The sequence below is a fragment of the Capra hircus genome, chromosome 5 (assembly GCF_001704415.2).
Source record: "Capra hircus breed San Clemente chromosome 5, ASM170441v1, whole genome shotgun sequence".
Classification (NCBI taxonomy): Eukaryota; Metazoa; Chordata; class Mammalia; order Artiodactyla; family Bovidae; genus Capra; species Capra hircus.
This window is the reverse complement of record NC_030812.1, coordinates 99,380,671-99,524,849: the sequence shown is the minus strand read 5'-3', so window position 1 is coordinate 99,524,849 and position 144,179 is coordinate 99,380,671. Positions and strand designations below refer to the sequence as shown.

At 40.8% G+C, this 144,179-nt stretch overlaps 1 protein-coding gene, 1 long non-coding RNA gene and 1 pseudogene across 3 annotated transcripts; all 3 read left to right on the top strand.

Annotated features, from left to right (window-relative positions):
- LOC102183943 (scavenger receptor cysteine-rich type 1 protein M130) lies at window positions 10,724-52,438 on the top strand. Of its 2 annotated transcripts, none has more exons than XM_013964230.2 (17): window positions 10,724-10,962; window positions 12,320-12,406; window positions 13,895-14,212; window positions 16,449-16,769; window positions 19,982-20,302; window positions 20,729-21,049; window positions 33,986-34,300; window positions 34,398-34,712; window positions 36,177-36,269; window positions 36,351-36,665; window positions 43,151-43,471; window positions 44,380-44,688; window positions 45,178-45,213; window positions 45,414-45,521; window positions 46,943-47,038; window positions 48,142-48,191; window positions 52,145-52,438. In XM_013964230.2, the coding sequence occupies exons 1-16, from the start codon at window positions 10,917-10,919 to the stop codon at window positions 48,159-48,161; spliced, it is 3,342 nt and encodes a 1,113-aa protein (XP_013819684.2). In that variant the 5' UTR covers window positions 10,724-10,916; the 3' UTR covers window positions 48,162-48,191; window positions 52,145-52,438. The 2 variants fall into 2 exon arrangements, with proteins under 2 accessions (XP_013819684.2, XP_005680968.3); XM_005680911.3 differs by having other exon boundaries at window positions 48,139-48,191.
- LOC102184411 lies at window positions 59,228-61,046 on the top strand (annotated as a pseudogene).
- On the top strand, window positions 65,940-142,613 carry LOC102184231. The gene is made up of 15 exons (XR_001918145.1): window positions 65,940-65,953; window positions 105,798-105,889; window positions 105,966-106,280; window positions 115,880-116,188; window positions 116,288-116,596; window positions 129,951-130,043; window positions 131,522-131,836; window positions 136,835-136,876; window positions 136,965-137,279; window positions 137,533-137,562; window positions 138,128-138,265; window positions 138,655-138,747; window positions 139,016-139,100; window positions 139,607-139,752; window positions 142,383-142,613. It is a non-coding gene; the product is annotated as an antigen WC1.1 (long non-coding RNA).

The following is a 144,179-nucleotide window of genomic DNA, read 5'->3' as shown; positions in this document are numbered from 1 at the left end:
ACCAGCCTCTTTACCTGCCTCCTGAGAAATCTGTATGCAAGTCAAGAAGCAACAGTTAGAACTGACATGGAACAACAGACTGGTTCTGAATAGGGAAAGGAGTACGTCAGGGCTGTATATTGTCACCCTGCTTATTTAACTTACATGCAGAGTACATCATGCGAAATGAAGGGCTGGATGAAGCACAAGCTGGAATCAAGATTTCCAGGAGAAATATCAATAACCTCAGATATGCAGGTGACACCATCCTTATGGCAGAAAGAGAAAAGGAACTAAAGAGCCTCTTGATGAAAGTGAAAGAGGAGAGTGAAAAAGTTGGCTTAAAGCTCAACATTCAGGAAACGAAGATCATGGCATCTGGTCCTATCACTTCATGGTAAATAGATGGGGAAACAATGGAAACAGTAAGAGACTTTATTTTCTTGAGTTCCAAGATCACTGCAGATGGTGACTGCGGCCATGATATTAAAAGACACTTGCTCCTTGGAAGAAAAGCTATGACCAACCTAAACAGCATATTAAGAAGCAGAGACATTACTTTGCCATCAAAGCTCTGTCTAGTCAAAGCTATGGTATTTCCGGTAGTCATGTATGGATGTGAGAGTTGGACTATAAAGAAAGCTGAGCACCAAAGAATTGATGCTTTTGAACTGTGGTGTTGGAGAAGACTCTTGAGAGTCCCTTGGACTGCAAGGAGATCAAACCAGTCAATTCTAAAGGAAACCTGAATATTCATTGGAAGGACTGATGCTGAAGCTGAAGCTCCAATACTTTGGCCACCTAATGTGAAAAACTGATTCATTTGAAAAGACCCTGATGGTGGGAAAGATTGAAGGCAGGAGAAGGGGATGACAGAGGATAAGTTGGTTGAATGGTGTCACTGATTCAACAAACATGAGTTTGAGTGAACTCTGGGAGTTGGTGAAGGACAGGGAAGCTTGGCGTGTTGCAGTCCATGGGGTCGCAGAGTTGGCTACGACTGAGTGACTGAAATGAACTGAACTGAAGGAACGAGTCATCCGCAGTTGTTAGGAGATGAGATTGGCTTGCCTTTCTCAGAAGTCTTGGTTTCCTTCTCTTTGTTCTTTCCATGTCAGAATTCTGTATTTACTATTCCACTTTGTCCCTGGGATCACGTTTTCCTTCCTCATGTTCAATATCTGATGTTTAGAGTAACTTTTCCTTAATTTTGTTAATTTTTATTGGAGTATAATTGCTTTACAACCTTGTGTTGGTCTCTGCTGTACAATGAAGTGAATCAACCATATGCATTACATATATCCTCTCCCTCTTGAGCCTCCCCCCCACCCCCACCCCCACCTCCAATCCCACCCTCTAGGTCATCACAGAGCACCCAGTTGAGCTCCCTGGGCTTTATAGCAGATTCCAATTAGCTATCTATGTTACACATATTAGTGTATATATGTCAGTCCTAATCTCCCAGTTCATCTCACCAAAAAAATGTTTAATTCTTTCCAATGTTAATACCCATTTCCCAGACCGTATGATTCTGTGGAAAGGAAATATGTTTTCTCTTCTGGATGTCTTAGCCTGGAAACTTCTCACACTGGCAGTCCTGCTATCTTGTGTACCAGCAATTCTTGATAAACCAAAGTAAGTACCCTCCCTCCTGCATTCTTGCCTAATGGCTACAACGGGCTCTACTTCAGCCCCATAGCCTATGTTTCTGTTTTTACTACTCAAGGATCGCTTGCTAGGTCATATGTCTGAATCCTCTCTTGTTTGGTCAGTCATTAGACAATGCTATTTTGGGGGCTTAATTTTAAGATGATCTTCTTTTATATCCTGCTTTTAAATTCTTTTAATTATAAATCATATAAAATGGATTGAAAAGTGAATTTATTATCATGAACAACTTGGCCATGAAATAATCCAGGTGTGAAAGCCAAGGTATTTAGCTCAAAAGACACCTTTAGAAATGCAGTGAAATTCTACCCTCTGGTAGGGTCTCTGGGAACAACTTCTAACATAATAATGTGTGTGTGCGTGCGTGCTAAGTCCCTTTGGTCATGTCTACACTTTTTGTGACTCTATGGACCATAGCCCACCAGGCTCCTCTGTCCATGGGATTTTCCAGGCAAGAATACTGGAGTGGGTTGTCATACACCCCTCCAGGGGATCTTCCCGACCCAGGAAGTGAGCCCGCGTCTCTTACAGTCTCCTGCAGTGGCAGGCAGGTTCTTTAATTCAGATATATTAATAATTTTTCCCTAGGTTAAGTTGCTTTCTCTGCATGTATATTTTACTCTTATGTATGAAGAAGTAAAGTTTGACACGAATTTCAATAATCATTTGATACAGATGGTTAAATTTCATAAATGTCTTCTCACCCAAAGGTGAAATTTTCAATGCCTGAAACTAATTCTAGGAAAATAGGTGAAATTTATTTTTACATAGTCATAATTTGCAGGAAATGCTTTGGCAAAAGTGATTAGAAGGTAAAAGTTCATGTTTGATTTGAGCACTTGTGAAAGGGGCTGAAATAAAAGAAAAAGCAAATAAAAATCTGTGGAACCATTTCCTAAATAAATGGTTTAAAAAATAAAAGTAAATAGTCAAAACTTTCTAAACTGTATTTCTCACATACTGAGAACTAAGATTTAGAGTGTTGCGGTGCCACGTATAAGCCTCAAATATGCATAAAGATTTTAAAAGGTGTTTTTTTAGGATGCAGAAAACTTGAATGAGCTTTCAAGTACTGTAGCAGAATAGCAAGGCTCACATTTCTCTTCCCTTCTTTTAGCAGTTTAACCAAGAAGGTCCAAAATTCAAAGTCATGTTCATGGTGATTCCATTTACTTCTTAGAAAAGGACATTGGTTAAATCCGTACATCCTTTCCTGTTTCTTGGAGATACATACATATACATATAATAATTATATTAGTTATATATAATATATACATTATGTCAATAGAGTACTGACATTAACGCTATCATGTAGGAGCTTCCATCTGTTCTATGTTGCTATTTTTCTCTTCACTTGTATGGTGTCAAGTTAAGTAAAAAATTGTCTTCCTTGTTTAATTTCTAAGGCAACACAAGTTGAACTTTTTGATGTTCCTTTAAGATACATATTATACCTCTTTCTGAAACCACTCACCCTTAACTTACTTTTCAGTCAAATTTTTACTGTATCTGTTCCCATGAAGTGCAGTGGCTGGTTGAAGATTAAGTGAATTATCATGTATCATGTTTGTTTAGAATATTTTCAAGGGTATAGAAGAAATAATTTACACAATAATCTAGTTAAAAAAAAAGTAGGATGAAAATAATGAGAAGTGGCCCCTTTCATGGTAGGATTGCAGTGTAGTTGCTTCAGTCTATAAAGGACTATAAAGAAGGCTGAGAGGTGAGGAACTGACGCTTTTGAATTGTGGCACTGGTGATGATTCTTGAGAGTCCCTTGGACTGCAAAGAGATCAAGCCAGTCAATCCTAAAGGAAGTCAACCCTAAATACTCATTAGAAGGAGTGATACCGAAGTTGAAGCTCCAATACTTTGACCACCTGATGCAAAGAGCTGCTCATTGGAAAAGACCCTGATGCTGGAAAAGCTTTTGTAGGCGAAAGAAAAGCCGGTGGCAGAGGATGAGATGGTTAGACTCAATGGACATGAGTTTGAGCAAACTCTAGGAGATAGTGAAGGGGCTTCCCAGGTGGTGCTAGTGGTAAACAACCTGCTTGCCAATGCAGGAGACATAAGAGACACAGGTTTGATCCCTGGGTCAGGAAGATTCCCTGAAAGAGGACATGGCAACCCACTCCAGTATTCTTGTCTGGAGAATCCCTTGGACAGAGGAGCCTGTCGGGCTACAGTCCATGAGGTTGAAAAGAGTCAGACACAACTGAAGTGATTTAACACACATCCACTGGGAGAAAGTGAAGAACAGAGGAGGCTGGCGTGCTGCAGTCCAATGGGTGGCAAAGATTTGGAGATGGCTTAGCAAATGAATAACAATAGAGTAACTGTTGGAAAGAGAAATTTTACCATTTTACTGTCTTGTTGGCTACCCCTCAGGATCTTCTACACGCCCTTAAGAAAAAATTTTTATCATGGCTTTGAGTGTTCTGTGAGATCTCTTCCTGCCCTGCCTCTAAGCTCATCAAATGCCAATTTCATCCTCAGTTTCTGTGTTGTAATGATACTGGATTTGTGACTCTTTCAGGGTCACACTCTATTTCTTACCTGATGAACTAGAAACACACTTTCCCTTCTGCCTGGGGAATCTTTGACTCTCTTACCATAGCTAGCTAACTTATCCTTCAGAGCTCAGTTCATAGGACGCTTTTGCCTGGATGTAATACAAACCCTCTAGACTTGGTTGTAAGAGATTAAGTTTACTTGCTCTGTTCTTGCACTCTATATCATATAGAACACTTAATTTGCTTATGTTTATGTCTATTATTCCTACTGGAATATATGCTCAATGAAATTAGATGCCTGGAATGAATTAACTCCTAATGTATCCTAAGAAACTAACAGAATATTTAATACAAGTAGACATTTAAATATACTTACTTAGTAAGTGCAAAAATATAAAATATGGAGTGGAAACCATATTGTATTGAGTTTAGTTGAGTGAAAGGAAAAGCAAATTGTGAACAAAAATTTCATTCTCACAAAAAACTCTCAACAGGAAAAAGTTGGAATTACAAGTCTTTGCTGAGGATGTCAAGCACTGACATGAAATCTCAGCTACCAGGAATAGATTAGAGTCTAGAGTTAAAGCAAAGAGCTTAAATTACAGGAAATTTGGAGAAAGAGCAAGAAATTATTGAGAACAAGAAGAAAGATTAGTGTTGAATTATCCATATTGTATTCAATATCTGTGTACAAAGAGTGTAGCTGTGTTGACTAGCTTAAAAAGAGCAAACGAAACTGCCTTATGACCCAGCAATCCCACTGCTGGGCATACACACCAAGGAAACCAGAATTGAAAGAGACACGTGTATCCCAATGTTCATCACAGCACTATTTATAATAGTCAGGACATGGAAGCAACCTAGATGTCCATCAGCAGATGAATGGATAAGAAAGCTGTGGTACATATACACAATGGAGTATTACTTAGCCATTAAAAAGAATACAGTTGAATCAGTTCTAATGAGGTGGATGAAATTGGAGCCTATTACACAGATTGAAGTAAGCCAGAAAGAAAAACACCAATACAGTATACTAACATATATATATGGAATTTAGAAAGATAGGAACAATAACCCTGTATGCGAGATAGCCAAAGAGACACAGATGTATAGAACAGTCTTTTGGACTCTGTGGGAGAGGATGAGGGTGGGATGATTTTGGAGAATGGCATTGAAACACGTGTAATATCATATAAGAAACGAATCGCCAGTCTAGGTTTGATGCAGGATACAGGATGCTTGGGGCTGGTGCACTGGGATGACCCAGAGGGATGATATGGGGAGGGAGGTGGGAGGGGGGTTCAGGATGGGGAACACCTGTACACCTGTGGAGGATTCATGTTGATGTATGGCAAAACCAATACAATGTTGTAAAGTAATTAGCCTCCAATTAAAATAAATAAATTTAAATTTAAAAAGAGCAAATGAAAGGCTAAACAAATGGTAATTTTCAGGGGGACCATAAAATGTACAGGCACCCATAATGTTACTCAGTAGAGGAAAACAATTTATATTCAACACAGGGGTAATCTAGGCTAATTGTAAACCATAAAATTGTAATTTTTATGTAGGTTGTGGTGGTGCTTTAATCACTAAGTTGTGTCCGACTCTTGCGGCCCCATGGACTGTAGCCTGCTAGGCTCCTCCGTCCATGGGATTCTCCAGGCAAGAATACTGGAGTGGGTAGCCATTTCCTTCTCCACTTATGTAGGTTAGCAATAGCAATTGTTGGATGGAATAAAGAGAAAGATATCCAGTCTCTGGCTGGTAATCAAATGGTACAAAAACAACATCTTGCTTCAGTCTCAGAAATATGTTGAAGGACAGGACCCCCAGTTCTGAAGCACTTGGTGATTTGGAGAAGAAGCTAAGATAGAAAGTGAAGTATAAGTGGATCATCCGGTACAAATTACTGGAATTGGTGCAAGACAAAATCTTTCACAAGGCATGAACAAAAGCAGAAGTCCAACTACTAGAGTTAAGAAAAAAATATCAGAGTATGATGGAATCAAAGCTGACTGTTGGTCAATATGCAGCCTGCAATGAACTATTAATATTTTTACACAGCAAGCATCACACTATACCAACAGCCACATTTTATATGTTTAATGTAAATGATGAGTTTGCTAGCATAAAGCTTAAATTTGTGCTCAACATGTCAGAATATTAGGAAAAGCAATCTTTTGGACAATAAAGGACAGTATTGAGTTAATTAAGGTACAGAGCACAATGAAGTCAGAAGACATTACAGTCTGGGGTTTTGAGGGAAAAATCAGATATGTGGGACAAAGAACTTTTCAGAAAAACTGAAAAATAGCAGTTGAAGAGAGTCCTGGCACTCTATCACAAAGGATAATAAGGTCTGGATAATCATTCACCATGAACTGCAAACAAAGACTAGATAATCAATGGACTGTTTACTCAGTGATTGATAGAACATAAAAAAAGAAAAATTTGACCTTGCTCAGCATTGCAAAGAAACTGTAACTTAGGCAAATTAGGAAGAGAACACAGATATTCTCAGCTGGGTAGTAAAGGCTGAGTAAAGCATGGGTTTGTTCCATGACTTATATAATAATACTATCTGCCATTTATATGTAGAGATTTTTTAAAAGAACAATACAGAAGTTTATTTAGTTATAGAAACACTAAGTGGTTGTAACAAAGCTAATGACTCCATTTAGAGAAGGAATACAATGAGAATATGTATTTCTCAAATACACAAGAACTTTGCTAACAAGCCCCAAATCTTTTCCAAAATCCAAAATGAGTTCCAAAATCTGGTACTACTTCTGTCTCTATTCCTCTCTCTTCTTCTGTTTGCCATGCAGAAGCTCATATAAAATATCAAAGTTCTCCTATGACATTATTTTCTAACTTTCAGGTCCATTCAAAGTTTTTCAAATCTTCAGTTTTCCTCAAACCTGGTTCCTATCAAGGATTTGCCTTGCACCATGTATTGTTGTAAACCTGAAAGATGGGCTAATGTCAGAATTTTTCCTTTTCTTTATCTTACAGCAAAAAGTGTTCATCGAGATTTTCTAAATAGCTTTATTGAGTTATAATTGATAGATACTAAGCTCACATACTTAGAGTGATCAGTTTTTCAGTTTTGATGAACAGGTGTGTACCCGTGAAACCATCAAAGCAATCAAGACAATGAACATATCAATTATCCTTCGAGAGTTTCATCATTTTTACCCCCAGTATAAAAATGACTTAAGCAACCACTCCTTCCAGTCACAAAAGATCAGTTTGCATTTCCCAGAATTCTAAATGAGTTCACAAAGTAGAAGACTGATTCCTGGTGTCCCACGTGTCAGCAGTCCCTTCCTTTGTGATGCTGAGTATTAATTCCACTGCTCGCTTTCCCATTCACCAGTTGAAGGACATTTGTTTGTTTGTTTGTTTCTAGTTTTTGTCCATTACAAGTAAAACTCATGTAAACATTCATGTACAAGTCACTAAATGAACATGTGTTACCAGTTCTCTTAACTAAAACCTTTGAGATGTTTAATATTAAAAAAATTTTAGGTTTTATATTTATGTCTATGATCCCTTTTTGTATATGATGTAAGGATTGAAATTCATCTTGCTGCAATATGAATAACCAACTGTTCAGCACCATTTGTTGAAAATATTATACTTTGTCAAAAATCAATAATTCATATATGTGTTGATTATGTTAATACAACACTGTCTTCATTATGGCAGTTTTATAAAAAAAAAAATCTCAAAATAGGCTAGTGTTAATCTTCCAACATGTTCATCACTTCCAAATTTGTTATGTCTGTTTTAGACCTCTTGCATTTCTAAATAAAATTTAAAATCAATTTGTCAGTTTTTATGAAAAAATGCCCACTAGGATATTGATTTTGGTTATGCTGAATTTAGAATTCAAATTGTGAAGCACTGAAATCTTAACAATAAAGTCTTCTAACCCAAGAATTATTTAAATTAATCCAATTATTTAAATCTTCTTTAATTTCTTTCAAGAATGTTGTGTGGTTTGGAGTATATAGGACTTTCATATTTTTGGTCAAGTTTACTCAATAATTTGTATAATTTTGCTATTACTACAAATGGAATTTACTTTTAAATTTTAACTTCTGATTTTTTATGTGATTTTTGTATATTGATCATGTGTCCTGCAACCGTGCTTAATCAATTATTAATTATAGTAGTTTTTTGTAGATTTTATTATATGTCCTACACAGATGATCATGTCATCTGCCAAGAAAAAGACTGTTTTACTTCCTTTTCAACATGAATGTTTTTTATTTCTCTATCTTGCCTGATTGTCCTGATAGTGTCTTCAGTACCATGTCAAATAGAAATGATTAAAATTAACATTTTGGTCTTTTGATCTTAAGGAGAAAGCATTCAGTCTTTGAGCATTAAATATGATTTTAGCTGTAGGCTTTTCATGGATGCCTTTTACACACCTAGTTCACTAAGTTTTTATTGGAAACTGATGTTATATTTTGTGAAGGGCAAGTTGATTGAGTGATTTTTCCGTTAAGAATCTTATATAATGAGTTATATACAATTTTAATTTTTGAATGTTAAACTAATGTTATATTTTTGGGATGAATCCTGCTTGGTCATGATATATTATTATTTTATATATTTCTAGATATTACTTGCTAATATTTCGTCCAGAGTTTTGCATATATGTCTGTGAGAGATATTCCTATGTAATTTTCCTTGCTATAATGTCTTTTTCTGGTTTTGATATGAAGTTATATTGGCCTCATAGAACATGTTGGAAAGTAGTCACTACTCTTTGTTTTCTGGAAGTGTTTGTTTAGAATTGGTATTATTTTTTTCCCTTAAATACTTGTTAGAATTTCCCAGTGAAGCCAAAGGGGCTTAGAATATTCATTGTGTGGAGTATTAGCCATTAAAAAGAATACATTTGAATCAGTTCTAATGAGATGGATGAAACTGGAGCCGATTATACAGAGTGAAGTAAGCCAGAAAGAAAAACACCAATACAGTATACTAACACATATATATGGTATTTAGAAAGATGGTAATGATGACCCTGTATGCGAGACAGCAAAAGAGACACAGATGAGTAGAGTGGACTTTTGGACTCTGAGGGAGAGGGAGAGGATGGGATGATTTGGGAGAATGACATTGAAACATGTATACTACCATGTAAGAAATGAATCGCCAGTCTATGTTCAATGCAGGATACAGCATGCTGGGGGCTGGTGCATGGGGATGATCCAGAGAGATGATATGGGGTGGGAGGTGGGAGGGGGGTTCATGTTTGGGAACTCGTGTACACCCGTGGCTGATTCCTGTCAATGTATGGCAAAACCAATACAGTATTGTAAAGTAAAATAAAGTAAAAATAAAAATTTATTAAAAAAAGAATATTCATTGTGGAAAGATTTTTAGGAAGTTTAATGCATATATATATATATAGCCATATTGAGTGAAGTTAAGTCAGACACAAAAAGACAAATACATGAAAACACTTATATGTGAACTCTATAAAAAATGGTACAAATGAACTTCTTTACAAAACAGAAGTCGTCCCAGATGTAGAAAACTAACTTATGGTTAGCAGGGTAGAAAAAGGAGGTGTGGGGTGAGATAAATTGGTAAATTTGTGTTGACATATACACATTACTATATATAGAACAGATAATAATTAGGACATGCTGTATAGCACAGGGAACTTTTCTCAATACTCTCCAATGACTTATATGAGAAAAGAAGCTAAAAAAGAGTGGGCATATATATATGTGTTTGTGTACAACTGATTCACTTTGCTGTACAGAAGAACTTAACATTATAAATCTGTACTTCAATAAAATTTTTTAAACAAGAAAACAAATTCAAGTACACTATGCTCCAAAAATTTTTTTTAAAAAAGAAAAGAAATTCAAGTGCTGTCTATGGATAATCTGCACAAAATTATTCATGAGACACTTTTAATTATAGAAATAATAATAAAAATGGCTATACAATCCAGCTTTAGTGATTTAATTATGTTTTGCCCGTTTTACTTTGGTTTTTTAAAAGAATTCATTTCTAAGTGTTTTATTCTTATTTATTTATTTTTGGCTTTGCTGAGTCTTCATTGCTCCATGCAGGCTTTCTCTGGTTGCAGCAAGAGGAGGCTACTCTGTTGTGATGCACTGGTTTCTCATTATGGTGGCTTCTCTTGTTGTGGAGCACAGGCTTCAGGAGGTATGGCTCGTGGGCTCTAGAGCTCTGGCTCAGTAGTTGGGGTACACGGGCTTCATTGCTCCGAGGCATGTGGTATCTTCCCTGACCAGGGATTGAACCTATGACGCCTGCATTGACAAGCAGACTCTTAACCACTGGACCACCACGGAAGTCCCTTACCTTAGTTTTTCTGACATAATTTCATCTCAAAACAATTATTACTTTTGTTTCAAATATATTCATCCAAAACAGAGTGCAAAAATTTTATGTTCAATGACAACCATATTTGAGCTAGTATTTCCCCTTTAATTTTTGTAAATCTGTAGTGAATGTTTCTGTTTTCTTTGTTTCATGTCCCAAATGGAAGAAAACATGAGGATAAAAAGGAACCTGTCTCTTTTAATTACTTCCCTTTTCTGGTTGACTCCACCTCCATTATGAAAGCCTTCTTTTTGTGTGTGTGTGTGTGGAAGTGAAATGATTTTTAGAATTCCTAGTGGTCCTCTTCTTCAAGGGACCATTCCAAGGGAATAATACAAGAAGATTGAAGCATCATAAAACTTTGGAATGGACAGACTCAGAATGGTGCTACATGACAGCTCTGGATCTGCTGGTAAAGCTTATCATTTGTTCTGTCTACTCTTTAATGGAGTATAGTAATATTCTGACAGTCAGTGGATCTGATTTAATAATGATGGGCATCAGGAGGGTAAGTTATTGGAAAGAGCGAGAGGCCTATTAAGAAGTACCTGTTATCTTCCATAGGTTTGAAATTGAAGGTATGAAATAAGGATTAGATTTGGCATCAACTCTGTAAAACCACTGAGGAACAACTACATAAGGAACCAAAATTAACTGAATTGTGTTGAGTATAAAACGAATAGTTGTTAGAAAGGATAGGACAAGTAGGAATGCATATTGATGAAAAGTTGATTCCCTAGAGGGCATTTAGAATGACACCTCTGAATGTTAAAATCTACTTCATGATTTATGTGGATGCATTAAATTTCTTTAGCATTCTTACTTTTTTTCCAAACTTTTAAACTTGAAACCTTACCACACGAAAGCATAGGTTATAAACTCACAGTTCTGTGTCATAGCATTTTTACTTTAAAATTACTGTAGGATGAGAGTAAGAAGGAGAAGTGAGAGTGATAGAGGATTTTAGGCTATTTTTGGAGATAAGATCCAGTGGCGTGTGTGTGTGCATGCTTGGTCGTTTAGTGGTGTCCGACTTTTTGCAACCGCATGAACTGTAGCCCTCCAGGCTTCTCTGCCCGTGGGATTTTCCAGGCAGGAATACTGGAGTGGGCTGCCATTTCCTCCTCCAGGGGATCTTCCCGACCCAGGGATCAAACCTGTGTCTTCTGCACTGGCAGGCGGATCCTTTATAACTGCGTCACCTGGAAAGCCCACAAGGTCCAATAATGGGGACTTTCAAATATAATCTTTGTCACTGTTTCCTCCAGTTGTAGTGTTCAATCAGAATTTAGCAGGCACTGTGCCAGGTACTGGTGAAGCTGGTGAACATTATAGGTATAATTTATTTCCTCATGGAACTTTCCATTGAATAATGTGGATCGGGTAGGCTTGGAGATGAGAATACCAGAGGTTGAATGTTGTTCTGTGCCCGATGGGAGAAGTGCCCACTTCTAAGTTTCATCAGCGTCTTTTCAGTCTTCCAGGGGCTTAGACTCACTCTTGCAATTCTTTTTGCATCCCCAACTCTCTTCTAATCCCTCACTTCTAGGTTGCCTGTAACCATGGACAGTTTCAAAGCTACTTCACTGCTGCTGTATGATCCTGGATATAAAATTTTCCTGCCTGCCTGCCTTGCCTTTTAGGAGGAGGGTTTTCTGCCTTGGTTTGACTTTCTTTGTTAATTTTAAACCTCTGGAACCACCTACCTGCTCTAAATCCTCTTTGGTTGGAAAGACTATACTTTTACCTTCTTTTATTTCTTTCCACAGGCTTTAAAAGGTGTTCTGTCCACTTCGGTCCCTTCACTCTTGCTGTGGTCTCAGTTCTCTGTGCCTGTTTGGTCACCAGTGCTCTTGGTGAGTACTTTGTCAAATTTACTCATAATCTTTGCCCACTGTGATGAGAATCACTGACAAGCAAGTCATTCTCCTGAAGGCTAAATAGCATCTAGAGCAAGCTTCATGGTGTTTTGAAGGATCAGGATATTAAAAGCACAAAATGAGTACTTAATGATGTGACCCTGCTTGCCCAAAATGTTAGTACAGCTTTTTTTTTTTTTAAATAAATGCTTACTGGAAAAATGCATATTCCTTGAAGATCTGAAGTAATGTCTAACTAAAAAAAAAGGAACAATGCAGAGGAGGAGAAATGTCAGAACTGTTGGGATGAGAGAATTTTAGGAACACTTTGAAAATTCAAATGCCAAAATTTATCTTAAAATGTGTTCAGGGAAACCAGATATATATCAAGAACCACAGTTTCCTATGTTAGCTAAAATAATCACGAGGCAGTAGCTAAGACCCTTGGAAGGAGTAGGGGAGAGGGGATTTTTTATGGTAGACGATGATAGGAAAATATCTCCATTTCAGTTTCCATTTGGGTAGCTAAGTTCAGTAGATGTCAACCAGCATTTTAAAAATTTATGATATTTCCACATGTAAAATAGATGACCAGAGCAAGTTAGATGTGTGAAGCAGGGCACTCAAAACCAGTGCTCAGGGACAACCCAGAGGGATGGGGTGGGGAGGGAGGTGGGAAGGAGTTTCAGGATGGGGGGACACAGGTACACCCATGGCTGATTCATATCGATGTATGGCAAAAACGACCACAATAGTGTAAAGCAATTAGCCTCCAATTATTATTATTATTATTTTTTTTTATTTTTATTTATTTTTTATTTATTTTTTTTTTTAAATTTTAAAATCTTAAATTCTTACATGCGTTCCCAAACATGAACCCCCCTCCCACCTCCCTCCCCACAACATCTCTCTGGGTCATCCCCATGCACCTGCCCCAAGCAAGCTGCACCCTACATCAGACATGGACTGGCGATTCAATTCTTACATGACAGTATACATGTTAGAATTCCCATTAAAATTTAAAGATTAATTAAAAAAATTCACGGTATTTTGCATACATGTGTGAAATAGTTACTGAATTCCCAATAATCAGTCTTTCATTTTCACTATTAGCCTTCTTTCCACTGATCTTAGGATTTTGGAGAAACTTACATAGCTTATCTCTATAAAATTTGTAATATCTTATTTTTATAGTAAACTATCCATAGGATTATATACATTGATGTTATAAAGAATCTCAGCCATAAAATAAAGACATCATATGGTATTGAATTACTTTACTGCTTCTGTGTCATTGCTTCATTTGAAGCCTGTGACACTGCTGTTTGGTTTTAAATTCCTATGAAATGATAGTCTCCGACTGTACCATAGATAGGTTCAGAAATGTTTCTCAAAACTGGCTTTGAAAAATAAATAAGTAATCTAAGGAATAATTGTTTTACTTGCTTTTGGATCTTGACCAACTGCTACCTTTACCTGTTCCAGGGGGAACAAACAAGGAGCTGAGGCTGGCGGCTGGTAAAAAGTGTTCTGGGAGAGTGGAGGTGAAAGTCCAGGAAGAGTGGGGAACTGTGTGCAACAACGGCTGGGACTTGGCGGCCGTCTCTGTCGTTTGTAAGCAGCTGGGGTGTCCGACTGTCATCACAGCCAAAGGATGGACCAATTCCAGTGCAGGCACTGGGCGCATTTGGATGGATCATGTTTCTTGTCGAGGCAATGAATCAGCTCTCTGGGACTGCAAACATGAAGGGTGGGGAAAGCATAACTGTACTCACCAACAAGATGTAGGAGTCACCTGCTCAGGTAAGACTTGTGTAAGTCAAACCTTGACATGAAATGCTCGGTGGGAAAAAATCTCACGGATGGGTTAAAAATGAAAAGGGCAGTTTTCTGTAAGTAATCTAGGTATAGAATGATCCAGGTATGAAAAGGACCCAATTCATTGTTAAAGACCAGAAAATGTATGACAAGACCTATATTTAAAAAAAAAGATCAAAAGAGATTCTGAATACTACAGTCAATGAGGAAGTGATTAGCTTCAATTTTATATTAAGTAATCCTACTGTAACATTCTGTGCTCAGTTGCTTAATCATGTCTGACTCTTTGTGACCCCATGGACTGCAGCCTGCCAGGCTCCTCTGCCCATGGAATTTTCTAGGAAAGAATACTGGAGTGGGTTGTCATTTCCTAAATCATATCTAACTTGATTCCTTGTCCCCTTTCCCCATAAAATGCTGCTTTTGTGTACTGGCTCATAAATCATGACCCTTTTGCTCATTGCTGCTAAGCTAAGTCACTTCAGTCGTGTCCGACTCTGTGTGATCCCATTGATGGCAGCCCATCAGGCTCTCCCGTCCCTGGGATTCTCCAGGCAAGAACTGATAATTAATTTACCTAGTCAAGAAGTAAATACTCCTAGCACTGATCTGTTTTGTTGGAGGAAGGATATTTTGCAAAGTAGAATTGCTTTCTCCACTGTGCAATGCTATTCATTTCATTTACATGGCAATTTTAATTTATAAAATATTTCATAAGTTTCATCTCACTTGCTGTTATGATAACCCAGACCTTTCTGCAGACAAAATCCAAGGTCATGTTCCTGATCCAGTTCAGATTCCTGGGCTTCCAATTTCTCTTTGCTCATGTCATTGAACTTTAGACAACCCTCTCACTGCCCAGCTGTTCTGTTAGAGACCGTCTCCTCCACAGGACTGATTTCAGAAATGATTAATCTCTATCCAGGCTTCCCTGGTGGCTTAGTGGTAAAGAAGCTGCCTCCTAATGCAAGAGACATGGATTTGATCCCTTGGGAAGTTCCCCTGGAGAAGGAAATAGCAACCCACTACAGTATTCTTGCCTGGGAAATCCCAGGGACAGAGAAATCTAGCGGGCTACAGTCCATGGGGTCACAAAGAGTCGGACACAACCTAGTGGCTAAACAACAACCACAATTTTTACCCAGGCACTGTGGTGTCATGGGAGTAACTAGTATCTAGAAAACTCCAACTACTCCTTCATGCTATTATTTTGAGTAAGCTGTAAATCTTTCTAAACTTCAGCTTCTGAATAGTCAATAATATAACACATGTAAAGCTACCGGTACACTGACAGGTAGGTCATAGGTGCTAAAAATTAGCATTAGTTTCCTCATGGCTCACTGCTTCTCATTACCTAGACAACTCATTTCTCTTTCTTCTTCCTTCTCTTTCTCTGTTCTCCTCCTCTTCCTTTCTGTTCTTGTTGTCTTTCATTGTTATCATTTTGCAGGGAAAGATAAAAATAATAATTGTAAGAGCGACATCAAGCATCTACAGTGAAGTTAAAAATCATAATGAATCTTGCCAGGCTCTTACTATAATTATTGCTGTTGATGGTGTTGACTATTTAAGCTAAGACCCCAGTGTAGCTTTTACCTCCTGTCTTCTGTTTTTCATACCTTTGCATAAGGATCCTTTGTATAAGGATGATGTCAATCAAATTTAGTTTTTGAACTTTATACACCTAAAGCTTCAACTGGTGCATAATAATAGAAAGGGATGACTAGTCAGGGACTCATGAGTTTCATGAGATTTCCAAGTTCATATTTCTAAGGTTTCAGAGTCCATATTTCTGAGATTCTCCACCCTGATCAATGCTCAATTCTCAGAGCATCTACTTTTTGGAAATTCTATTATGATCACATGCATAATAGTAAAGAGGGTAGACTTTGATACTAGACTTTTTTCTTTACATTCTCCTTCTACTATTTCCTTTATTTCTACATAGAACTATGTCTCAGTAATAGAGGGAAACAAAACAAAAAGTAAATTTTAATCCATAAAAGATTTTTTTTTTCGGTCAGTTGATACAGATGAAAGTCCTAATTGTTAATTAGTTTTCAAAGATCAAAATCCTTCAATATGTGAACTGGAGCAGCATCCACAATGAGACGTCGTTTTAATGACAGCAGCAAGTCTCAAGAGACCAGAGGAATACTATTCTCTAAGATCGCTTCAGAATAAATATCACTTCTGAATTCTGGCCTTTTCTCTGCTCTAGATGGATCTGATTTGGAGATGAGGCTGATGAATGGAGGAAACCGGTGCTCAGGAAGAATCGAGATCAAATTCCAGGGCCAGTGGGGAACAGTGTGTGATGATAACTTCAACTTGAATCATGCTTCTGTGGTTTGTAAACAGCTTGGATGTGGAAGTGCCATCAGTTTCTCCGGCTCAGCTAATTTTGGAGAAGGGTCTGGGCCAATCTGGTTTGATGATCTGGTTTGCCATGGAAATGAGTCAGCTCTCTGGAACTGCAGACACGAAGGATGGGGAAAGCACAACTGTGATCACGCTGAAGATGTTGGAGTGATTTGCTTAGGTAAGGACTGCTCTGGGTTTGTTCCGTTCTCTCTGAGAGGACAAAAATGGGGGTAAAAGTCTCAAAGGCTTGAACTCTTAAAAACATAATGAAATGTGCTTCTTTTTTCTCTATTAAAAAATTTTTTTTTATTAGAGTATAGTTGCTTTACAATGTTGTTATTTTCCCCTGAACAACATGCAGATGATCAAGAAGTACATGAAAAGATGCTCAATATCACTATTTATTAGAGAAATGCAAATGAAAACTGCAATGAGGAAAGTCTGCTTATTTTATTGCCTCATTATTACCAATTTCAGGATGCAGTTCTGATACTTGTGGGGTTTTTTGTATTGTTGCTGTTATTGTTCAGTCACTTAACTGTGTCTGACTCTTTTGTACCTCCATGGACTGTAGCCCACCAGGCTCCTCTGTCTATGGAATTCTTCAGGCAAGAATACTGGAGTGGGTTGCTATTTCCATCTCCAGGGGATCTTCAAACCCAGAGATGGAACCTAAGTCTCCTGCAAATTCTTTACCGCTGAGCCATGGGGAAGCCTGTGAGAATTTTTTTTTTTTTAACCATTCACTGAAATTAGTATAAATAGTTTAGGGAGGGAGGATGAGCCATGAAATTGAGATCCAAGTTATGAGGATAGAAGGAAGTATTCAGAGAATAGTCTATTCTCTCACTCCTCCAAAAAAAGACAGGAAAAGAAACCAGGTTAGCTAGAAAATGTTACTTTCTGGAGGTTTTAGAAGAAAATCACCCCTATTATTATCCTCTACATATAAAAGCCTCCTCTTTAGCCACATTGACCCACTCTTCGCCAAACTATTAGTTCAAATTCACAGAATCAAATGATTTAAAAAACTGGTTGTCTATTAAAACCTCATTTACGCTAATACGACACTGTGAGCAGGCATTGTGTCTGTTTAGGGACTTTCATGTTCCATCCTTAATTAAGGTCTGGGACATGGTTTTGTGTGTACAAAAATGTCACTCTCCTTTCTTCAATTGAATGCGTCATTTGAAGACCTAGTAAGTCTTGAACCCCAGGGGATATTTAGGAAATTATAACCAGGGTAAAAATGTTCTTGTATTCACCAGGTTTTGTTTTTCTTTTCAAATGAAGGAAATTCAATTCAAACTAGCTTTAAAATAAGAGAATACTGACTCAGAAAACTGGGAAATCCAGGAGTTGGCTCCATCCATGACTGGATTCAGCACTTAAACAATATCATCAAGGTTCTGGCTCTTCTTTTATTTCTTGAATTGTTTTTTTTTTTTTTTAAACCATGCTGTATGTCTTGTGGGGATCTTAGTTCTCTGACCAAGGATAAAACCTAGGCCTGGTGCAGTGGAAGCTCACAGTCCTAACCACTGGACTACCAGGGAATTCCCAAGTTGGCTTTTTTCTTGTTGAACAATGTGATCATGTACAGTCTGAACCACAAAGAATGGGCTTCCTACAGAAAAGATTTTTTTTTTTTTTTTAGCTGAAGAAAGTGAAAGGGATTTGGGGTAGAAAAAATACGGTATGTATCTTCTGGTTTCCCTTACTCAGGTCTCTAATCAGCACATTTCTTCTCAGTGTGTCGGATACATGCTGAGGAATCACAATAAATAGCACTGTGACAAAAAACAAAGCAAAACAAAACAACAAACTAAATGTGCCAGAGGAAAAACCCAATTTATTTATTGTAGGATATTACTCAGAATCAAGTGCCAGTCTTTGAGGAGTGTTGATTGGGGGAAAGTGAAAGGAGTGATGATGAAGTCCCTTCTCTCTTTGCATTGCTTTCAAACCATGGACATGGTCAGAAAGGGGTCGGGCATGGTAATACAAGCCAAATAGTCCGGTTAGGTAATGCAGTCAGAGCCAAAAGTGAGTGTTGAATATTGCAGCAAATATATATATATGTATATGTATATATATATATATATATATATATATATATATAAGCACCTAGGCATCTGTAAGTACATATTTAACAGAAGAAAAAAAAAAAACAATTCCAACAAAACATCTGTGGTGTTTAAACAAGCAGATCTCTAGATAAATTTCAGTTCCTTGGCCTCCTGTTAGAAACTCTTCCATCAGCAGATGAATGGATAAGAAAGCTGTGGTACATATACACAATGGAGTATTACTCAGCCGTTAAAAAGAATTCATTTGAATCAGTTCTGATGAGATGGATGAAACTGGAGCCAATTATACAGAGTGAAGTAAGCCAGAAAGAAAAACACCAATACAGTATACTAACACATATATATGGAATTTAGGAAGATGGCAATGACGACCCTGTATGCAAGACAGGAAAAAAGACACAGATGTGTATAACGGACTTTTGGACTCAGAGGGAGAGGGAGAGGGTGGGATGATTTGGGAGAATGGGAATTCTAACTTGTATACTGTCATGTAAGAATTGAATCGCCAGTCCATGTCTGACGTAGGGTGCAGCTTGCTTGGGGCAGGTGCATAGGGATGACCCAGAGAGATGTTGTGGGGAGGGAGGTGGGAGGGGGGTTCATGTTTGGGAATGCATGTAAGAATTAAAGATTTTAAAATTTAAAAAAAAAATAAAAAAATTAAAAAAGAAAAAAAAATTAAAAAAGAAAAAAAAAAAAAAAGAAACTCTTCCTGTAATGCATGCTCTCCACAGTGAAAAGTCCTGTCTTCTTTTTTCTTAATTGATTGATCTTTTCCATTATGATTTATTATAGGATACTGAATATAGTCCTCTGTGCTATACAATAAGACCTTGCTATTTATCCATTTGATATAAAATGGTTTGCATCTGTTAGTCCCAAACTCCTAATTCATAAAAAATCCTGTCTTCTTATTTTCAAATTGGAGTATGATTGTTTTACAATCTTGTGCTGGTTTCTGCTGCACAGCAAAGTGAGTCAGCTGTATGTTTACATATATCCCCTCCCTCTTGAGCCTCTCCCCCACTCTCATCTTCATCCTAGCCCTCCAGGTCATCGCAGAGCACCGACTGGAGTTCCTGTGCTGTACCCCAGGTTCCCACTAACACTGTCTTCTTGTCTGATCTGCTCCTACTTCCATCTTTAATGATTTTCAGTGGGAATATATCATTATTTTCTCTGTCTCTGCTTATGTTCCCCCGCTCCCCCACCTTTTTCTTATCTCATCTCAGATAGAGCTGTTTAGAGCATCCTCATGCTTGTTTCTTTATCACTGACTGGCTTTGTTTCCCTCTTACAGAGGGAGCTGACCTGAGCCTGAGAGTGGTAGATGGAGTCACCAAGTGTTCAGGAAGATTAGAAGTGAGATTCCAAGGAGAATGGGGGACAGTGTGTGATGATGGCTGGGACAGTGACGATGCTGCTGTAGCATGTCAGCAATTGGGATGTCCGACTGCCATCACTGCCATCGGTAGAGTCAATGCCAGTGAGGGAACTGGACACATTTGGCTTGACAGTGTTTCCTGCCAAGGACATGAATCTGCTATCTGGCAGTGCAGACATCACGAATGGGGAAAGCATTACTGCAATCATAACGAAGACGCTGGTGTGACCTGTTCTGGTAAGTTAAAACAAGAAAAAGAGAAGGAAGGGTCTGTGTTCTTTAGGAGTAGAAATAGGTGTAAGAGGTGAGAGAGAGAGAGAACTAGCTAATGATTTCCTCGTTAGGAATTCTTTTCAGGTATGAGGAATCTTTAACACATTCTTTATTTGACTAGTTTGGAGGGTTGTCTGTCTCTATTTTCTATAAAAATTGTTTCAACTGCTATTAGAGACCACACTTCAAATTCTAAATCTACAAGTTTTGAAACTATAGCCCCATTTCTAAGCAAATTCATGGTTTATGCTGCTCTTTTAAAAGCCAGGAAGTAGGTAAGCCAGAATTTCCAGTGTCTCAGTATCTGAGAAGGAATAAGATTGAAAAAAGCACCCTATGGTAGTTAACCACCATATGTATCTATGGCCTAAGTTTATGTTTCTATTGCAGATGGATCAGATCTCGAACTGAGACTCAAAGGTGGAGGTAGCCGCTGTGCTGGGACAGTGGAGGTGGAAATTCAGAAATTGACAGGGAAAGTGTGTGACAGAGGCTGGGGACTGAAAGAAGCTGATGTGGTTTGCAAGCAACTGGGATGTGGATCTGCACTCAAAACATCATATCAAGTTTATTCCAAAGTTCCGGCAACAAACACATGGCTGTTTTTAAGCAACTGCAAAGGAAATGAAACTTCTATCTGGGACTGCAAGAACTGGCAATGGGGTGGGCTTAGTTGTGAACACTATGATGAAGCCAAAGTTACTTGCTCAGGTAAGACTTTCAATCAACTTGTAAAGAAGTTGCATTCCAATTTCATTCTTCTACATGGAGCTGTCTAGTTTTCCCAGCACTACTTATTTAAGAGACTGTCTTTTCTCCATTGTGTATTGTTGTCTCCTTTGTGATAGATTAATTGGCAATAAATGTGTGGGTTTATTTCTGGGCTTTCTATCTTGTTCCATTAATCTCTGTCTGCTTTTGTCTCAGTACCATGCTGTTTTGATGACTGTAACTTTGTAGTATAGTCTGAAGTTAGACAGCCTTGATTCTTCCAGTTCTATTCTTCTTTCTCAAGATTGTTTTGGCTATTCGGGATCTGTTGTGCTTCCATACAAATTTAAAATTTATTGCTTAATTCTGTAAAATATGCCATCAGTAATTTGATAGGGATTGCATTGAATCTGTAGATTGCCTTGGGAGTATGGTCATTTTAACCATATTTAACCAAATTGATTCTTCCAGTCTAAGAACAAAGTATATCTTTCCATTTGTTTGAGTCATCTTCAATTTCTTTCATCAGTGTCTTGTAGTTTTCAGAGTACAGGACTCTTGCCTCCTTAGGTAGGTTTATTCCTAGGTATGCTATTCTTTTTGTATGTATGCATGTATGTATGTATGTATGTATATGCTCAGTTGTTCAGTCATGTCTGATTCTTTGCAGGCCCATGGACTGTACCCTGCCATGCTCCTATGTCCATGCAATTTTCCAGGCAAGAATACTGGAGTGGGTTGTCATTCCCTACTCCAGGGGATCTTCCTGATCCAAGATCAAAACTGTGCCTCTTGTGTCTCCTGCATTGGCAGGTTGATTCTTTTCGACTAACGCCACCTGGGAAGCCCTTTTGATGTGATGGTAAATGGAACTGTTTCCTTAATTTCTCTTTCTGATAGCTCATTGTTAGTGTATAGAAAGGCAACAGATTTCTGTATATTCATTCTGTATCCTGCAACTTCACTGAATTCACTGATGAACTCTAGTAATTTTTTGGTAGTGACTTTAGGATTTTCTATGCAGTGTCATCTTGTCTGCAAACAGTGACAGCATTACTTCTTCCTTTCTAGTTTGGATTCCTTCTATTCCCCTTGTCTAAATTGCTGTGGATAGAACTTTAGATATTATGTCAAATAAAAATGGCAAGAGTGGGCATCCTTGCCTTGTTCCTGATCTTAGAGAAAATGCATTGAGCTTTTTCAACATTGCATATGATATTAGGTAAATTGCCTATATACAATCTATCTATCTATCTATCTGTCTATATAAAGATATTACAAAATCTATATAAACAATAGAATGGGAAGGACTAGAGATCTCTTCAAGAAAACTAGAGATACCAATGGAACATTTCATGAAAAGATGGGCTCAATAAAGACAGAAATGGTATGGACCTAACAGAAGCAGAAGATATTAAGTAGAGGTGGCAAGAATACACAGAAAAAATATACAAAAAAGATGTTCATGGTCCAGTTAACCATGATGGTGTGATCGTTCACCTAGAGCCAGACATCCTGGAATGTGAAGTCAAGCAGGCCTTAGGAAGCATCACTATGAACAAAGCTAGTGGAGGTGATGGAATTCCAGTGAAGCTATTTCAAATCCTAAAAGATGATGTGGTGAAAGTGCTGCACTCAGTATGCCAGCAAACTTGGAAAACTCAGCAGTGGCCACAGGACTGGAAAAGGTCAGTTTTCATTCTGATTGCACAGAAGGGCAATGCCCAAGAATGTTCAAACTACCACACAGTTCCACTCCTCCCACACACTAGCAAAGCAATGCTCAAATTTTCCAAGCCAGGCTTCAACAGTACGTGAACCACGAACTTGCAGATGTTCAAGCTGGCTTTAGAAAAGGTAGTCAGAGATCAAATTGCCAACATCTGCTGGATCATAGAAAAAGCAAGAGAATTCCAGAAAAGTATCTACACCTGGTTTGTTGATTATGCCAAAGCCTTTGACTGTGTGGATCACAACAAACAGTAGAAAATTCTTCAAGAGATGGGAATACCAGAGCACCTTATCTGACTCCTGAGAAATCTGTATGCAGGTCAAGAAGCAACAGTTAGAGCTGGACATGGAGCAACAGACTGGTTCCAAATTGGGAAAGGAGTACATCAAGGTTGTATATTGTCACCTGCTTATTTAACTTGTATGCAGAGTACATCATGCAAAATGCTGGGCTGGATGAAGCACAAGCTGGAACCAAGATTGCTGGGAGAAATATCAATAACCTCAGATACACAGATGACACCACCCTTATGGCAGAAAGTGAAGAGGAACTAAAGAGCCTTTTGAAGAAAGAGGAGAGTGAAAAGCCTGGCTTAAAACTCAACATTCAAAAAACTAATACCATGGCATCCAGTCCCACCACTTCATGGCAAATAGATGGGGAAACAATGGAAACAGTGAGAAACTTTCTTTTCTTGGGCTCCAAAATCATTGCAGATGGTGACTGCAGCCATGAAATTAAAAGATGCTTGCTCCTTGGAAGAAAAGTTATGACCAACTTAGACAGCATATTCAAAAGCAGAGACATTACTTTGTCAACAAAGGTCCGTCTGGTCAAGGCTATGGTTTTTCCAGTAGTCATGTGTGGATGTGAGAGTTGGACTATAAAGAAAGCTGAGCGCCAAAGAATTGATGCTTTTCAACTGTGATGTTGGGAGAAGACTCTTGAGAATCCCTTGGACTGCAAGGAGATCCAACCAGTTCATCCTAAAACAAATCAGTCCTGAATATTCATTGGAAAGACTGATGCTGAAGCTGAAACTCCAATATCTTGGCCACCTGATGCAAAGAGCTGACTCATTTGAAAGACCCTGATGCTGGGAAAGATTGAAGGCAGGAGGAGAAGAGGATGACAGAGGTTGAGCTGGTTGGATGGCATCACCGACTGAATGCACATGAGTTTGAGCAAGCTCCAGGAGTTGGTGATTGTCAAGGAAGCTTGATGTGCTGTAGTCCATGGGTTTGCAGATTCAGACATGACCAAGTGGCTGAACTGAACTGAACTGAGATTGCCTATCTGCACTTCACTGTTCTTATTCTGGGGTTTTGTCTTGTTCCTTGTTTGGAACATGTTCCTCTGTTGTCTCATTTTGCCTAATTTGCTGTTTTCAGTTCTATGTAGGTGGTAGGTTGGTGACATTTCCCAACTTTGGAGAAATTACCTTCTATGGGAAATGTTCTATGCTCTCAGCAGCATACTCCCCTCTGGTTACCAGAGCTATGTGCTCTAGTTTGCCCCATATGTTGACAGCACAAGCCCTTCTATTGTAGTTGGCTGACTACTGTCAGTGGTCTGGTAGGCATGGCTGGCCCCTAGTCTGGTTGTTTGCTAGACTCGGCCTTGTGCAAAAGCTGCAAGTCACTGCTTGGTGGGACTGGGTCATGGGGTAGCTGATTTCAGAGACCAGGGGTGTTTCAGAGCTAGTGCTGTTCTACTTGTGGTTTGAACCAGGTTTTACAGTAAGTGTGGGAGAGCCAGTGTTCCCAGATCTAGTGAAAGCCTGCTGGTGAGCAGAGCTGGTTCCTGGGGCAGCTGGCTGAGAGGTCCAACATGTCTCGGAGTTGGTGTCCACCTGCTTGTTGGTAAGGCCAATGCCCAAGGGATCTTAGGGTTGGTGTTCACCTACTGGTGCATGAAGTCAAGTCCTGGGGCAGCAGACAGAGTCAGCTCCTGGGGTCCCCTGCTGCAAGGCCCAGGAACCCCCGAGCTGGTGTTGGTCTGCTGATGGACAGGGCCAGGGCCCAGGGAATGCTGGTTGTAGGGTTGCATTTGTCCTGGGGCTGGGATCTCTGGGGGATAAGACTTGTCCCAGGGCTAGCACTAGCCCTCTGTTGGGTAGAGCTGGGTCCTGTGATCTCTGGCTGAAGAGCCCAGGGTCCTGGAGCTTAAAATGGTTAGCTGGTGGGCAGAGCCAATGCCCAAGGTGTCCCTAGTCTAGTGTCAGCTCACTGGGGTGTGTGGGTGGTGAAACTGGGGCTCTGGCTGCAGGTCCCGGGGCAGGGGGCGGTCCGTGTGCTCGTGCCGGTTTCCTGGTATGTGGGGCTGAGTCCTGGCCCTCTAGTGGGCAGGGCCATGTCCCAGGGTGTCTGTGGGCTCGGGGAGTCTCAAGGCAGCTAATAGGGGACAGCGGTAGGGGTGTACATCCCTGCCTGTTTAGTTTCTTGGCCTCAGGTGTCCCACTTCTGTACTGACAGGCTAGTGACTGGGTCTGGGTCTTGGTGTTAATAAGCTAAAGGGAGGATTCCAAAATGACTTTTTCTAATACCAGTGTCCTTGTGGTAGAAGGAGCTCCCTAAAATGGCTGCTGTCAGTATCTGGGTCCCCAGGGTGAGTTCCATCACATCCTGCCTCTCCATAAGGCTTTCCAAGATTAGCAGGTGGGTCTCGCCCAGGCTTCTTTCAAATTGACTGCTTCTGCCCTGGGTCCCAGAGTGGGTGGGATTTTGTGTGTGTCCTTTAAGAGTGGAGTCTCTATTTCCCACAGCCCTCTGGCTCTCCCAAAAGTAAGCCCTGCTGGCTTTCAAAGTCAAATGTCCTGGGAGCTTATCTTCCTGGTGCAGGACCACTGGTTGGGGAATTCCTTGATCCTTGGGGAAAACCTCTGCAACTGCAATTATCTTCTTATTTGGTGGTCGCATACCTGGGTCTATGGGTCTTGACTATACTGTGCCCTGCCCCTCCTGCTTGTCATGTGATTCTTTCTTTATACCTTTAGTTGTAGAAGATCTTCTCTGCTAGACTTTGGTCTTTCTCATAAGCAGTTTTTACTTTTGTAGACTTACTTGAAGAGATGACTCAGGATCTTCCTCCTCTGTTATCTTGGCTATGCCCTCTGAACATTGTTATGTATTTCATGCAACTTCTTTAAAAAACTCAAAAGTGGTCTGTGATTGGCTAGTCTTGTGGACAATCCCTAGCATTTTATATTAATCACTTGTTGATGAGTGATGCCTTTTTAACAACAATGTGTTCACCAAGACACACTTAGAGCTGTTCTTCCAAAGTAATTATCATATTCTGCTGGACAAGAGGGCTTTCCTGGTGGCTCAGTGGTAGGTAAAGAATCTGCCTACCAATGCAGGACATAGAGGTTCAATCCCTGGGTTGGGACGATCCCCCAGAGAAGGAAATCGCAACCCGCTCTACTATTCTTGCCAGGGAAATCTCATGGACAGAGGAGTCTGGTGGCTACTGTCCATGGGGTTGCAAAGAATCGGACATGTCTTAAGTAAACAACAACTGGACAAGAACAATGAGTTGCCCTGCAGGTGAGGGAGTGTGGTGAGCAATCTGATGGACCAGGTTCTGCCCTCTGAGAAGCTGCTCTCTGCGCTCTGTCCTTCATGTGCCCAGGTGTTCTTCTCAGAGCAGTACTTCCTAGTGCGTTGTTATCATCAGTTCTGTGTTCAGTTTCGAGAGTATAATCCATCCAGAGGCTGCACACCTTTCACAACCCACGTCATGCTGATGCTGATTTAGGGACCCTTGGGTTGCTTTAGGGTTGAGTATTCATTAACTGATATCTGCTGCTGCTAAGTCACTTCAGTCGTGTCCAACTCTGTGTGACCCATAGACGGCAGCCCACCAGACTCCCCCATCCCTGGGATTCTCCAGGCAAGAACACTGGAGTGGGTTGCCATTTCCTTCTCCAATGCAGGAAAGTGAAAAGTGAAAGGGAAGTCACTCAGTCGTGTCCGACTCTTAGTGACCCCATGGACTGCAGCCTACCAGGCTCCTCCATCCATGGGATTTTCCAGGCAAGAGTACTGGAGTAGGGTGCCATTGCCTTCTCCTAACTGATATTAGTCACCCTCAAATTCAGCAAAATATTCTCTTCAAACTTAGTAGATTTCTAGCCTATTTGCTTTAACCCAATGTCATGTGAAAATAACCACCATCAAAGAATAAATTACATATTTTGATCTATCCTGTGATCAGACCCTTCCTCCCAATTTATTAGCCACTGCCCTAAAGTCTTTGAAACCACGGGTTTGAGAGGGAAGGCAAGACGTAAATCTTCTCTTAGCTGGTAGGCTCATTGTCTTTATATGCAGAGCATCAGTTTTATTTTCTGCTAAATCTGAAGTTTTATCATCACCTTAATTTAGGGGACAGGATACTTAAGGTGGTTTTTTTTTTTTTTCCAATTCTGTAAGTTTCAAATTAAAGGACTCTCAATTAACTATATCTAATAGCTGCAGGCAGCTTTCCTGGTGGCTCAGTAGTGAATAATCAGCTTGCAATGCAGGAGATACAAGAAACTCAGGTTCTATCCCTGGATCCAGAAGAGCCCCTGGAGGAGGGCACGGCAACCGTCTCCAGTATTCTTGCCTGGAGAATCCCATGGACAGAGGAGCTTGGGGTGGGGGCGGCTATGTCCAAGGGGTCATGGAGTCAGACACAACTGATGTGACTTACCACGCACGCAGTAGCTGCAGGCAGAGGATGTCTCCCTCACAAAATTAGTATTTTTCCTTCCATTTCTTCTTGTAGTCTACTGGCTTCTAGTCTAAGCCCATCTCTCTCTTAAATGTTAAAAGTGGCAAGGAGGATTCATGCCATGTCAACCCTCTGATTTTTCTTTCTTTTTTAATGTACTTTCCCTTTTTTACACTTTTCCCAATATGTTATTCATTTTTCATCTTTAGTGAGCATATAATTTTCTTTTTTTTTTCCATTTTACTTCTATATATTTAAATATACGTATTTAATACATAGACATCATCATATTGAATATAAACTTTTTTGTTAATATATTCAGACAGCCTATTTTAATACATATATACATGCACATAATTCTTTTTTTTTTAACAGTGAAAGTACATTTATTCCTCTTGCATCCGAACATAACTGACTTTTTTCTTTTTAATTTTAAAATCTTTAATTCTTACATGCGTTCCCAAACATGAACCCCCCTCCCACCTCCCTCCCCACAACATCTCTCTGGGTCATCCCCATGCACCAGCCCCAAGCAAGCTGCACCCTACGTCAGACATGGACTGGCGATTCAATTCTTACATGACAGTATACATGTTAGAATTCCCATTCTCCCAAACCATCCCACCCTCTCCCTCTCCCTCTGAGTCCAAAAGTCTGGTATACACATCTGTGTCTTTTTTCCTGTCTTGCATACAGGGTCGTCATTGCCATCTTCCTAAATTCCATATATATGTGTTAGTATACTGTATTGGTGTTTTTCTTTCTGGCTTACTTCACTCTGTATAATTGGCTCCAGTTTCACCCATCTCATCAGAACTAATTTTCTTTTCAGTGTGACATCTGTCCAGATATTTTACCATGGATAACAATACTTATTAGCTTTCCACCCTACAATATCTATGTCATTAGTATATTATAGCCATGAATTCCGTTCAACCACATCCAAAATTTAGGTTTTTTTTACTAGAGTACCTTATTTGTGATAACCCATTCTGAATTATACAGGATTCTATTGGTGGTTTAGTTGCTAGGTCGTGTCTGACTCTTGTGACTCAATGGACTGTAGCTTGTCAGGCTTCTCTGTCCATGAGCTTTCCTGGGCAAGAATACTGCAGTGGGTTGCCATTTCCTTCTCCGGCAGATCTTCTTGATCCAGAGATCAAACCTAGGTCTCCTGCATTACAGGTAGATTCTTTACTGTCTGAGCCACCAGGGAAGCCCAGGATTCCATTTAGCCGCATATAATAAAAATCCCAAATAGCATAAATTTGCAACTTAACATGGGTTCCCTCCCTTTACAAAATCATATTTTTGTTTGCTATCTGCCATATGTGCACTTTGCTTTCTTTTGTAAACTCTCTTGTTATATTTCTGTAGCATTTGGAAACCCTTCTACTAATTTTTGGGCTAAGACTTTAGCTCTGTCCTTGTTTGTCTAGAAATAAAGTTTGTAATTTTTTTTCTTGATTTACTTGATTCTTTCAGAAGATTTTCAGGAAAAAAAATTATGGAAATACCATCTCTGTGTCTGTCAAGTTCAAACTATGAATTCCATAGTCTGTTTAAATTCTTGGACTTTTAGAAAGCGTAAGGCATCATGGTTGATAGGGCCAGCAAAATTCAGCAAAGCAGGAAGACTACAAAGACAAAGCAACCGTTTACCCCGACTTGTAGTTTAGACAAGCTAGCTACAAAGATGTCTGAGAGTTTTGGGCACAAAATTGGTTTGAATCCCAGACATTTTGTTTGTGATGACTGTATAGGTGCTGCAGAGGACTTTTGAATGTAATAACTTGTTCATTTGAATTTTGTTTCATTTTACTAAAATCTGAAAGGTAATTTTGAGATTAGAGTGAGCTATACTTTTTCGGAGTCTGGAAAGGAATAAATGATGAAAACGCATTAGTGCTTCTTTAAACTGTATTGTATCTATTACCAAACAAAAGGAAATAACTCTAATTATTTCTTATATTTGTCCTTCATTTCTTCAGAAAGAAATAAATATAGATTTAGTCACTGATGTCAGGGAAAGTTTAATTTATTGATTAAAAGGGCTAAATCCAGGCACAGAATTTCAGTTAATGGCTTTTATGTTAAAATGCAGTCATAGCACAGATGTGGAGACTGGACTTGTGGACACAGGGTGTGAAGGAGAGGGTGGGATAAATTGAGAGAGTAGCATTAACATGTATACACTGCTGCTGCTGCCAAGTTGCTTCAGTCGTGTCCGACTCTGTGCACCCCCATAGACGGCAGCCCATCAGGCTCCCACGTCCCTGGGATTCTCCAGGCAAGAGTACTGGAGTGGGGTGCCATTGCACACTACCATGTATGAAATAGATAGCTAGTGGGAAGCTGCTATATAGTGCAGGGAGCTCAGCCCAGTGCTCTGTGTTGACCTGGAGGGGTGGGATGGGGGTTGGGGTGGGAGGAAAGTTCAAGAGGGAGGGGACATATATATATATATATATATATAGCTGATTCATGTTGTATACAGCAGAAACTAACACAGCATTGTAAAGCAATTATACTCCAATTAAAAAATACATTAAAAAATGCAGTCATAGGCTTAACAGGTGGAGAAGGCAATGGAACCCCACTCCAGTACTCTGGCCTGGAAAATCCCATGGACGGAGAAGCCTGGTAGGCTGCAGTTCATGGGGTCACTGAGTCAGACATGACTGAGCGACTTCCCTTTCACTGTTCACTTTCATGCATTGGAGAAGGAAATGGAAACCCACTCCAGTGTTCTTGCCTGGAGAATCCCAGGGACGGGGGAGCCTGGTGGGCTGCCGTCTATGGGGCCGCACAGAGTTGGACACGACTGAAATGACTTAGCAGCAGCAGCAGGCTTAACAGGAAAAAAAAATCCCTTAAAGGAGTAAATTATCAATATTCTAATCATGTACTCAGAGTAAATGGTATAAGGAAGCCATTCTGTGGTATAGACTAATGTGTTACTAGCAGACTTATGAAATAAAGCTGAGAATGGAGTCTCCAAGTCATTTCTGGAAGAAGGATTTCTCTTTTGCCTTGGTCTCAACTATTTTAGGACTAAGGAAATAGGAGGATATCTATTTGTTTTGCTTTTTTGTGGGGGAAGTTGTTTTTCACTGGTTGTGTTTTATTTGCTTGAGATCAGTCTGGAGAGAGCAAGAGGTTAAAAGAAAAAATCTAAGAAACTGTTTTTATCCAAAGTCTTAGGTCTGTCGAAAAGTGGAATAGGATCATATGAATAAGAGTTAATGATATCTTAGAGTAATTTCATTCTCAAATAATGATTCAACAAGATCAAACTCAACTCCAGTCACTGTGTTGTAGAGGCATTATTTGCTGTAAAGTCTTAGCTCTGTTTAAAAAGCAACATGTTTGTTATTCAACTCAAATTTGGATGGAACTTGCTTCAGACATATTGAATGGATAAGTGGTGAAATTTTTGCATGGCTGAGTTATTCTATACTGCTATGATAGAGAATATCATCAGATCTAGAACATTTTAGGAAATTGGCAAGGGCTGATGGTATATCTGTGTCATGCTGATAGTAATGTCAAGGGATCTTAAGAATTAGTGATATTTAAAAACAGGATTAGTCATATTTGACAGCTGCTGCTGCTGCTGCTACATCGCTTCAGTCATGTCCGACTCTGTGCGACCCCATAGATGGCAGCCCACCAGGCTCTCCCGTCCCTGGGATTCTCCAGGCAAGAATACTGGAGTGGGTTGCCATTTCCTTCTCCAATGCAGGAAACTGAAAAGTGAAAGTGAGCTTGCTGTCGTGTCCGACTCTTAGTGACCCCATGGACTGCAGCCCACCAGGCTCTTCAGTCCATGGGATTTTCCAGGCAAGAGTACTGGAGTGGGGTGCCATTGCCTTCTCCAGGCATCTCTAAAAGACTTAAGCCTTTTAGAAAGCCCAATTCCATATGCCTCTTCTTTCTTTCCTCTCTTTTAAGATGAATTAAAGGAAATACTTTGTATCTTCTGCATAACTTGAATTACCTCCGAGTTGCTGAGAATTGGACACAACTTAGAGACTGAACAACAAATGTTAAAAGAAGCTCTTACTTACCTTGATGAGTGGCTCTCAACCTAGTGAAGCATGCCCTTAAAGCCTGTGCTCCATTTCTTCAGCTATATAGCTGGTGTGTCTTTTCTTTATCTTTTAAAATCCAGCCATACTAAATTATTCATAATCCCTCAATTAGATCATCCTGTCTCATGATTGTATTCTTTAAATGCCATATCACATATCATTTACTTGGCAAACTTCTCATCTTTTTTTCAAAGCTCAGTTCAGATTTATAGTACTCTTTATAGTTTTCTTACAAAGGCCCAAATAGAACTGATAACTCTTTCCTTAGTTTTGTATCTAAAACATGTATCTAGTTTTGGACTCACTATATGAACATGTATATCTTCTACCAAATTATGTGTTCTTGAAGGAGAGAGAAATCAGTGAAAAATTGAGCATCCTTGAAAAGAAGTAACTTTGTCCCCCAGACATAAGTTTGGGAAATATAAGTCGAGCAAAAAGTGTCTGCAGAGACACAGAAGCTTGAAAAACATCTTTAGGCTGGGGTAACAGGTATGATTGTCAGAGTAATAGATGTTAAGTCTTTTAAAGTGACATCATAGAGTTTTATCGAGTATGCTAAAATAATGCTTATTATGTCTCCTTAATTTGGATAGATGAGTGCTATTGGGGAAGCTGCCAAAGTTTTCTGCTACAATTTCCTCAAAAAGAAAAAAAAAAACCGGTGGTAGTAATATCTACTCCTTCATGGGAATTGCACAGCAAGTGATCAATGTATGTTAGCTACTGTGGTTATGATTATTATTAGTAGTATTAGAATTATCTATCCTTGCTGATAGACTGAACTCTGTGATAGATTTTTTAGCCCATCCAAATGCCTAAAACATTGTAAGTGCTTAATAACATTTGTTGAAAAGATGAATTATTGTATACACAGTAAAGAAACATTGACTTCTCTTGAAGACAGAAATTAGGTGAAAATATTTGAAATTTAATATTTGTGGTTGTGACATAAATTTATTGGAAAGAGGACTTAAGAGCAAGGAGACCACTTTGGAAGTTATTGCAGAAGTCTACATGGTGTATGGTGACAAATTACATCAAAGTAGTGGCAGTAAGTATGGAGAAAAAATATGCTGGAGAGTCAGTCAACTGGTACAGGTGGCTTTCACATGTGCAGTGTGTTGTGAGGGTCAAGAGTCTAGGCTCTATAGTATACTGCCTGGCTCCAAACCCTGTCCCTTCATTAACCTGCTGTGTGACCTTAGCAAATTGCTTCACTTCTGTGCATTTTAGTTTCCTTGTCTGTAATAATTATACCCTAAGGCAATAATAAGGATGAAATAATGATTGCTAAGTCAATACTAAGATGCCGTATTGTTGTTGTTGTTTAGTTGCTAGGTTGTGTCTAACTCTTTATGACCCTAGGGACTGTAGCCTGCTAGACTCCTCTGTCCATGGGATTTCTCAGGCAGAATACTGGAGTGGCTTGCCATTTCCTTGTGCAGGAAATCTTCCCAACCCAGGGATTGAACCTGGGTCTGCTGCTGAGTCTCCAGGCAGATTCTTTACCACTGAGCTTCCAGGGAAGCCCAAAATGCCACATACAAATATACATATATAGTAGGTGTTCACTTAATCTTCATTGCTATCATTATTATCATTATTTCTGAGGAGATAAACACAGGGGTTCAATTTCAGGTGGTTCTAATTTGGTCCTGGATACCATTAATTGAATAAAGACTACGGTGGCCTAATCAGTGCGTAATTCATTCAATTTGGAACACCTTAAATTCCAGATGTTCAAATAGATCTGCTTATGAGTATAAATTTAAAGAGAAATGTATAGATGAAAACATATTTACTGGCAGCTGAGAGAAAATGTCCACTGAGGAGATGAGAAAGCTGAGGACAGAACTTTGATTGGGGAACATGTGACAGGTTCTGATAAAGCACTGTCCGGCAGGAAGGAGGAGAAAACAGGGGGAAAATAGTATCTCATGTATCAAGTGTGACAGATATCAAAGAATAGGTCTGTTTTTCATTTTGGAAATAGGAAGTAGATATATTAAAAGTCTTTACCTAGAACCACTTGAAACGGTTGGGGCAGACTCCAGATTGCAGTGGGTGCATATAGAGATAAAATGTAGAGAGAATGAACACACGTTATCTGTGGGCTCCAAAGTGATGGATAGTACAGGCAAAATACTGAATGGATAGGGTAATCATGCTCCAGAAATTATGGGTTCTATGAAGCAAATTTCCATAATTATCTGATAGGGTAGTCCAGTGAAGGATGGGGAGGTCTGGAAATTGTTAAGCCCAACTCTAAGCAGAAAATCCAAGAGGAATGAATGGCTTCCCTTTCTCACTTTTGACTCCCTGCCTCACTCCCATCAGGAGAGAAGATCTTGGAATCGTGTTCTCTCTCACCAAAATATTATTTTTCAGCCCACAGGGAACCCAGACTAGTTGGAGGGGACATTCCCTGCTCCGGCCGTGTTGAAGTGAAGCATGGCGACACTTGGGGCACCATCTGTGATTCTGACTTCTCTCTGGAATCGGCCAACGTGCTGTGCAGGGAATTAGAGTGTGGCAGTGTTGTTTCCATCCTGGGGGGAGCTCACTTTGGAGAAGGAAATGGACAGATCTGGGCTGAAGAATTCCAGTGTGAGGGCAATGAGTCCCATCTTTCACTCTGCCCTGTTGCACCCCGCCCGGATGGGACGTGTAGCCACAGCAAGGACGTTGGAGTAGTCTGCTCAAGTGAGATCCAGACAACATGTTCGTTTTGTCCCCATATTGTGAAGAGGGGAGGGTTAGGTAGTCACAGACATCTTGTTAAAGCCCTGTCTCCTTCCAGGATACACAGAAGTTCGCTTGGTGGGTGGAAATACCCCGTGTGAAGGAAGAGTGGAGGTCAAGATTCTTGGGACCTGGGGACGTCTTTGCAACTCTCACTGGGACATGGAAGATGCTCACGTTTTGTGCCAGCAGCTTAAATGTGGAGTTGCTGCTTCTATCCCAGGAAGAGCACCTTTTGGGAAAGGCAGTGGACAGCTCTGGAGACACATGTTCCACTGCACTGGGACAGAACAGCACATGGGTGATTGTCCTGTAACTGCTCTGGGTGCATCGCTGTGTTCTGAAGGGCAAGTGGCCTCTGTAATCTGCTCAGGTAAGAGAATAAAGGGCAGCCAGTGAGGAGCCTCTCCCATGGTGGTGTGCCTTAAGAGTGGGTATAAGCGGGGAAAGAGAGAGTGGGACGAACTGAGAGAGCAGCATTGATGTATATACACTTCCACGTGTGAAAGAGATAGCTAGTGGGAAGATACTATTTAACACAGAGAGCTCAGTTAATTGCTCTGTGGTGACCTAGAGGGGTGGGATGGGGGTTGTGGGAAGGAGACTCAAGAGAGAAGGCATATATGTATACTTGCAGCTGATTCATGTTATTGTACAGCAGAAACTAACACAACATTAAAAAAAAACAATTATAATCCAGTAAAAAATATTCTATGATAAACCAAAGAGTATTAAAAAATATATGTATATATGTATGTATGTATGTATATATGTATGTATGTATGTATATATGTATAACCAAATCACTGCTGAATTAACAGGAATTAACAACATTATTAATCAACTATACTTCCAAAAAGGAGCGGGTATACCTATGGCAAAGAATGGGAATAAAAGGAAATGATCTACTTTGAGAGATAATGAGAAGTGTACCAGAATATTAACTTCATTTGTCTTTTTAGTGGAAAGTAAACTTGATTTTCATGGACCTCATAGTTACATAGAGCTTATGGGTGTGGGTCAGTCGCTCAGTCGTGTCTGACTCTTTGCAACTCCATTGACTGTGCCCACCAGGCTCCTTTGTCCGTGAGAATCTCCAGACAAGAATACTGGAGTGGGTAGCCATTCCCTTCCCCAGAGGATATTCCTGACCCAGGGATTGAACCCAGGTCTCCTCCCTTGCAGACAGGTTCATTACCATTTGAGCCATCAGAGAATCCCATTTAGGACTTACCATGTAACTTCTCAGGCTTCCCAGGTGGTGCCAGAGGTGAAGAACCCAGCTGCAGGAGACATAAGAGACACAGGTTTTCCCTGGGTCAGGGAGATCCCCTGGAGGAAGGCATGGCAATCCACTCCACTATTCTTGCCTAGAGAATCCCACGGATGAGGAGCCTAGTGGGCACAGCCCATGGGGTCGCAAAGAGTCAGTCACGACTGGAGTAACTTAGCACAGGCACGCATGTGCCTTCTCAGAGGATCTGATTCATTCTTAGCCTGGTTGACCCAGACACCTTTCTCTAAAGCTATGTTTGTCCTGAGTTCATACATCTAGCATACCAATTGACCTCCTCTCTTCATTCCATGCTTCCCTGGTGGCTCAGACGGTAAAGTGTCTTTATACAATGCAGGAGACCTGGGTTCGATCCCTGGGTCAGGAAGTTCCCTGGAGAAGGAAAAGGCAACCCACTCCAGTATTCTTGCCTAGAAAATCCCATGGACGGAGGAGCCTGGTGTCCATGGGGTCGCAAAGAGTCGGACATGACTGAGTGACTTCACTTTCACTTCATTCCATCCTTTTGCATCTCTTGTGATGGATAACGTTTGGTGCTTGCAGGAAATCGGAGTCAGACACTATATCCATGCAATTCATCTTCTTCAGATCCGAAAAGCTCCGTTGTTTTGGAAGAAAATGGTGTTCCTTGCATAGGTGAGAATCGGTGACCGATCTATGAGAATAATTTCCAAATCCTCGGAAACGCATTTATCACTGTTTCATTTGCTCTTTCAGGGAGTGGACAGCTCCGCCTGGTAAATGGAGGTGGGCGTTGTGCCGGGAGAATAGAGGTCTATCATGAGGGCTCCTGGGGCACCATCTGTGATGACAGCTGGGACCTGGATGATGCCCACGTGGTGTGCAGGCAGCTGGGCTGCGGTGTGGCCATTAATGCCACGGGTTCTGCTCATTTTGGGGAAGGATCAGGGCCCATCTGGCTGGATGAGGTGAACTGTAATGGAAAAGAATCTCGCATTTCTCAGTGCCATTCCCATGGCTGGGGGCGGCAGAACTGCAGGCATAAGGAGGATGCAGGAGTTATCTGCTCAGGTGAGTTCTGCAAAATGACAACTGGTTACAGTTTTGGAAGAAATGGCTGAGGTGGGCTGGTGGTAGGGAGGGTATTGACCTGAGCAAACTCCTTGAACTACAGGTTCAGAGGGAAGAGCTGCGGCACTCAGGCTGCCGGAAGTGTGGATCTGATGCGTTCGTGCTGCCTCATGTGCGACGTGGGCTTCTCAGGCGGCCCAGACAGTAAAGATGCTGGAGACCTGGGTTTGATCCCTGGGTGGGAAGTTTCCCTGGAGAAGGGAATGTCTACCCATTCCAATATTCTTGCCTGAAGAGTCTCATGGACAGAGGTGCAGAGTTGCATGAGTTGCAGTCCATGAGTTGCAGAGTCAGATATGACCAAGCAACTAAGCACACAGACACACACGTGCAAGGTAGTATGTAGTATGATACCAGAAAGAGGAAAATTCAGAAGTGAGTCTGCATGTCATGAAAATGACAGTAAAACGAACAATGAGAAATTCTTTTATAAACATATAGGGTGCTGGATGTTGGTTAAGGATTCAGTGTACCACACGATGATTCAGTTCAGTGCAGTTCAGTTGCTCAGTCATGTCCGACTCTTTGCGACCCCATGAATCGCAGCACGCCAGGCCTCCCTGTCCATCACCATCTCCCAGAGTTCACTCAGACTCACGTCCATCGAGTCCGTGATGCCATCCAGCCATCTCATCCTGGGTCGTCCCTTTCTCCTCCTGCCCCCAATCTCTCCCAGCATCAGAGTCTTTTCCAATGAGTCAACTCTTCACATGAAGTGGCCAAAGTACTGGAGCTTCAGCTTTAGCATTATTCCTTCCAAAGAAATCCCAGGGTTGATCTCCTTCAGAATGGACTGGTTGGATCTACTTGCAGTCCAAGAGACTCTCAGGAGTCTTCTCCAATACCACAGTTCAAAAGCATCAATTTTTCGGCGCTCAACCTTCTTCACAGTCCAACTCTCACATCCATATACGACCACAGGAAAAACCATAGCCTTGACTAGACAGACCTTAGTCGGCAAAGTAATGTCTCTGCTTTTGAATATACTATCTAGGTCGGTCATAACTTTTCTTCCAAGGAGTAACCATCTTTTAATTTCAAGGCTGCAGTCACCATCTGCAGTGATTTTGGAGCCCCCCCAAAATAAAGTCTGACACTGTTTCCACTGTTTCCCCAACTATTTCCCATGAAGTGATGGGACCAGATGCCATGATCTTCATTTTCTGAATGTTGAGCTTTAAGACAACTTTTTCACTCTCCTCTTTCACTTTCATTAAGAGGCTTTTTAGCTCCTCTTCACTTTCTGCCATAAGGGTGGTGGCATCTGCATATCTGAGGTTATTGATATTTCTCCTGGCAATCTTGATTCCAGCTTGTATTTCTTCCAGTCCAGCGTTTCTCATGATGTACACTGCATAGAAGTTATATAAGCAGGGTGACAATATACAGCCTTGATGTACTCCTTTTCGTATTCGGAACCAATCTGTTGTTCCATGTCCAGTTCTAACTGTTGCTTCCTGACCAGTTTCTCAAGAGGCAGGTTAGGTGGTCTGGTATTCCCATCTCTTTCAGAATTTTCCACAGTTTCTTGTGATCCACACAGTCAAAGGCTTTGGCATAGTCAATAAAGCAGAAATAGATGTTTTTCTGGAACTCTCTTGGTTTTTCCATGATCCAGCGGATGTTGGCAATTTGATCTCTGGTTCCTCTGCCTTTTCTAAAACCAACTTGAACATCAGGGAGTTCACGGTTCACATATTGCTGAAGTCTGGCTTGGAGAATTTTGAACATTACTTTACTAGCATGTGAGATGAGTGCAATTGTGCGGTAGTATGAGCATTCTTTTGCATTGCCTTTCTTTGGGATTGGAATGAAAATTGACCTTTTTCAGTCCTGTGGCCACAGCTGAGTTTTCCAAAGTTGCTGGCATATTGAGTGCAGCACTTTCACAGCATCATCTTCCAGAATTTGAAAGAGCTCAACTGGAATTCCATCACCTCCACTAGCTTTGTTCGTAGTGATGCTTTCTAAGTCCCGCTTGACTTCACATTCCGAGATGTCTGGCTCTAGATTAGTGATCACATCATCATGATTATCTGGGTCGTGAAGATCTTTTTTGTATAGTTCTTCCATGTATTCTTGCCACCTCTTCTTAATATCTTCTGCTTCTCTTAGGTCCCTACCATTTCTGTCCTTTATTGAGCCCATCTTTGCATGAAATGTTCCCTTGGTAGCTCTAATTTTCTTGAAGAGATCTCTAGTCTTTCCCAGTCGGTTGCTTTCCTCTATTTCTTTGCATTGATAGCTGAAGAAGGCTTTCTTGTCTCTTCTTGCTATTCTTTGGAACTCTGCATTCAGATGCCTATATCTTTCCTTTTCTCCTTTGCTTTTTGTTTCTCTTCTTTTCACAGCTATTTGTAGGGCCTCCCCAGACAGCCATTTTGCTTTTTTGCATTTCTCTTCCATGGGGATGGTCTTGATCCTTGCCTCCTGTACAATGTCACGAACCTCATTCCATAGTTCATCATGCACTCCATCTATCAGATCTAGACCCTTAAATCTATTTTTCACTTCCACTGTATAATCATAAGGGATTTGATTTAGGTCATACCTGAATGGTCTAGCGGTTTTCCCTACTTTCTTCAATTTAAGTCTGAATTTGGCAATAAGGAATTCATGATCTGAGCCACAATCAGCTCCGGCGGCTGCGAGCTAGCTCAGTAAGTGCAGATGGCTGCAAGCCGGCTCACGCGAGCCGGCTCACTAAGCGTGGCCGAGAGGAGCTACCCCACGTCTGAGGTCAGGGGTAGTGGCCTAGAGTGCCAGGCTGCAACATGATGATTACTGTATTAATAAAGTAGATTAAAAAGGATGAGAAGAGGACTTCCCTGGTGGTCCAGTGGTTGAAAATATGCCTGCTAGTGCAGGAGACACGGGTTTAATCTCTGGTCTGAGAAGATTCCACATCCACAGGGCAACTAAACCCATGCACCACAACTACTGAGCCCACCCTCTGGAGCCCATACCCCTCAACAAGAGAAGCCACCAAAATTAGAAGCCCACACACTGCAACTAGAGAGTAGCCCCAGCTCATTGCAACCACATGAAGCCCATGTACAGCAATAAAGACTCAGGATAGCCAAAAATAAATAAAACTTTTCTTTTTTTTAAAGGAGAAAAAGAAATACATTTGGTACCACATTCTACTGTTAAAAAGACCACCACACCCAAGTAATTTTTTATGAGAAAGAATCACAATGAGATACTGCTCTTATTTTGTATACACGATAAGATATTGGAAAGCATTGTGAACTAGAAAAATGTACTCAATTGTAAGGTATTGGGGAAAAAAATGGTGCTATGACTTAGCAAAGTGAAAAATTCTATTTGCCAGATGTGATTTTGCTCTCACATCTAATGACATAAATATGGTAGAGGACATACAAAACAAAACTAGCTCAGCTGGTAAAGAATCCATTTGCAGTGCAGGAGGCCCCGGTTTGATTCTCAGGGTCAGGAAGATTCCCTGGAGAAGGGATAGGCTACCCACCTCGGTATTCTGGGCTGTATAGTCTCTAAGGTCACACAGAGTTGGACACAACTGAGCAACTTTCACTTTCACTTTTCAAAGTGTCAGAAAGGGAACTATTGTATTTTAAGGTAATGTATACAAAACATTGGTTTTAGTGTCTGAGTATCTCACTAAATTTTAACAGTCAAGGACAATTGTCCAAAAATGAACAGATCAGGGATACAAAGTCAAAATTATGGTAATTTAGAGAGAAAACCCCCAAACTGTGTAATTCATAAAAGGCTCTGAGTAAGCTTTTGATGGAGGTTTAGATGTCAACTTAGAGTCACTGTTGGCATTTTAGAGGTCCCTAATTACAAAATCCAAGATTAGAAAATCTGAAAATATTTATAGAACAAATATTTTAAGAAAATCTACCAAATCATCAGTTCAGTCCAGTTAAGTTGCTCAGTCGTGTCTGACTCTTTGCAACCCAATGAATCACAGCATGCCAGGCCTCCCTGTCCATCACCAACCGCAGAGTTCACCCAAACTCATGTCCATCGAGTCAGGACGCCATCCAGCCATCTCATCCTCTGTCGTCCCCTTCTCCCAGCATCAAAGTCTTTTCCAATGAGTCAACTCTTCACATGAGGTGGCCAAACTACTGGAGTTTCAGCTTTAGCATCAGTCCTTCCAATGAACACCCAGGGGTGATCTCCTTTAGAATGGACTGGTTGGATCTCCTTGCAGTCCAAGGGACTCTCGAGAGTCTTCTCCAACACCACAGTTCAAAAGCCTCAATTCTTCGGCGCTCAGCCTTCTTCACAGTCCAACTCTCACATCCACACATGACCACAGGAAAAACCATAGCATTGACTAGACGGACCTTTGTTGACAAAGTAATGTCTCTGCTTTTTAATATGCTATCTAGGTTGGTCATAACTTTACTTCCAAGTAGTAAGTGCCTTTTAATTTCATGGCTGCAAGCACCATCTGCAGTGATTTTGGAGCCCCCAAAAATTAAGTCTGACACAGTTTCCACTGTTTTCCCATCTATTTCCCATGAAGTGATGGGACCAGATGCCATGATCTTCATTTTCTGAATGTTGAGCTTTAAGCCAACTTTTTCACTCTCCTCTTTCACTTTCATCAAGAGGCTTTTTAGTTCTTCTTCACTTTCTGCCATAAGGGTGGTGGCATCTGCATATCTGAGGTTATTGATATTTCTCCCGACAATCTTGATTCCAACTTGTGCTTCTTCCAGCCCAACGTTTCTCATGATGTACTCTGCATAGAAGTTAAGTAAGCATGGTGGCAATATATAGCCTTGACATACTCCTTTTCCTATTTGGAACCAGTCTGTTGTTCCATGTTCCGTTCTAAACTGTTGCTTTCTGACCTGCGTATAGGTTTCTCAAAAGGTAGGTCAGGCGGTCTGGTATTCTCATCTTTTTAAGAATTTTTCACAGTTTATTGTGACCCACACAATCAAAGGCTTTGGCGTAGTCAATAAAGCAGAAATAGATGTTTTTCTGGAACTCTCTTGCTTTTTTGATGATCCAGTGGGCATTGGCAATTTGATCTCTGGTTCCTCTGCCTTTTCTAAATCCAGCTTGAACATCTGGAAGTTAATGGTTCACGTATTGTTGAAGCCTGGCTTGGACAATTTTGAGCATTACTTTACTAGCATGTGAGATGAGTGCAATTGTGCGGTAGTTTGAGCATTCTTTTGCATTGCCTTTCTTTGGGATTGGAATGAAAATTGACCTTTTCTAGTCCTGTGGCCACTGCTGAGTTTCCAAGTTTGCTGGCATGTTGAGTGCAGCACTTTCACAGCATCATCTTCCAGAATTTGAAAGAGCTCAACTGGAATTCCATCACCTTCACTATTTTTGTTCATAGTGATGCTTCCTAAGTCCCACTTGACTTCACATTCCAGGATGTCTGGCTCTAGGTGAGTGATCATACCATCGTGATTATCTGGGTCGTGAAGATCTTTTTTGTATAGTTCTTCCATGTATTCTTGCCACCTCTTCTTAATATCTTCTGCTTCTCTTAGGTCCCTACCATTTCTGTCCTTTATTGAGCCCATCTTTGCATGAAATGTTCCCTTGGTATCTCTAATTTTCTTGAAGAGATCTCTAGTCTTTCCCAGTCGGTTGTTTTCCTCTATTTCTTTGCATTGATAGCTGAAGAAGGCTTTCTTGTCTCTTCTTGCTATTCTTTGGAACTCTGCATTCAGATGCTTATATCTTTCCTTTTCTCCTTTGCTTTTCACTTCTCTTCTTTTCACAGCTATTTGTAAGGCCTCCTCAGACAGCCATTTTACCTTTTCACGTTTCTTTTCCATGGGGATGATCTTGATCCCTGTCTCCAGTACAATGTCACGAACTTCTATCCATAGTTCATCAGCCACTGTATCAGATCTAGTCCCTTAAATCTATTTCTTACTTCCACTGTATAATCATAAAGGATTTGATTTAGGTCATACCCGAATGGTCTAGCGGTTTTCCCCACTTTCTTCAATTTCAGTCTGAATTTGGCAATCAGTAGTTCATGATCTGAGCCACAGTCAGTTCCTGGTCTTGTTTTTGCTGACTGTGCCAAATCATCAAGAAGTTACCAAAGAATTTCTAATAATGGCATATCCTGTTAGATCATGTTAGTGTTACTTGCTCAGTCATGCCCACCTCTTTGCAACCCCATGGACTGTACCCAGCCAGGCTCCTCTGTCCATAAAATTCTCAGGCAAGAATATTAGAGTAGGTAGCCATTGCCTTCTCCAGGGGGTCTTCCCAACCCAGGGATTGAACCCCAGTCTCCTGCACTACAGGCAGATTCTTTACCATCTGAGCCACCAGGGAAGCATACTGACCTATTTTTAAAAACGTGCACATATCAGAGTAAATGAAGAGAGTCCTCTGGATGTTCAGGAAAGAGGCAAAACTACTAACTATTTATTTCACCCCAGAGTTCATGTCTCTCAGACTCATCAGTGACACCAGCAGCGAGACCTGTGCAGGGCGCCTGGAAGTTTTTTACAGTGGAGCTTGGGGCAGCGTGGGCAAGAGTGACATGTCTGCAACCACAGTGGGGGTGGTATGCAGGCAGCTTGGCTGTGCGGACAAAGGGAGTATCAGACCAGCACCTTCAGACAAGGTGGAGCACAGGTACATATGGGTGGACAATGTCCAGTGTCCTAAGGGACCTGAAACCTTATGGCAGTGCCCATCATCTCCGTGGAAGAGGAGACTGGCCAGCCCCTCAGAGGAGACCTGGATCACATGTGCTGGTGAGTATCTGTGGGCCTGTATGACAATCTCATTCTGTTGCCCCACTCTCATCTCCTGATCTAACTCAGTGAGAATGAGTAAGGTTTGGTTAACCCTTATTCTACCTGGATGATGTAACTGATTTTATTTAATTTGTCCTTTGGATACTCAGGATCAGTGACCGTTTTCTCAAAGATGATCATACTCTGATGGCCTTCTCAAAAGTTTTACTCAGTTGTGCTTTCTCTGTGAACAAATTAGGATCAGAGAATATATAATTAAGTATTTGACTATTGAGTTGCTCCATTTTTCTTTCAAATAATATCTTGTTACACTCAATACAAGGAGAGAAGCAGTCAGAAAGATCAATCCTGAATTATTTCCCTATTCTACACCTTCTTAAGCTGAAAGATTTCTATTTATCTGGTTGGTTGAGAGGATTTATACTGAGTTGGCCAAAAAGTTCATTTGTCTATAACTATGGAACAAAAATTTTGACCAACCTAATACATTTACAATGCTAACTTTATCTCATTGACATTTACTAAGTCACACTAACGTTCTAATGTCCAGGATGAAATATTTAATACACCCAGTTTGTTGGAAGGACATGCACTTCCATGAGATAAATGTTGTAAAATTCCAAATGCACATTCAATAAGCAAGCAGAATTTTTTTCTCTCTTTACTTATTTTTTTATATAAATTTATTTATTTTAATTGGAGGTTAATTACTTTACAATATTGTATTGGTTTTGCCATACATCAACATGAATCCACCACTGGTATACACTTGTTCCCCAAACAGATTTTTTAAAAATCTTTTAAAACAGATTTTTAAAAAAGAATTTCAAAATTTTCTTTTCTCTTGTGACCTCCTGGGAGCTTTTATTGTCTCAGAAATGATCAAGATGTCTCTGATTTTTCAGATAAAATAAGGCTTCAGGAAGGAACCACTAATTGTTCTGGACGCGTGGAGGTCTGGCACGGAGGTTCCTGGGGCACAGTGTGTGACGACTCCTGGGACCTTAACGATGCCCAGGTGGTGTGTCGCCAGCTGGGCTGTGGCTTAGCTCTGGAGGCAGGAAAAGAGGCAGCGTTCGGCCAGGGAACTGGGCCCATATGGCTCAATGAAGTGAAGTGCAAGGGCAATGAGTCTTCCCTGTGGGATTGTCCTGCCAGATACTGGGGACACAGTGACTGCGGGCACAAGGAGGATGCCTCTGTGAAGTGCTCAGGTGAGCTCAAGGGGTCTGGAATCTCCAGCGGAGGCAGCGAGGAGAGGGTGGGCGGGGAAGTGCAGTGTGTAAGGACCGGAAGTACCAACTCAGCGACCTGGTGGGGAGAGAATCCTGCGTGTTGTTATACATTGGTCTTCAGATGGTAAAGAATCCGCCTGCAATGTAGGACACCTGGATTTGAACCCCGGGTTGGGAAGAGCAACCCACTCCAGTATTCTTGCCTGGAGAATTCCTTGGACAGAGGAGCCTGGCGATCTACAGTCCTTGGGGTGGCAAAGAGTCAGACACGCCTGAGTGACTTTCACTGAGGAAAAGCATTTAGCTTGCATGTGTCCCTGTGCAGAGGGAGGAAAAAGTAGGGGTCTCTAGTTTTGGGTGGGAAGAAGTAGTTTACTTGATTGAGAGGCTAAATCCCCAGACAGGAAACAGACATAACTGTTGTGTATGTAACTCCCAGAATTGAGTCTCTCCTCTTTCCTCCTACAGAAATTGCAGAAAGCAAAGGATCACTAAAGGCCGCAGGTATATCAAGGGGTTTCTGAGCATGGGACTGATTGTCTGCATTATTTAGAATCCCTCTTATTAAGATGTTCTGGGTCAGAAGCTCTAAGAAGCTGAAATTCACTTCAGCAATCCTGTAGTTGACCTAGAAAAGGATAGTAACTGGGGACCTAGGTCTTGTAACTAAGGTGTTATTACCTCTTGTGTTTCCCTGTGCTCAGGTCACTCATCCACTGTTGTACTCGGAGTCCTTGGGGTCATTCTGTTGGCCTTTCTCATCGCAGCCCTCTTGTGGATTCAGAAGCGAAGACAGAGACAGCGACTTGCAGGTCTGAGCCAAATTATCGTGTCTCTAACATTTCTATGGCATAAGAAATTTCTTGGAATAATACAACAGCAACAACAAAATTAGATTCAAGTATCAAATGGCCACAAAGAGGAAACCTAGAAGAGATTTAAACAGTTTCCCCAAAAGAAGAAACAAAAATTTAGAGAAAAGGGATACTGCTTGTATTGATGATTATTATAATGTAGCTATGGGCTTCCCTGGTGGCTCAGTGGTAAAGAATCTGCCTGCCAATGCAGGAGACTAGGGTTCAGTCCCCGGGTCAGGAAGATCCCCTGGAGAGGGAAACGCAATCCACTCCAATATTCTTGCCTGGAAAATTCAATGGACAGAGGAGCCTAGCAAGCTATAGTCCATGGAGTTGCAAGAGTCAGGTATGACTTAGCAACTAAAAACAACAGCAAATAGTCTATCTACATCTTTAATTGGATGTTACAGAATCGGTCGTTTAGAATGAGTATGCTTGTGTGATACATGAATCCTTTATTGCCCAAACATTATTTGCTCTTACTCTATACTTATTACTAAATTTACTGTTCTGTTAAGCAACATGCTAGGTTCTGAAGATGACTCAGACATGGATAATCCAATGTTCTGTCTTTATGTAATTTCCAGTCTAGCGAAAGAGAGATATATGTAAACAAATATGTTGCAATGTATTATTATATAGTAACATGAATAAAGAACAAAGGGGGCCCAGAAAATACATTAATTAACTGAAAAGGGAGTATCGGAGGCTTCTAGGAGATTTTGAGACAAATTTTGAAGATATAGAGCAAAGAACTTAGGAGTGCATTTCAGGGAGAGAAAAAAAATATTTACAACTGTAGAGAAGCTTAAAAGATGGCACATTTGGTGTTTTGGTGGGGGTAAGTAAAACGTGAGTTCAAGGACAGAAGTTCCTGATGAGGCTGAAGAAAGGGGAAGAAACAAGTAGCGAAGTTCTGTATTTCCCAGTAAGAAGATTAACAGTCATTTAAAAGTATGGTATAGTGGACAGAGTATTCAGGCAGGCTCTTAGAAAGTTCTGTTTGGACATTTGAGGGGCTGAAAGAGAACCACGTTATTGACTAAGATAGGATTTTGAAATAGTTGAGATGAAAGATGAAAAAAACTTTATAGTGAGAATGAACAGGAAAGGATACATTTTATAAAGATTTTAGACAAATCTCCAGTGAATTATGGAAGAATGCTGGCTGCCTTGGGAGAAGAAACTGGGTAGTAATAAGATGGCAGTTGGACACCTGGGTTAGTTTCATGAAGCTTGGTAGTAGAACAGAATGAAAACAAGACAAGGGCTTAGGTGATGATTGGGTGTGTTTACACTGCTGAGAAAAAAGCACACATAGGGAGGGAAAGTTTTATTATGCCCCCTGACTCCTAACCTACGACCTCTTTTGTCAGTTTCCTCAAGAGGAGAGAACTCTGTCCACGAAATTCAATACCGGGAGATGAATTCTTGCCTGAAAGCAGATGATCTGGACCTACATAATTCCTCAGGTCTGTGGGTTCTTAGAGGGTCCATAGCTCTGGGGTTCAGACCGGTAGCTGCAGCTGAGGCTGAGAGGCATTCTACTTCACACAGTAGTGGCAAGAAATCTCAAACAAAATAAGAAGCCTGTGATGCACAAAAGGAAGAAAAGCGGGAATGAACTAAGCATTTTTCTTAGAAATTTTCATTATTGAATATTTAATAATGAATAAGCATTCATTATTCATAGAAATTACAATCATGAAGATTGCAATGAAGAGGTCCATGATAATTTCTGACAGAGGAACTGCATTGTAGGATATTATGACTTGCACATCTTTATATTAAAATAGAAACTAACCTTCGAAAGATTAAACATTTCATACCTCCCCATAATTTCTTCCATTTCCACTTTCTGCTATGTTCCTTTCTCTAACTTACATTTTTCTGAAAGTTTAAGCTTTCTGTGTCTTTATCCCATCAGAAGCCATTCCTATTCATGGGACTAGCCTTATTTCCCATTACATTAAGCTTCTTTCCTTATTCTCTGACTTCTGTTTAGCACCAGAGCACCAATTCTGCCTCTAGGAGGCATAACTCTGCTGGGTTGCAAAAAATATCCCAAGGACTTCCCTGGTTGTCCAGTGGTTAAGACTCTGTGCTTCCACAGCAGGGGGCATATATTTGATCCCAGAACTAATATCCCGCATGCCCTGTGGTTTAAAAATACAATGCAATACAATACAATACAATAATAATAAACATCTTTAAAAACCCCAATATCCACTTTATGAAGACTCAATGCCTTCTCAGTATTCCTTACCATCTGAGAGGGATCTGCCTCACTTCTTTAGTGAAAAGGAATTGGTATTTTCCAAAACTAACTCAAAGGAATATATATAAGACAGAGGAAAGACTTTCCGTGCCTCTTAATTGACATTGTTTGCCTTCTTAATTGTGAACAGTGTTTTTAAATGTTCAAAGAGCTTCTGAGGCACATGAGGGGAGGTCTGATTTATTTCCCAGTAATTATTTTCTTCCCTTCAGAAAATTCCAATGGGTAAGATGGTTTTAATGATGCTGGACTAATTTCTGTGTCTAAATCTCTTTCTATTTTTGGATGAAAAAGAAGATCACTTTGACGTACAATGAACAAGAGAAAGGGAATTGTAACCTGGTGAGGTAAGAAGAATTTATTCATCGTTGTTCAAAGCAGTTGTGTTCCTTTTGAGAATGCCTCTGGTATTAAGAAGAAAGAATGTATATACATATGTATGTCTGTGTATGTTTATGTTTGTATGTATATCCATATTCAGAATATGCAACAGTTTTTTAAGAAATTAATTTTATTTATTGATGTATTTTTGGCTGTGTCGAGTCTTTGTTGCTTTGCGCAGGCTTTCTCTAGTTGCCGGAAGTGGGGCTACTCTTCATTGCAGTACACAGCTTCTCACTGTGGGGGCTTCTCTTGTTGCAGAGCTCAGGCTCTAGGAAGCGCAGGCTTCAGTAGTTGCAGCATGTGGGCTCAGTGGTTGTGGCAAGTGGGCTTAGCTGCTCCATAGGATGTAGGATCTTCCCAGATCAGGGATGGAACCCATGTCCCCTGCATGGACAGGCGGATTCTTATCTATGATGCCACCATGGAAGTCCCTGCAACAAATTTTTATAAATGACTCTTGTCCGTCCCTTAGTTACAGATATCTTAAGCAATAACAGTGGTTTATTACATTGCTAAGGAGAAGCTGGGGAAGTAAATAAGAATAACTCTTCTAAAGATATTGTAGGAGTCATTTCAGAAAAGAGACAAGACATGTCTACAGGTGTATAATGCATGCTAGGATAAAGATAGTAAAAGATACTATCAGTTCAGTTCAGTCACTCAGTGGTGTCGGACTCTTTGCGACCCCATGAATCGCAGCATGCCACGCCTCCCTGTCCATCACCATCTCCTGGAGTTTACTCAGACTCACGTCCATCAAGTCAGCGATGCTATCCAGCCATCTCATCCTCGGTCGTCCCCTTCTCCTCCTGCCCCCAATCCCTTCCAGCATCAGAGTCTTTTCCAATGAGTCAACTCTTCGCATGAGGTGGCCAAAGTACTGGAGTTTCAGCTTTAGCATCATTCCTTCCAAAGAAATCCCAGGGCTGATCTCCTTCAGAATGGACTGGTTGGATCTCCTTGCAGTCCAAGGGACTCTCAGGAGTCTTCTCCAACACCACAGTTCAGAAGCATCAATTCTTCGGTGCTCAGCCTTCTTCACAGTCCAACTCTCACAACCATACATGACTACTGGAAAAACCATAGCATTGACTAGATGGACCTTAGTCGGCAAAGTAATATCTTTGCTTTTGAATATACTATCTAGGTTGGTCATAACTTTTCTTCCAAGGAGTAAGCATCTTTTAATTTCATGGCTGCAGTCACCATCTGCAGTGATTTTGGAGCCCGCCATAATAAAGTCTGACACTGTTTCCACTGTTTTCCCATCTATTTCCCATGAAGTGATGGGACTGGATGCCATGATCTTTGTTTTCTGAATGTTGAGCTTTAAGCCAACTTTTTCACTCTCCTCTTTCACTTTCATTAAGAGGCTTTTTAGTTCTTCTTCACTTTCTGCCATAAGGGTGGTGTCATTTGCATATCTGAGGTTATTGATATTTTTCCCCCAAAGATACTACAGGCATATGGAAAGCTTGCCTAAGAGTTTGGAGAGATTGTGAAGATGTGATGATCAAGTTTAACATCTGGTGACTGAAAGATGGGCCATTCTAGGGAAAGGATATGGCATGTACAAAGTGTGGCATGTCGGCGGGAGCAAGGAAAGGAGGGTGGGATGAATTGGGAAATTGGGATTGACCTATATACACTATTGATGCCATGTATAAAGTGAATAATGAGAACTGACTGTATAGCCCAGGGAACTCTGCTCAGCGCTCTGTGGTGACCTAAATGGGAAGGAAATAAAAAAAAAAGGGGGGGGGATATGTGTCTACATAAAGCTGATTCACTGTATGATAGAAACAATCACAACATTGTAAAACAACTATACTCCAATAAAAATAAATTTTAAAACGTGGCATAAAAGAGAATCACACATTTGGGGAGTGGTAAGCTTTTCATTCAAAAACATATTGAAAGTTTGTTTGGTGACAAGTGGTGTCCTGAGCACTGAAGATGCAGAGATAAAATATACTATTGACAAAGACATGGCTATTTGATGAAAGATCTCACAGTTTCTGTGTGGGTGTATGGAGAGGCCGTGTCAGGGGAGGGATGTGATGAGTGTCTAGACAGGAAAGGCTGCATAGAGCCCAGTAACAAATGGTCTTATCTGTTGTGTTTCCTGTTCATATTTTATTTCAGTGACTGTTGGGGAGATGGTGGGCTTTGAAAGATTAAGTTCAGGCAAGATATAATCAGATTTGCTTTTATAATTTGTTTTCATAAGAAAAATGGAACCAAAGAAAAGAGTGAATAAGGCAAGAAATTTGTTGTTATACATAAAAAAGAAAAGATGGTGAAATGAATTAGTGGGTACATTTTCTATTTTATTAAACAATTTTGGGAGGACTATTCCTCTGGAATGATATATAGCAGAAGTATGGGTTTTTGTAGAGATATTTTATATGGTGTATGAGAAATACAGAGTGAGACAAAGAATAAAAGTTAGACTTCTTAAAAGTATGTAAATGTAAAATGTTAATATCATGCTTATAGACACATAAACATAGAGTTGTCATAAACTGTATACAAGAAAAAGTGTTAATATATGTATACTATATATATATATATGTATATAGTATCATACTATATATATAAAAGGCTTCTCAGGTGGCTCAGTAGTAGAGAATCCACCGGCTAAGCAGGAGACTCGAGTTAATCTCTGGGTCGGGAAGATCCCCTGGAGAAGGAAATGGCAACCCACTCCAGTATTCTTGCCTGGGAAATCCCATGGACAGAGGAGCCTGGCGGGCTACAGTCCATGTGGTTGTGAAGAGTCGGACACAACTTAGCAACTAAGCAGCAGCATATATAAAAAGCAATTGTTAAGACAAAGCATGTAATAAATCATTGGGCAAAGATTTGAAAAAAGCAATTCCCACAAAGTGAATTATAAATCACTATTAAATAATTTTAAAATGCTCACAGTATGTCTTGGCAATTCAAAGTATGATTAACAATGAGCTGTTCTTTATATAAATCAGACCAACAAATACTTAAAGCAGCACCAACGTTTCTTGTTGGTGGGACTACAGAGAAAAATGTAATGTCAAATGTTGCTGTTGGAAACAAGAGGTGTAGTAGCCTTATGAGAGAGAAACTTAGAAACTTTTATTAATTTGAAAAAAAAAAATGCTTCCCAGATTTTTTGACCCAACAATCTACCCCTAAAAATTTCTTTCGTACAGATAAAGCTATTAATATATAAGAACAAATATACAATAATTCCTTTTAACAGCCTTTTTAGTACTGCCCCAAAGCTATAAACAAAATGAATGCCAATCAGTGGGGTACCAGTGGCTGGAAAAATTATGGTGCAGCCAGCTAAAAAAGAAAAAATCGTGCTCAAAATTTAATAACATCATTCCACTTTTGTGTTCACATTACTGAATACAACTAAACATAATCTTTGCATTTATAAAACTGTCATGTGTGTACAAGTAAAGAAACAATTAAAAATTCTAACAGATTGTAAACTGAGGACTATGAATGACTTTTGGTTAGTAGCGTCAAACCTAGGAGTATTATTCTGATAAATGATATTTATCTCATAAATAAATAATAACAAATAATAAATAAATAACAAACTACTTTTTCCTTAAAGAGTAATCACTACTAAGTCGCTGCTTCAGAATCACACTAGGGTGCATTTCAAAATGGCCTTTCTGTACTGTAATTCTCTGGAGTAGAAATAATTCTTAAGCACACTGAAGTTTGAAGATCATTGCATTTAAGTTTTCTGTTTAGGAAGGTAGTATGGCTTTTAATATATGTGAGTAAGTGAGCAAATGAGTGTGCGTATGTGAGAGACAGAGGTAATAGAATACATTATATTAAATTATAATGTAAGTCCTCTACATGTGTGCACGTGCATATGAAGAGAAAAGTAACATTATTTTATTTGTGTCTTTAGTTCAGCCAGCTTGAGAAGACCTGGACTATTGAGTGAGCAAGGATCAACACTGAAGATCACAATACAGTCCTTTGTCTCCTGGTATTCAAAAGACTGCTGCTGAATTTTAAAAAATTAATTTGGTGTATGTGATGCCTAAAAAGTAGTAGATAAGATTTTCAAGGGTATTAAGTGAAAGAGAATATTGCCGATTTGAATTTGTCTTAACTCCTTATTTTTGATTCTAAGAATTTCTGAATGAGCTTTCTGACTTTTAGAGTTTCATAAATACAGTATGATGTTTTTTTCATCTGACAGTGTTCTATTTTACATATATCTTTTTCTAGTTTGGTTTAAAAAGTAATTTTATTCTTACTGTGCTGTGTGCTAAATTGTTTCAGTTGTGTTCGACTCTGTGACCCTATGACTGTAAGCCCACCAGGCTCTCTGTCTCTGGGATTCTCCAGGCAAGAATACTGGAGTGGGTTGCCATTTCCTTCCCCAGGGGATCTTCCTGGCCCAGGGATTGAACCCGTCTCCTGTGTCTCCTGCACTGCAGGCAGATTCTTTACTACTGAGCCACCTGGGAAACTTTTCAGGGAAAGGAAAGAGAATGATTATTGAAGGGTTTGTAATAACATATGGTTCTGTTTACAACACATGACTCTCCTGAGTTCTTTCATTGCTTTCTATCACTGTAATTCCGGTCACAAAAATTGCACAGGAAATCCTGGTAGGGGTACAAAAATCTCATGTTTTAGGGCAGCATAACTAAGCTGAAATGAATGCATCAATTATGTCATATATATATATATATATGTATGTATATATATATACACACACCTTATAATGAAAGTTTATATTTTACTAAAAATCACTTACTGATGTAACATGTTAACATAAGGAAAGGATAACATGTAAAGAAAGACTGAGAGTGAATTGATGCTTTTGAACTGTGGTGTTGGAGAAGACTCTTGAGAGTCCCTTGGACTGCAAGGAGATCCAACCAGTCAATCCTAAAGGAAATCAGTCCTGAATATTCACCGGAAGGACTGATGCTGAAACTGAAACTCCAATACTTTGGTCACCTGATGTGAAGAACTGACTTATTGGAAAAGACCCTGATGCTGGGAAAGATTGAAGGCAGGAAGAGAAGGGGATGACAGAGGATAAGATGGTTGGATGGCATCACTGACTCGATGGACATGAGTTTGAGCAAGCTCCAGAAGTTGGTGATGGACAGGGAAGCCTGGCATGCTGCAGTCTATGGGGTCACAAAGAGTTGGACATGACTGAGTGAACTGAACTGAACTGTTAGTGATTGAAGGCTGTTTAGAGTCTATTAGCTTGTTGAATATCCAAGCGTTAGATCCAATTTGATTTCATTTGAGTACTGCATGCACCCTTTTCTAGCGCTTAGGGCTTCAAAGCAACTATCTTGTAGAATCATGACATTTGGCTCATTTTCAATTTCTTTTGTATCTCTTGTCAATTTCAATGGCAGATCTTCCTCAGCTTTCAATGGCCTTGAGAGTGTGTGTGTGTTTGTGCACGTGTGCTTAGTTGATCAGTAGTGTCTGATTCTGTGAACCCATGGACTGCAGCTCACCAGGCTCCCCTGTACATGGGATTTTCCAGGCAAGAATACTGGAGTGGGTTGCCATTTCCTTATCCAGGGGATCTTCCAAACTGAGGGATCGAGCCCTTGTCTCCTGTATCTCCTGCACTGGCAGGTGGATTCTGTACCGCTGAGCCACCTGGGAAGCCCTTCAATGTCTTAACCTCCTGATAAACCTATCAGTAAATTAAAATTGTCCTGAATAGAAATGTATTTAATACTCCTGACCTCTGAACATGGTGGTTTAGCCTAGCTTTCTTTAAATGTTCTCAGAACACTTACATTAGCCTACAGTTAGGTCAAATCATCTAACACAAAGTCTGTTTAATAGTGTTGAATATCTCATATAATTCATTGAATGCTGCACTTGAGAACAAAAAATTGGAGTGGTTGGCTGGGTGCAGAATGGTTGTCCACCTTTGTGGTGGTATGACTGACTGGAGGATGTGTCTCATTCTTGCCACTGCCCAGCACAATAAGAGTAACTGACAGCATATCACCAGCCCAGGAAAAAATCAAAACCCCAAATTGGAAGTAGTTTCTACTAAACGTGTATTACTTATCTCATCTCTACAAATGCTTGGGCCCTTTCATCCATATTCCTATTTCAAAATCAAATTCACAACCACTGACCGGAAAAGATTCATGGTCCCTTTCCTTTTACTGTTTAGCATGTAATATGAAGATTTTTATAAGAGTCAGTTGAAAGGCACTTTTAATAGAAAGAGGAACATCACAGAAACAGCAAAAAGGAGAAACATTTCCACTTACAGGAACTCATGAGAGCTCAGAATGAACCATAAACTTGATAAATGTTCTTCCCAAAGAGAAGGCTCAGGCTTAGCTGAGAAGTACAGAAAGTCCCATGCATAACATGAGACAGTCGTCCCGCTGGGGTTACCTTTGTTCATGATGTTTGATGTTTTTAACTATCTAAGGCAGGGATTGTGGACCCAAAATTTAGGTCCCAGAGACTGGGTAAAAATGTGTATTTTTAAATAAATATATCAGGCATATTCCTTGCTAGGGAGCATCTTTGAAAAGTAATAACTTCCTGGGAATAAAATTAAGTCGAGAATGCTGGTGCCCCACACATGAAGATATGGAATTTTAAGTAACCAAAATTTGGAGAAAACAAATGGAAAACTATTGCAATTGTAGTATGTTTTAGAAAGATAAGAGGCTGGTTTCCATTGGAATTATCTTCTAAAAGAATGAACTCTCAGCATAGTATGTGATGTGCTTAGCCCTCTTGCCCCAGCACTCTGAAGAATCCCTGTGAAGAAAAGAAATAGAAGTAGCTAGAGGCATCCTGTGCTGTGATGACTAGATTTTCTGCTGAAGGTAAGCAGAGAGCTCCCCTTTGCACTATATAGGCATCAGAGCTGCATTTCCTCTTATCAATTGCTTACTGTTTTTGGCTCTTTAGATGCTCTAAATGGCCGGGGCTGGAAGACTGAGAACTACATTTCCCATAAACCCTTGCAGGAGGAAGCTGCGCTAAATTCCACCGTGATAGATTCTCCCATTTAGGAGAGATTTAGTTTTGCAGGAGTGTTTGCATTTGCCTGAAAATTGCTAGCCTTGGTGTTGCAACATCCTTTAGAAGTGGTTTCCTGTGGATTTTTGAAGCTTCTTGATGAGGATTTTGTAAGCACATGATTTCCTGTAGTAAGCCACTTCCTGCACTAAATACTTACAGGGCTATCTGATTTTAGAACCCTAGGTCTCCTTGAATTCACTTAACTCTTAGAAGAATTACATTTCAGGAGCAGGCAACCAGGTTTTAGAGTTGTATCCTCTCATTCCAAAATATTGAAACATGAATAATAAAACAAGGAATAAAATAAAACATTTGGAAGGAATTTGTTGGGCATATAGTTCAATGAGAAAGAGAGAGAGAACGAAATTAACCTACTGTTTAGTTGATGAGTCATGTATGACTCTCTTGTGACTGCATGAACTGTAGCCCACCAGGCTCTTCTGTCTACAGGATTTCCCAGGCAAGAATGCTAGAGTGGGTTGCCACTCTCCTGAATTGGCAGATGGGTTCTTTACCACTGACCCACGAGGAAAGCCCAAAAGAAATTATTCTAAGAAATTATCAGGCTTCCCTGGTGGCTCAGACAGTAAAGCGTCTGCTTGCAATGAGGGAGACCTGGGTTCGATTCCTGGGTTGGGAAGATCCCCTGGAGAAGGAAATGGCAATCCACTCCAGCACTCTTGCCTGGAAAATCCCATGGATGGAGGAGCCTGATAGGCTACAGTCCATGGGACCCGCAAAGAATCTTTGTCTCCTAAATTGGCAGATGGGTTCTTTACCACTGACTCATGAGGAAAGCCCAAAAGAAATTATTCTAAGAAATTATCAGAAACTTTGGAAACAGAACTAGAAAAGACATGCACAGGCCTAGAGATAAAGAAAACAAAAATGATTTAAAACTTTAGAAAACAAGCTATTAAGAAAAATAAATCAAATCTAATAAATAACTTATTAAAAGAAAACAATAAAAATACAATGGAAAATAAAAAAGAAGAAATGTGTTCCCAGAAACTGCAGAAGCACCTATGAAGAGAAAGAATATTCAGACATAGGAAGTGACACACACCCCCCAAAATACAGATGCAGACAGAAAAGACCGACATCCCACAGACATTTTGAATGTCATCTTAATAGACATCCATACAGTTCTACAAACACCAAAGTGAAGTGATTTCAGCAACCCCTTATCACAAATTATTGTAATTATTAGACAATGAAGGTACTTTTCCAGACTATTTTAGCTTTCCATTCAATGTAGAAATTTCTCACCTCACTGTTCTGAAAGGCAGCACCAGATTTTTCTTTAACACTTCTACTTATTTCATCTCATGAACAACATCTCTTGTTTCTTTCATCTCAGAACAACCTTTTCCATGTCTTCAGTTCAGATATCTCTCTCCTCTTCTCCCTTCAACTCCTCCCTCTTTCTGTCTCCTTCCTCCATCTCTTCCTCCTCCTCCTCTTCCTTTAGTCCCCCTCTCCCTCATCCTTTCCCTCCTTCCATGTCTCTCTGTCTCTGTCTCTCTCCACCCCTCTTGTCCCCACCCTCTTTCAGTTCCTTATATGGTTTTCCAACTAGAGATTCCTAGTGGATGCCTTAATGACTCATTAGAGCAAACATATTGCATTTGGTTAAGAACAGAGAGGTAAACATGATATGTAAAGATGAGGAAAATTATGTGTAGGAACTTACATGAAAAGAAAACCTGATGTGGGAGAGGAGAGAAAAAAATTAGTTTCACTTGATAATAATGAAAAAATGTCTGGGGGTCATAAAGCTTCCGGTAGAAAAAGAAAATCTATAGAAATTCCTTCTCTGCATCTCAGTGAAACTGTGTTCCATGCTCAGATGGGTGAGGAGCATATCAGTCATACAAGAAAAAAATGCAACATGGACAGAACATTTCAGAAAGTTCACATAAGTTTGCAGTGTGATCATCTTAGATGGAGTGAGAAAAGTCTCAGCTGTGCTCTGGATGAAGTGACTGCTGAGTCTCACAGGGACTGCGAGCTTTTCTGCCCCTGTAAGAACTACTGTATATGTTGCTTTAGGAGAATAAGATAGCGTAAGTAATCCACCTAGGATTTTTACCTGGAAACAAGAAATTTGCTTGAGATTTAAGTTGAATAAAAGTGGTTGAGTACAAGAAGGGATAAGTTCAACAAGAAATTCCTGGTAGCACAGAACTTTTCTGAGAGTCTCATAATATTTATTATCTTTTTTCCCCAGTATAAACACAGGCAATGAGGGTCTCTGAAGATCTCTCCCATCTGATATGATGTCACAGGACTCCTTACAGCCTTAGCCACTCTCATCAAACGGATGGTCCAGGGGAACAGATCTCGGTCTCGGAATCCCTGGGCTCTTTTGCTATCCTCACAAACAGTGGGGGATCTCCTCTCATCTCATCTTCCTTCCCTCCAAGAACTTCTGTCCTTGGTGATTCCAGGGGACAGCCTGAAACAAGAAGAAAATTGCTTGATGATGCCTGTGACCCAGAATAATGATAACATCCATTTCAGAGAGCAGGAATGATGGGAGAGATGCAGACTGTAAAAATTTCTGTACATCATCAAACACTCAGAACCATTCTGTCAGGACATAACTTTAAGTAGATAAATTAAGATTTTTTAGTTGGAGTTTCAATATCAAACTCTCAAAAGCTAATAGAATGAATATACAGAGAAATAGAAAGATATAGTAGACCTGAAAAGCACTATGAACAATTCAACATAGTTAAGATTTATACAATTTTCACACAACAGAAGGATATAAATTCTATCCAAGTTCCCATAGATTATAAACTAAGAGATACTGGAAACACATCCAGGGACAGAAAACAAGATGTAAAAATTTTATGATCTAAAGGTATTGAAATCATACAGAACCTGTTCTCTTATCACTGTGGAATTATGTTAGAAATCAGTTATCAAAAGATATTTGAAAGTAGCCCACATATTTTTAAGCGCAATGTGGTATTTACCAAGAGAAATCTTTGATTTAGCCACTGAAACCCTCACTAAAGTTAAAAGACTGAAAAAACACAGAGGGTGACTGCAGAGAAGAAAGCATTCAACTGAGAAAGTAATATCAGGACAGGACTTTATGACTCTTGGCCCAGAGTCTGAGGAAAAGTTGTCACAAGAAAGGACTATTTCCCAAGGTGAATATACCAGAAATGGGAGAGAGGAAAGCATAGCTCTAAAACTGTCATTGTCATTCCAAAGTGACAGACTGACCATTTCCTTGTGACTTGTCCCGATTCCTAAAATATCTGTGCACATAATCCCAAACTTTTTAATAATAGGAGTTGCCATGTGAGCTATAGGAAAGTCACTCTTCACCAGAAGGCTCACAACTTTTTACCTTATACAGCAAAAGCAACAACTTTTTAATCTGTTAATTAAAGACATTATAGGTTCAACTGCTGACCTTGAACAGCTGGCGTCTGCAGTGTGCATGCTCAGTTGCTAAGTCGTGTCTGACTCTCTGCGACCCTATGGACTGTAGCCCGCCAGGCTCCTCGGTCCATGGGATTCTCCAGGCAAGCATACTGGAGTGAGTCGCCATTTCCTCCTCCAGGGGATGCAGGTCCTGACCCAGGAATCAAACCTGTGTCTCTTGCATCTCCTGTGTTGGCTGATGGATTCTTTACCACTTGCACCACCTTGGAAGCCCCTGAGAAGCTGGAGACCCAGCAAAAGGGAGAGTAACCCCTCCTGACCAGAAACACTAGCCTTCAGTCTCAAGCTCAGCAGCCCTGTGACCTTGAGCAAGGCACTTCACCTCTCCAAGGTGTCTTCTTGGAGTTTCTGTCAGCATCTCTCACAGTCTGCTCCTCAGAGCATGATTGCCTCCAAACATTAATAAGCACCGAAGGGGAAAAGGGGCCTGTTGCCAAACTTGTTCAGCCATTGCTGACTTCGGCTCAGACAAGCGTGACCTTCCTCACAGGACCCAACAGAGCCTGTAAAAGGCCTAAACGGCAGCGGCAGAACAACTTTCCCATGTTTCCATCTCCTAAAGCCTGGAATCTCAGAGGGAGTCACATCCCTCGCCAACCTCATCCCACCTGTGAAGGCCACGCTGTTAAAGCGCTTCAGCCAAACCCTGCAGCGGTCCATCAGCTTCCGCAGTGAGAGCCGTCCCGACCTCCTGGGCCCCCGACCCTGGTCCAGGAATGCTGCCCCCTCGAGCACAAAGCGAAGAGACAGCAAGCTGTGGAGTGAGACCTTTGATGTGTGCGTCAATCAGATGCTCATGTCCAAGGAAATAAAAGGGCAGGAGGCGATCTTTGAGCTTTCTCAAGGAGAAGATTTAACAGAGGACTTGAAATTGGCAAAAAAGGCCCATCAAGACCCTATGCTGAAACTCTCCATAATGACAGAACAGGAGTTGAATCAAATTTTTGGAACACTGGACTCCTTAATTCCTCTCCATGAAGACCTCCTTAGTCAGCTTCGAAATGTCCGCAAGCCTGATGGCTCGACTGAGCACGTCGGTCCCATCCTCGTGGGCTGGCTGCCTTGTCTGAGCTCCTACGACAGCTACAGCAGCAATCAAGTAGCTGCCAAAGCTCTGCTGGACCACAAAAAACAAGATCACCGAGTCCAAGATTTCCTGCAGCAATGTTTAGAATCCCTCTTTAGCCGAAAACTAGATCTCTGGAATTTCCTGGATATTCCAAGAAGCCATCTGGTGAAATACCCTCTGCTTCTTTGAGAAATCTTGAGACACACACCAAATGATAATCCAGATCAGCAGCACCTGGAAGAAGCTATAAACATCACTCAGGGAACTGTGGCAGAAATCAACACCAAGAGTGGAGAATCTGAATGCCGCTATTATAAAGAGCGACTTCTTTACTTGGAGGAAGGCCAGAAAGACTCCCTAATTGACAACTCAAAGGTGCTGTGTTGTCATGGTGAACTGAAGAACAACTGGGGTGTGAAACTACATGTCTTCCTCTTCCAAGAAGTGCTTGTTATCACCTGCGCCGTTACCCACAATGAGTAGCTCTGCTACCAGCTGTACCAGCAGCCTATCCCCATGAACGACCTCCTGCTGGAAGACTTGCAGGATGGGGAAGTGAGGCTGGGCGGCTCCCTCCGTGGGGCATTCAGCAACAATGAGAGAATTAAAAACTTCTTCAGAGTGAGTTTCAAAAATGGATCCCAAAGTCAGACCCACTCATTACAAGCCAATGACACATTTAACAAGCAGCAGTGGCTCAACTGTATTCGCCAAGCCAAACAAACAGTTCTGTGTGCCACGGGGCCGGCTGCGGTCCTTGATTCTGAGGGACCATTCCTAGATCCTGCCACCGGCAGCAGGGAGCCACGGGGAGAAACAAAACTTGAGCAGATGGACCAATCAGACAGTGAATCGGATTGTAGCATGGACATGAGTGAGGTCAGCCTCGACTGTGAGCACATGGAACAGACAGAGTCTTCCTGTGGGAACAGCAGGCATGTTGAAAGCAACGTCTGACAGAAGCGTGTGCTTCCTGGAAGTCGCCCTGTGTCTTACCTGTACAGTGTTTGCATTCCACATGCGGAACGGTTTGGAGAAGCACTTTTTCACGCTTTTGTGACCGTGTTGACCGAGTCTCTTCTGTCTGTACTCTTTTGTCTCTAGTACTCTAACTGCCAACTTGTGTCAGCTGGAATCTGTGGCAACTGTTACCCTGTATTGTTTTTCCCAAGTGTCTGGATGGGTGGATATGTACTTGAACAAGTTATCAATATTTTCACTGGTCCTGCTGGATTTAAAAAAATAGAAAATAACCTCTAATCTGCTCTTTCATATAGATTCCTTTTCAAGGGCCTTGCAAATAGGGCATGAGGAAGTTACCTGTGTAATGGTTATGGTATTTGAAGGAAACCGGGAAAGATAATCGTTTCAAGTTAAACTGGTCCGATATCATCCAACCAAAAAGCAGGAAAACATCCCTGGGGATTCTGAAGGTTTAATTTCACAAAGGAAGAAGCACTCTCTTAACCTTACAATTTCATCCAGTACAAATCTAATGCAATAATTTGCTAGGACATGAAATAGAGTCTGACCTTAAAAGGATCAGCACAAAAGTGGCTGTCAGCTCTGAATCTTGAACTAAAGTGTATATTGTTTCAGGAGGTCTCTGCCATAGATGCTGGCTGGCCTTAGATAGTTATTTCTAGCCTAAAACATCAGAACAGAACTCACTGGGCCTGGGAAAACCTGGCAGGAATAGCAGAAAGGCCCTCTTCACTTTGTTTCACCTGCCTCAGCCCACTCATATTTTAGAGCATCGAATGAACAGATGACGCAGTGGCTGTGGCTGCGTCAGTGACTCTGTTTACAGAAACATGTGAGAAGAAGAATTTGGAAGAAGTCCTCCATCATGACCTTGTGTCGGAAGCATTAAAAAAGAAAAGCAAAGTCCAGTGTCCTTCTGGGAAAGATCAGAGCCTGGGGTTTTCCTGCTCCATTTTTGAGTCATCATTTGCCATCACTGGCTTTGTGCTGGGATCAGAATCATAATTACATTCTCCAGAGGCTGACTTAATTAACTCCGTCATCAATCAGCATCAGTTGGCCAAACGAGTAACTTTTTATCCAGCCTTGATTTACAAGGTAGGGTGAGCCCCAGACCTTTGAAAAAAAGTTAACTGAATACACAGAAAAGCTCTGTGTGAGTGTAAATGTTAAAGATGACTTGTGCAAAATTGTACCCACACCAGCACTAGTAGTAATGATTCTAAATTATTGCCAAAAAGTTTTTTTTTTTAATCTGTGTCTTTCAAGTTTACACAAAGGAGAGCAGTAAATACTATGTTGTCATTTTAGTATGTACATCTATCATGTGCATTCAGAAAGCTGTGTAATGAGATTTATCAATGTAAAAACAAGGTATAGTACTTATTTTTCAAAAATTAAAGAAGCCATCAGTTTTACCTTGTAAAACATATTTCTGTATTTATAGATTTCAAACTTAGTGAATTTTTATTTCTATTACAAGTTTATTTAAAGCTACTTTTTTCTTAAGTTGATATTGATATACCAACTGACTGACTGAATCTGCTGCAGACAGAAGCAGAGAAAAGCCAAGAATAGTTGTTTGATGGTAAAGAAAAGAATGAATCATTCTTTGAAGGAGCCATCGGCCACTTTGGGCAGCATGTTGAGAAAGAGATCTGTCAAGGACTGGCCTATGAGAAGAAAGTCAATGAATGTTTTCATGAAATGAATAATTTGTATAATGGCCTTAAACTTTTCTGGAAGCGTTTCAAATAAATTACATTAAAAATGTCAAAAAAAAAAAAAAAGACATTATAGCTGATATAGGAACCTGGAATGTCAGGTCCATTAATCAAGACAAATTGGAAGTGGTCAAACAAGAGATGGCAAGGGTGAACGTCGACATTCTAGGAATCAGCGAACTAAAATGGACTGGAATGGGTGAATTTAACTCAGATGACCATTACATCTACTACTTTGGGCAGGAATCCCTTAGAAGAAATGGAGTAGCCATCATGGTCAACAAAAGAGTCCAAAATGGCAGTACTTGGATGCAATCTCAAAAACAACAGAATGATCTCTGTTCTTCTCCAAGGCAAACCATTCAATATCACAGTTATCCAAGTCTATGCCCCAACCAGTAATGCTGAAGAAACTGAAGTTGAACAGTTTTATGAGGTCCTACAAGATCTTTTAGAGGGGAGGGAGGTGGGAGGGGGGTTCATGTTTGGGAATGCATGTAAGAATTAAAGATTTTAAAAATTAAAAAAAAAAAAAAAGAACTAACACCCAAAAAAGATGTCCTTTTCATTATAGGGGACTGGAATGCAAAAGTAGGAAGTCAAGAAACACCTGGAGTAACAGTCAAATTTGGCCTTGGAGTGCGGAATGAAGCAGGGCAAAGATTAATAGAGTTTTGCCAAGAAAATGCACTGGTCATAGCAAACACCCTCTTCCAACAACACAAGAGAAGACTCTACACATGGACTTCACCAGATGGTCAATAGCAAAATCAGATTGATTATATTCTTTGCAGCCAAAGATGGAGAAGCTCTATATAGTCAACAAAAACAAGACCAGGAGCTGACTGTGGCTCAGATCATGAGCTCCTTATTGCCAAATTCAGACTTAAATTGAAGAAAGTAGGGAAAACTGCTAGACCACTCAGGTATGACCTAAATCAAATTCCTTATGATTATACAGTGGAAGTGAGAAATAGATTTAAGGGGCTAGATCTGATAGATAGAGTGCCTGATGAACTATGGAATGAGGTTCGTGACATTGTACAGGAGACAGGGATCAAGACCATCCCCATGGAAAAGAAATGCAAAAAAGCAAAATGGCTGTCTGGGGAAGCCTTACAAATAGCTGTGAAAAGAAGAGAGGCAAAAAGCAAAGGAGAAAAGGAAAGATATAAGCATCTGAATGCAGAGTTCCAAAGAATAGCAAGAAGAGATAAGAAAGCCTTCTTCAGCGATCAGTGCAAAGAAATAGAGGAAAACAACAGACTGGGAAAGACTAGAGATCTCTTCAAGAAAATTAGAGATACCAAGGGAACATTTCATGCAAAGATGGGCTCAATAAAGGACAGAAATGGTAGGGACCTAAGAGAAGCAGAAGATATTAAGAAGAGGTGGCAAGAATACACGGAAGAACTATACAAAAAAGATCTTCACAACCCAGATAATCATGATGATGTGATCACTAATCTAGAGCCAGACATCTTGGAAAGTGAAGTCAGTGGGCCTTAGAAAGCATCACTGTGAACAAAGCTAGTGGAGGTGATGGAATTCCAGTTGAGCTGTTTCAAATCCTGAAAGATGATGCTGTGAAAGTGCTGCATTCAATATGCCAGCAAATTTTGAAAGCTCAGCAGTGGCCACAGGACTGGAAAATGTCAGTTTTCATTCCAATCCCAAAGAAAGGCAATGCAAAATAATGCTCATACTACCGCACAATTGCACTCATCTCACATGCTAGTAAAGTAATGCTCAAAATTCTCCAAGCCAGGCTTCAGCAATACATGAACCGTGAACTCCCTGATGTTCAAGCTGGTTTTAGAAAAGGCAGAGGAACCAGAGATCAAATTGCCAACATCTGCTGGATCATGGAAAAAGCAAGAGAGTTCCAGAAAAACATCTATTTCTGCTTTATTGACTATGCCAAAGCCTTTGACTGTGTGGATCACAAGAAACTGTGGAAAATTCTGAAAGAGATGGGAATACCAGACCACCTAACCTGCCTCTTGAGAAACCTATATGCAGGTCAGGAAGCAACAGTTAGAACTGGACATGGAACAACAGACTGGTTCCAAATAGGAAAAGGAGTGCTTCAAGGCTGTATATTGTCACCCTGCTTATTTAACTTCTATGCAGAGTACATCATGAGAAATGCTGGGCTGGAAGAAATACAAGCTGGAATCAAGATTGCCGGGAGAAATATCAATAACCTCAGATATGCAGATGACACCACCCTTATGGCAGAAAGTGAAGAGGAACTAAAAAGCCTCTTGATGAAAGTGAAAGAGGAGAGTGAAAAAGTTGGCTTAAAGCTCAACATTCAGAAAACGAAGATCATGGCATCTGGTCCCATCACTTTATGGGAAATAGATGGGGAAACAGTAGAAACAGTGTCAGACTTAATTTTTTTGGGCTCCAAAATCACTGCAGATGGTGACTGCAGCCATGAAATTAAAAGATGGTTACTCCTTGGAAGAAAAGTTATGACCAACCTAGATAGCATATTCAAAAGCAGAGACATTTCTTTGCCAACAAAGGTCCATCTAGTCAAGGCTATGGTTTTTCCTGTGGTTGTGTATGGATGTGAGAGTTGGACTGTGAAGAAGGCTGAGCGCCGAAGAATTGAAGCTTTTGAACTGTGGTGTTGGAGAAGACTCCTGAGAGTCCCTTGGACTGCAAGGAGATCCAACCAGTCCATTCTGAAGGAGATCAACCCTGGGATTTCTTTGGAAGGAATGATGCTAAAGCTGAAGCTCCAGTACTTTGGACACCTCATGTGAAGAGTTGACTCATTGGAAAAGAATCTGATGCTGGGAGAGATTCCGGGCAGGAGGAGAAGGGGACGACCGAGGATGAGATGGCTGGATGGCATCACGGACTCGATGGACGTGAGTCTGAGTGAACTCTGGGGTTGGTGATGGACAGGGAGGCCTGGCGTGCTGCGATTCATGGGGTCGCAAAGAGTCAGACACGACTGAGCGACTGAACTAACTATAGGTGATATTTGCTACCTCAGTTCTCATAAGGTTCTATGAGCATCTAAAGAAATCTTCTGGAGAAGGCAATGGCAACCCACTCCAGCACTCTTGCCTGGAAAATCCCATGGACGGAGGAGCCTGGTAGGCTGCAGTCCATAAGGTCGCGAAGAGTGGGACATGAATGAGCGACTTCCCTTTCACTTTTCACTTTCATGCATTGGAGAAGGCAATGGCAACCCACTCCAGTGTTCTTGCCCAGAGAATCCCAGGGACGGGGGAGCCTGATGGGCTACTGTCTATGGGGTCGCACAGAGTCGGACGCGACTGAAGTGACTTAGTAGCAGCAGCAGCAGCAAAGAAAGCTGCATTAATTTCTGCCCCATCTAATCCAAGAAACTATATATTCGTAAGGGAGGTCAACCTAGTATATTAGAGGCAATGGTTATCATAAGGTAAGAAATGTCACAAAAATGTTCATATTGTGGCATCTCACCGATTTTCCATGCAGATTTGATGCAAAAATCAATGGATAGTCCATGAAACAAATATTCAAGTCTGAGAAATATGGTCATAAAAGCACAGCATCAGTTACTGAGAATGGAGGCGGAAGCAGGGTGTAACCACAGAACACAAGATCTACCCAGCCTCTATGAGGACACAGAAATGACAGAAATGTCTTGAAAAGGGCAGGCTTGATGTATGAGAGAGATAGGAGCCCACTCAGATTTTCTAACATCAGAAAAGATAGCTGTACTTTCCTCAGTCCCTTAGAGAGCCTTAGCTGACAAACCTGTACCCCTCCATGAGAGAGACATTTCTTCACTCAGCAAAGGAAAAGGAACCCTGACAGAAAAAGCTGCTCATTCGACATCACTTAGGGAATTTTGTGTGCTGACTTTGGACTCTAAGGGCAGACAGAGGTCTCAAGGACAGTGGCAGTAGTGGGGAAGTGGAGACATTTGTACAGATGACTGTTATAGTGACTTCATGTGAAGTTTGGGGCAATTCACTTTAATTTTTTCCAACTGTGTGTGTGCTCAGTATGGCTCATTCATGTCTAACTCTTTGGGACCTCATGGACTGTAGCCTGCCAGGCTCATCTGTCTATGGAATTTTCCAGGCAAGAGTACTGGAGTGAGTTGCCATTTCCTTCTTCAGGGGAGCTTCCCAACCCAAGGATCAAACCCACCTCTCCTGTGTCTCCTGCGTTGGCAGGTGGATTCTTTACCCTGCACCACCTGGGAAGCCCAAACATGTCCAACTACAAAAACTAATTATATATTCTCAAGTTATGTAATGGCAGTGTTGGGCTAGACATTTTGGTTGTTGATAATTAAAAACAGTGACCTACTTTATGTTACCTCAAAGCAACTAAATAGCCTTTTACAGACTAGGCATTTAAATATTGTGTGAGGGAAACCTGGTCAGAGTATTTGTAGGACATGTGACATTAATATTGAGGGAGTGACATAATGGATTCAGGGAACCCAAGAATCCTGGATGTCATCTTTCAATGATGTCACAAGGGAGCCATTAAACAGAAACCACCCTTTTCTGGAGAGGCAGGTCATTTGACATTCACAGGCTGCAGGATTTATGGTCAACAGGTGGTCAGAATGTCTCCTAGAAAAATGGACTTTCAGTCTTCCAGGTGTGTTCGTATTATGATCTATCTTATCCCTTATTATTACCACAAAGACAACTTTATAGGAAGTGCCTGGAGATGAGGCACTTTGTTTTTCATTGTCTAGCATAAAAAACAAACAAACAAACAAAGGTAGCTTAGTCACTGAGTCACTTGAGAGGGAACCTTGATAAGATGAGGAACATCCCAAATGTAGATGAGAAAAGAGAAATCTTTTCACCTACAGGAGCTCCTAAATAACAAGCTTATTTTGAACTTGAGGCAGCTGTCTCACTGAGGCCAGAGTTTGGTGTTCTCAGCTGTCTAGCACATGGACCATGGGAGTAACTAGACTGCCAGCCTATGGCCATATGAACCCAAAGGTGAAGGGCAAAGGATTCTCACCTGGTCTTCCTAGATCGTCTATCTTCATGTCATCATTTTCTTTATCCTTATGGACAATATTGTGCAGAGTAAACCTGCATTTGAGCAAGACTAAGACAAAGCATGCTGGGTCAGACAACATCATCTGGAAATTCCATCATATATTCCCAGTTCCACAGGGTTCCTTGTATCCTTAAACCTGGGCATTATATAAGCTCAGGCACGGCCCCAGATACTTCCTCATCTTTCACAGGTACATCAGGAATGGACTGCTTAGCCCGATCCTGACCCAAGTTCTGCAAGTACTTCTATCACATAGAAGATTGTAATTCTAAGATCTTTAGCTCAGGGTCATTGAGGCCTTGGAGATTAGAGAAGAGTAGATATTTCCCCTCATGTTCCCCACATTATAATATATAACTTCTCCTCTCTCCATACACACATTCTCTCACTATAATTTTCCTGTGCCCTAAAGCCCACTGTGGCACTTACATTTCTTTACATGTTGGTCTATCTCAAGTAAAAAGGGAGAAAACATGACAAAGAGAAAAAAGATAAAGAGCATAGAAAACAGGGCATAGAGCCAAGGAACACCATTTGGGGATAAACTGGCCTCTGGTACAACTTCCTCCATCGAGGTCTGAGGACACGGAATCCTGTGCCTCAGCTCTCTCGCCTCCTAGGTGATGAAGGTGATGATGTCACAGCTTCAGGCACAATGGGAGATGGAGACATAGATGGGGATTGGCCAAGCCTCATCCCATAGCTGCTAGAAAGAAGCAGGCAACCTTAGGGAGCTTTACTTCCATCACTTCCAGTGAATCAAAAATACTAGATGATCAGGTTAGACCAGTGAGAAGGTAGATTTTCATCACTCATATTCAGAATGTGCCTCTCACAGCGTTGGAGACATATCCAATCACAAAATGAAGAAACTAATTTCTTTAGACTTTGCAGCCCTAGAGCCAGTCTTGTTCAGCAGAATAATGTCTAACTTAAAAGACCAAATAAAAGACAGGTTTTCCCTGCCACAGGGAACATTGTCCCACCACTGCTCCCTCCCCCTACTCCCCCATACACACAATGATCTCAATTCCTGGTCTGAACTCTGACTTCTCTAGGGTGACCAACCAGTGCAGATCCACTGGCAAGATGTTAATGTGGTTCAGTCTTTGCCAGCTCCCAAGACTGTAACATACCACCTCCAGGAGTCTTCACGCCTCACCTCCATCTGCCATGAATGTATGTTTTCTCTCAAGGTCCACAAATCCTCATTTCTCAACCAGAACAGAAAAGACATCAACCACCTAAGAACACAAAAACAAAATATGTGGCCAGTGTTGGATTGGACAAGAAAAATGAGTTCTAAAATCAAAACCAATGCAATATTGTAAAGTAATTAGCCTCCAATTAAAATAAATTTAAATTAAAAAAAAAAATCTGCTTCTCATCCAACTGAGGAAATGAAACCCAGACAGAAAAGGCAAGGGTCATTATGGACTATGATAGTCAGGGAGTACTTTATGAAACATTAGAGAGAAAAAAATGACAAGCAAATGCAGTTGAAAGGAAATTAGCTATTGAAAGTCATATCGACTTCCTGATTCTGAGGCATGTAAACAGGAAACCAAAATACCTTTGTGCCTTTATTGGCTTAATTTTTGGCTGAGTATCAGATATTAAAATTCTCCAAGCTAAGTTTTTAAAAAAATCCTATCAAGATAATTTGTTTAAAATCTGGAACAATATTTGTTCATGTTTTTTCACTCTCATAATTCCTAAGAACCGCACTAGGATAAAGTCTACATGGTTGTGTTGTGTTGTGTTGACATCTTCACACAGAAAGATTTAACAATTTAGGCTAAAATAACACGTATTGACTCAAGCACAGCTTTCTCCTCCCAATAAAGCTCTTTCCTCCTTATGCACAACTCTGCAGTTTTTCATCATTTTTCATATAAAGTCTGTTTACAGCCCCTTGTGTAGGAAAAAAATCAGGAAGAAGACAATTTAAATTGTCATAGATGAGGAGGCTTTTTAAAAAACAATATAGCATTTGCCTTATCCTTTTTACAAAGAGAGGTTTGTAAATCTGATGTTTTATTTAATGATTCAAAATATAAATATAAGTAATTAAAGGAGAACAATATAGGAACAAAGATGTTGAAATTGTATAGGAAAATGGAATAGAACCAAAAATTGGCTCACTAAAATATCTTCATGTTTTATTTTCTTCAGAAATTTCCCCCCAACATTTGTTGAGACATAATTAGCATATGGCATTGTGTAAGTTTAAGATATACAACATGATGCTTTGGTACATATATATATAGTTTAAAAAAATACATTTATTTATTGTATAAGGTCAAGGCCAAAGTCTATGATCATTATATATATATACATGTTCTCCTCAAGGATTTTTAGTCAAAAGTCTAAAAAAAAGTTTATGATTTTTAGTCATAAAAGTCATCAAGTTTCAGGTCATACATTTGAGCTTTTAATCTATTTTTAGTTAATTTATAGATGTATAGTAAAGGGATCTTGTTCTGTTCATTTGCTTGTGAATATCATTTTACCACCACCATTTTTTAAAAGATTTTTTTGATGTGGACCATTTAAAAAATATTTATTGAATTTATTGCAATGCTGCTTCTGTTTTTTTGTTTTCTTTTTTTTTTTTTTTTTGGCCTAGAGGCATGTGAGATCTTAGCTCCATGACCAGGGATTGAACCTGTACCCCTGCATTAACCACTGGACCACCGGAGAAGTCCCACCAACACCATTTATTGAATAGACAATTGCTTCCTAATTGTGTGTTCATAGTACCCTTGTTGAAGATTAGCTGAACACTTATAAGAAAACATATTTCTAATAGAATGAACATAAATGGCCCAACAATAGCTTGCCAGTAGGTGTAGAAATTTGTAAGCCACTTTAAAAAATCACTTGCTGAGATTTGCAAACTATACACCTACTGTACCCTATAACCCTGCTGTTTCTTTTCTGAGTATATTCCTAAACAAAGCTTTCATCAATTTTGAGTAATAGTGGCTGACATGAATATACTTATATATGTGTTTTGGTAGAGAGATTAACTCATTTTTTGCTTCCGTATTATACAACTCTCATATCAGATTTATTTATAATAGCCAAAAACTAGAATAATTCAGTATTGAAAACACTAATAAATTCTGATAGAGACTTGCATTATAATAATAGCAATTAAAAATACTGCTAAATGTAGTAACGTATTTGAATTTCACAGACATACTATCTTGCAGGAGAAGGCAGGCCAAAAGAAATTTTCACTGTTCAAATGGCTCAACTGCAGAAAAAACAAATTAGTGGTAAGAGGTCAGTATAGTGGTGGGCAGGGAAAGTAGACAAGAGAGTGTCTTCCCTGCTATAGAAAATATTCTTTACTAAATAAATGTACAGGTATAGTTATGTATCAGTTCTTTAGTTATATACTTATTATTTGTGAAATTTGCTTTACATAAGTTAACTCCATAAAAAAGAGAATTAATATTGTTCAAGGCTTTTTAAAGGAGCTGGGTTTTCCCCTCTATTTTCTGGTACTTCTGTTTTTAAAATTTAAATAATAATTATTGTTTGAGAGTTTGATGAAATGTACTAGTAAAACCATCTAATCCTGTAAGTTTTGTTGAGAAAACTGATCTTTGAAAAGCATTTCAGTTCTATTATATTTATTATTGAATTCAGTTTCACTGTTTCTTCTTGTGTTAATGGCAGAATTATATACATGTATGTATTTGATACGATTGTGGACTTACATATTTCTCTCTCACTTAGGACTGATACTTTTAGCTGTACATACAATTTCAGATTCAATGTTTTTATCCTTTTAAAGATATTGCTTTATTGCCTTGTACGTGATGTTGCTACCGATAACTTTAGAGTCAATCTGATTCTCACTTCTGGGCAGATGATGTACCGTTTTTTTCTGGAAATTTTACTTTGCCACTTAAAAAAGTTTCTATGTAGTGTGGGTGTGAATATTTTCCTTATTTCACTGGTAATCTACAAATCCTTTCAAAATGAGACTGTACTTATTTTTCAAAATTCTGTACAATCTATATCTATTAGTCTTTCAAATTCCTTTCTCTCTAGTTTTATGTTTTTTAAGTTTTTTATTTTTTCTGGAATCCTCTTAAGTATGTATACTGTCTCTTCAGTCACATCTGACTCTTTGTAGCCCCATGGACTGTAGCCTGCCAGGCCCCTCTGTCCACGGGATTCTCCAGGAAAGAATACTGGAGTAGGCTGCCATGCCCTCCTCCAGGGGACCTTCCCCACTCAGGGACTGAACCTGCATCTCTTTGTCTCCTGCATTGGCAGGCAGTTTCTTTACCACTGGTGCCTGCTGTGAAGCCCCCTTAACTATATGGTGACGCTTTTCTCCTGTCCTCTGGATCACTTACAATTTTTGTTTTATTTTCTACCTCTTTATTTTTTTCTCTTGTCTTCTTGGAAGATCACTCAAATTGATATTCCAACTTACACACTTGTTCTTCATCCAGGTTCATCCTACTTATTTCCTAATTGTATATTTTAACTTTCCAGCTGAGTAGCACGTATGTGCTTGCCCGATATTCATCATGGACACAGTGAGTAGCTTCAGTTGCTACTACAGATTTCTGTGGCTATAAAACAAGTGATAAAATGAACTGGGGGAAATGCAAGATCAGAGCTTTCCTCTGGTCTCCACATACAGCTTTCTTTCCATGCTGCAGCCACCCACCAGCCTTTGCCTGGTCCACCTCTCTCCACTCACCAGTTCAGTCTGAGTTCGGTGTACACAGGGGATGTTTCTTTTTCTTTTTTTTTTTCTTTTTTGGCTGACTGAGTCTTTGTTGAAGCGTGGGTGTGTGGGCTCAGTAGTTGCAGCCACCAGGCTTAATTACCTCCACAGCTTATGGGATCTTAGTTCCCTGACAGGTGATTGCACCTCTGTCCCCTGATTGGAAGGCAGATTCTCAACCACTGGACCCCCAGGGAAGTCCCTGATGTGGTCATTTCTTTGGATACTTATTTCTTGTTTGTCTCTGTCATTTCTCCAGAATTGATTTTGGAAATCAGAGTTGATTTGGGAAGTTAGCAGCCTCTGTTAGTTGAACATTTTGGCAGGAATAGGGCACTGTGGCCTGTAAAAGAAATGATGCCATTGAAGAAGAAATATTTGAGAACACAATGCACATGTGTCTTTTTTTTGAGCCAAACTAAATGGAATATGATCAGTAAGGTGTAGAGTTCAAATTTATAAAATCATAATTACCTGTTTATCTCTATGAATGATCCATGGTAAGGCTGCCAGTTTAGGAGATTCTGTAGATACCGTAGCTCTTTCAGAGCAATGGTAGACATACAGAGAGTGCACCTCACATGTCTGCCAAGTAGAGACCAGCAGGGCCTCTCACACTGCCGTTAATCAGATATTACTAAAGGTGCAGGATGTTTTTCTGTTCATCATTAGGCCAATTTGTGATTGTAACCACAGTGGTATTTAACAGGAAGGAAAGTTTGCTGTATCAAAAGAAAGAACAGCTGTTGCTTTTGCATTCAGGAGTAGGAGGTGGATTGTGGGTAACAGTATGTGTGTGAACTCAGTAGCATACGACTCTGTAACCCCAGGGACTGTAGCCTGCCAGGCTCTTCTGTTCATGAGATTTCCCCGGCAAGGATACTGGAGTGGGTAGCCATTTCCTTGTGCAGGAGATCTTTCCAACTCAGGGATCGAATGTGTGTCTCTTGCACCTCTTGCATTGGCAGGTGGATTTTTTACCAGTATGCAACCTGGTAATAGTAAACGCTAACACTCTATGTGCGTATTTTATTATCCATTTATTTGTACATTGGTGTCAATATCCAAATACTATAATTGAAAGTACATTCCTTATAGCAAGTCTGCTCCATGGACAAGGTTCCTGGGTGTACCTCCTAACTAATATGTTTCTATGCTATCAATTAAATGCTGCCACCTTCCTTTACAGAAAGGCAGACAGTCCTGCCAGACTGAAGCACAGAGCTGGCCTAACCTCCAGATAAGCAGAATGTGCAAATGCTATTTAGTGGAATGAAACTGTGCTCAAAGATACCTTAAATATGAGAATCAGGGAACCAAAAGCTGGCCAGACAGTGACAGCTGAAAGGATAAACCGATTCTCTGATCTCCTGTCCAGGAAGCAAGTATATAGTCTGAAGTGGACATAATTCTTCTTCTTTGTCTTTGTTGGAAGGAGGACTTTTGGGGTCAAATTTCCTAGTACCTCTGTTTACCTGAGGCAGGAGGTCAATTTTCAAAACACTTCTGGGAAGCATTTCAAAACATGAAAGAAAAAGAAATTAGGAAAAGTCAATAAAAGAGAGAGCGTGTACTAAGTAAGGGTGCTAAGTTGCTTCAGTAGTGTCTGGCTCTTTGCCACCCATTGGACTGCAGTCTCCCAGGCTCCTTTGTCCATGGGATTCTCCAGGCAAGAATACTGGAGTGGGTTGCCATGCCCTCTTCCAGGGGATCTTCCCAACTCAGGGATCGAACCCATGTCTTTTATGTCTCATGCACTGGCAGGCAGGCAGGTTTTTTTACCACTAGTGCCAAAAAAAAAAAAAAAAAAAGGAAACAAAAATCAAGAGAAATCCCCGAGCAGAGAGAACGGGGGAGAACAATGTTGGGATGTTAAGATTAGGTCAAATTTGTTACTTATTTACATTTTGCCCCAGGCTATGTCCCCTACTCTCCCTCCTTTAACATTAAACTTTAGTAGATGTTGACCACATTAAGTAAGCTTCTTTTTTTTATTCTTTTTTGGCCACACCTTACGACTTGCAGGATCTCAGTTTTCCACCAGAGATAGAACCCGGGCCACAGTGGTGAAAGTCCAGAATCCTAACCACTAGGCAACCAGGAAACTCTAAAATAAGCTTTTCATACCAATGTTTTGGATGAGAAAGAAGAAGCAAAATGTCTACACATTATGTGAAGTGGGGAAGAGAGAAGATTGGAGGCATAGAAGGAAAAAAAAGAAGAAGAAAAAAAAGATTTATATTTTAACAGAAACACTTTCAGGAAGTCATGGTTAGAAGTATGATAGCCCAAAGACACTCAAGTGCTATTGAAAATACTAGTACAACACTGCTTTTAAAAAAATGGATAATCAACAAAGATCTGCTTGCTGTACAGTATGGGGAATTCTGCTCAATGTTATGCGGCAGCCTGAGTGGGAGGAAAGTTTTGGGGAGAATGGATACACATATATGTATGGCTGTGTCCCTTCACTGTTCACTTGAAACTATCACAGCATTATTTATTAATTGGCTATATCCCAGTACAAAAAGGTTTTCTTTCTTTTTTTTAAGAAGTATTATGTATGGTATACAAAGTTAATGATTCAAACCACTTTATTTCTTATTAGTCAAAGGACTTGAGAACTTGAACGCGTTTTATGTAGATGGTATATTTGTCCTCAGTAGATGTGTGAACTCTAATGATTTTTCCAGGAAACTCAGAAGATGAGCAAGTCTGACCCTATTCTGTATAGGATTACATATTCTACAGCAAGTGAGAAATTAAGGACCTTATTCTCTCCACTTTCCACTGATAAGTACACATTAGAATGGAATTTGGGGATGAAAGCAGGTACTTTTTTTCTTGTAAGAGTTTATCTTTTGACTTATCTGTACTCCTAGCTTGAGAGACTGATGCTAAGGCTGAAGATGCAATACTTAGGCCTCTTGATGAGAAGAGCCGACCCTGATGCTGGGAAAGATTGAAAGCAGGACGAGAAGGGGTGACAGAGGACGAGATGTTTGGATGGCATCACTGACTTGATGGACATGAGTTTGAGCAAGCTCTGGGAGTTAGTGAAGGAGAGGGAAGTCTGGCATGCTGTAGTCCATGGGGTAGCAAAGAGTCAGACATGACTGAGTGACTGAACAACAGCTTGAATCTAAAATATTAGTCACTCAGTTGTGTCCGACTCTTTGCGACCCCATGGGCTGTGTAGCCCACCAGTCTCCTCTGTCCTTGGGATTCCCCAGGCAAGAATACTGGAGTGGGTTGCCATGCCCTCCTCCAGGGAGTCTTCCTGACCCAGGGATTGAACCCGTATCTCATGTCTCCTGCACTGGCAGATGGGTTCTTTACCACTAGCGCCACCTGGGAAGCCCATAGAGAGAGTACAGCTGCTTATAACAAGACTATTTCCCAAAGTGTCATGTACCAGTATCTTCTAGGATATGAGCTGAGAGCTGAAAAGACTATCCACGTTCACTCTGACTATAACATGCTGAGGGAACAAGAATGGTCCCGTTCCTAATGAATCATCACTAAATCTGATGGCAATCCAGCTCCCAGCTCTTTTCTTATCCACCAAGAGACTTGTTATTTCTGATCTTTTTCTTTAGCTAGAGGAAGTGAGAACAAGGAACTGAAAGTTGTTTTCCCAACTAAAATCTAACCATACTCTGGGGTAACTTGAATTGATTTACATTGTAAAGGGTCACTATACTTGAGGACATGAGAAATAATCTTCATTTAAATCATTTATTAATACATACATGTGGAATCTAAAAAACATGGTACAGATGCATGTCTATTCAGGGCAGGAATAGAAGTGCAGCTGCACAGGACGGACTTGTGAACACAGCAGGGATGGGGAGGGTGGGACGAATTGAGAGTATAAGTGACATAAATATACTACCATGTGTAAAACAGATAGACAGTGGGAAGCTGCTGTATAGTTCAGGGAGCTCGGCTCTGTGATGACCTGGAGGGATGGGAGGAGGGGGTGGGAGGAAGGCTTGACCAGGAGGGGATATATGTATACCTATAGCTGATTCACGCTGTCGAACCACAGAAACCAGCACAACATTGTACAGTTCAGTTCAGTTCAGTTCAGTCTCTCAGTCATGTCCTACTCTTTGTGACCCCATGAACCACAGCACACCAGGCCTCCCTGTCCATCACCCAAACCCATGTCCATTGAGTCAGTGATGCCATCCAATCATGTCATCCTCTGTTGTCCCCCTCTCCTCCTGCCCTCAATCTTTCCCAGCATCAGGGTCTTTTCAAATGAGTCAGCTCTTCACATCAGTTGGCCGAAGTATTGGAGTTTCAGCTTCAACATTAGTCCTTCCAGTGAACACCCAGGACTGATCTCCTTTAGAATGGATCTCCTTACAGTCCAAGGGACTCTCTAGAGTCTTTTCTAACACCACAGTTCAAAAGCATCAATTCTTCTGAGCTCAGCTTTCTTTATAGTCCAACTCTTACATCCATACATGACCATTGGAAAAACCATAGCCTTGACTAGACGGACCTTTGTGGACAAAGTAATGTCTCTGGTTTTTAATATGCTGTCTTGTATAGCAATTAACCAACTAAAAATAAATTTTAAAAATGCCAAAAAAGAAATACTCTTCATTTAAATTAACCAGGTAGCACACATTATGTCCTATACCTAGTAACTCAATCATAAAAAGACAAAATTGTGTTTGAAAAATAAAGCTGAAGCCTAAGAATCTTCACAACCAAAATTATGAAGTTAACATAAGAACATTCTACTTCTAAATGACTTCTGTACTTTCCTATTTCAATTACGTTTCTGAGAAATTTTTAGATTTAGTTTTACTAAGAAGATTCTGCCAAACCTACATCTACCTCCATGAAATCAATTTTCCAGAGTCTATGTGGGGAGGGGACCCAACTTATGTAAGAAGAAATGATGTCATTAGGATAGAGCATTTCCGGAATATTCAAGTGCTGTTACTATGAGGTCATCTCAGGAGAAGAAGAACCCTGACTCTGGATCTGGATTCAGCATCTCTCTCAGTCTGACCATGGATCACTCACCTAGGGCTTAACTCTAGAAAAGAAAATATATATTTGGATGAAAATGGCCAGGGGGTGAATATTGTAAAAGCTGTTTGTGTTAAAGTCTCTAGATGTTCACAAAAATTTCTCAATAATGGAACTGATATGAAAGGACCAAAGTATTTATTATTGGAGAATGTATGTAAAAATGGGACACAAGTCAGTGCTACCCTTTTTTTGACATATGAAGTGATATTTTCTGTACCTCTAGTTTGGACCAAAACGTAAGAGGACTTTCAATAGACACATATCTGTTCTTCAAATGGAATTCCACTGCTTCCAAGTGCAGCATCCTCATTTCCAAACTCACACTCTTCGGTCAGGAGTTTCTCCTCTCCCAGATCTTCTTTCTTTGAGGAACGTGAAAACCAGCCTGCAATAGCAAATTTAGGGCCTGGTTATGTTTATGTAACCAGATGAAACAGAGCCCTCTAGAGGGATCAGAATGGAGGACAAAGTGAACACACAGCATTCCTGGTGACTCAGACTGAGATCATTTCCGCATGATATAAAACACATCAGGAAAAGCGTTTTCGATACAGACTGTTGATCTCAGACCATGTCCAAGAAGTATCTGTAACAGAGACTTAAAAACTTCTCTGAACTCTAATTTTCAGTCTATACAGATAGTAGGGACCTGAAAGGAATTTTGAGCATTCGACTTTTCTCAGAACTAAATCTGAGAAACTGGTAAGAAGAAGGTATAACTCCATTATTATCTATCCCATGAGGACACTTAGGGACCGGATCCCAACTTCCCAATGGTCTACAAGGATAACCCCAGCCTTTTCTGAAAGTCTTTAGTGGCTAAAGCTGCTTCAGCTTCCACAGTTTTTCTTCTCCCAAGGAACCCCACCGCCCTCACACTGCTATGGTAAAGATGGTTTATTGGTCCTTTCAGCTCTGAAATTCTGTGAATCTGGGCAAACTCACGATCTTGCAACCTATGCTCAGAAGGGCCCTGGGCTTGGTTTAAAGCTCTACTGTCACCAGCTTCAATGTCTTAATAATTTTTGAACATGGACATCCACACTTTCATTTTGCATTGGAATCTGAAAATTGTGAAATTAATCCTACCATGAGTCTTAAAGAAAGATGAAGGGATTCTCACCTTTCATCCAAAACTGCCCCCATGAAACATAGTTATCAGAGTAATCTTGACATTTTAGCAGCTATAGAGTATCAAAATATATCTTAACATCAACGTTTTGCCATTTTAACTGTATTTCTCACCTTGTCACATCTTGGATTAACCACCTAAATCTTCTGATAATTCATGAGATTGCTGTGATTAAGAAAATAAGGTCATAGCATCAAAAAATACATGCCTAGTTGTAACTGCAGGAAGGTACCCACTGTGAAATCTGAGTTAATTCTATCCTTCCTAGCAATACACAGAAATAACTGAATATGGGCTCACTCAAATTTTGTCTTTCCAGGAATGATTGGCTTTTAAGGATTCAAGCGCACCTTCCCAGGAAATAAGACTATAACTATAAGAGATCAGACTTCTCTTTTACTTGTTTCTCAGGGAATATTTTCTGGGAAATAGAATTTTGGGGACATTATTATCCAAAATGCAGACCTCCTTATACAAAAGCTATTAAACATTTCAAGATGGCCGCAGGAAAGTGATAAACCAAGTGCAAGGTCATTCCTAATGTGGCAGCCTGTGCCATTGCAGAGATCACATGAAGGTGGACACTGGGATGGTCATCTCATTCATTTCACATAAATAGATCTCAGGAAGAATTTCAGGCATAGAAGCCCTTTACTTTTGTCATTGAATTTTAGACCACTTCTCTCTGTCCTTGAATAGCAGTCAAGAATCTTTGGTGGAAAGCATGCAAATGGAGTCTTGAGAGTCCCTGGGACTGCCAGGAGGTCAAACTGGTTAATTCTAAAGGAAATCAACCCTGAATATTCATTGGAAGGAATGATGCTGAAACTGAAGCCCCACTTTTGCCACCTGATGTGTAGAGCTGACTCATTGGAAAAGACTCTGATGCTGGGAAATACTGAAGGCAAAGGAGAAGGGTGGAGCAGATGACAGGGCTTCCCTGGTGACTCAGATGGTAAAGAATCTGCCTGCAATGCGGGAGACCTGGGTTCGATCCCTGGGTTGGGAAGATCCCCTGGAGCAGGGCATGGCAACCCATTCCAGTATTCTTGCCTGGGATAATCCTCATGGACAGAGAAGCCTTGGTGGGTTACAGTCTATGGGATTCAAAGAGTCAGACACGACTGAAGCAACTAAGCACTCACACATGCAGCAGAAGATGTGATGGTTAGATAGTATCACCAACTTGATGGAGATGAGTTTGAGAGAACTCCAGGAGACACTGGAGGACAGAGGAGCCTGGAGGGCTATAGTCCATGGGGTCACAAGGAGTCAGACAATACTTAGTGACTGAACAACAAATGTAGGTGGAGTGAACCCATCCCTAGGAATCAGGATAGTGTCATCCTGGATCTGACTCCTTATGTAACCTTGAGAAGTCACACATTATCTACTTTGTTAGTTTATTTGTGGAGTAGTGTTTGACTATACAATCCTTATGATCTCTTCAAGAATTGATAATCCCAGAATCTACAATTAAAAGCATTCTGGATAACTGGTGGATATATCAGCTTCAAAACCCTGTTAGCATTTTCCCCATAAAACATCAAAATGTTCACCAAATGCAATATCTTTCAATAATGTTTTTCAATTCTCTCTTGCTCTGAACTTTTATGATGTTTTATCAAACCAGACATCTTGGTTTGGGAAATGCATTCACATTATCCATACATGTCCACACATCAGAAATTATTTTTTTAAAGATTTGTTTTATGTGGATGATTTTTATTTTTTTTTTGATTTATTACACAGTGGATAGCTTTATTTGCATTTGTACAATGCACCAACTATGAAATATAATTATTTGAATGATTAGAATTTGTGTAAGTTTCCTTACAAATAACCTTAAAAGTAGAAGTAGAAGTTTGACTCCAAAATTAGTCTTCCTAATATGTCTCTGGACCATTTTTAAAATCTTTAATGAATTTGTTACAATATGGCTTCCGTTTCACGGTTTGGCTTTTTGGCTGCAAGGCACGTGGGATCTTAGCTACCCAATCAGGAATCAAAACCACACTCCCTGCATTGAAAAGCGAAATCTTAAGCACTGGATCTCCAGGGAAGTCCCAACATATTGGAAACTCTTAAAGCAGCTATACAGACAGAGGACTCAGTCTATTTCTTCCTCTCTGAGGTCATGAAACAGTAACTGAGGTGTCAAAAAAAAAAAAAAAAAAAAAAAGAGAAGAGTTTAAACCTGCTGGAGAAACAGTCATTCCTTTCCTCAGAGCGTGGTCCAGGGAAGACAGACCCTCCCTCTAGAGGGCTGAGGTTGCCATCTCCCAAAACTCTTTTCAGCATCTCTTCCACACAAGACTTTCCTAACCTAATCCCCATTTTCAAGAGCAGAAAGCCCTGCCTTGTGTAGGACAAGTCCAGAATCAACTTTGCTTTCATTCCTCAGCAGCTCTGCCACAGAATCATCGAACAGGTAAGAAATAATCCAAGAATAGACATGAAAAGAAAAATCCACGAGTGTAAAAACTAGATAAGGGGTCAGAATAGAACCCCAGGCTTGACTTATTTTCATCCCAGGGAGAAGACAGTATTCACTGGGGATGGGAGATAACTGGTGGTATCTTCAGAGCATGGAGAGAGCTGTAGGTCCAAACTGGGACACAGGAATCTTGTATGTGGATGCCGTGACCACAGGTGATGCTATGAATCACCTCAGATGATAGTTTATGCCTAGAAGAATACACGAGGGCCTTCTCTGCCTGACTCCATCTGTCTTTCCTCCCCAAGCTCAGCCTCACTGGTGTGCTCACAGGCAGCCTCCCATAGATAATATTTACATGAGGACAAGATTGACACAAAGATTCTGAGTCAGAAATTCACATCTTGAAACACCTACCTTTGACATCTCTGAGACTGCACTCAGCTCATCAGAACCATTAACCTCATGTCTTAAGGGCATACCCAGAATTCCTGGCCCAGTCCCAACCTCTGTCTCTGTACTTGATACTAAACTTACTGCTGTGATGTACAACATCATGCTTCCTTGGCATGCCTAGTTGAAGTTCACTGAGGCTGAGTCCAGAGAAACACAAATATCATTTCCAAGAAAACGTAATGAGAACAAGATGCAGATTCAGTGTCCCACATCACAGTGTTTCCCTTCTCACCCACCGCCCACAAGCTCTCCTCATCATCGTCTCCGTTTTAGAGCCTACCTTCGCACTTTACTTTCTGTATGCACTTTTGAACCACCAGGAAAACAATAAAAAGGAACATGCAGGGTCCCAAGACGCAACCAAGGATGCCTGTCACGAAGAAGATCCCAGGGCCAGGGTGGGAGCTTGAGTGGTTCCCTAAAAAAAACATGTTCTCAGGGTGGGAAGGGATATGGGAGAATCCTGCCCCTCACTGGTACCTGCTGAGTGCTCAGGGTGATGAAGTCACAGCTTCAGACACAATGGGAGATTGTGAGAGCCTGGTAGAGACTGACCCAGGCTCTGCCCTCTGGGGATCTCAGCCCCATCCTATACTATTCTGAGGAGTTACACAAGAGAATACTGAGGATGTCAGTTCCAACCCAGCCAATTCATCCCACCCCCTTTCACTCCTTGGTGTTCATATTTGTTCTCTATATCGGTCTCTATTTCTGCCTTGCAAATAGGTTTATCTGCACCATTTTTCTAGATTCAATGCATATGTATTAATATATGATATCCGTTTTTCTCTTTCCAATTTACTTCACTCTGTGTGACACTCTGTCCATCCGTGTCTCTGCAAATGGCACAGTTTCATCCCTTTTCATGGCCGAGTAATATTCCATCGTGTATATGCGCCACATCTTCTCTATCCGTTTCTCTGCTGATGAACATTTAGGTTTCTTCCATGTCATGGCTTTTGTAAACAGTGTGGCAAACAGATAACTAATGAGAACCTACTGGGTAGCACAGCAGATAGTATTCAGCTCTCTGTGGTGACCTAAATGGGAAGGAAATCCAAAATGGAGGGGATATATGTATATGCCAATGCTGGGCTGGAAGAAGCACAGCTGGAATCAAGATTGCTGGGAGAAATATCAATAACCTCAGATATGCAGATAACACCACCCTTATGGCAGAAAGTGAAGAGGAACTAAAAAGCCTCTTGATGAAAGTGAAAGAGGAGAGTGAAAAAATTGGCTTAAAGCTCAACATTCAGAAAACGAAGATCATGGCATCTGGGCCCATCACTTCATGGGAAATAGATGGGAAAACAGTGGAAACACTGTCAGACTTTATTCTTTTGGGCTCCAAGATCACTGTAGATGGTGATTGCAGCCATGAAATTAAAAGGCGCTTACTCCTTTGAAGGAGAGTTATGACCAACCTAGATAGCATATTAAAAAGCAGAGACATTACCTTGCCAACAAAGGTCCGTCTAGTCAAGGCTATGGTTTTTCCAGTAGTCATGTATGGATGTGAGAGTTGGACTGTGAAGAAAGCTGAGCACTGAAGAATTGATGTTTTTGAGCTGTGGTATTGGAGAAGACTCTTGAGGGTCCCTTGGACTGCAAGGAGATCCAACCAATTCACTCTAAAGAAGATCAGTCCTGGGTGTTCATTGGAAGGAATGATGCTAAAGCTGAAACTCCAATACTTCGGCCACCTCATGCGAAGAGTTGACTCATTGGAAAAGACTCTGATGCTGGAAGGGATTGGGGACAGGTGGAGAAGGGGACAACAGAGGATAAGATGGCTGGATGGCATCACCGACTCGATGGACATGAGTTTGGGTGAACTCCGGGAGTTGGTGATGGACAGGGAGGCCTGGTGTGCTGCAATTAATGGGGTCGCAAAGAGTCAGACACAACTGAGTGACTGAACTGAACTGATGGCTGGTTCACTTTGCTGTACAGCAGAGTAAAGCAACTATATCCAATAAAATATTTTTAAAATGAGAGAGTGCTAAGAAATATCAGGATGCTTTGTGACAGCCACAGACTCATAGTTCAGAAGCATCACATCCAGTCTCTTTCCAGGGAGACAGCTTGCCTATATTAGAGCAGAGAGAGAGAGAAAGGTCAGGGCACTCCTCTTCAGGATAAGGACATCCTCAAAGGGAGAGGCATCCATGTATCTGGCGAGGGATCTGTTTCCCCAACTTTTCTGCCCCAGGTGAAACCAAGGGAGGGAAAATTTCCCTAAGCAGAGACTCTTGATCCCTTTCTGAATGTCCCCTCAGGTTATATTCAGTCTCCTCTGAAATGTGTGCACCAGAAAAATCATAACTAACTCTCCTGTCACATAAGACAGAAGAAATGGAACACTGTATCTGTTAAAATACCACCAGGCAAATTTTTCCTATGGTCTGGACATCAAAGAACCTCAGAATGTCCAAACATCACCAGGATATGCACCCTGACTCCCTCAGTATTCCTTGGAGACTCTAGGTGCCCCTTCAAAAGTGGCTGGAGAATCCCAGCAGTTTTAGGCCATAGTCCCACCTAGTGTAAGAACATTTACAGTGCACAGAAATACTTCTTAGTTAAATTTTTTTTTTTTTTTAAATTTTGGCTATCCTGGGTCTACATTGCTGCTCGGACATTTATTTAGTTGTGGAATGTGGTGTCTATTCTTCTTTGCAGTGTGCGGGCTTCTCTTTGAGGTGGCTTCTCTTGTTGCCGAGCACAGGCTCTAGGGTGCTCAGGCTTCAGTAGTTTCAGCTCCCAGACTCTAGAGCGCAGGCTCAGCAGTCGTGGCACATGGGCTTAGTTGCTCCATTGCAGGTGGGATCTTCCCAGACCAGGGACTGAACCCATGTCTCCTGCATTGGAAGGTGAATTTTTTACCACTGAGACACCAGGGAAGCCCCTGAAACAGTTCTTGGAAAAAAAAATGAAACACTTCTTACATTGCTACCCTGTTTCCTAAAGCTACTATGAGAAATTAATCATTTTTAACAGAAATTTATTTTCTCACAGATATGGAGGCTAGAAAACCAAAGTCAGGATGTAAACAGGGTTGTGCTACTTCTGGAGCTTTTAGGGGAGGGTCCTTCCTTACCTCTTCCAGTCTTGGTCAACAATCCTTGACAACAATCCATTTATCAGCAATCCTTGACATTCCTTGGTTTACAGATGCTCCGCTTCAATCTCTGCCTCCGTCATCGCATGGAATGTTCTCCTGTGTCTCTTGTTTTCACATGGTGTCTTCTCTCTATGTCTGTGTCTAAATGTCCCTTTTATTGTAAGGACATTAGCCATTGGGTTAAGACCCACACTAATCCAGTAAAACCTCATCTTGATTTCATCTTGTTGTTCAGTCTCTAAGTTGTGTCCGACTCTTTGTGACCCCATGGGCTACAGCACACCAGGCTTCCCTGTCCTTCACCATCTCCTGGAGTTTGCTCAAATGCATGTCCATTGAGTCGATGATGCCATCCAACCATCTCATCCTCTGTCACCCCCTTCTCTTCCTACCCTCAATCTTTCCCAGCATCAGGGTCTTTTCCATTGAGTTGGCTCTTCAAATCAGGTGGTCAAAGTACTAGAGCTTCAGCATCAGACCTTCCAATGAATGTTCAGGGTTGATTTCCTTTAGGATTGACTGGCTTGATCTCCTTTGTGATTACATCTACAAAGACACTATTTCTAAATAAGGTCACATTCAAAAGTTCTGATTGGACATGAATGGGGATGGGGGAGCAGTATTCAACCCAGTACATACCTCATCCTCCAAGCTTTCAAAACGAGTTCTCCTGTGCAGAGCTTCAAGCCAGAGCTCAGGCCTCTCCACCCCACTTCACTTCAGCATCCTTTTCTCCTTTGTTGTATTCTTACAGTAACAAGTGCTGGCCTCTGGGGAGGATTCTCTGCCCTGGCACAGAAACCAAATGAGGCAGACTGAACAGAGGGAGAGGTTGAACTATTCTGCAGTCACACAAAGGCTCAGTTAACCCCATGGTGAGCTGGAGTGGTCCTTTATATTTGTCCTAAGTGGAGGGAAAGGGATTGAATTTATGTATTTGTGTACTAAAGAGTCACTGGATGAAGATGCTCTCCAAGAAAGGAAGAGCCATCATCACCCATAGCTCCTGGGAAGCAAACACTTCAGCCAGACAGAGGGTCATACCACGGCGTCCATCCTTTCCTATTGCTCACTCATTTTTGTACCTTTAATTCATTTACTTCATTGTTTAACTTAAGTACGTTGTGTGGGTGTACTCAGTAGTATCTGACTCTCTGCAACCCCCTGGGCTGTAGCCTTCCAGGTTCCTCTGTCCATGGAATTTCCCAAGCAAGAATACTGGAGTGGGTTGTCATTTCCTCCGGGGGATCTTCCCAACCCAGCGATCCAATCTGCATCTCCTGCATTGGCAGGTGGATTCTTTACCACTGCACTACCGGGGAAGCCCAAGTTAAGAATATATTTTACAGTAAATTTTGAGAGTTTATTCTTGTTGGAGTTTTATATGCTTCTTCTTTTTCCAGGGTAACTTGCAAGAGGAAATTTAGTTAAGACAAGCTACAGACCCCACCACTGCAGTTGGGTGTTGCGTCCACAGCTATAAGTCATCATTTCCCTCATTTACCACATTCTAGATTTCCTTCACTATCTATTAGCACCTCTGCTGGTCTAGGCAGCTTACTTGGTGGAGTGGTCTACACCCTCACCCTGGGAGATGTGAAACCCTGGCCACTATACACTTCTCAGGCTGTGGCTGGTGCACTTTTATATTTATTATCAAAATGCAGCAAGGGAGTGCCAAGAGATCCCACATAGATTGCCTGGGTTTTAGCTAGGTTTTTGCCTACACCTGTTATGCAGCAATTCTCTTTCTGATGCTTAGGGTATTCTAGTGTTGAAAAAAGCTTATTGTTTACTTGCTTGTTGATAATTTGCCATGAAGATCCTAGGATGACTGGGAAGCAGTCATGGCTTAAAGTTTAAGGTGACACTTACTGTGTGTGTCCCCTGGTGAAATAACTTTTCCTTCTGTGAACCAGAGCTAAATCCATAAAGCCTAGACTTGGAACATGGGAAGCCCAAATTCCTCAAGTGGACCTTGAGAATAAAAGCATAATCATTCCAATTTCCACTGATTCTTGGATCTGTGTATTCTTACTGTTGAGTATATCATGGTAACCATACAATGATAATTGATTTGTGTGATTGATTTAGGGTATATGTATTTTGCCATGGAAGGGAAGTCTCATCTTTGCAGAGTATCATGTCCAAGCTGGTTTCAGTTACCAGGTCAACAGGCATCTCCATCACTCTGACAGTATAGCAAATTCTGAAGAATCTTCATTCTGTTTTCCAAAGTGGCTGCACCAATTTACAATCCCTCCAACAATGTATGAGGATTGTCTTTTCTCCACATCCTCACCAATGCTTGCTACTTCTTGCATTTTTGATCAATAAAAAACAAGTTTATAAAATTATATACTTATAAATTCCATAAATAGTAGGAAATTTTAAAATACTTTAAAAAATTATCCTAAAGTAGAGAATATATCACAAGCATTTTTAGGAAATATCTTGAATTAAGTGATAGCGAAAAGAAAATATATTAAAAATTGTAATAGCCTGCTAAAGCTTTGCTTAGAGGAAATTGCCTAGTTTTAAATACCTATGTTGAAAATAAGAAAAGAATGACTTCCATGGCTGTCCAGTGGTTAAGACCCCATGCTTTCACTGCAGAGGACATGAATTTGAGCCCTGGTAGGGGAACAAAAACCCCGTATGCTGCATGGCACTGCCCAAAAAAAGAAATAAGAAAAGATTAAAATATTAATGGTTAACCTCAGGAAGCAGTTGTTCTTCAGTCACTCAGTCGTGTCCGACTCTTTACGACCCTGTGGACTGCAGCACACCAGGCTTCCCTGTCCATCACCATCTCCCGGAGCTTGCTCAAACTCATGTCCATCGAGTTGGCAATGCCATCCAACCATCTCACCCTCTGTCGCACCCTTCTCCTTCTGCCTTCGATCTTTCCCAGCATCAGGGTCTTTTCCAATGGTCACCTCTTTGCATCAGGTGGCCAAAGGACTGGAGCTTCAGCTTCAGCATCAGTCCTTCCAATGGATATTCAGGGTTGATTTCCTTTAGGATTGACTAGTTTGATCTTGCAGTCCAAGGAACTGTTAGGAGTCCTCTCCAGCACCATGGTTAAGCAAACTGAAACCAAAACAAGTAGAAAGAAATAAAAAATAAGGTAAATGTCTAGAAAAATAAAAGCAAACATTAGCAAAGTAAAAGTTGGGTTTTCAAAAATTAGTAAAATTGACCAAATCATAGGAAAAATAATTTTTAAAAAGGAAACAAAAGATCAATATCAAAAGTGAAAGTAATCATTCAGATACAACAGACCTTATAACGATAATGAAAATATACTATGAACAATTATATGCTAATAAACTTAACAGTTTAGATAAAGTGGATAAATTTCTTAAAAAACCCCACAATATCAAAACAAAATCAAGAAGAAAAACAGCCCTACATTTATTGAAGAAATTTTGTCTTAGGAGCAGGGCAAGCTTTGTCAGGCTCTAAGAAGATAGTTATAAGCAGGCCTTTTGGGGAAACTGGGGGCTGAAGTTGATTCTTTAGGATGAGATGAGGTCACAACTGATTCAATGCAGAGAAGAGAAGACTATCCTTTAGATGGAGAATAGGAAAGGCATACTGGTTTTCAGGAAAAGGGCAGGCCTGCTCAGGAGTCTCTGGAGCCCTGGATCTTTACAAGGCTTCCACTCATCAAGGAGAAATGGAAGCGGGGGAAGACTCACCCTATGAAGCCAGTAAGCTGGCCCCCTTGAGGTTCATCTCACCTTTTCTTTCCATTTACTTAAGAATTTTTCACCTTTCTTATCCCGATTTTGTGCTCACATGACCTTTTGTTCTCTCCATTAGTTACTTAGTTTCTTTGCAGCCACAATATGTCAGTCACTTGACACTGCAGCCCTCTGCCCAATGAAACAAAACTCATCGTTCCCAGGGTTGTGAGGAGGTAGAGGAGGTAGAACTGACCCAGAAAGTGTTTCTGGCTGATTCCACCAGCTGAGCTGAACCAGCCATTGAACCGGATGCCTGGCATGGAGAAAAAGAAAGCCACATGTGTATATATATATATATATATATATATATTCTTTAACATAGCTTTTCTGCATCAGCTTAACGGACAGAATGACACCTGACGTCAGATAACCTTGCATCTCATATAAGGAGATATTCAAGATTCAGCATCTAATTGGTGTTTGAACTTCAGAAAGTTTCCTTTTATATAGCGTCTGATGGCAGAGAAGATGTTAAAAAGCGTTTCTATTGGCTCGGAAGATGGCAGTGTCAGGGGATGGGATTATATGAACCCCTTCCTGCTGTAAGACCCTCCATTAAGGGCCTAGAGAACTCCTCATGTAGTTTGGGGAAACTGAAGCTGTTACCCAAAGACAAGAGGATCAGAGAACCATGAACGGACACTGCTTTCTGCAGGGACTTGTCTGTCTGCTCTTTAGCATCCTATCGCGTGCTCAAGGTAAGTGTTCTCAGATTCAGCAGACACACTGGATTAGCCATAAGATTCTAGGGGAATGATCTGTGGAACTGTAAGGATAATACCTTTCTATTTGTTGACCATTTGGTTTTGACCAACTGTGATTCTTAGTGACAGTGAGTGCTGATTTTTCTCCCTCGGGGCTCAGTTTTTCAAGTTAAGCAGTAATATGCTGCAGAGATATAAATTCTATTCACAGATCTAACTCTGTGTTTTTAGCTCTCCCCAAGTACACCTAATAGCTCAGAAAATGTCTGACCACTTCTCAGTTTTCCTCTAATGGATTATGGCTGAGGGACTGCCTCTGTCTGGGTCTCTGATCTGTCCTTCCCATACTTTGTATCGCATCTCTCCCCACCAGTTCAGTATTTCAGATCTTTTAGACTGTGGACATGTGTGTGTGTATGTGCACATGTGTGTTTATGTATATATGCTTGAAGTGTATGCATACGTGTGTGTGGACCTCCCGGTGGCTCAGTGATAAAGAATCTGCCTGCCAATGCAGGAGATGCAGGTTCGATCCCTGGGTCGGTAAGATCCTCTAATGAAGGGAACGGCTACTCACTCTAGTGTTCTTGCCTAGGAAATACCATGGATAGAGGAGCCTGGTGGGTGTTCATGGGGTCACAAAGATTCAGACATGACTTAATGACTAAACAACAACATACATGTGTGTGTGTGCATGTGTGTGTGTCTGTACATGTGAGATAAGGGAATGGGTAAAGGTGAATTGAAAGAGTATGTATAGGCTAAATGTGTGAACAGAAATAAATCTGCCCAGTGGAAGTTGATTTTTTAGATAGGAGTCCATAGAACTTCCCTGGTGGCACAGATGGTAAAGAGTCTGCCCGCTGTGCAGGAAACCTGGGTTTGATCCCTATGATGGGAAGATGCCCTGGAGTAGGAAATGGCAATTCACTCCACTATTCTTGCCTGGAGAATTCCATGGACAGAGGAACCTGGTGGGCTACAGTCCATGGGGTTGCAAAGAGTTGGACATGATTAAATGACTAACACTTTCACTTCACTTTCCATAGAACTCACACTCTCTAAGCCAGGCTGCTGGATTTGGTGGTAGCAATGGTAATGGTGGTGATGATATGTGTGTATGTATGTATGGTGAGGGCAAATATGGAAATCTTCCTTTCTATGAGGAAAGCCCTCTCAGTAGAAACTGTAATCACACCTTTGGATAACCCTGCATTTGCATTCGAACTCTGAGTTTCTTTTCCTTCCCCACAAACAACCCACAGCTCAGACGTTTTTCTGCTTTTCTGTAGTCTTTCCCTAGCATAGGATTTGGCAGGACTCTGTCTTCCTGCCTGTAATATTTTCCCTTCCTACCTCGTGGATCAGTGGTTCTCCAACCCCACTGTGCAAAGAAAAAACAAAACAAAACAAAAAACTAACACCAAATGCAGGTGCTATCAATGGCCTGATGCATTGAAGGCAGAAGAGGGATTTAGTCTTAGAGACTTGATGATGTTCCCCACTGAGGCAGGTCAGTTTTTCCCTGTCTCAGTGGAGAGCACAAGCTTTTTCTGTGACAGCTTAATGGGTCAGATATTTAGCAAGAACTCTGTGTTTGTGAATGTCCCTGTGGTGAATATTCTCACTTGTCATTCCCACAGATGCTGTATGAAAGTTGGTCTTCACTGTGCCATTAAATCAGGAGAGTCCAAGATACCTGCTTTGAATTCCTGAAATTAGAATGAGCTAGTCACATGCCTGGAAAGTCAGCTTTTCCAGGTTAGCGCTTGGTCCTGCCTGCTTTAGCAAAGCTCATCTCTCCATCCCTTCCTGATCCCATATTCCCTCCTTATTTCAAGCCCCTGCCCCCCACCCTGTCAGAAGTCTCTGTCTCTCTTCTTTGGGAAACTCCACTCCACCCCAAAGAAGCAAGAAGTTCTGCTCTTCACTCCCTTGTTATATTTCTTTCAACTTCTAGTTGGGGACTTCCCTGGCATTAATATTTCATCTTCCCAGGGGTTAAGATTTCATCTTCCAATGCAAGGGGTGCAGGTTCGATCCCCAGTTGGGGAGTTAAGATCTCACATACCTCACAGCCAAAAAAAACCAAAAAAAAAAACAAAAACAAAAAAACCCAGAACATAACAACAGGAATATTGTAATAGATCCACATCAAAAAAAAAAAAATCTTAAAAAACCCCACAAAATGAAACTTCCAGTTCCTTGGGTTTGGGACATATTATAATGGTGGTTGTCATTTTTTCAGGCTTTGCAGGCTGTTAAGAATAGAGGTAGACTCTCTGAATGAAAAACAAAATTGGCTCTCTGATTCCCCTTTGGCCTCTCCAGATACAAGAACAATGAAGGAGTTTCTCATTAGGCTAAGGAGAAATCACAGTTCACTCAAACAAGCATGTTTCCTCAGAGAAAGAATGCTCTGTAGCATCATATTATTAAGGCACATATTCACACACTAAGGAACTCAGTTCACGTGAGTTTTCCCCCATATACTTGTCAATTTCAACTTTGGTATGATTGTTCCAAAGAGCATTAAATATTTTCTGAGCTTGCACTTGTCTCTAAAGTACAAGGCAGGATATACCAGCTCCCTTTATATTCTTTCTGAACACAATCTCTGCATTAAATCTCAGTCCCTACACACACACACACACACACACACACACACACACACACACACACACACACTTGACTGGATCATCAGTTCAGTTCAGTCGCTCAGTCATGTCTGAATCTTTGTGACCCCATGGACTGCAGCACGCCAAACTTCCCTGTCCATCACCAGCTCCCGGAGCTTACTCAAACTCATGTCCATAGAGTCAGTGATGCTATCCTACCATCTCATCCTCTGTCATCTGCTTCTCCTCCCACCTTCAATCTTTCCCAGCATCAGGGTCTTTTCCAGTGAGTCAGATTTTCTTATCATGTGGCCAAAGTATTGGAGCTTCAGCTTCAGCATCAGCATCAGTCCTTCCAATGAATATTCAGGACTGATTTCCTTTAGGGTGGACTGGTTAGATCTCCTTGCAGTCCAAGGGACTCTCAAGAGTTTTCTCCAACACCACAGTTCAAAAGCATCAATTCTTCGGTGCTCAGCTTTCTTCACAGTCCAACTCTCACATCCATACATGACCACTGGAAAAACCATAGCCTTGACTAGATGGACCTTTGTCGGCAAAGTAACGCCTCTGCTTTTTAATATGCTCTCTAGGTTGGTCATAGCTTTTCTTCCAATATCATTTTATATCCACTTTCAAAATAATATATTTTAAATTTCTTTTTGTTCATTAAAATATCTTCTATGCCATTTATATGGTTGCCAGTATTTCAGTCATCCCATGAATCATAACTTATTCATCTAATCCTATTTATTGTACATTAATATTTTCAAATACAATGCTGTGATAAAGTTCTTATGAACATCTACATTGACTTAATAGAAAAGCCATTATTTTTTCCTCAAGATAGCCAATTTAAAGGCCTCCCTCTATATGTATTGCCTAATTGTCCAGCACAGTAGTTTTCAATATTCTCAGCAACATTAATGGAATTAAAAAAGTATTATTTTGGGGACTTCCTTTGTGGTCCAGTGGCTACGACTTTGTGCCTCCAATGCAGGGGACCTGGGTTCTAATCCTGGTCAGACAACTAGATCCCACAAGTAAGAATTTGCATGCTGCAAATGAGACCCAGCACAATCAAATAAATAATTAATTTTTTAAAAAAGTATTATTTTCTTCATAGTCTTGACATAAAATTATTGATCATTTTTTTTAATCCACATAAACACTATATACAAAAGTTATCTTCTTTCCTGTTACTGTTTTAAGATATCTTATGTATCAATATTTTTTCTCTAGAATGTTTTAAAACTTCTTATTTATTTATAGGAACTCTCTGTAAACAAACAACACTTCTTGTTTTTATTACTTATTTTTGTAAATATTTCCCCCAGTTTTTGCATATATTTTTAAGGTTGTATATGTGCATGGGGGGTTATGTGGTCAAATCTATAATGTTTTACTTTTTTCACTTCTGCCTTTAATGCAGTGTTTCAAGTGCCATTCTTCATCTCAAAGCAACATTGAATTAAGTTTTATTTCCTGCAAATAATTTTGCAGTTTCACTAAAGAATATTCAAAACCTTATTTTGAATTTATTTATTTATCTGAATTTATTTTACTATGTATGATGGTGTAACATCATCACCAGATAGGAATTAGATATATGCTATCTTAGCCCCATCACAAAATAAAAACACATTGTTTCATGATTTCATGGATATGACATCAAAAGTACAGGCAACAAAGCAAAAATAGACAAGTGAGGATATATCAAACTGAGAAGCTTCCGCAAACCAAAGGAAACATCAACAGAGTGAAAAAGCAAGCTAGCACAAATGATATAAGGTTTTAATTTCCAAAAAATGAAGGAACTCCTTCAACTCAAGGAAAAAAAACCCAAAACCTGATAACTCAATTAAAAAATTGACCAAGGGCTTGAATAGATATTTCTGTAAAGATATACAGATGGCCAATGGGTATATGAAAAAATGCTTGACATTGTCAATCATCAGAGAAATGTAAATCAAAACCACAAAGAGATATCGTCTCACACATGTCAGAATGTGGGGAAGAAAATGGCAACCCACTCCAGTACTCTTGCCTGGAGAATTCCAGGGACGGAGGAGCCTGGTGGGCTGCCGCCTATGGGGTTGCACAGAGTCGGACATGGCCGAAGCGACTTAGCAGCAGCAGCAGCATGTCAGAATGACTGTTTTTTTTTTTTTTTTTTAAGACATGTAAGTGTTGGCAAGATTGTGGAGAAATTGACACTTTCTATGTACTTATCCACGTTAAATGTATAAATTGTATTAATAAAACTATGCAATCCTGGGATTAAATCTCTGGGCTTTCACTGTCATGGGTCCAGATTCAACCCTGACCTGGGAACTACGAGCCACAGCACAGCCAAAAATCAAACAACCAACAGCACAAAAACTATGACCAAAAAATCTGTTTGATTCATAGTGATGTCCCTTTTCATTCTTGGAATTGTTAACTTTATTTTCTCTCTGCTTTTCTTAAGCATTGCTCAGTGTTCATCAATTTTCAATGAGCCATGTTTAAAGGGCTTTCTTCTATGTTTTCTATCTTATGCTTACTTTCTTTTCCATTAATTTTTATTCCTTTTTAAATTAACCCCAACATTCTAAATCCTTTAGACTTTCTCATCTCCTAGTTTTTTAATTGGGAGCTCACATTTTTTTCACTTTCAGTCTTTCCTCTTCTCTAAATCTGGTTATAAATTTCCCTTAGGCACTACTTGGATAAAAGAATTTATTATCATAATATTATTTTGTGTTTATTATCATTATTATCAATCTTTATTATCATTATTTCACAATATTTTGTAAGTTTTAAATTTATTCCCAGATTCAGGGGTTTTTTTTTGGAAGAGTGTTGCTGAATTTCCCCAAATAAGGGTGGCTAACAATATTTCCTTATTAATTCTTAATTCTATTCCACTGTGGTCAGAGTAAATACTCTATGAATTCAAAGAGTGAAAGATTTTGTCCTATTATGTGGTCATTTTGATAAAAGTTCCCAGTGCATTTACAGTAATGTGAACTCCTGCATTGTTGGGTACATTGCTCTATATGTTACTTAGTTAAATGTGCTGATTATGTTGTTGTACATCTACTGTATTCTTTGTTTTTTGTATGTTTGGTCTGTATGCTACTGAAAAGATACAGTAATAATCCCAAATTTTGATTGTGATTTTGTCTATTTCTTCTTTTCAATCTGTCAAGTATATTTCAAAGCTATGTTCTGTTACCTTTTTTGAATTTTTTGTCTATAACATCTTTTTTTCTATATTAATTTTTAATTTTTTTAATTTTAATTTTTACTATAATATCTTTTTTAAGGGTGCATCTCATTATAATCATGAAAATTCCCTCTTTAATTCAACTAGTGTATCTTGGCTTAAAGTCTACTTTCTGGGACATCGATATAGCTACCCCAGTTTTCTTACAGTTAGTACATTTTTCCCATCATTTTACTTTCAACCTTTCTTTGCTTTCATAATATAAGGTGAGCATTATGCAAGTAACATCTGTGTCAATTTTGTTTTATCTTAATCTATTTACTGTAAATGCAATTACTGATATTGATGTGTTGGTATCTACCATTTGCTTTTTGTAAAAAATTATTTATTTGTTTTAATTGGAGGCTAATTATTTTACAATATTGTAGTGGTTTTTGCCATACATTGCCATGAATCAGCCATGGGTGTACATGTGTCCCCATCCTGAACCCCCCTCCCACCTTCCTCCCCAACCCCTCCCTCAGGGTTGTCCCAGTGCACTAGCTTTGAGTGCCCTGTTTCATGCATCAAACTTGAACTGGTGATCTATTTCACAGACAGTAGTATACATGTTTCATTGTTATTCTTTTAAATCATCCGACCCTCACCTTCTCCCACAGGGTCCAAAAGTCTGTTATTTATATCTGTGTATCTTCTGCTGTCTTTCATATAGGGTCATCATTACCATCTTTCTGAGTTCCATATATATGCCTTTATATACTGTATTGGTGTTTTTCTGTCTGACTTACTTCACTCTGTATAATAGGCTCCAGTTTCATCCACCTCATTAGAACTGATTCAAATGCATTATTTTTAATGGCTGAGTAATACTCTATTGTGTATATGTACCACAACTTTCTTATCCATTCGTCTGCTGATGGACATCTAGGTTACTTCCGTGTCCTGGGTGTTGTAAACAGTGCTGTGATGAACATTTGGGTACATGTGTCTCTTTCAATTCTGGTTTCCTTGGTGTGTATGCCCAGCAGTGGGATTGCTGGGTCATAAGGCAGTTCTATTTCCAGTTTTTTAAGGAATCTCCACACTGTTCTCCATAGTGGCTGTACTAGTATGCATTCCCACCAACAGGGTTAGAAGTTTCCCTTTTCTCCACACCTTCTCCAGCATTTATTGTTTGTAGACTTTTGGACAGCAGTCATTCTGACTGATGTGAGATGGTACCTCATTGTGGTTTTGATTTGTATTTCTCTGATAATGAGTGATGTTGAGCATCTTTTTATGTGTTTGTTAGCCATCTGTATGTCTTCTTTGGAAAAATGTCTGTTTAGTTCTTTGGCCCGTATTTTGATTCGGTCATTTATTTTTCTGGTATTGAGCTGCATGAGCTGCTTGTATATTTTTGAGATTAATTCTTTGTCAGTTGCTTCATTTGTTATTATTTTCTCCCATTCTGAAGGCTGTCTTTTCAACTTGCTTATCATTTCCTTGTTGTGTAAAATCTTTTAAGTTTAATTAGGTCCCATTTGTTTACTTTTCCTTTTATTTCCATTACTCAGGGAGGTGGATCATAGAGGATCCTGTTGTGATTTGTGTAGGAGAGTGTTTTTCCTATGTTTTCCTCTAGGAGTTTCACAGTTTCTGGTCTTACATTTAGATATTTAATCCATCATGAGTTTATTTTTGTGCATGGTGTTAGAAAGTGTTCTAGTTTCATTCTTTTAGAGTTGGTTGACCAGTTTTCCCAGCACCACTTGTTAAAGAGATTGTCTTTTCTCTATCGTATATTCTTGCCTCCTTTGTCAAAGATAAGGTGTCCATAGGTGCATGAATTCATCTCTGGGCTATTTTGTTCCACTAATCTATATTTCTGTCTTTGTGCCAGTACTATACTGTCTTGATGACTGTACCTTTGTTCAGTTCAGTCTCTCAGTCGTGTCCGACACTTTGCGACCCCATGAACCACAGCATGCCAGGCCTCCCTATCCATCAACAACTCCCAGAATTTACTCAAACTCACGTCCATTGAGTCAGCAATACCATCCAACTGTCTCATCCTCTGTCGTCCCCTTCTCCTCTTGCCCTCAATCTTTCTCAGCCTCAGGATCTTTTCAAATGAGTCAGTTCTTCGAATCAGGTGGCCAAATATTGGAGTTTCAGCTTCAACATCAGTCCTTGCAATGAACAACTAGGACTGATCTCCTTTAGGATGGACTGGTTGGGTCTCCTTGCAGTCCAAGGGACTCTGAAGTGTCTTCTCCAACACCGCAGTCAGAAGCATCAATTCTTCTGTGCTCAGCTTTCTTTATAGTCCAACTCTCACATCCATACATGACTACTGGAAAAACCATAGCCTTGACTAGACAGACCTTTGTTGACAAAGTAATGTCTCTGCTTTTTAATATGCTGTCTAGGTTGGTCATAACTTTCCTTCGAAGGAGTAAGCATCTTTAATTTCATGGCTGCAATCATCATCCGCAGTGATTTTTGAGCACGCCCCCCCCCCCAAAATAAAGTCTGACATTGTTTCCACTGTTTCCCTATCTATTTGCCATGAAGTGATGGGACCAGATAGCATGATCTTAGTTTTCTGAATGTTGAATTTTAAGCCAACGTTTTCACTCTCCTCTTTCACTTTCATCAAGAGACTCTTTAGTTCTTCTTTACTTTCTGCCATAGGGTGGTGTCATCTGCATATCTGTATGTATGTTAGTCACTTAGTTGTGTCCGACTCTTTGCGACCCCATGGACTATAACCTACCAGGCTCTTTGGTCCTTGGGATTCTCCAGGCAAGAATACTGGAGTGGGTTGCCATTTCCTTCTCCAGGGGATCTTCCCAACCCAGGGACTGAACCCAGATCTCCTGCACTGCAGGCAGACACTTTACCATCTGAGCCACCTCCCATGAGGCCCTAGGAAGCCTTGAGTCCCCGTGGAGGAGAGAGCAGCCCCAGTGGATCAGTGGGGTTGTCGTCTCTTCAGTCCTCTGTTTTGGGAGTAGGGTTCCCCCTCTTTTGGCGCCCAGCACCTGCAGTCCTCAGGGAGGTGATGGAGGGGTTGGAAAAAGCCAAGGCAAGCTAGGGGTGAAGTATGCCTCCAGGGGTCCTACAGTCACAGCCTACTCCTCCCTCCCAGAACATGCATCCTTACTTAGCTGGAGACTGGCATATAAATCAATATAAAGACACCTTGTTTCCTCAATTCTCCAGGCGCCTTCCCATCTCCAGGCCTCTGCTCAGTGCATTGGAACACTCTGCTCACATTCTTCCTGGAGAAGAACTTAACCCTTGCAAGAGAGCTGCACCCAGGCACCTGCTTGAGGAAGTTTTCCCTGACAGAGACCCCTCCCACCCATTCTGGGTGGGGTAGCCACTCTTTTTTTTTTTTTTTATTTTAGCATGCATTGGGTTGCTTTATGATCTTCAGCACGCTGGGAGTTCCTGAATGGGGTGGGGGTGGGGCATGGGGTCTGATTCCTTCGTGTGTCTCTAGCATTGCCTGGCACCAAAGGAGGCGTCAATAAATAAATGTTGAAAGAGTTAGATTATGAACCATAAGGATAGCAGAAGGGGAGATTCGAGGCAGAAGATGACAGAGAAAGAAATGCAAGTAAAAGAAAGGATTGGAAAGAAGGACTATAAGGCAGCAAATAATTCCACTAAGCGCTAACATTTGTTAAGTGCTTTTGAAGTAGATTAACTCATCCGGAGCTCCCAGGAGACCCATGAAATAGATAATGGTATTGGTGTTGTGCAGTGGCCGAACATTAAGAACTGGAGTCGTGCTGTTTGATAATGAAGCCTGAATTCATCATGTCCTTACACCACATTCTTGTTGGCCTTCTTTGGACTAGTTTGCTTCGGCCCCTTTTCCTATAACATGGGGGATACTAGGATGCACCTCCCCGGTTGTTACGAGGGTTGAATCCAGGTACAGAGATTTAGCACTTTGCTGGGAACACAATTGAGTGTTCCATTGATACCACGCCATACACCCATTGTCCAGATGAGGAAATAGAGGCATACAAAGGGTTCATTAATTCACAGCTGATGGGTGGTGGAAGCAGAATGCAAACACACAGCAGTTTGCTCCCACTGGAATCTAAGCCTGTAGGTGTCCCAACATCTAGAACAATGCCTAGAGCATTGGAAATGCTTGATATTTGTATATAAGAATGGTTGAATGGGCAAGAAGTGCATGAAAAGATGGTCCATATAAACTAATCATTAGGGAAATGCAAGTGAAAACAATGAAATACTATCTCATAGATATGAGATACCATCCCATTTAGATGGCTACTATAAACAAACAAAACAAAACAGAAAATAACCAGTGTTGGTGAGGATGTGGAGAAATTGGGACCTGTCTGCACTGTTGGTGGGAAAGTAAACTGGTTTGGTTTCTATGGACAATAGGATGGAGGGGCCTCAAAAAATTAAAAACAAAATTACTATGAAAGTGAAGTCACTCAGTCTTGCGACCCCATGGACTGTAGCCCTCCAGGCCCCTCCGTCCATGGGGTTTTCCAGGCAAGAATACTGGAGTGGGTTGCCATTTTCTTCTCCAGGGGATCTTCCCGACCCAGGGATTGAACTCAGGTCTCCCACATTGCGGGCAGACTCCTTACCCTCTGAGCCACCAGGGAATCCCATAATTCTTCAGTTTTAGGTTTTGGTTTATTTGGCCAGGAGGCATGTGGGGGATCTTAGCTGCAATTCCACCTTTGGGTATATACGAAAATGAATTGAGAGCAAGTCTCTAAGAAATATACAAATATATCCATTTTTGTAGCAGCATTATTCACAACAGCCAAAAGCAACCTAAGTGTCCATCAGTGCATGAACTGATAAACAAAGTGTGGCATATGGATAGAGGTTATTGATATTTCTCCAAGCAATCGATTTCAGCTTATGCTTCTTCCAGCTAAGTGTTCCTCATGATATACTCTGCATATAAGTTAAATAAGCAGGGGGAGAATATACAGCCTTGATGTACTCCTTTTCCTATTTGAAACCAGTCTGTTGTTCCATGTTCCAACTGTTGCTTCCTGACCTGCATACAGGTTTCTCCAGAGGCAGGTCAGGTGGTCTGGTATTCCCATCTCTTTCAGAATTTTCCACAGTTTATTGTGATCCACACAGTCAAAGTCTTTGGCATAGTCAATAAAGCAGAAATAGATGTTTTTCTGGAACTCTCTTGCTTTTTCCATGATTCAGTAGATGTTGGCAATTTGATCTCTAGTTCCTCTGCCTTTTCTAAATGCAGCTTGAACATTTGAAATTTCATAGTCCATGTACTGTTGAAGCCTGGGTTGGAGAATTTTGAACATTACTTTACTAGTGTGTGAGATAAGTCAATTGCGTGGTCGTTTGAGCATTCTTTGGCATTGACTTTCTTTGGGATTGAAATGAAAATTGACTCTTTCCAGTCCTGTGGCCACTGCTGAGTTTTCCAAATTTGTTGACATATTGAGTGCAGCACTTTCACGGCATCATCTTTCAGGATTTGAAATAGCTCAACTGCAATTCCATCACCTCCACTAGCTTTGTTTGTAGTGATGCTTCCTAAGGCCTACTTGACTTCACATTCCAGGATGTCTGGCTTTAGATGAGTGATCACACCATCTTGATTATCTGGGTTGTGAAGATCTTTTTTGTACAGCTCTTCTGAGTATTTTTGCCACCTCTTCTTAGTATCTTCTGTTTCTGTTAGGTTAAAGCACCATTTCTGTGCCTTATTGAGCCCATCTTTGCATGAAATGTTCCCTTGGTATCTCTGATTATCTTGAAGAGATTTCTAGTCTTTTCAGCTCTATTGTTTCCTCTATTTCTTTGCACTGATCACTGAGGAAGGCTTTCTTATCTCTCCTTGCTATTCTTTGGAACTCTGCATTCAAATGGGTATATCATCATTTTTCTTTTGCCTTTTGCTTCTCTTCTTTTCACAGCTATTTGTAAGGCCTTCTCAGACAGCCATTTTGGTTTTTTGCATTTCTTTTTCTTGTGGATGGTCTTGATCCCTGTCTCCTGTACTGTATCATGAATATCTGTCCATAGCTTTGTGGTATATTCTAAAGTCAGGCAGGTTGATTCCTCCAGTTCCATTCTTCTTTCTCAAGAATGCTTTGGCTATTCAAGGTTTTTTGTATTTCTATATAAATTGTGAAATTATTTGTTCTACCAGTACCATTGGTAGCTTGATAGGGATTGCATTGAATATATAGATTGCTTTGGGTAGTATACTCATTTTCACCATATTGATTCTTCCGATCTATGAACATGGCATATTTCTCCATCTATTTGTGTCATCTTTGATTTTTTTCATCAGTATTTTATAGTTTTCTATGTATAGTATTATAGTTTTCTTTAAGTAGATTTATTCCTAAGTATTTTATTATTTTCATTGCAATGGTGAATGGAATTTTTCCCTTAATTTCTCTTTCTGTTTTCTTAATTGATCCACATGCTTTATGTTCCCTTTTCTCGCCTTTTCTTTCTTCCTTTAGTATTAAATGTATCTGTTATTATTTCAGATTTTCCTTTTTCCTTTTGATTTTCAGCAGCTTTAGTAGGAGTGGATGTTTTCATACTCTTTCATTTATTTTTTTTTGAAAAATAATCTATCATTATGTCTTCAAATATGACTTCTGTAGTTCTGTCTCTCTGTCTCTAGATCTCTTCTCCCTCTCCTCCTCCTCTTTCTTCTGCTTCTCATCTCTCATCTTTAGGACTCCTCTGAAAGAGGTGAAAGTGAAGTCATTTAGTCGTCTCTGACTGTTTGCGACCCCATGGATTGTAGCCTACAGGCTTCTCCATCCATGGGGTTTTCTAGGCAAGAGTACTTGAGTGGGTTGCCATTGCCTTCTTCAGGGGATCTTCCTGACCCAAGGATCGAACCCGGGTCTCCTGAATTGCAGGCAGACACTTTTACCGTCTGAGCCACCAGGGAACACATTAGGACTCCTCTGGCAGAAAGTGAAGAGGAACTAAAAAGCCTCTTGATGAAAGTGAAAGAGGAGAGTGAAAAAGTTGGCTTAAAGCTCAACATTCAGAAAATGAAGATCATGCCATCTGGTCCCATCACTTCATGGGAAATAGATGGGGAAACAGTGGAAACAGTGTCAGACTTTATCTTTTTGGGCTCCAAAATCACTGCAGATGGTGACTGCAGCCATGAAATTAAAAGGCGCTTACTCCTTGGCAGAAAAGTTATGACTAACCTAGATAATATATTCAAAAGCAGAGACATTACTTTGCCAGCAAAGGTCCATTTAGTCAAGGCTATGGTTTTCCCAGTGGTCATGTATGGATGCGAGAGTTGGACTGTGAAGAAAGCTGAGTGGTGAAGAATTGATGCTTTTGAACTGTGGTTTTGGAGAAGACTCTTGAGAGTCCCTTGGACTGCAAGGAGATCCAACCAGTCCATTCTGAAGGAGATCAGCCCTGGGATTTCTTTGGAAGGAATGATGCTAAAGCTGAAACTCCAGTACTTTGGCCACCTCATGTGAAGTGTTGACTCATTGGAAAAGACTCTGATGCTGGGAGGAATTGGGGGCGGGAGGAATTGGGGACAGTAGGAGAAGGGGACGACAGAAGATGAGATGGCTGGATGGCATCACCGACTCGATGGATGTGAGTTTGAGTGAACTCCAGGAGTTGGTGATGGACAGAGAGGCCTGGCGTGCTGTCATTCATGGGATCACAAAGAGTCGGATACAACTGAGTGACTGAACTGAACTGAACTGAACTGAAGTCACTGTATTCTGGGTTCTATCTAAAATTCTTTTAACTTATTCATTCACTTTTTAACGTTGGCAATGATTCCTCTGATATTTTTATTTATTAATGATTATTCGGTATTTTTTCATCTTTTTATTCTGTCCTCTCTTTTCCCCTAAATACACCGATCATAGTTAAAATCCTTATCTGCCAAGTCCAACATTTTTATCATGTGTGTCTTTGCATTTTCTCATCTTCTTTTTTTTTCTACTTTGATCATTTGTCATGTTATCCTAGCTTGTCAAATGTCATGTTATTTTTTACTGAGTACTATAAATTATATATCAAAAACTAAGCTGTTCCTGATATGTTTTCTAACATCTGTAAAGATTTACCCTTTGTTTTGCTAGACAGGAAGGGAGAAGGGGTATATGTCACTCAAACATCTAAACCTAAAACTGAGCTGTAACAAGTGTGGGTTGCAGTTTTGGTAACACTCAGTCCACTTCTGATTTCTCTGTCCCTGTGACATGGACTTTCAGAGATTTCAGTTTAGAGCCTGGAATCTTTGGTAGCTCAGTACCCAACAGAATGAGAAAGACTCTGCTTTCCAAGTCTTTTTATGTAGTTCTTTAGCTTCCTGCCCTTCACAGTTTATATACTGGGAAGATATTTGAGGAGAAAATGTGCTGTGTGAGAGGCTCTCAAGACTCTAGTTTTGTTACTCCAGCACCAGGTAACTCCCAAATTATTCTGGCTTCCTGTCACAACAGTAGTCTTCTGCTTGCCCAAGCCCAGATTCTGAATCGTTAAATTATGCAATGAATCGACAAATTCCCACAGAGAAAAAGAAGCTATAGATCCTGGACTAACACTGAAATAATCTCCACTCTTTAGAATTTTAGCATATTTAGTCCATGTTGTGTTAACAAATGTCAAACACATTTCCTGTTTTGTAAAAAACATTTTCCAGCTTTTAAAGCTGTACCCAGAAAGACCCAGCAAGACACATTGGCCAGCTGTGAACTCCTCCATTCTCCCTGGCAGTGGAAAATTTTAGATTTAATTCTATACTTCATTTTTTACTTCAAGTGCAGCACTAATAGACATTCAGTTCAGTTCAGTTCAGTTGCTCAGTCGTGTCCGACTCTTTGCGACCCCATGAATCGCAGCACGCCAGGCCTCCCTGTCCATCACCAACTCCCGGAGTTCACTCAGACTCACATCCATCGAGTCAGTGATGCCATCCAGCCATCTCATCCTCTGTCGTCCGCTTCTCCTCCTGCCCCCAATCCCTCCCAGCATCAGAGTCTTTTCCAATGAATCAACTCTTAGCATGAGGTAGTCAAAGTACTGGAGCTTCAGCTTTAGCATCATTCCTTCCAAAGAAATCCCAGGGTTGATGTCCTTCAGAATGGACTGGTTGGATCTCCTTGAAGTCCAAGGGACTCTCAATCGTCTTCTCCAACACCACAGTTCAAAAGCATCAGTTCTTCAGTGCTCAGCCTTCTTCACAGTCCAACTCTCACATCCATGCATGATCACTGGGAAAACCATAGCCTTGACTAGACGGACCTTTGTTGGCAAAGTAATGTCTCTGCTTTTGAATATGCTATCTAGGTTAGTCATAACTTTTCTTCCAAGGAGTAGGCGTCTTTTAATTTCATGGCTTCAGTCACCATCTGCAGTGATTTTGGAGCCCCAAAAGATAAAGTCTGACACTGTTTCCACTGTTTCTCCATCTATTTCCCATGAAGTGATGGGACCAGATGCCATGATCTTCATTTTCTGAATGTTGAGCTTTAAGCCATCTTTTTCACTCTCCACTTTCACTTTCATCAAGAGGCTTTTTAGTTCTTCTTCACTTTCTGCCATAAGGGTGGTGTCATCTGCATATCGGAGGTTATCGATATTTCTCCCGGCAATCTTGATTCCAGCTTGTGTTTCTTCCAGTCCAGCGTTTCTCATGATGTAGTCTGCATATAAGTTAAATAAGCAAGGTAACAATATACAGCCTTGACATACTCCTTTTCCTATTTGGAACCAGTCTGTTGTTCCATGTCCAGTTCTAACTGTTGCTTCCTGACCTGCATACAGATTTCTCAAGAGGCAGGTCAGGTGGTCTGGTATTCCCATCTCTTTCAGAATTTTCCACAGTTTATTGTGATCCACATAATCAAAGTCTTTGGCATAGTCAATAAAGCAGAAATAGATGTTTTTCTGTTACATCACTTTTATGTATAAAAGGGGAGAAGAATACATTGAGCCTGTTAATGTTATTTGTTCAACGGCTTTCAGAGCAGTTATATAACTTATTTCTGTTCAGTGATAGAACTAGAAGGGTTCTCTGGTGGCTCAGTGGTAAAGAATCCACCTGCAATGCAGGAGACAGTGGTTAGGTCACTGGGTCAGGAAGATCCCCTGGAGGAGAGTGTGGCAACCCACCCCAGTATTCTTGCCTGGAGAATCCCATGGGCAGAGGAGCCTGGTGGGCTACAGTTGATAGGGTCTTAAAGAGTTGGACATGACTGAAGCGACTAAGCACACATACATACTATTTCCCCCTCAAGGTCATATTACTTCAAAATTTGAATAACAGAGATTCTTGACACAAAGTCCAAGGAAGTGTTGTATGTTTGGGGGAGCAGAGGAACATTTTTTAATTCCCAATGGAATCTGGCCAATGTCAATCAATGTTACCTGACATCATCTCTCATGCAAATTGTTCAATCCACTCAAAAAGATCACACTTTTTGAAGCTAAGTATCCAGATCTGAAGTCTGAAGCTTAGAACCAAAAGTGAAATATTCTGGGGGTAAACCAAGACATCTCAGAATCCATTTGTTTTTCAGTTCTGAATGACTTTACCAAGGAGAAGGATTCTAATGGTAGATGATTCATGACTGCTATCTAAGGCATCTGATGAGGCCAGTTCCTGACTCCACTCCCTTTAATCAACCCCTTTAACTCTTAGGTCAATGGCATCAAAGTGTGTGTGGTTTGTAAGGAATCCATCCAGCTGCCGACTCGTTCCTGTGACCCTGAACTCATTTAACTGCTCTTGGAAGAGAGACCAACATTTCCTGTAAATCTTTCTCAGATGCTGTGCAGAACTCTGCAATCAGAATGTTAACTCTGATATGACCTTGTACCACCTTCTGTCTCAGACTACTCTCTAGAGTGTTTTCAACTTATTATCTCCTGTTTTATTTTCCTCCTATTTTTCAACCTTATTAATTCGCTTGCTACTGCTATAAGAAACCAGACCCAGCTGCTGCCCCAGTGCAATGACTCCACTTCAGAATCAGCAGGGTCTGCAGCCTCAGAAGAGAGCGCCCCTTACTACTCAGGTGAGAGTTCCAAAGAACAGAAGACACTTCTCATTCTCCAGGTCAAGACCCTATTGTCTCATTTCTCTCTCCTCAGGCAGCAGACAGCTCCGCCTCGTGGACGGGGGCGGTCCCTGCGCCGGGAGAGTGGAGATCCGTGACCAGGGCTCCTGGGGCACCATCTGTGATTACAGGTGGGACCTGAAAGATGCCCGTGTGGTGTGCAGACAGCTGGGCTGTGGAAAAGCCCTCCAAGCCACTGTCTCTTCTTCCTTTGGGGCTGGATCAGGGCCCATTTGGCTGGACAACCTGTGGTGCACAGGAAAGGAGTCCCACGTGTGGAGGTGCTCTTCCCGGGGCTGGGGGAAGCACTACTGCGATCATAGCCAGGATGCAGGAGTCATCTGCTCAGGTATGGTCAGTTCATGTCCACCAGCTGGGAGAATGGAAAGTTCCAAGAAAGCTGGCGTCTGATCGGAGGGACTATAGGAGACAGGTGGTCTAGAGAGGACTGAGACAACTACCCATCCTCCCTGAGTGCCCTGTAGCTGTGAGTTATGAGCGTCATATACTTTCCTCTTACAAGTCTCTGCTATTCTTTTCTTCTCCAGTGCTCTTACCTGACACTAAAATAGCTTTATTTATTCTGCCAGTTAAAATAAATCCTCATAATTTTTTTTCATAATTCACTGTTTGTAAGAGTGAAACATTTGCTAACAGCCACATACACACTCCCTTTGCACAGGAAGGCTATGAGAGGAAGGGACAAAAAGGAGGATGTACTTTCCTGGGTGGAGTTGTTTCTATACAGACAGTGTGAGACATTATTTTGCACTAAGTTAGTATGAGTGGTGGCTACTTCTTCTATAGGAGGATATCATTTACATGTATAGAGGGTATCCCTACAGGGGTTATCATTTAACAGATCAGAGATTCTTATGGATTTGTGCCAGATTTCAAGTTTCCTTTGCAAATTTAGACATAAATGTTCATAGTTCTTTGATGGTAGAGAATTGCTGATGGAATGCTCTGAGTCATATATTCTTCCATTGTTACTAGAAAAGTCTCTGTCTCCATTTTTTCCTTTAAGATATCTGTATAAGTGAAACTTTGGAGGAACACTTAGCCATGCACTGACAAGTCAAAGGTGGAGGTAATAAAACTTGAATTTCTGTGTTTTATGATAAGAGATTATATAGTTTATACTTGATGGCTTCAATGATATAAGAGAATTGCATTTGGGGGCTTATTTGGAGTAAGTGGACAAATATAATTTTTGAAGAAGGTGGAAAAGGTTTTATAGTAGCTGGGAGGAAGGAGAATGGCAATGGGAGCTGATGAAGGTAACTGTGAGGTCCTTTGAGCAGCACTGAGGGGCCAGGTGTGGTGTGAAGGATGCTACGTGTGCCTAAGACACAGGATGTGTACACAGCAAGAGACCAGACAAGGATATGTCTTCATTATATTTGATATCTTTACTAACATGAGACTTCTATTTAACAGTTTTCTTGGCATCTTCCCACACTTATTCTTCCATGTAAATTTTAAAATCAAGTAGAAAATAAAAATGATGCACTATATCTCAGAAGTCTCTATCCTGATATGTATAAGACTTTATTGATTATTCAGCATATATTTGAATATTTCACATGTATCAGGGTATATAAAACAGAATATAAGAAATACCTCTTTCTTGTTCTTTGTAAATTTTTAATCTCATATGCAGATGACACCACCCTAATGGCAGAAAGTAAAGAGGAACAGAGGAGAGCCTCTTGATGAAAGTGAAAGAGAAGAGTGAAAAAGCTGGCTTGAAACTTCACATTCAAAAAACTAATATCATGGCATCTAGTTCCATCACTTCATGGCAAAGAGATGAGGAAAAAATGGAAACAGCAAGAGACTTTATTTTCTTGGGCTCCAAAATCACTGTGGATAGTGACTGCAGTCATGAAATCAAAAGATGCTTGCTCCTTGGAAGGAAAGTTATGACAAACCTAGATAGCATATTAAAAGCAGAGAAATTCAAAAAAATCGAAATCATTCCAAGCATCTTTTCTGACCATAATGCATTAATATTAGATCTCAATTACAGGAGAAAAACTATTAAAAATTCCAACATATGGAGGCTGAACAACACACTTCTGAATAACCAACAAATCACGGAAGAAATCCAAAAAGAAATCAAAATATGCATAGAAACTAATGAAAATGAAAACACAACAACCCAAAACCTGTGGGACACTATAAAAGCAGTGCTAAGAGGAAAGTTCATAGCAATATAGGCATACCTCAAGAAACAAGAAAAAAGTCAAATAAATAGCCTAACTCTACACCTAAAGCAACTAGAAAAGGAAGAATTGGAGAACCCCAGAGTTAGTAGAAGGAAAGAAATCTTAAAAATTAGGGCAGAAATAAATGCAAAAGAAACAAAAGAGACCATAGCAAAAATCAACAAAGCCAAAAGCTGGTTCTTTGAAAGGATAAATAAAACTGACAAACTATTAGCCAGACTCATCAAGAAGCAAAGAGAGAAAAATCAAATCAATAAAATTAGGAATGAAAATGGAGAGATCACAACAGACAACACAGAAATACAAAGGATCATAAGGGACTACTATCAGCAGTTATATGCTAATAAAATGGACAACGTGGAAGAAATGGACAAATTCTTAGAAAAGTACAATTTTCCAAATCTGAACCAGGAAGAAATAGAAAATCTTAACAGACCCATCACAAGCGCGGAAATTGAAACTGTAATCAGAAATCTTCCAGCAAACAAAAGCCCAGGTCCAGACAGATTCACAGCTGAATTCTACCAAAAATTTTGAGAAGAGCTAACACCTATCCTACTCAAACTCTTCCAGAAAATTGCAGAGGATGGTAAACTTCCAAACTCATTCTATGAGGCCACCATCACCCTAATACCAAAACCTGACAAAGATACTACAAAAAAAGAAAACTACAGGCCAATATCACTGATGACCATAGATGCAAAAATCCTCAATAAAATTCTAGCAATCAGAATCCAACAACACATTAAAAAGATCATACACCATGACCAAGTGGGCTTTATCCCAGGGATGCAAGGATTCTTCAATATCCGCAAATCAATCAATGGAATTCACCACATTAACAAATTGAAAAATAAAAACCATATGATTATCTCAATAGATGCAGAGAAGGCCTTTGACAAAATTCAACATCCATTTATGATAAAAACTCTCCAGAAAGCAGGAATAGAAGGAACATACCTCAACATAATAAAAGCTATATATGACAAACCCACAGCAAACATTATCCTCAATGGTGAAAAATTGAAAGCATTTCCCCTAAAGTCAGGAACAAGACAAGGGTGCCCACTTTCACCGCTACTATTCAACATAGTTCTGGAAGTTTTGGCCACAGCAATCAGAGCAGAAAAAGAAATAAAAGGAATCCAAATTGGAAAAGAAGTAAAACTTTCACTGTTTGCAGATGACATGATCCTCTACATAGAAAACCCTAAAGACTCCACCAGAAAATTACTAGAGCTAATCAATGAATATAGCAAAGTTGCAGGATATAAAATCAACACACAGAAATCCCTTGCATTCCTATACATGAATAATGAGAAAGTAGAAAAAGAAATTAAGGAAACAATCCCATTCACCATTGCAACGAAAAGAATAAAATACTTAGGAATATATCTACCCAAAGAAACTTAAGACCTATATATAGAAAACTATAAAACACTGATGAAAGAAATCAAAGAGGACACTAATAGATGGAGAAATATACCATGTTCGTGGATCGGAAGAATCAATATAGTGGAAATGAGTATACTACCCAAAGCAATTTACAAATTCAATGCAATCCCTATCAAGCTACCAGCCATATTTTTCACAGAACTAGAACAAAGAATTTCAAGATTTGTATGGAAATGCAAAAAACCTTGAATAGCCAAAGCAATCTTGAGAAAGAAGAATGGAACTGGAGGAATCAACTTGCCTGACTTCAGGCTCTACTACAAAGCCACAGTCATCAAGACAGTATGGTACTGGCACAAAGACAGAAATATAGATCAATGGAACAAAATAGAAAGCCCAGAGATAAATCCACACACATATGAATGCCTTATCTTTGACAAAGGAGGCAAGAATATACAATGGAGTAAAGACAATCTCTTTAACAAGTGGTGCTGGGAAAACTGGTCAACCACTTGTAAAAGAATGAAACTAGATCACTTTCTAACACCGCACACAAAAATAAACTCAAAACGGATTAAAGATCTAAATGTAAGACCAGAAACTATAAAACTCCTAGAGGAGAATATAGGCAAAGTGCTCTCCGACATAAATCACAGCAGGATCCTCTATGATCCACCTCCCAGAATTCTGGAAATAAAAGCAAAAATAAACAAATGGGATCTAATTAAAATTAAAAGCTTCTGCACAGCAAAGGAAAATATAAGCAAGGTGAAAAGACAGCCTTCTGAATCATAGCAAATGAAGCAACTGACAAACAACTAATCTCAAAAATATACAAGCAACTTATGCAGCTCAATTCCAGAAAAATAAACGACCCAATCAAAAAATGGGCCAAAGAACTAAATAGACATTTCTCCAAAGAAGACATACGGAAGGCTAATAAACACATGAAAATATGCTCAACATCACTCATTATTAGAGAAATGCAAATCAAAACCACAATGAGGTACCACTTCACACCAGTCAGAATGTCTGCGATCCAAAAATCTGCAAGCAGTAAATGCTGGAGAGGGTGTGGAGAAAAGGGAACCCTCCTACACTGTTGGTGGGAATGCAAACTAGTACAGCCACTTTGGAGAACAGTGTGGAGATTCCCTAAAAAATTGCAAATAGAACTACCTTATGACCCAGCAATCCCACTGTTGGGCATACACACTGAGGAAACCAGAATTGAAAGAGACACATGTTCATCGCAGCACTGTTTATAATATCCAGGACATGGAAACAACCTAGATATCCATCAGCAGACAAATGGATGAGAAAGCTGTGGTACATATACACAATGGAGTATTACTCAGCCGTTAAAAAGAATACATTCGAATCAGTTCTGATGAGATGGATGAAACTGGAGCCTATTATACAGAGTGAAGTAAGCCAGAAAGAAAAACACCAATACAGTACACTAACACATATATATGGTATTTAGAAAGATGGCAATGACGACCCTGTATGCAAGACAGGAAAAAAGACACAGATGTGTATAACGGACTTTTGGACTCAGAGGGAGAGGGAGAGGGTGGGATGATTTGGGAGAATGGCATTGTAACATGTATACTATCATGTAAGAATCGAATCGCCAGTCTATGTCTGACGCAGGATACAGCATGCTTGGGGCTGGCGCACGGTGATGACCCAGAGAGATTTTATGGGGAGGGAGGTGGGAGAGGGCTTCATGTTTGGGAGCGCATGTACACCCGTGGTGGATTCATGTCAATGTATGGCAAAACCAATACAGAATTGTAAAGTAAAATAAAGTAAAAATAAAAATTAAAAAAAACTAAAAGCAGAGAAATTAATTTGTGACAAAGGTCCATATAGTCAAAGCTATGTTTTTTTCCAGTAGTTATGTATGGACATGAGAGTTGGATCATAAAGAAGGCTGAGTGCTGAAGAATTGATGCTTTTGAATGGTGATGTTGGAGAAGACTCTTGAGAGTCCTTTGGACAGCAAGGAGATCAAATCAGTCAATCCTAAAGGAAATCAACCATGAATAATTTATTGGAAGGACGGACGCTAAAGCTGAAGCTCCAATACTTTGGCCACAAGAAGTTCCTCCACAAGAAGAACTGACTCATTGGAGAAGACCCTGAGGCAGGGAAAGGTTGAAGATGGGAGGAGAAGGGGACGACAGAGGATGAGATGGTTGGATGGCATCACTGACTCAATGTACATGAATTTGAGTAAACTCAGGGAGATAGTGAAGGACAGGGAAGCCTGGTGTGCTGCAGTCCATGACGTCACAAAGAGTCGGACACGACTGAGTGACTGAGCAACAAAAACAACCAGTTAAATAAAAATGCTTTAATTAGAATGTGTAGCCTGTGACCAAACTCCCAGCCAGAGGAGGCTAGGGGTCCTGACCTGGGCCTCTCTGTTCAGTTCAGTCACTTGGTTGTGTCCGACTCTTTGTGACCCCATGAATTGTAGCACGCCAGGCCTCCCTGTCCATCACCAACGTCCATACCCCACATCCAAGGTAAGAGAAACCCAAGTAAGATGGTAGGGGTTGCAAGAGGCATCAGAAGGCAGACACACAAACCAGAATCACAGAAAACTAGTCAATCTAATCACATGGACCACAGCCTTGTCTAACTCAGTGAAACTAAGCCATGCCCTGTGGGGCCACCCAAGATGGGCGGGTCATGCTGGAGAGGTCTGACAGAATGTGGTCCACTGGAGAAGGGAATGGCAAACCACTTCAGTATTCTTACCTTGAGAACCCCATGAACAGTATGAAAATGCAAAATGATAGGACACTGAAAGAGGAACTCCCCAGGTCAGTAGGTGCCCAATATGCTACTGGAGATCAGTGGAGAAATAACTCCAGAAACAATGAAGAGATGGAGCCAAAGCAAAAACAATACCCAGTTGTGGATGTGACTGGTGATAGAAGCAAGGTCTGATGCTGTAAAGAGCAATATTGTATAGGAACCTGGAATGTTAGGTCCATGAATCAAGGCAAATTGGAAGTAGTCAAACAGCAGATGGCAAGAGTGAACATCGATATTCTAGGAATCAGCAAACTAAAATGGACTGGAATGGGTGAATTTAACTCAGATGACCATTATATATACTACTGCGTGCAGGAATCCCTTAGAAGAAAAGGAGTAGCCATCATGATCAACAAAAGAGTCTGAAAAGCAGTACTTGGATGAAATCTCAAAAATGACAGAATGATCTCTGTTCATTTCCAAGGCAAACCATTCAATATCACGGTATTCCAAGTCTATGCCCCAACCAGTAATGCTGAAGAAGCTGAACGGTTCTATGAAGACCTCCAAGACCTTTTAGAACTAACACCCAAAAAAGATGTCCTTTTCACTATAGGGACTGGAATGCAAAAGTAGGAAGTCAAGAAACACCTGGGGTAACAGGCAAATTTGGCCTTGGAATACAGAATGAAGCAGGGCAAAGGCTAATAGAGTTTTGCCAAGAGAACGCACTGGTCATAGCAAACACCCTCTTCCAACAACACAAGAGAAGACTCTACACATGGACATCACCAGTGGTCAACACCGAAATCAGAATGATTATATTCTTTGCAGCCAAAGATGGAGAAGCTCTATATAGTCAGCAAAAACAAGACCAGGATCTGACTGTGGCTCAGATCATGAACTTCTTATTGGCAAATTCAGACTTAAATTGAAGAAAGTAGGGAAAACCACGAGACCATTCAGGTATGATCTAAATCAAATCCCTTATGATTATACAGTAGAAGTGAGAAATAGATTTAAGGGACTAGATCTGATAGAGTGCCTGATGAACTATGGACGGAGGTTCATGACATTGTACAAGAAACAGGGATCAAGACCATCCCCATGGAAAAGAAATACAAAAAAGCAAAACAAATGTCTGGGAAGGCCTTACAAATAGCTGTGAAAAGAAGAGAAGTGAAAAGCAAAGGAGAAAAGGAAAGAAATAAGCATCTGAATGCTGAGTTCCAAAGAATAAGAAGGAGAAATAAGAAAGCCTTCCTCTTTCTTATGCAAAGAAATAGAGGAAAACAACAGCCTGGGAAAGAAGAGATTTCTTCAAGAAAATTAGAGATACCAAGGGAACATTTCATGCAAAAATGGGCTTGATAAAGGACAGAAATGGTCTGGACCTAACAGAAGCAGAAGATATTTAGAAGAGATGGCAAGAATACACAGAAGAACTGTATAAAAAAGATCTTCATGACCAAGCTAATCACGATGCTGTCATCACTCACCTAGAGCCAGACATCCTGGAATGTGAAGTCAAGTGGGCCTTAGAAAGCATCTCTAAGAACAAAGCTAGTGGAGGTGATGTAATTCCAGTTGAGCTATTTCAAATCCTGAAAGATGATGCTGTGAAAGTGCTGCACTCAATATGCCAGCAAATTTGGAAACTAAGCAGTGGCCACAGGACTAGAAAGAGTCGGTTTTCATTCCAATCCCAAAGAAAGGCAATGCCAAATAATACTCAAACTACCACACAATTGCACTCATCTCACATGCTAGTAAAGTAATGCTCAAAATTCTCCAAGCCAGGCTTCAGCAATATGTGAGCTGTGAACTTCCAGATGTTCAAGCTGGTTTTAGAAAAGGCAGAGGAACCAGAGATCAAATTGCCAACATCCGCTGGATCATGGAAAAAGCAAGAGAGTTCCAGAAAAACATCTATTTCTGCTTTATTGACTATGCTAAAGCCTTTGACTGTGTGGATTACAATAATGTGGGCCTCTCTGGGGAGATGGAAATGCATAAATAATAAAAGGCAAGCAGATCATCCTCTCTCTCATCATTCATTCTTATATCAGTGGTCAAGCTAATCTTTCAATTCTTTAATTTCTGAGGTATCTTTTCTGTTCTCTCCTGATCTCTATAGTAGATTTTTATTCTGTTACATCATTCTTTTTGAGACTCCAAAGTTCACATACTTATGCAATCAGAGTCCTTGACCAGGATAAACTCCACCATGTACGTAAATAACCATGAGCACACTCAGAAACCATGCAACTTATTTAAAAAATTGTTCTTTATGATGTGCAGGGATTGTTTCCCATTGGATTACCATTTCTGTCTCCAAATAGGGTCCCTGAAGGATGAAATCATGATCACGAGTCTTTTCCTTGGTCTGTCTCTCATACTCCATTCACTCCCCGTTTAACTCACCCCACCTCACTCCCTACAGACGTTCTTCCCTTTTGGAGTCTCCTTTCCATCTATTTGTAGCTCTTAAGATTGTTTCTTCTTTTGTGCACTGGGGGAATTGGGAAAGGGTAGCACTGTTAGGTGGAAAATGGGAGGAGCACAGGGGATAAAAGGTGTTAAAATCTTGCTGAACGGGTATTTGGTTTCCAAATCTATGTTTCATCTCTACTGAGTCTTTTGCAATTTAGAAATCACTAAAATATATATGCATTTTTTGCTCTCTGTTCTCTTCCTCTCACTCTCCTTTTTTATAGCTTGCTGGCTTCTTATCTCAGAAATCCAAATAGGAAAGGCATGTGCAGTTGGCCTATAGTTAGGGTTAGAATACAATTATCATCACTCCTTCACATTTGCTAAGTATCTCATGTCTAGGATGAAGTAATCCACTAACTCAGTTGTCTTGCATAATCCCACTGAGACTTCACTTTCTCTCAGGTGTGTTCATAAATCCTAGGTTTTTAAGAAAGATGGCTAGGACCATTCCCTCCCTCTCTTATGACTCTCTGAGCTTTCATCATTTCCAAACTTTTCTGTGAACAACTTCTTTCACAATTAAATTACCTAATTGTGACCTAATGCCTGTGCTCAAATCCAGCCCGCATGATGTTCCTTGTCTTCAGTGACTTGAACATTGGCTCTGAGAGAAAACTGGCCAGAATTCTAGCCCCAGAAATCTCAGGATGACCTTCTAAACTTCTCTGGCTCTTAGGCCTCTCACCTCTTGAATCCCATGGTCTTTTTTCACTCTCAGTTAGTTCAGCTCTGCACCCGTTTGAACGTCTACCACTGTGCAGTTTCTTTGGGCACTATAGTTTCCAGGCCCCCAGATAGGAATTAACATTCCTAACTAATATATATTCTCGGGATTCAGCCATTCCAAATTGACCCTGCAATCCTTCTGGATATCTCTTCAGAAACTTGCCCATAAAAATGCATTTTGACAATGACAGTCAAATTCTCTCTTCTTATCCCCTCTTATTGCACTGCTGGAAAGAAAAGCTTTCCCACCTTTGCCTGTGAGGTGTTGTTTCCAATTGTCAAGCCAGTTTCATGAACACTCACTGGGTTTGTTCTTTGTTTCTCTTAGGATTTGTGCGTCTGGCTGGAGGGGATGGACCCTGCTCAGGGCGAGTAGAAGTGCATTCTGGAGAAGCCTGGACCCCAGTGTCTGATGGAAACTTCACACTCCCCACTGCCCAGGTCATCTGTGCAGAACTGGGGTGTGGCAAGGCTGTGTCTGTCCTGGGACAGGTGCCCTTCAGAGAGTCCGATGGCCAGGTCTGGGCTGAAGAGTTCAGATGTGAAGGGGAGGAGCCTAAGCTCTGGTGGTGCCCCAGAGTGCCCTGTCCAGGGGGCACTTGTCACCACAGTGGAGCTGTTCAGGTTGCCTGTTCAGGTGAGATGCATGGCAAGACTTAACATCCACGTACTTCGGTTCAGCTAAAAAAAAAAAAAAAAAAAAAGACTTTGCTGAAATCCTGTCTTTTTCTATTAGTGTACACAGACATCCGGCTTATGAAAAATGGCACCTCTAGTTGTGAGGGGCAGGTGGAGATGAACATTTCTGGACGATGGAGAGCATTCTGTGCCTCCCACTGGAGTCTGGCCAATGCCAATGTTGTCTGTCGTCAGCTCGGCTGTGGAGTTGCCATCTCCACCCCAAATGGGGCAGAAGGAAGTGATCAACTCTGGAAAGCCCGATTTCACTGCTCAGGGACTGAGTCCTTCCTGTGGAAATGCCCTGTGACTGCCCTGGGTGTTCCTGACTGTTCCCATGGCAATACGGCCTCTGTGATCTGCTCAGGTAAGAGAGGGAAGGGCTACTATACTTAGAATGCTCCTGCAGTGAAATGTCCCCAGCAGAGAGTACGGGAAACAGGCTTAAATAGAAAGATATTCTGTAGTGAAATGTTTATTCTTGTTACTGAACTCAGGTTTCAGCTGCTCATTACTCAAGAATCCAATACTGAAAGAAAAGTGTGGGGTAAAATTAAAGACAGCTTTATTGAGGAAACCAGCAGTTCTGGGGAGACAGAGGACTAATGTACCAAGAACCAGCTCTTACTTGCGGATCAGGGCCAGAAGTTTTTAAATGGGAATTTCAGAAGTGCACAGGTGGAGGTTTTGTCAGGTCTGACAAAATGTGGTCCACTAGAGAAGGGAATCACAAACCATTTCAGTATTCCTGCCTTGAAAGCCCCATGAACAGTATGAAAAGGCAAAAAGATAGAAGAGTGAAAGATGAACTCCCCAGGTCGGCAGGTGCCCAATATGCTACTGGAGATCAGTGGAGAAATAACTCCAGAAACAATGAAGAGATGGAGCCAAAGCAGAAACAATACACAGTAGTGGATGTGACTGGTGATGGAAGCAAGGTCCGATGCTGTAAAGAGCAATACTGCATAGGAACCTGGAATGTTAGGTCTATGAATCAAGGCAAATTGGAAGTAGTCAAACAGCAGATGGCAAGAGTGAACGTTGACATTTTAGGAATCAGTGAACTAAAATGGACTGGAATGGGTGAATTTAACTCAGATGACCATTATATATACTACTGCATGCAAGAATCCCTTAGAAGAAATGGAGTAGCCATCATAGTTAACAAAAGAGTCCTAAACACAGTACTTGGATGCAATCTCAAAAATGACAGAATGATCTCGGTTCATTTCCAAGGCAAACCATTTAATATCATGGTAATTCAAGTCCATGCCCCAATCAGTAACACTGAAGAATCTGAAGTTGAAAGGTTCTATGAAGCACCTATGAGACCCTCTATATCTAACAACAACAAAAAAGATGTCCTTTTCATTATAGGGGACTGGAATGCAAAAGTAGGAAGTCAAGAGACATGTGAATAGCAGGTAAATTTGGAGTGCAAAATGGAGTGCAAAATGAAGCAGGACAAAGGCTAACAGAGTTTTGCCAAGAGAACACACTGGTCATAGCAAACACCCTCTTCCAACAACACAGAAGACTCTACACATGGACATCACCAGATGGTCAACACCAAAATCATATTGATTATATTCTTTGCATCCAAAGATGGAGAAGCTCTATATAGTCAGCAAAAACAAGACCAGGATCTGACTGTGGCTCAGATCATGAACTCCTTATTGGCAAATTTAGACTTAAAGTGAAGAAAGTAGGCAAAACCACTAGACCATTCAGGTATGACCTAAATCAAATCCCTTATGATTATACAGCGGAAGTGAGAAATAGCTTTAAGGGACTAGATCTGATAGAGTACCTGATGAACTATGGATGGAGGTTCATGACATTGTACAGGAGGCAGTGAGAAAGACCATCCCCAAGGGGGAAAAAAAAATGCCAAAAAGCAAAATGGCTGTCTCAGGAGGCCTTGCAAATAGCTGAGAAAAGAAGAGAAGCAAAAAGCAAAGGAGGAAAGGAAAGATATAAGGATCTGAATGCAGAGTTCCAAAGAATAGCAAGGAGAGATAAGAAAGCCTTCCTCAGTGATCAGTGCAAAGAAACAGAGGAAAACAATAGAATGGGAAAGACTAGAGATCTCTTCAAGAAAATTAGAGATACCAAGGCAAAATTTTCAAAGATGGGCACGACAAATGACAGAAATGTTATGGGTCTACCAGAAGCAGAAGATATTAAGAAGAGGTGACAAGAATACACAGAAGAACTATGCAAAAAGATCTTCATGACCCAGATAACCAATATGGTGTGTTCACTCACCTAGAACCAGACATTCTGGAATGCGAAGTCAAATGGGCCTTAAGAAGCAGCACTATGACTAAAGCTAGTGGAAGTGATGGATTCCAGTTGAGCTCTTTCAAATCCTAAAAGGTGATGCTGTGAAAGTGCTACACTCAATATGCCAGAAAATTTGTAAAATTCAGCAGTGGCCACAGGACTGGAAAATGTCAGTTTTCATTCCAGTCCCAAAGAAAGGCAATGACAAAGAACACTCAAATTAAAGCACAGTTGTACTCATCTCACACACTAGTAAAGTAATGCTCAAAATTCTCCAAGTCAGGCTTCAACAGTACATGGACCATGAAATTTCAGATGTTCAAGCTGGATTTAGAAATGGCAGAGGAAACAGAGATCAAATTGCTACATTCACTGGATCATCAAGAAAGCAAGAGAGTTCCAGAAAAACATCTACTCCTGCTTTATTGAATATGCTAAAGCCTTTGACTGCATGGGTCACAACAAACTGTAGAAAATTCTTCAAGAGATAGGAATACCGGACCACCTTATCTGCCTCTTGAGAAATCTGTGTGCAGGTCAGGAAGCAACAGTTAGAGCTGGACATGGAACAACAGATGGATTCCAAATAGGGAAAGGAGTATGTCAAGGCTGTATATTGTCACCCTGCTTATTTAACTTATACACAGAGTACGTCAAGCTAAACGTAGGGTTGAATCAAGCACAAGCTGGAATTCTGGTGGCTGAGATGGTAAAGCATCTGTCTGCAATGCAGGAGACCTGGGTTCCATCCCTGAGTCAGGAAGATCCCCTGGAGAAGGAAATGACAGCCCACTCCAGTACTCTTGCCTGGAAAATCCCATGAACGGAGGAGCCTGATAGGCTACAGCCCATGGGGTTGCCAAGAGTCGGACATGACTGAGCGATGTCACTTTCACTTTCAAACTATTATTATTTTTTCCTATTTGACTGTTTTCCTTTGTTTCTGATTTTTATTCATTTCTGTGATTAAATTTATTCTTTAATTAGGTTTTTCTACAAATGGAGACAGGTGGAGGACATGAGAGTGGTCTGTCCTGAGAAGGCTCTGTAAGGTTCTGCTCCATAACATTCTCATTGTTCACTCATTTTTTCAGGGGAAAAAGGTGTTAAGAAATGCTAAGAAGTGCTATGTCAGGGAAAGAAATGCCTAGATGAATACTATTTTTTTTTATGAAACAGTATTATTTAAGGATAATAATAGAGAACAAAGTACAAACAATAAGTGTACCCCTAGGTCATGTTCCCCAGCCCAGATCTACACAGAGAACATTCCCAGCACCACAGAATCACTATTGCCTCCCAATAGCCGTGTCCTCCTCTCCAGGGAAGCCTGCTTACCTAAGACTTGTACTGCCAGAGAATATTTTCTCAGTGTGTGAACTTTATGTAAAACCATACAGTATGTTTTCTTTTGAGTCTAATTTCTTTGACTCCAAACTGTGTTTGAGATTCACTCATGATGTTGTTTATGGCAACATTTTTATTCACTTTTATTATTATATAGTATTCCTTTGAATGATCACACGATCCATTCAAGTAATGGCAGAGATTTGAATGTATTTCCAGTTCTTGACTATTACAAATGCAATGGTGCAAATTACCATGATGATGACTTTTGGCAAAAGTATTTATTATGATTTTTGTGTGTTTAATTCTTGGTCTTATATTTTTATTTTCTCAATGGTATGCTGTACTTCAATGAGCCAAGTTACTCATCTTAGGTTTGACTCATCAACTTTTTTTTCTGTCCATGTAGTGCTCCTCAGTCAGTCAGTTCAGTTCAATTGCTCAGTCATGTCTGACTCTTTGCAACCCCATGGACTGCAGCATGCCAAGCTTTCCTGTCCTTCACCATCTCCTGGAGCTTGCTCAATCTCATATCTATTGAGTCACTGATAACATCCAATCATCTCATCCTCTGTCATCCCCTTCTCCTCCTGCCTTCAACCTTTCTCAGCATCAGAGTCTTTACCAATGGGTCAGTTCTTCTTATCATGTTGCCAAAGAATTGGAGCTTCAGCTTCAGTATCAGTCTTTCCAATGAATATTCAGGATTGATTTCCTTTAGGATTGACTGATCTCCTTGCGGTCCAAGGGACTCTCAAGCATCTTCTCCAACACCACAGTTCAAAAGCATCAATTCTTTGGCGCTCAGCTTTCTTTATGGTTCAACTCTCACATCCATACATGACTACTGGAGAAACCAAAGCTTTGTTGGACCTTTGTTGGCAAAGTAATGTCTCTACTTTTTAATATGCTATGTAGGTTGGTCATAGCTTTTCTTACAAGGAGCAAGAGTCTTTTAATTTCATGGCTGCAGTCACCATCTGCAGTGATTTTGGAGCCCAAGAAAAGAACGCCTCTCACTGTTACCACTGTTTCCCCATATATTTGCATGAAGTGATGGGAACAAATGCCATGATCTTCGTTTTTTAAGCCAAGATTTTCAGTCACCTCTTTCACTTACATCAAGAAGTCCTTTAATTCCTCTTCAGTTTCTGCCATAAGGGTGGCGTCATCTGCATATCTGAGATTATTGATATTTCTGTCAGCAATCTTGATTCCAGGTTGTACTTCATCCAGCCTGGCATTTCGCATGATGTACTCTGCATATAAGTTAAATAAGTAGAGTAACAATATACAGCCTTGAAGTACTCCTTTCTCAGTTTTGAACCAGTCCGTTGTTCCAGTCCACAGAGCTCCTTATATTCTTCTGAAGAGAACTTTGTCTACTCCAAAATCACAAAAATGTTCTCTGAGAATTACTCACAGAAGTGTAATTATTTTTCCTTTGCATATAATTGTACATTGCTTCTAGGATTGATATCTCTGTAGGATAGGGTCAAGTGTCATGTTTTCATATGGGCATCCAGTTGACTCTGAATCTTTTTTCTGAAAAGACTATTCCCCACTGCAGTGTCAGCTTTGTGATAAGCGAAAGAGCACCTGTTCCCCACTGCAGTGTCAGCTTTGTGATAAGCGAAAGAGCACATATGTCTGAGTACTTCTTTTAGAGTCTGTTCTGTCCCACTGTATCATTTGTCTCTCCTTGCACCTGTTCTACACTTTCTCAATTATTGTAACTTCCATAAGTCTTGAACCTTCTCTGGTGACTCAGATGGTAAAGAATCTGCCTGCAATGTGGGAGACCTGGATTTGATCCCTAGGTTGGGAAGATCCCCTCGAGAAGACCATGACAACCCACTTCAGTATTCTTGCCTGGAGAACCGTCATGGACAAAGGAGCCTGGTGGGCTTCAATCTGTTTGGTCACAAAGAGTTTGACATGACTGAGTGACTAAGCACACATAGTAAGTCTGAGTTCAGTTCAGTCACTCAGTCATGTTTGACCTTTTGCGACCCCATGGACTGCAGCATACCAGGCCTCCCTGTCCATCACCAACTCCCGGTGTTTACTCAAACTCCTGTACATCGAGTTGATGATGGCATCCAACTACCTTATCCTCTGTCGTTCCCTTCTTCTCCTGCCTTCAATCTTTCCCAGTATCAGAGTCTTTCCCAATAAGTCAGTTCTTTGCATCAGGTGGCCAAAGTATGGAAGTTTCAGCTTCATTATCAGTCCTTCCAATGAATATTCAGGACTGATTTCATTTAGGATTGACTGGTTGGATCTCCTTGCAGTCCAAGGAACTCTCAAGAGTCTTCTCCAATATTACAGTTCAAAAGCATCAATTTTTCAGTGTTCAGCTTGGCCCAACTCTCACATCCACATAGGCTGGAAAAACCATAGCTTTGACCAGACAGACTTTTGTTGGCAAAGCAATGTCTCTGCTTTTTAATATGCTGTCTAAATTGGTCATAACTTTTCTTCCAAGGAGTAAGAATCTTTTAATTTCATGGCTGCAGTCACCATCTGCAATGATTTTGGAGCCCCCAAAAGTAAAGTCTCTTAGTGTTTCCATTGTTTCCCCATCTATTTGCCATGAACTGATGGGACTGGATGCCATGATCTTAGTTTTCTGAATGTTGAGTTTTAAGCCAACTTTTCCCACTCTCCTCTTTCACTTTCATCAAGAGTCTCTTTAGTTCTTCTTCACTTTCTGCCATAAGGGTGGTGTCATCTGCATTTCTGAGGTTACTGATATTTCTCCCAGCAATCTTGATTCCTGGGTAACTTTAATTTAAAGAAGTTATGTTGTTGTTTCTCTTGCCAGCTGTTTAGGTCATTCTTGGGTTATGTATTTTGCATACATTTTTGAGCTGAAGCTCCAGTACTTTGGCCACCTGGGGTGAAGAGCTGACTCATTTGAAAAGACCCTTAAGCTGGGAAAGATTGAAATTGGGAGGAGAAGATGACAGAGGATGAGATGGTTGGATTGCATCACTGACTCAATGGACGTGAGTTTGAGTGAACTCTGGGAGTCGGTGATGGACAGGGAGGCCTGATGTGTTGCAGTCCATGGGGCTGCAAAGAGTTGCACATGACTGAGTGACTGAACAATAACATAAATTTTGAATCAGCTTGTCATGTTTCAAACACACAAAAGCATAAGGGAATTTGATTGCAGTTAGATTTAATCTGTATATAAATTTGAGAATTATTGACTTTGACAGCACTGAGTTTCCAAATTCATTGGCAAAATATATTCCTTCATTCCGTTAGGTCTTGAATTTCTCTCAAATGTTTTGCACATCTTTAACTAGGTTTTCTCCTAGGCATTTTAGGGGTTTGATGTTATTCAGTCAGTCACTTCAGTCACTTCAGTCACTCAGTCGTGTCTGACTCTCTGCGACCCCGTGGACTGCAGCACACCAGGCCTCCTTGTCCATCACCAATTCCTGGATTCCTCTCAAACTCATGTCCATCGAGTCAGTGATGCAACACAACCATCCTATCCTATGTCATCTCCTTCTCCTCCTGCCTTCAATCTTTCCCAGCATCAAGGTCTTTTCAAATGAGTCAGCTCTTCACATCAGGGGGCCAAAGTATTGGAGTTTCAGCATCAACATCAGTCCTTCCAATGAACACCCAGGACTGATCTTCTCTAGGATGGACTGATTGGATCTCCTTGCAGTCCAAGGGACTTTCAAGAGTCTTCCCCAACACCACAGTTCAAAAACATCAATTCTTCGGTGCTCAGCTTTCTTTATAGTCCAACTCTTACATCCATACATGACCCCTGGAAAAACCATAGCCTTGACCAGATGGACTTTTGTTGGCAAAATAATGTCTCTGCTTTTTAATATGCTGTCTAGGTTGGTCATAACCTTCCATCCAAGGGATAACTGTCTTTTAATTTCATGGCTGCAGTCACCATCTAAGTGATTTTGGAGCCCCCAAAATAAAATCAGCCACTGTTTCTAGTGTTTTCCCGTCTATTTGCCATGAAGTGATGAGACCAGACTCCATGATCTTAGTTTTCTAGATGTTGAGCTTTAAGCCAACTTTTTCACTCTCCTTTTTCACTTTCATCAAGAGGCTGTTTAGTTCTTCTTCACTTTCTGCCATAAGGGTGGTGTCATCTGCATATCTGAGGTTATTAATATTTCTCATGGCAATCTTGATTCCAGCTTGTGCTTCACCCAACCGAGCATTTTGCATGATGTACTCTGCATATAAGTTAAATAAGCATGGTGTGACTATACAGCCTTGATGTACTCCTTTTCCTATTTGGAACCAGTCTGTTGTTTCACATCCAGTTCTAACTGTTGCTTCCTGACCTGCAGACAGATTTCTCAAGAGGCAGGTCAGGTGATCTGGCATTCCCATCTCTTAAAGAATTTTCTACAGTTTGTTGTGATCCACACAGTCAAAGGCTTTGGCATAGTCAATAAAGCAGAAATAAATGTGTTTCTGGAACTCTCTTGCTTTTTCGATGACCCAGTGGATGTTGGCAATTTGATCTCTGGTTCCTCTGCCTTTTCTAAATGCAGCTTGAACATCTGGAAGTTCATGGTTCATGTTTTGTTGAAGCCCAGTTTGGAGAATTTTGAGCATTACTTTACTAGCATTGAGATGAGTGCAATTGTGCAATAGTACGAGAATTCTTTGGCATTGCCTTTCTTTGGGATTGGAATGAAAACTGACCTTTTCCTGTCCTATGGGCACTGCTGAGTTTTCCAAATTTGCTGGCATATTGAGTGTAGCACTTTCACAGCATCATCTTTTAGGGTTTGAAAGAACTCAACTGGAATTCCATCACCTCCACTATCTTTGTTCATAGTGATGCTTCTTAGGTCCACTTGACTTCACATTCCAGGATGTCTGGCTCTAGGTGAGTGATCACACCATTGTGATTATCTTGGTCATGAAGATCTTTTTTTTTTACCATTCTTCTGTGTATTCGTGCCACCTCTTCTTAATGTTTTCTGCTTCTGTTAGGTCCCTACCATTTGTGTCCTTTATTGAGCCAATCATTGCATGAAATATTCCCTTGGGATCTCTCATTTTCTTGAAGAGATCTCTAGTCTTTCTCATTCTATTGTTTCCCTCTGTTTCTTTGCACTGATCCCTGAGGAAGGCTTTCTTATCTCTTCTTGCTATTCTTTGGAACTCTGCATTCAAACGGGTATATGTTTCCTTTTTCTTTTTCTTTTCTTCTTTTCACAGCTATTTGTAAGGCCTCCTGAGACAGCCATTTTGCTTTTTGGCATTTCTTTTTTTTTGGGAATCATCTTTCTCACTGCTTTCTGTACAATATCACGAACCTCCACCCATAGTTCATCAGGCACTCTGTCTATCAGATTTAGTCCCTTAAAGCCATTTCTCACTTCCACTGTGTAATCAAAAGGGATTTTATCTAGGTCATACTTGAATGGTCTAGTGCTTTTTCCTACTTTCTTCAATTTAAATCTGTGTCTGAATTGCCAATAAGGAGTTCATGATCTGAGCCACAGTCAGCTCCCAGTCTTTTATTTTTTTGCTGACTGTATAGAGCTTCTCCATCTTTGGCTGCAAAGAATGTAATAAATCTGATTTCAGTATTGACTATCTTGTGATGTCCCCTTGTATAGTTTTCTCTTGTGTTGTTGGAAGAGGGTGTTTGCTATGACCAGTGCATTCTCTTGGCAAAACTGTGTTCGCCTTTGTCCTGCTTCATTCTGTACTCCAAGGGCTAATTTGCCTGTTACTCCAGGTGCTTCTTGACTTCCTACTTTTGCATTCCAGTCTCCTATAATGAAAAGAATGTCATTTTTGGGTGTTGGTTCCAGAGGGTCTTGTAGAGAACCATTCAACTTCAGCTTCTTCAGCATTACTGGTTGGGGCATAGACTGGGATTACCATGATATTGAATGGTTAGCCTTGGCATGAACAGAGATCATTCTGTCGTTTTTGAGATTGCATCCAAGTAAGTACCACATTTCAGACTCTTTTTGTTGCCTATGGCGGCTCCTCCATTTCTTGTGAGGGATTCTTGCCCATAGTAGTAGACAATGATCATCAGAGTTATATTCACCCATTCCAGTCCATTTTAGTTCACTGATTCCTAAACTGTTGACGTTCACTCTTGCCATCTCCTGTTTGACCACTTCCAATTTGCCTGATTCATGGACCTAACATTCCAGGTTCCTATGCAATATTGTTATTTACAGCATCAGACCTTGCTTCCGTCACCAGTCACATCCACTACTGGGTATTGTTTTTACTTTGGCTTCGTCTCTTTATTCTTTCTGGAGTTATTTCTCCATTGATCTCTAGTAGCCTATTGGGCACCTACAGACCTGGGGAGTATGTTATTAGTGTTAGTATTAGTTTAGTTAGTATTAGTGTGTCATTGATGTTATTCGTGTTTCCTTTAGTGAAGGATTTCTAGGAATAAGTTCTCTATGAACTTTACCTGGATTACCCAAATGTTAGGTGAATATTTTCCTTTAATCCTTCTTTCTTACTTCCCTCTCTGTCTCTCACTGTAGTTTTCTCTCTCTTCCTCTCTTGCTCTAGCTTTCCCTCTCTCTCCTTCTTTGTCCCCCTCTTGCCCCATTTTCCCCTGAGTATGTAAAATCTGTTGGTATTAAGTTGCAGACATGATGTTCCTTTATCTCTCCCTCCCAACAACAAAAACAACAACAAAATACTTCCGGGAATTTCCTTACATAACCACAGTTCAGTCAAAGCTTTAGAGATGTCAGCTCCAGATGACATGTAAGTGTAACCACATAAGAAACCCCAAAGATAGAACTGCCAAGTTGAATCTTTCCCAAATTACTGACCCAGGAAATCGTGAGTAAAATGAAAAAAAAAATTTCTTCAACTGCTAAGTTTGGGGGAAATTTTGTTATACAGTATTATTAAACAGGCACTTACCATATGACCAGCATTTGTAAATAGAGGAATATTTATCTTCTGATCTTGCATTTTACTATTTCTACTTTATGTTGATCTAATGTGCTGATACACGAGTTCTTAATTCAGTTATTAACTTTTACAGCTGTAGAATTTTCATTTGTTTTTGTTGTCATTTCTCTGCCAAGATACACATTGTGTTAATTAATTCTTTGAGAACTTTAATCATGGCTATTTAAATTCTCTGTCAGACTATAAAACTCCTAGAGGGAAACATAGGTAGAACACTGTTTGACATTAATTGCAACAAGATCTTTTTTGATTAACATCTTAGAGTAAGGAAAATAAAAACAAAAATAAACAAGTAGGGGATAATTAAACTTAAAAGCTTTTGCATAGCAAAGGTAACCATAAGCAGAACAAAAAGACAACTCTCAGAATAGGAGAAAATATTTTCAAATGAAGCAACTGACAAGGGATTAATCTTCAAAATACACAAACAACTCAATATCAGAAACCAAACAACTCAATGAAAAAATGGGAAAAAGACCTAAATAGACATTTTTCCAGATATACAGATGGCTAAAAAATACATGAAAAGATGTTCAACATCACTAATTATTAGAGAAATGCAAATCAAAACTACAGTCAGGTATTACTTCACATCAGTTAGAATGTCTATCATTAAAAAAATCTACAAACAATAAATGCTGGAGAGAATGCACAGAAAAGGGAATCCTCCTACATAAGGGTATGTAAATTGGTACAATTACTATGGAGAGCAGTATGGAGGTTCCTCAAAAAACTAAAAATAGAACTATTGTAGGACTCAGCAATCCCACTCCTGGGCACATACCTGGAGAAAATCATCATTCAAATGGGACACAGATGTATAGAACAGTCTTGTGGACTCTGCGGGAGAGGGAGAGGGTGGGATGATTTGGGAGAATTGCATTGAAACATGTATAATATCATATATGAAATGAGTCGCCGGACCAGGTTCAATGCATGATACTGGATGCTTGGGGCTGGTGCACTGGGACGACCCAGAGGGATGGTACGGGGAGGGAGGAGAGAGGGGGGTTCAGGATGGGGAACACGTGTATACTTGTGGCGGATACATGGTGATGTACGAGAAAACCAATACAATATTATAAAGTAATTAACCTGCAATTAAAATAAATAAATTTATTTAAAAAAAGATGCATTCATCCTGATGTTCTCTGCAGCACTATTTGCAACAGTCAGGACACAGAAGCAACCTAAATGTCCCTCACAGGAGGAATGGGTAGAGAAGACGTGATACATATATAAAATGGAATATTACTCAGCCATAAAAAGGAAAAAAAGTTGTGTCATTTGCAGAGACATGGATAGACTTAGAGATTGTCATGTAAAGTAAATCAGAAAGAGAAAAACAAATATTGTATAACATCACTTACATGTGGAATCTAGAAAAATGGTAGAGATGAACTTACTGCAAAGCAGAAATAGAAACACCACATAGATAACAAATATATGGATACTAAGAGGGAAAATGAAGAGCGGGATGGATTGGAGATTGGCATTTACATACTGTTGATGTGCTGTGCTTTGTCCTTAGTCCCTCAGTCGTGTCCAACTCTTTGTGACCCCAAGGACTGTAGCCCACCAGGCTCCTCTGTCCATGGGGATTCTCCGGGATAGAATAGTGGAGTGGGCTGCCATGCCCTTCTCCAGGGGATCTTCCCAACCCGAGGATCAAACCCAGGTCTCCTGCGTTGCAGGCAGATTTTTTACCATATGAGCCACCAGACTCAAAAGCCCTACACTATTGATACTAAGTGTAAAATAGATATCACCTGGAGAATCTCATAGACATGGAGCCTGACAGGCTACAATCCATAGTGTCACAGAGTCAAACACAACTGAAGTGACTTAGCATGCACTCACACATAATAACCTATTGTATAGCACAGGGAACGCTACTCAGGGTTCTGTGGTGACCTAAATAGGAAGTAAATCCAAGAAAGAGGGGATATACATATACATATATATATATGTACGTATGTATATATGTGTGTGTGTATGTTGTTATTGTTTAGCTGCTGAGTTGTATCCAACTCTTTTGTGACCTCTTGGACTGCAGCCTGCCATGCTCCTTTGTCCATAGTATTTCCCAGGCAAGAATACTGGAGTGGCTTGCCATTTCTTTCTCCAGGGGATCTTCCCAACCCAGGGATGGAACTCCAGTCTCCTGTTTGGCAAGCAGATTCTTTACCATTGAGTCACCTAGGAAGCCCATATGTATAACTTACTAAATTTGCTGTACAGCAGAAGCTACCACAATATTGTAAGCAATTATACTCAAATAAAAATTAATAAAAATAAATAAAATACATTCTCTGTTAGGTAACTCTAAGAGTCAAATACCCTGGGAAATTTTTTAATGTTTCTTTTTCCTCTCGGTTTTCCATGAGATCTCTTTTATGTATGTATTTTTTAAAAAACTAACATTGTAGATAAAAAATTGTACAAATCCTTCAGAAAGGATCTTGTTTTGCTTCTTCTATTTAAGGGCTAGATTTAAGGACAGACCAACTTATTTAAACCTATTCTTAATGCAAAGCTTGGCTTAAAACAGGATTTGTGGCCTTGTCAGTACCAGGCCTGGAAAATCCCATGGACAGAGGAGCCTGGTAGGCTGCAGTCCATGGGGTCGCAGAGAGTCGGACACGACTGAGCAACTTCACTTTCACTTTTCCCTTTCATGCCTTGGAGAAGGAAATGGCAACCCACTCCAGTGTTCTTGCCTGGAGAATCCCAGGGATGGGGGAGCCTGGTGGGCTGCTGTCTATGGGGTCGCACAGAGTTGGACACGACTGAAGTGACTTAGCAGCAGCAGCAGCAGTACCAGGACTCTTCATAGAGAAAGGAAGCACTAAAATTATGATAACTTTACTGGTATGTTGCAGCTTTCATCTCAGCTCCATCACTGGGTCATTTTTTTTTTCTTTTGAAATTTTTACTTTATATTGGGGTATAGCCGATTAACAGTGTTACTATAGTTTCAGGTGAACAGCCAGGGACTCGGCCATATATATACATGTATCCGTTTTCCCCCAAATTCCCCTCGCCTCCTACAAATTATTTAGTTTAACTGAGTTTCCTGTTCAACCCTCCCAACCCTCTTATCATTGCTGTTTCTTCAGGAAATCAGACCCAGGTGCTGTCCCAGTGCAACGATTCCGTGTCTGAACCAGCAGGGTTTGCAACCTCAGAGGAGAGCGCCCCCTACTGCTCAGGTGAGGGTCCCACAGGACAGAAGACCCCTCTCATTCCCCAGGTCCACGCCCCATTGTCCCATTTCTCTCTCCTCAGACAGCAGACAGCTCCGCCTGGTGGACGGGGGCGGTCCCTGCGCCGGGAGAGTGGAGATCCTTGCCCAGGGCTCCTGGGGCACCATCTGTGATGACGGCTGGGACCTGGACGATGCCCGCGTGGTGTGCAGGCAGCTGGGCTGTGGAGAAGCCCTCAATGCCACGGGGTCTGCTCACTTCGGGGCGGGATCAGGGCCCATCTGGCTGGACGACCTGAACTGTGCTGGAAATGAGTCCCAGGTGTGGAGGTGCCCTTCCCGGGGCTGGGGGCAGCACGACTGCAGACACAAGGAGGACGCGGGGGTCATCTGCTCAGGTCAGCACTCCACACTGTCCACAGGCTGGGGAAGGGGTGGGGCCCTGGAGGACGGGGATCTGAGCCCTGAGGGAGAGATGCTGAAAGGACCAGAAAGGAGGCTTCCTCCCATGGAGCCTGTCTTTCCAGCAGACAAGATGAGGTGCTTTTACTTCCTCCTGCAGCAGCTGACAATCTGGTGCTTTCTTCTCAATAGTGTTCCCTGGCAGAGCCTTTTCTTACAGTTTTTCTTGAAATCAGGGCTCACCCTTCTGGTACATATGGTAGAGAAGTCTTAAAGCCATGGTGCTAGTTTTTGTTTGTTCTATAACAAATTGCCACATAGTTAACGGTTTAAAACAACATATTTATTTCCTTACACTTCTCTAGCTTAGATGTCCAGCAGGGATCTCACTGGACTGGGATCAAGGTATCAGCAGGGCCACAACACTTCTGAGCCTCTGGGAAAGAATCTGTTTCCTGTCTTTTCAAGCTTCTAGAAGCTGCCTGCCTTCCTTCACTCATAACCCCCTTCTGTTCATCATCAGACCAGCAACGCTCCACCTCTCTTACCGTTATACATATTCACATCTCCCTGTAGCCAGAATGAGGAAAAGGATCCCCCTTTAAAGGATAGTGAGTCTAAGAATGTGATTAGACTGTGCTAAGGTGGTTAATCCACCATATTTCAGGTTAATCTCACCTTCCCAAGGTCCTTACCTTAATCAAAAGTCCCTTTTGCCAGATAAGGAAACAGTCACAGGTCCATTATTCTATCTGCCTTTGCACTGTCCACATCACATCCCTTTCATACACTCTCTTAGATGTTTTGTCAGGAAGCAGGAGTCAGCTCCCTCTCCCTGCAGGTGTCCAGGTTGGTCTTCTGCTCACTTCATATCCACCACATCACGGTGGTAGAAATATTTAGAAAGACAGACACAAATGGACAAAGTCAGGTGAAAAGGAGACAGGTTTCACTCTGGTCATCTAATGGATTTGCTTCCTCAGCCAGGTCATAGATGAATGTTCACAATTTTGGGGAGAGAGGAAAACCCAGAGCACTGAGTGGGGTGCTCACTGTGTCCTGTCTCCTCCCTTTCAATCTTAGAGTTCCTGGCCCTCAGGATGGTGAGCGAGGACCAGCAGTGTGCTGGGTGGCTGGAAGTTTTTTACAACGGGACCTGGGGGAGTGTCTGCCGCAGCCCCATGGACGATGTCACCGTGTCCATCATCTGCAGTCAGCTTGGCTGTGGGGACAGTGGAACCCTCAGCTCTTCTGTTGCTCTTAGGGAAGGTTCTAGACCCCGGTGGGTAGATTTAATCCAATGTCGGAAAACAGATACCTCTCTCTGGCAGTGTCCTTCTGACCCTTGGAAATACAGTTCATGCTCTTCAAAGGAGGAAGCCTACATCTCATGTGCAGGTGACTTATGTCTGTTTCTGTGTCTGTCCCAACCCTGTAGGAAGTTATTAGTGAGATTTCATATTTTAAAATCTAAATGATGGGTTTAAGTTGAGTTTATAAAATGAATTTTGGATGGAGCTAATTTTATCCACTGTTTCAAACTTGTTTATTAAAATTTTTTTATATAATTGACATAACTCTATATTGTTTGCCATTGCAACATAATAGTTATGAATTTTTGTATATTGATAAATGATCACTACAATAAGTCTAGTTATACCCATCACCATATATGTAGCTAAATATTTTTCCTATATGATAAGAATGTTTAAGATGTATTTTCTCACCATCTTTCAAATAGACAATATGGTAGTCATTATGGTCACCATGCTCTCTTCACTTATTAATTTTATAACTTGCGGTTATACCTTTTGACTACCTTTGCCCACACCAAATCCACCACCTCTGGTAGCCACGAACTACTCAGAATCTCTGAACTTGCTTTTTGCTTTAAGATTACATATATAAATGAGATCATATGTTGTTTTCTTTCTCTGATTTGTTTCACTTAGCATAATGCCCTCAAGGTCCATCCATGTTGTTGAAACTGGCAAGATTTTCTTCTTTTTTATTGGTGGATATATATCTACATTACATTTTCTTTCTTCATTCATCCATCAGTGAAGACTTACATTGTTTGGCTCTTGTAAATATTGCTATAAAATACTAAAAGATGATGTTGTTCAAGTGCTGCGACCAATATGTCAGCAAATTTGGAAAATTCAGGCGTGGCCACAGGACGAGAGAAGGTCAGTTTTCATCCCAATCTCAAAGAAAGGCAATATCAAAGCATGTTCAGACTACCCCACAATTGTGCCCATTTCACATGCTAGCAAGGTTATGCTCAAAGTCTTTCAAGCCAGGCTTCAGCAGTAAGTGAACTGGGAACTTCCAAGATGTACAACTGGGTTTCAAACAGGCAGAGGAACCAGAGATCAAATTGCCAACATTTGCTGGATCATAGAGTAAGCCAGAGAATTCCAGAAAAACATCTGCTTCACTGACTGCACTAAAGTCTTTGACCATGTGGATCTCAACAAACTATGGAAAATTCTTAAAGAGATAAGAATACCAGAGCGCCTTACCTGCCTCCTGAGAAACCTGTATGCAGGTCAAAAAGCAGCAGTTAGAACTGGACATGAAACAACCGACTGGTTCTACATTGGGAAAACAGTTCGTCAAGGCTGTATATTGTCACTCTGTTTATTTAACTTATATGCAGTGTACATCATGGGAAATGCCTGGCTGGAAGAATCACAAGCTGAAATCAAGATTGCTGTGAGAAATATCAACAACCTCAGATAGGCAGATGATACCACTCTAATGGCAGAAAGTGAAGACGAATTGAAGAGCCTCTTGTTGAGGGTGAAAGAGGAGAGTGAAAAAGCTGGCTTAAAGCTCAACATTCTAAAAACTAAGATCATGGCATCTGGCCCCATCACTTCATGGCAAATAAAAGAGGGAAAAGTGGAAACAGTGACAGATTTTCTTTTCGTGGGCTCCAAAATCTCTGCCGATGCTGTTTTCAGCCATGAGATTAAAAGAGGCTTGCTCCTTGGAAGGAAAGCTATGACAAACCTAGACAGAGTATTAAAAAGCAGAGACATCAATCTGCTGACAAAGGTCCATATAGTCAAAGTTATGGTTTTTCCATTAGTCATGTATGGATGTGAGAGTTGGATTATAAAGAAGCTGAATGCTAAAGAGTTGATGATTTTGAATTGTGATGCTTGAACACCACAATTGAATTGAAAGTCCTTTGGGCAGAAAGGAGATCAAACCAACCAACCCTAAAGGAAATCAACCTTGAATATTCTTTGGAAGGACTGATGCTGAAGCTGAAGCTCCAGTACTTTCGCCACTTGGTGAGAAGAGCTGACTCATTGGAAAAGACCCTGATGCTGGAAAATATTGAAGGCAAAAGAAGAAGGGGGCCACAGCGGATGGGATAGTTAGATAGCATCACCAGTTCAGTGGACATGAATTTGAGCAAACTTTGGGAGTTAGTGAAGGACAGAGGAGCCTGGCGTGCTGCAGTCCATGGGGTTGCAAAGAGTCAGACACATTCTAGCAACTGAACACATGTTGCTGCAGTGAACACTGGGTTTTCAAGTTAGTGTTTTTGTTTCCTTCAGATAAATACTCCAAAGTGAAATTCCTAAATCATATGGCAGTTCTATTTTTAATTTTTGATGCACCTCAACTGTTTCCATAGGGGCTACATCAATTTACATTCCCTCTAACTGTGCAAAAGCTTTCCTGTCTCTTCACATTCTCCTCAACTCCTGTTATTTCTTCTTTTGGATAAAAGCCTTTCTAGAGGATATGAGGTAATATCTCATTGTGGTTTTGATTTGTATCTTCTGATGATTAGTAGTGTTAAGCACGCTTTCATGTACCTATTGGCAAGTTGTATGTATTCTTTAAAAAAATGTCTGTTCAGGTTCTCTGCCCATTTAAAAAAAATCAGATTTCTTTTTTGCTACTGAGTTGTTTGAGTTCCTTGTGTACTTTGCATAATAATCCTTACCAGAAATATAATATGCAAATATTTTCTCTAATTCCATAGGTTGCTTTTTCATTTTGTTGATGGTTCCCTTAATTGGGCAGAAGCTTTTTAGCCTTATGTCATCACAACCACTTGTTTTTACTCTTGTTCCCTTTGCTTTTGGTGTCAAATCCAAAAAAAATCATCACAAAGAATGACATCAAGGATTTTATTTTCTGTTTTTTCCTGTAGAAATTTTATGGCTTCAGGACTTGTGATCAAGTCTTTAATTTATTTTGAGTTAATTATTGTGAATGGTGTAAGATACTGGTCCAGTTTCATTTTTTGCATGCGACTGTCCAGTATTCCTAATGCCATTTACTGAAAACGCTGTCCTTTCCCCACTGTATATTCTTGGCTTCCTTGTCAAAAGTTAATTTACCATAGAAATGTGGGTTTACTTACGAGCTCTCTATTCTGTTCCATTGATCTCTGTGTTCATTTTCATACCAACAACATACTGCTTTGATTAGTATAGCTTTGTAATATAGTGTGAAATCAGGAAGCACAACACCTCTAGCTTTGTTATTCGCTCTCAAGATTGCTTTGATGTTCAGCATATTTTGTGATTCCATGCAAATTTTAGGATTATTTCTTCTGTACCTGTGAAAATTTCTATTGGAATTTTGATATGGATTGCAGTGAATCTGTAGATTGCTTTGGGTAGTATGGGCATGTTAATAATATTAGATCTTCCAGTCCATGAGAAGAGAATATCTTTCCATTTATTTGAGTCATCTTCAGTATCTTTCATCAGTGTCTTATAGTTTTCAGTGTACAGGTCTTTCACCTCCTTGGTTAAATTTATTCCTAGGTTTTTAATCCATTTTCATGCAAATGTAAATAGAATTGTTTTCTCCTTATGGCAGTTTCTTGTTAGTGTATAGAAATGCAACTGATTTTTGTATATAGATTTTTCATTCTACAACTTTACTGATTGTATTAGTTCTCATATTTTTGGTGAAGTCTTTAGTGTTTTCTACATATAATATCAAGTAAGGGAGTTTCTTTCCTCATGATTTGGATGGTAAAGAATCTGTCTGCAATGCAAGAGACCTGGGTTCAATTCCTGGGTTGGGAAGATCCCCTGGAGGAGGAATGGCAACCCACTCCAGTATTCTTGTCTAGAGAAACCCATGGACAGAGGACCCTGGTGGGCTATATTCCTTGGGATCACAAAGAGACGAAACACGAGGGAGCGACTAACACTTTCATTTTCCAATCTGGAAAAGGTGCCAATTTGGATACCTTGATTTTCTTTTTATTGCCTGATGGACCTGGATAGGACTACCAAAGCTAAGTTGAATAAAAGTGGTGAGAGTAGACATTTTTGTCTTGTGTCTGATTTCAGAGGAAAAGCTTCTTTTTTAATAGTCAAGTATGATGTTAGCTGTGAATTTCTCACATGGCCTTAATTATGCTGAGATGCAATCCTTCAATACCTACTTTGTAAAAGAATTTTTACCATAAATGGATGTCGAATTTGTCACTTTTTCTGCATCCTTTGAGGATACGATTTTTATCTTTATTTTGTTTATTTGGTGTATCACATTGATTAATTGTGAATGTTGAACTATCCTTGCATCTGTAGAACAAATATCACTAGATCATGGTGTATGATTCTTTTAATGTTATTGTCAAGTTAATTCAGTTTTCTAATATTTTGTTGAGGATTTTTGCACTTATATTTATCAGAGTATTAGCCCATAATTTTCTTTTCTCATGGTGTCCTTATCTGGCTTTGGTATCAGAATAATGTTGGCCTCATAAAGTGAATTTGGAAGAATTCCTTTCTTCTGTTTTTGGAAGAGTTTGAGAAGGCTCTACCACTAAATACTGTTACATTGGGAATTGAGATTTTGACAGTAAATGTTGAATGAAATAAATAAATGTTGGGGAGGGTGACAAATAGTCAAACCATAGCACCTTATTCCTTCTACATTTCTCTCTCTGTTTCTCTCCTTCCCTCCCCGTCCACATGCACAAACCCACGGCTAAGAATGTGGCGAGAGATATTTCAAAAGCAGAGGCTCACTCTCTTCCTTGCCTCTCTTTTTTCATCTCTTTGTCTTTTCCATTTGAAGGCCAAAGAGGCGTTAAACTGTTAGACCTTTTATTGATGATGTTTTCCCTACAGTTAAACCCCGTGAACTGAGAGGCGGTAAAGTCTTGAAAATGAGCAACCCCTCACAGAGGTCCTGCCATCATTTTCTCAGACGTTCTCTACATAGAGTGGGTAGGAGGTTTGATAGGATGATCTGGAAAGAATATTCAAATTTTGATACTTTATGACAGGTACTATTTACCCTTATTTTGTGTGTGTGTGTGTTGTTTTGAATTTGTATTTATTTCTATCAGCTTCAATTCTTTTATATACATATTTTCAGTCTTTTGTTCATTGTTTGTAGGAAGAAGACCCAAGAGCTGTCCAACTGCTGCCCCCTGCACAGGTACATCAGCCCCGCCCCATCCCCTGTGGCTCCCAGGGTCTCCTTCCTCCCACCAGGGCAGTCACAGGAGGGGCTGCTGCCTTTTCAGACAGGGAGAAGCTCCGGCTCAGGGGAGGAGACAGCGAGTGCTCAGGGCGGGTGGAGGTCTGGCACAGCGGCTCCTGGGGCACCGTGTGCGATGACTCCTGGAGCCTGGCAGAGGCCGAGGTGGTGTGCCAGCAGCTGGGCTGTGGCCAGGCCCTGGAAGCTCTGCGAGCGGCAACATTCGGCCCTGGAAATGGGAGCATCTGGCTGGACGAGGTGCGGTGCGGGGGCCGGGAGTCCTCCCTGTGGGACTGTGCTGCGGAGCCCTGGGGGCAGAGCAACTGCAAGCACGAGGAGGATGCTGGTGTGAGGTGCTCTGGTGAGTGAGGGGCTCGGGGTTCGCCCTGGGTGAGCTGGGGCAGCACGGGGTAGCAGACTGAGCCGGGTATGGTTGGCAGTTTGTATCCTGACAGCATCTTGGTGCTGGGGCTCTGATCTAGGACGGGAGAGCTGGGAGGACTGGATACTGATGTTGTGGAGACTGAGGGGTGATTTCAGGCTCAGGAGGGAAAAATGAGCTGCCCTGTGTTCTGGCCAATCACCCTGCTCCAAACTGCCGTTTTTCTCTTTAGGTGTAAGGACATTGCCCACGACTACAGCAGGTACTGTGATCCATCCACGGGCAGGGGAAAATACTTAAATACTGGGGACCTGTTCTGCGGGCTCTCTGACAGCTCAGGAGAAGAAAGAGCCTGAGGAGTTTGTGGCTGTTGGGGAGGAGCCAAGGCATTACTTTGGGGAAATCCCCTGCCTTGGTTCCCAAGGTCAAATGTTCTCATGCCTAGGGGTCCAAGTGAGTCTGGTTCCCATGTTGTAGAATCTAAGTATATCCCACCTGCCCCTGTGTGTTGCTCATCATCAGTGAGGTGCGGGTCCCAGGACTGTTTGATGCTCTGTCTCCTGAAGCCCAAGGAGAAGGGATGAACTGGGTCCTCAGAGGCTGTCTCGGCAGGGCAGCTCCCTGGCAATCCCTGGCTCTGCCTCAGGGCCACATTGGCCAGAGTGGAGTTGACTTGTCTCAGGAGGAGACCCAGAGGAGGCTAGTCTGTTAGTGTACTTGTGTCTGAGGCTGGGATGCCATCATCTGGAGCTCCCTGGAAATGCTGGCAGGGGTTTCTCTGTGCCTCTGTGTGACCTTCTCCAACCTTCTTCCCTTGTTTTCCTTAGGGACAAGAACAACCTCAAATCCTCTCCCTGGTGTCTTCTCCCTGCCTGGGGTCCTCTGCCTCATCCTGGGGGCACTTCTCTTCCTGGTCCTTGTCATCCTGGTGACTCAGCTGCTCAGATGGAGAGCAGAGCGCAGAGGTGGGCTGCAGGGGGAACTGGGGACCAGGGAGAGTGTGTGCAGGCAGGAGATGGGACAGGTGTTAGGAGGGGAACCTGGGCCAGGTCTCTGTTCTTAGTCTGAAGACTCCATGTGCTCCATGCTGAGCTCTAAGGGCTGAGTAGACAGAAGTTCTTAGGACTAGGGCGTGAACTCTCATAAGTCATGTACTCTCCTTTGAGACCAGACAAGTTGGGGCTGAGCTGTGGATTCAGGTCAGATGAGGGGAGAAGGTGCCGACACGGTGCACAGGGTGGGAGGTTAAGCCGAGGCCTTGGCAGCCCCCGTGTGAGCACTGGGGAGATGAAGGTGGGCTGGCTGGATCGGGGTGTCTGGGGCTGCTTCTCTGACCTGCTGGGGGATCTCTCAGACTTATCTAGCCACGAAGATGCTCTTGCTGAAGCCGTGTATGAGGAGCTCGATGACTTTGTGACTCGGAAAGAGGGTCTTCTTGGTAGTCCAGGTAGCTGTCTCTCTCTGCCTTCCTGGGACCTCTGGTTGTCACCACTTACTGGGTGTGCGGGTCTTCTCAGCATCCACAGACCCTGCATGTGCCCCAGGCTCATAGAGGCGGCTCTCCAAAGTGGCAAGATGGCCTCTCGAGCCTTGTGAGCCCCCAGCCTCCATTTACATGGCAGGAGCCAGGCTTGTCCCTTCACAACCTTAACACAGGTCCCGTGGGTGTGGGGAGGGTCGTTCTGTGTGTTGTGTGATGTTTGTCTCCACATTAGGCTTCCTGTCAGATGACTCAGTGATTAAACTGCCGTATTACACCAGGGACGGTGAGGAGTACAGTGACTACAGATCTGCACCAGGTAAAGGAGGTGAACCCACCTCGGCTGGGCTTTGGGGAGGAGAGTTTCCCTCCTCATAGTGTCGAGATGCAAGGGAAACAGTCTTCCTTTGACGGACCAGAGGCATCCCTTGTGTCCAGATGGGATTCGTCCTTCTCCTTCTCTAGCTGTTCTGTGGTGTCTCACATTGGGGCTGGTCTCTCTTTGTCCAGAATCACAAGAGGCACACAATGTTTTAAAAAATAACATCTGTAAAGCACAATTTGTTGAAGTACTTTAGTAATGTTCAGTGGCATAAGAGTAGCTTTGTGATATGTAGTTTCCTTCAGGAAATCTTAAGAGATATAAAATCATGTTTTGGTTTATGGGTACATCAAAATGAAACATGGTCTTAGAGAAAAAGTCTTAAATCAAGAAGTGACTGGTGCCTCTATTTAGCAATTCAGAAACCCTTGATCATAAGGGATCTTAGATATTTCCCAGACCAACCCACTTACTGTGGTTTCATCAGATCCCCTTGTCTCTCTTGGAACCCCCAGATCAGAGGACTGATGTCCCTGCTGAAAATTACGATGATGCTGAAGAGGTATTAGTGCCTGGGGCTCCTCCTGCCTCTCAGAGGAGTGAGGAAAAAGTGTTCCCAGAGGAGAATGGGGCGAGATCCCCCCAGAAAGGTGAGTGGGGTCAGCTGATCTACTATTTTTCAATCTGGAAAGGGTGAATTTGTGCTCCTTAATGCCCAGCCTCCCTAGAGATTAAAAATATAGGTAATCTCATACATTTGATAGCATCATCTTGACCATATGCCATATTTAATGCCATTAGATTCCTTGTAAGGAGTGAGGAATCATGCTACTTTTGGCATTTATGTCTCCCTAATGTGACATAAACTTATCATTTTATATGTGATATACTTACATTAAGATTTATAGGTTATGGAATTTCCTTGTAGTCCAGTGGTTAGGACTCTGTGCTTTTACTGCTAGGGCTTATGTTCAACTCTGGTCAAGGAACTAAGATCGCACAAGCATTGTGTCATGGCCAAAAGAGAAATTTATTGATTAATTGAGCATATTTATAAAGAAAACTAAGTGCCAAATAATTGATGCTTTGGAACTGTGGTATGGACTGCAAGGATATCAAACCAGTCAATCCTAATGGAAATCAGTTCTGAATATTCATTGGAATGACTGATGTTGAAGCTGAAGCTTCAATACTTTGGCCATCTGATGTGAAGAACTGACTCATTGGAAAAGAACCTGATGCTGGAAAAGATTGAAGACAGGAAGAGAAGGGGATGACAGAGGACGAGATGGTTGGATAACATCACCAACTCGATGGAGCTGAGTTTGAGTAAGCTCCGGGAGTTGGTGATGGACAGGAAAGCCTGGAGTGCTGCAGTCCATTCAGTGGTAAAAAGTCAGCCACAAGTGAGTGGCTGAACTGAACTGATGCATGAAAGGTAGAGATTTAAAAATATATATTGCAGTATTGAATTGGGTGAAACATTTTTATAATCTAAGATGAGCTCTGTTCATATGTTAACATTAACAAGTACAAAGTCTATGATACATGGTGACCTTAACATTAAGCCATGGTGGTGGGTCATAGACTCCGCATTTGTGATCAGTTCACTGGGCTGGAAGAAGCACAAGCTGAAGTCAAGATTGCTGGGGGAAATATCAATAACCTCAGATATGCAGATGACATCACCCTTATGGTAGAAAGTGAAGAAGAACTAAAGAGCCTCTTGATGAAAGTGAAACAGGAGAGTGAAAAAGTTAGCTTAAAGCTTAACATTCAGAAAACTAAGATCATGGCATCCAGTCTCATCACTTCATGGGAAATAGATGGGGAAACAGTGGAAACAGTATCAGACTTTATTTTTTTGGGCTCCAAAAATCACCGCAGATGGTGATTGCAGCCATGAAATTAAAAGACCCTTACTCCTTTGGCTCAGACGGTAAAGCATCTGCCTGCAATGCGGGAGACCTGGGTTTGATTCCTGGGTCGGGAAGATCCCCTGGAGAAGGAAATGGCAATCCACTCCAGCTCTTGCCTGGAAAATCCCATGGACAGAGGAGCCTGATAGGCTACAGTCCATGGGGTCGCAAAGAGTCGGACACGACTGAGCAACTTCAGTTACTTTTCTTTCTTTCTTTACTCCTTGGAAGGAAACTTATGACCAACCTAGATAACACATTAAAAAGCAGAGACAGTACTTTGCCAACAAAGGTCCGTCTAGTCAAGGCTATGGTTTTTCCAGTGGTCATGTATGGATGTGAGGGTTGGACTGTGAAGAAAGCTGAGCGCCGAAGAATTGATGCTTTTGAACTATGGTGTTGGAGAAGACTCTTGAGAGTCCCTTGGACTTCAAGGAGATCCAGTCAGTCCATCCTAAAGGAGACCAGTCCTGGGTGTTCATTGGAAGGACTGATGCTGAGGCTGAAATTCCAATACTTTGGCCACCTCATGCGAAGAGTTGACTCATTGGAAAAGACCCTGATGCTGGGAGGGATTGAGGGCAGGAGGAGAAGGGGATGACAGAGGATGAGGTGGCTGGATGGCATCACCGACTCGATGCACATGAGTTTGAGTGAACTCCGGGAGTTGGTGATGGACAGGGAGGCCTGGCGTGCTGCTATTCATGGGGTCACAAAGAGTTGGACATGACTGAGTGACTGAACGGAACTGAACTGAAGGTCTAATTTGCTCCAGTTATTTCAGTAGCCAGGAGAAGACACTCATTCACTATAAAAGAATATTTCTCCATTTGAGGGCCTGTGCAGTTTCTGAGGAGGGGTCATCTGTGGCTGTACCTGTGATACTATTTGTGAACATTTGGGATCAGAGGTCAAGTCAACTAAGAGCAGACTTGGGTTGTGAGTGAGGAATTCAGATTTTTCCTGTCTCCAGTCTCCCTTTTATAGTGAATTTGCATCTATCACCTGTGAAAGGAGAACATTTAAATTCCTTTTTATGATTCTTACTGTTGTTGAGCATCTCCTTGGTATTGTGTAGCCTGGAAGCAGGTCTTCCCAGAGCTCCTGTGTGAGCACAGCCTCAGCTCCTGTGATGCAGGATTTCCAAAGGAGCTGAGGCCCCAGAAACCACATAAACTGGATCTGAGAGGAGAGATGGGATCTATCCTCACTGTAGCTGATGTGAAATAGCCTGAACCTCCTCCCCACTCCTGGGTCCCAGGGGTGCTTTGTCATCACCACTTGCTTGACTCCCTTCCACTGTAGGGCTCTGTCCTGTCCCCATGTCTCAGTTCTAATCAAACTTCTCTTTACTATTTCAGGCTCTTCTCTGAACTTCTCCAGAGAGGTGGCTGATCTTGGGGAAGGAGAAGAGAGCCCCTGGCTGCTCCAGGGGAAGAAAGGGGACCCTGGGTATGATGACGTTGAGCTAAGTGCCTTGGGAACACCTCTAGTAACTTTCCCATGATCTTGTATTAAATATGAGATGAAGACTCAGATATTCTAATTGCTTGTATTTCAGTAGAGTAGTGCTGACCTGTAACTGTTTTATATGGAAATTGCTCAAAATGAAATATTCTGAATAAAGTAACTTTTTGCTGTGTTGGTAATTTAGCAAGTTCCATGTCAAATGCTTTTAGAGGATTGGTCCTCAAACACCATTTTCCTTACAGAAAATGCAAGATGAGTGAGCTGACCTGCTCTCTCACCTGTCTTAGAGGCTAATGAGAGCATGATTTTACCCTGGATCACAAATGCTCCAGGTCACTCTTATTTAGAAAAGGATGTAAACTTGGTCCACAATTCACACACTCCTTCCTAACAAGATGAACTCATGGAAAAAAACCCAATCCTGAACTTTCCTGGATGCTCTCCCTGAGATGGCGCATCACCTGTTTGTAACCTGTTCTTGGGCACAAGACTGGGTGTGAGTTTCAAAGTGGAAGGTTGGCTGGTAGGAGAGAATGGATACAACTTTCCTTATCCTGCCTCAATGTTCACAGGCCAGTTCAAAATCTAACTGTACACAGCCACATCTTCCTTTTTCCTCTCTCATTTATCCCTTAAGTGGATACAGACACCTCTTTGCTCTTCTCCCTCATCTGATTATCCAGTCTTTACAAAATCCTTTCTTTCCTCTCCATCCCTTCCTACTATTTCTTCAGGATGCTGCTATTTCTTGTCTCTCCAAGGATCTCTCCTTCTAAGTGAATTATATCAGCTCATATATATCTTCAAGTTGATGGAGGGCAAATTGATGCTCACCCACACCCTGTATTCAGGTGGGGCAAGGGGGCAAAAGTGGAGACCTAGGCAGAGGGGATCCAGAAGAATGGATGTAGACAGAAAGATCAGGAACAGTTGGCTATTTATGTTTCAGAGATGTGGATATAACTGATCTCTTAGAGGAAGAATTTCAGACCAATGGGATTCTTTGAAAACATCTATTTTCAGATGTTTCAAGATTGTTTCAAGGTTGCTTTAATCTGGTTACTACTGAAAATGTAATTGTGATCCTGCCATGATTCCTCAGGGTAGAGAGAGCTGTCATGTAGGAGTGACCAAGTAAAGATTACATTTACACAACACCCCAACCCTCCCACCCCCACTCCTACCAACACCGATTCCATTGTGGACATCATGGAGAAGCTGCTGAACTAATATAAAACCTGAGAGTGCTGGGCGGTTTGTGAGCTGGACCCATTACTTGGTTGATGACTCTGGAACGTTTCCAGGGCTCCAAACTACACTCATGTTTGCAGGTTCATAGTTTTAGGCTGTGCTTGGGGATGGGAAGATACCCAGGGAGAACAGCTTACATGGCTATTCACCACTGGGAAGTAGCGAAATAAATGACTAATGATGAAATAAAGCATACACACCAAGAAACTCAGGGAACTCCAAGAAAACACAGATAAAGTATTAAACAAATTCAGGAAGAAAACATATGAACAAAATAAGATTGAAAAATATTTGTCATCATCATTATTATTGTTTTTAATTTTTGGTTGCCCTGGGTCTTTGTTGCTGCACATGGGCTTTCTCTAGTTTCAGCAGGCAGGCACTACTCTTCTTTGTGGACAGCAGGCTTCTCTATGCACGGGCTTCTCTTACTGTGG

What these genes read in the sequence shown, in the direction of transcription:
- LOC102183943 (XM_005680911.3), top strand. Translation starts at nt 10,917, where the DNA reads ATGGACAGACTCAGAATGGTGCTACATGACAGCTCTGGATCTGCTG. An exon ending in TGTTGGAGTGATTTGCTTAG is followed by an intron (nt 16,770 to 19,981) that starts GTAAGGACTGCT and finishes TCCCTCTTACAG; the next exon opens with AGGGAGCTGACCTGAGCCTG. An exon ending in AGGATCACTAAAGGCCGCAG is followed by an intron (nt 45,214 to 45,413) that starts GTATATCAAGGG and finishes CCCTGTGCTCAG; the next exon opens with GTCACTCATCCACTGTTGTA.